Source organism: Poeciliopsis prolifica, unplaced genomic scaffold (assembly GCF_027474105.1).
Source record: "Poeciliopsis prolifica strain line A6 unplaced genomic scaffold, Auburn_PproV2 SCAFFOLD071, whole genome shotgun sequence".
NCBI lineage: Eukaryota > Metazoa > Chordata > Actinopteri > Cyprinodontiformes > Poeciliidae > Poeciliopsis > Poeciliopsis prolifica.
This window is the reverse complement of record NW_026562446.1, coordinates 957,126-1,101,304: the sequence shown is the minus strand read 5'-3', so window position 1 is coordinate 1,101,304 and position 144,179 is coordinate 957,126. Positions and strand designations below refer to the sequence as shown.

The 144,179-nt window shown below is 40.5% G+C and overlaps 1 protein-coding gene, 2 long non-coding RNA genes and 1 pseudogene across 3 annotated transcripts; 3 read left to right on the top strand and 1 right to left on the bottom strand.

The window, feature by feature from the left end:
* LOC129351996 (very low-density lipoprotein receptor-like) overlaps positions 1 to 3,458 on the top strand; it is an 11,624-nt pseudogene extending 8,166 nt beyond the window's left edge.
* A 9,091-nt stretch (positions 3,459 to 12,549) lies between these two features.
* LOC129352041 (uncharacterized) lies at positions 12,550 to 21,845 on the top strand. Its single transcript, XR_008604840.1, has 4 exons — positions 12,550 to 12,672; positions 13,117 to 13,290; positions 13,432 to 13,605; positions 21,799 to 21,845. It is a non-coding gene; the product is annotated as an uncharacterized LOC129352041 (long non-coding RNA).
* A 13,116-nt stretch (positions 21,846 to 34,961) lies between these two features.
* LOC129351995 (very low-density lipoprotein receptor-like) lies at positions 34,962 to 135,685 on the top strand. The gene is made up of 8 exons (XM_055020831.1): positions 34,962 to 35,215; positions 35,293 to 35,411; positions 35,542 to 35,681; positions 35,992 to 36,133; positions 36,248 to 36,397; positions 39,340 to 39,417; positions 135,351 to 135,520; positions 135,650 to 135,685. Exons 1-8 carry the CDS (start codon positions 34,962 to 34,964, stop codon positions 135,683 to 135,685), a joined length of 1,089 nt encoding a protein of 362 aa, XP_054876806.1.
* On the bottom strand, positions 61,593 to 63,498 carry LOC129352036 (uncharacterized). The gene is made up of 2 exons (XR_008604835.1): positions 63,334 to 63,498; positions 61,593 to 62,476 (listed from the first exon to the last, which is right to left on the bottom strand). It is a non-coding gene; the product is annotated as an uncharacterized LOC129352036 (long non-coding RNA).
* Positions 135,686 to 144,179: the final 8,494 nt, after the last annotated feature.

Sequence of the window (144,179 nt, the reverse complement as noted above, 5' to 3'; positions counted from 1 at the left end):
TTCCACTGCTGAAGTCTTTTTTTGTTTCAATATAGTAAGAACCACTCGCCTGTTTTTTAAGGCTTCTAGAGGAGAAAAGGAAGCGGCGTCTTGAATTTTAAGTTTGTGGGTAAATGTCTGCAGTGGTCCAGTTTGAAGCGGCTCCAGGATTGTTTGCAACAATTAGCGGTTGCAGGAGTGAAGGCAGAGCAGCGGCGCTGGCCTTTCCCTCCTGCTGGACGACCGGTTGCTTAGAGACTCGCTTTGTTTTTCCTGCGGCTTCGCTCCTTTCACAGATTAGCCCTTTTCAAACCCAAACAGAAACCTGACAGCTGAATCTGCAGCACTAATTGGACTCTGGTTCCAGCCGGGACTCGCGGATCGCTGGACCGTCTTATGACGGCGCTCAGAACAAACTGCAGGAAACGCTGAGAATCTGTGGAGGATTCAGAGTTTTAACTGAGTATAAAACATGCTGAGGTTGTCGGTTCAAAAAACCCAACAGAACAGGGGGAATCCATATCTTTTAGATATCAAACCTTAAAAACCAAATTTTATCACCCAGCTCGACTGCATCCTTGATCTTCTGAGTTTGCTTCCATTTTCCCCTTTAGTTTCTGGTTGTTCCACATTTCATTGAAGTATTTACCCTAAACTTGGTCAATTCAGTTCTTTATATTGGGAAGTTATTTAAATCCCATTGGAGGTTTAGCAGGACTGAAGCTCTCTGCTGAACCTCTGTTGGTTGCAGTGAAAATGGGTGCCTGTCCCTTTAAGACTAATTCCTGCCCGTCCAGCCCATTTTCCAGCTGGGCCGACGGGAACTGTAGAGCTTTGTGAGGCTGCTGCTCGGCGACTAATCCAGTTAGAAACACAAAGTGAACAGAAGCTCAACTCACAGCGACAAACGACTGTTTTTATTGTTCACGCCGTTACAGATCAGTGGAGGTTTTTCCTTCAGGTTGGAGCTGAAATCATAGATGTTTCAGTTTCTCATTGCTTACAATGACAAACTTGAAATCCCATAATGCTTTGAGTGGGGAGATTTGTTACATTTCATGAAGAAAGTTTTTTATTTTCCTCTTCACAGAATGACTGATCAGAACCGAGAAACTCAAAGCTCCTCAGAAATGTCAGCAGCTTCTTGATATTTGTGATAATTCACAGGAATATGATCATTACTGACTGTTTCAGAGCCTAATAATATGCTGTATGTGGGATAATGTAACAAAATGGACCCTGCAATTTGTTCTACATTAGGAATCCAGATTTGGCTGCAGAACTCAAATAGAAGTTTGTGCACACAGTGACGACGCCTCTGATCATTGTGCAATAAGACCAAAGGCTCCAGTATAGTCAATAAATTACTATAAATAACCTTCATCACAAAAAGTGACATCAGATTTTAGTTTTATTTTGTCTTTGGCAAAAGACCACAAGCCATTTCTTCCGTTAGCACTAAACTAGCTAGCATTTGTTTCACTGTATTTACCCAGAATGCCCTATGCTGTAGTTCACTTCCTGCTTTAGGAACAATCTGTGGTTCGTTCATATGCATTCAAACTGCACCAGCCTTCACTTCAACCAAACAGGCCGATGTTTGTAGGTGGACCAGAGTTCAGTTCCACATTCACACCTCCCCACATGAACTGGCCTTTCCAGGCAAAAGGACCAGACTTCCCAGTGTGAGTCGTTTATTACAGGATGGTGAAACCATTCATGCAGATTGCAGCGACTCTCCCATCCTCTTGATTTGCATCAGATAAACCAGTTTACTCTCCAGAGATCTGGTCTACATTCAAAGAGAACTCAGAAATGGGACGACCTTGAATGCTTAAGGTTTGTTGTTGCTCTTCTAGTGACAGACTCTTCCTGTGAGGACGGTAGTGAAGCTGTAACGCAGCCTAAAGGTAAAACCTAACGCCGTCATCTCAGCATGCTGGGCTCTCAAATCAAGTAGCTTCCAGTTTTTCTCCTCTTGGCAAAGATTTTTCTGATTTAACCTTCTCTTCTGCTTTAACTGAAACTTCTGCTGCTTTGGTCCTGATCTGAATCTAAGAGCTGAAATTAACCTGTAATTCCTCAAATCTTCTAATCCAGCTGAGATTATAAATGTTCAGTTGGATCATTTCAAACTGGAAACTCTTGGAAGAACTTAAATTCCCTGTTTTATTTTTACTGAAGTAATTTTGATCTTAATCAGAAACATGAGGAATCCCTGTGACTTGTTGCTAAATGCTGAACAATCCATGTGACATTCAGTCATCACCTCTCTGCTGCTGGAAGAGTTTAAAGCTCTGACAAATTAATCTAGTACAGGAGCGCCATGTAGTGGTAGAAAATGGGAAGTACACATGCAATATTTGGCTCAAACAAAACCTACATTTCTTGCCTGACTGTAGTTTACAAACCTCAAAACCGCTGGAAGATTTTTAGTTTTGCTATTGGAACCTTTTTTTACCCCCCTATTCTGCATTTGTAAAGATAATGCAGGAATTCGTTGAAGCTCGTTTGATTGAGAGCTTTAGATTTACACCAAGCTGATATTTGGCAAATATTTTCTGCTTCAGAAAATGAGCCTTTATAAAAACCCTCCAAATGAAACATCCCAGCAGGTTTACTGCTGTTTGCACTGTACAATGGCTGCTGGAAAAGACTACAGGAATCTAGAAACCATTTGCTGCTCGTTTCTGCAGGAGGCTCCACTTCTACTTTTCAAAGCTATACAATGTACAGTGGTGAATCTGTTTATATTTTATTTTGGAATTGGTGACAAGAAGTCTTAAAATGAACTATTCAGACTTGAACATTATCTAAGATTGAGTTTTGCAGGTTTTGTGTAGACCATGACCCTATCCTAAACTCTTTAAGGTTTATGGAAGTTACTGATTTTGTCGTCTCTTCCAGAAGCCAATGTGAGCACATCTATCCAGGTGGACTCCACAGCCAGAGGCTCTGCTGCTGCCTGGGCCATCCTACCTGTCTGTAAGTGGCTCTGCCTCCTCCTCTAAGGTCAAACATGAGGTCAAATCTGTTTCCAGCAGCCTGTGTCTCTGCTGCAGTGCTGCTGGCCATGGCCGGAGCGGCGCCTACCTGATGTGGAGGAACTGGCAGCTGAAGAACCAGAAGAGCATGAACTTTGACAACCCAGTCTACCTGAAAACCACAGAAGAAGACCTCAACATCGACATCACCCGCCACGGCGCCAACGTGGGCCACACTACCCAGCGGTGAGTTTAATTTTTTGAAAATCTGATATTTGGAAATCTTCAAGTCAATATTTTGTGATGTGGTTGAAAATGCTGCCATTTCCTCTCAGTTACATAAAATCCCATCTTTTCCTTCCTCTGTTTCTGTTGACAGATTTCCATAGTGAGCACAGACGATGATTTATCCTGATCGTTCTCAGGATTTTGGTTTTTTATTTCTTCTCCTTGCGGAAACCTCCTCCGTGTTACGATGCCAACGGTTCGCCGTAACGGCGGACCTTACAGTTCAACCACATGCCTTCAGAAGTGCATTAAGTCCTGATCTGTGGTGAAGAGGAAATGTTATTTATTATGTGAATACTTCCATGAGTTTTCCACATTCACTCCACAGTGTTGAGGAATTTTTATTCTTGCTTTTCCGACGTCGTCTTTGCCGTCTGTTCAGAGAACAGTTTGTCTTTGAGAGTCTTTCATGTCCAGCCTGGACTGAACCTCTGAAGAACCAGGCGTCTTCATCAACCGGTTTCCTGGTTCCGATTCAAACCGGTCAAAGTTCTCAGGTCTCAACGGGGAACAAGTCTGGAGACTAAAAGTATTTAATTATGAAACAGATTGTTAATATTTCTGATCATGCTTTGCTGACTGACATTAAGGTTTCTTCTGTTAATTGCTTATTATTATTGCTGCTGCTGAGATCACCATGGTTGCAGCGTTTGTAAACAGTGTAAATATATTTCCTCCCTCAGAGACGTGACTGTAAATCAGGACTCTCTTCAATGCACTTTGATCAATGTTCTCTGTAAATAAGATTGTAAACACTGACTTGAATCTTTTTGCTATGGCTGGTTCCTCACCAGAGTTCAGATTATTTAAGGAGAGCAGAGGAGGAAAAACATGAATTTGGTAAAATGACTATTTTGTATGTTGTGCTGTTGCTGTGAACTTTTTATAGCCTTGTACAGTGAAGGAGAATGAAATGATGTGTATCTGAAGGAACTGATTCACAAAGAAATTTGAATTAAAACATCAGTGTTAAAAAATCCCTTTGAATGTTTTTAATTTGAGTGAAATGGGTCAAATATACAAGTTACATCATGAGGGCTCTCTGGTTTACTTCCTTACCAGATCTACTTATGATTCTGAAAATATTATGTCAAATTTACATTTCCAGGTCTAAAGTAAAAACTAAATATTTTCATATTTGGAAGGAAAATTCTTGTCCCATCCATCCCCCAGTTGGAGTTGATGTCTGATCTGCAAAGCAATTTATACCATTTCTAATGGTACAAATTGAAAAGCATTTTCTGCATTTGTTCTCTTGGCTATTTGCATCATCCTGCAATGAAATCCATACATTTAAGGTTTCCACATAATTCAGGTTCCTTAGTGGGGACAGCTACATTAAATTATCACTTTGCAGTTCTAAACATATCTACAGTTTAATGGCAGATCTGTGAGGGCTAAAGGATTCCAAGCATGCAGGGTGATATCTGTCAGCACTGCTTCAGATGTGGACAAAAGCCACATTCCTTGTTCCTGCAGGTGGATGTAGTTTAAGGAAATGGAAGGAGTTGCTGGTCAGCAGTAACCCAGTTTACCTCCCTCACCCCACATCCAGGATCTCCCACTCTAACATTGCTTTGGTGCAGATAAACCATGAATGTTCATATGAGCCCAACTCAATTTATCCACAGTCTGTTACCTTCAGTTTCTGCTAAAATGAGCTAAACTGACTGAACTGTTCAGTCACATATTGATGTGCCAGTGGAGCTTTATGTGAGACAGAATCAGGCAAGTTTAATAAATAACTGGATGAAGAAACACTCCTTCATAGTAACATCAGGATTATCATAGATTTTATTTTTCTAATCAAAGTCCAGCAAATAAAGTTCACTGAGAGCAATATAAGCTAATATTTAACATGATGTTTATTATTCCAGCCTCAGTTTTCTGTTCCTCTTGTGACTCCAATGAATCCAACTCTGATGTTGTTCACTTCACAAGTTTCATTCCTGCTGATTTCTTTCCAAAGCTCCATTGTTCCAGGAGGATCTTCAATGTTCTCTTTAGATGATGAAGGAACTCAGACTGACTCCACCCGGCTGGTGCTCCAGGTGAGCAGAAACAAACAAAACCCTAAAGTCATTCATGTCCTGATAAATGAAACCTTAGAACTGGTTTGGTTCTGATCACTTTTTACTATTGCGGTCATCAGCTCTGAAAAATAAAAAAAACATGGAGACCACTGAGAACCTCATGACAACCTGGTTATTCACCAAATGATTTCTGAACTTCTGAGTTAAAATATCAGTATTGTTTCTTAATGAACTTGTTTTCTTTAGATTATTTGTGGTTTAAAAACGCTTCAACTTTTTATTATTTTCACCATTTCTCATTTTCTGCAAATACATTTTTGCTTGGAGTGTCAGACATGTTGTCAATACTTCATAGAAAAAAGAGAACATTGTTCATTTTACTCAAATATATGCCTATAAAAAATAGAAAACTGATCATTTAAGTGGTCTCTTAAGCTTTTGGATATTAACGTCAGACATATCATAATGTGTAAAAGCACGTCGTGAAATTAATAACTGTACAATACGCAGGTAATAGTTTTCACCACCAGGGGGAGACAATCCCCATTAATGAAGAGTTAGTTTGTTCCAAGTTAAAGTTTCTGGTTCAATTGGTGTTGAACAGAACCTGGATCAGCAGAATAACAGCAGATCCATATTTATGAGAAGTGATCCTGTCTTAACACGCCAACAGAGAAACTTTCCTCTGACTCCCAGTCAGTCTGACCAGTCTTTTTTTTTCTTTCGAAAAAAGTTTATTGTTGCGTGGGACAGTTTAAAACCATAGCATTTAGCTTTTATACAGACAGTTTTTCTTTTAGAATAGAACAATTTAAATTAATTTAAGTTAAACTAAAAGCAGATAAGAACACAGGATAAAAAACCATCACAGTTAAAAGTTGTACAGGACCGGGGTGACTCCCTCGGAGTCATCCCGTCCTCCCAAACAGTGATGGCGCTCAGCGGGGGTCCCCCCCTGATGTTCCTTCCCGCCTGCTTCACCCGGAGAGCCCGGCCGCCGCTGCCGGGACCTCCGTCCGTGAAGCTCCGGCTCCTCCGTCCACGGAGGCGCAGGCGATTCTTCTTGGTGGCTGTGTCCTTGGCGCGCTACCTGCAGCTTCTGATTTTTCTTTTCTGCTGCCATTCGGATCACAGCCACGGGGTGTATCTGCCTGCGCCTGCTCACCAGCAGGTTTCTGGAGGTCCAGATGGCGTCTTTGATCGTGGCGAGGGTGAGCCACATCTCTGCAAAGTCTTTTTTTGTGAATGTCTGTTGGCTCACCCCGTACAGCACGAGCTGTGCATTTAGGACCTCCCCCCCCCTGCTGGCAAGTGTGGGAATTGCAAGGAGCCGTCCGTTGCCCACAGGTCCTCAGCAGCGCTGCACTCCCACAGCAGGTGCCTCACCGACTCCGGCGCGCCACAACCGGGTCGGGGGCAGATGGACGTTGCGGACATGCCGCGGGAGTGCATGACGGCTCTGACCGGGAGGATCCCATGAGCCGCCATCCATGACAGGTCTTGTAGTCTGTTTGGACTACAAGACCTGTAGACCAGTCAGAAAAGTCAGACCAGTCAGACCAGTCTGGGCTCTTTTCTCCTCATAACACTTTCAGTTTAAACTAACCTGTTTATTTGTGGCACCAGTCTGGATCTACCGCGGTTCTGTTGGGTCTCAGCTTGTTGTTCAGATTTTCTTCATCAACTCTTTGGATCATTTGAACAAACTGTAAGTTTGCTTTGTTTCCTACTTGAACTTTGATTTTTGGAGAAAATGTTCACTTCTGATTTCAGCTCAAAAACTAAAATCTCTGCCGTTTGAAGTTCTTTGCTGAACATCTGGTTTTCTTTATTTTCTTCTCTGAACAAACTGATAATTGGTTTTATTTTCTGGAATCAAACTCTGGTCTCCACCATTAAAGTCAGAAAAAACAATTTCCCAGTCAGATTATGAAATAGTTAATCTTTGAAGGAGCAGAAAACACTTCCTGTTGTTCAGGTTGAATCAGTGAATGTAAATGTTGCTCCATGTCTCCATCTAGTGGACTGATAGTAGAAGCAGCAGCAGCTGATGGCAGCTTCCTCTGCCTCTCTGCTGTCTGACTGCATTCACCTGACACTGATATGAAGCAGAGAAGAAGAGCCAATCAGAGGAGGAGCAGCTGATCTTTTTCCAGCACTAATGATGTAAAGGATGATCAGAGTTGATGTGCAGATGAATGATGTGTGTTTCCTCTGCAGGTGAAGCTAGAAAGTGTGTGTGAGCTGATGTGGATTCAGCAGCATGGATCAGTGTGAAGACAGAAAGGAGGGAGTCCCTCCCTCTAAAACCACTCTGTGTGGGGAAGATGAGAGCCAGAGCAAAGGTCAGAGGTGAGGTCACCATCTCTAACTGTCCACAGCCCTTTTCACACAGCGTTCACTATATCAGGCCAGAACAGACGTGGTGATGAAGCTGCTGCTGCTCCTCTTTGCTGATTCAGTTTAATCATCATGTTTCTGTCAGGATCCATCAGAGACTCAAACCAGAACCAGAACCAGAACCCAGCTGTGTCTCCTTTAAGAGTGACAGGTCAAGGGATCGTCCCATGGACTTTAAATCTCCTGGATCTCCACCATCAGAGAGGTGAGATGTTTCTAACTGCTGTAACTTCTGTTTATATCTGTTATTGTGGCCCTGTGATGATACCAAGTTCTCTTGGGTTTTATATTATATTTGATATTTGCCTCTTTCTCTAAAACCTGACAAAAGACAAATTCATTCTGAAATAAAACATTTTCTATGAATTATTTTTATGATTCCACCTCTGAAGTTCAAACATCATCCAACATGGCAGATTATCAACCATTTCTACAGTTAAACTAAATATTTAGTGGATCTGATTGAGCAGGGCTTCAGTGTCTCTAATGGACCATCTGGTTCTGATTGAAGCTCCATCAGATCCTCCTTGGATGGTCAGAGTAGAAAGGACTCCTGGTTCTGCTCCATGTCAGAACTCAACACTAAGATCACCAAACTTCTCTCAGTCATTTCAAACCAACCTGTTGGTCTCAGAAAACTGATCTTTCTGCTCTTTAAAGAAGGCTGGACATTATTCAGGAGGATCAATGATCAGGAACATGTTGGAGGATTGGACCGGTTCTGATGGGAATCATTAGAACATCAGGTTGATGATCTGTCCGGTTCTGTTTTTGATTTGTTTATTTTACAATCACATAAAAATTATCTTGAAAGCAAACAACAGAGAGATTTTCTTTCAGGATCCATCAGAGATTCAAACCAGAATCAGAACCAGAACCCAGCTGTGTGTCCTTTAAGAGTGACAAGTTGTTATGTTTTTAGATAAATACAAATATAAATATTCAAGATTCGGAGACTATACAAGTTGATAAACCTTTGCCCTGGGATCTGTGTTTCTTTTATCTTTGAAGCAATGAGTTTGTCACTTTGGAGACGGATGGCCAGGGTGGCACTTAGCCTAGTAGGAAGAATGGGTTGTTTGCATACAACCCAGAGTCTCGGGAACTGAACTTTACGACCCCAGAGGGGGACGGGAACTGAACCAGAGAATCCCGGGAACAGAGCAAGATGCTTGCAGTTACTATTGCCCTGACAGGAGGACAAGGGGACCACAGGTGCCAACCAGGAGGAAAGAGTTGACACCTAGCAGGAGAGTGGATCAAAGGCTAGATGTCCCAAGAAACTCTAGTTTTATGGTCCAGAAAGACAACAAACAACTGTGACCTCGGGAGATGCAAAGACGGTACCTTGAGAATGTGTATTGTGTTTGCCACTCCTTCTATGCAAATGTTTGTAATTAAGCTACGCCTCAATGAAATAAAATATGCAGTTGCAGAGAAGCACGTTAGAACTGGTCCAGAGACAGAGACAAAGGAATGTCTCTGGGCAGAGTTCTCCGTTCAATTGGAAGATTGCATAAGGAAATTTAACCGTCTCCCTCTGTCCTTATTAAAGACCAGCAAGAGTGCTGGGTAATAGATCCAACACATGTCAAATTTAAAGATTATTTAAAGATAATTTCATTACCTTTAAATCTCCTGGATCTCCACCATCAGAGAGGTGAGCTGTATCTAATTGCTTTAACTGTGGAAACTGAACCAGAAAGAACTCAGATGTTTCCAGTTATATTTCCAGAGGTTTGATCCATTATCTACAGAAATCAGCTGCTCTGTTCTCATGAAAACACCTTCATATCTTTATCTCTGGATGTTGATGATGATGTTCTGCTGCTTCCTGGCTCCATGTCAGACTAACAGTGGATCACATTTCCACTGGGAAATACCTGATAAAGCCATTCTGGTCCATCAGGACTTGGTTCCTGTGTGCATTGTGAGGGCAGTTCAGCAGGGAAGGAAAGCTTCATGATGTGGTTGGTGAGATCTGCTGGAACTCAACCAAACTGAGCTGATATGGACCATCAGAGGTTCTGCTGGTTCTTAGTGGGATCAGCAGGAACATTAAATCTTTACAACTATTTAGTTGTAAGATTTAACTATTTATATCACTTCATGGACCTTTGGTTGTCTCTGTGTGGACAGATACAATGTGAGCTCACTGGCTTCCAAGGATCTACAGGATCCATTTTAAATCCCCCCTATAATATCCAGTAGAGGATCCCACATGGACACACCCACATATTTCAGACCTCCTCCATGTCCACATCACCTCAGATCTAGTCATCAGAACCTGATGGATGTCCCACACTGTCCTGAAGACCTGTGTGGACAGAGCCTTCACTTCCACTGTCCCCAAGCTCTGGGAAACTGTCTCCACCAGCATCAGATCTGCTGACAGTTTGAAGTCCAAGTTCAAAATCAACATTTTAAAATGGTTCCTGGATTATTCTGGTGTTACTGATATTCATCAATGTAGATAATTTTCCTCTTCCTCACTTTGAATTGTGTTTGTGTGATGATATGTTTTACTATATTAAGGACTTTAATGTGAAACTCCTGGTGATTTCCTCTGTGAAAACTGCTCGATGAATATTTCCTGACTTCCTAATTGTTCCTGGTTCCTCCACAGAGTGGACCAGCAGAGCTCAGAGGTTCCCAGGGGTCCATCTGTCCAGCAGCATCAAACAGAGCTGGACTCCATATTTATGGTCTGTATATGAACAACTACTTTTTTATGGTTTTGTTCACATTCATCTCCATGCTGCATTTTGTAGACCAGAGGACCGTCAGTCTGTTCAACATCCATCTGGTGTTTGGCTCCATGATTTCAGTCCCATGTGTCCATCTATTATTCTGTTCCAGCTGCTGGAGGAAAACATTGTCACTTATGTGAAGAGCTGAAGAAAATCCAGAAAGTTCTGAGTCCAGATGACCCAGAACATTCAGAGAGTCAGAGTGAAGATGAGCTATTGGGAGGTGATGATGAAGAGCAGAGGAGGAGCAGCAGAGAGGCAGTGATGAAGATCACACTGAACTTTCTGAGGATGATGAAGCAGGAGGAGCTGGCTGACTGTCTGCAGATCAGTAAGAGGATTTTTACAAAGATTTGAATGATAGATAAATTACACATTTGCTGAGGTGATGTAATCAAATTCAAAAGATGATTTTTCTTTCATATCTTATTTTTCTTATTGTGATAATTTAGGACATTTTGCTGCATTTTGTCAACATCACTTAAATCTGGTCTGAAGAAGAAGTTCCAGTCTGTGTTTGAGGGGATTGCTAAAGCAGGAAGTTCAACCCTTCTGAACCAGATCTACACAGAGCTCTACATCACAGAGGGAGGGACTGGAGAGGTCAATGATGAACATGAGGTCAGACAGATTGAAACAGCATCCAGGAAACCACACAGACCAGAAACAACAATCAGACAAGAAGACATCTTTAAAGTCCCACCTGGAAGAGATCAACCAATCAGAACAGTGATGACAAAGGGAGTGGCTGGCATTGGGAAAACAGTCCTAACACAGAAGTTCACTCTGGACTGGGCTGAAGACAAAGCCCACCAGAACATCCAGTTCATATTTCCATTCACCTTCAGAGAGCTGAATGTGCTGAAAGAGAAAAAGTTCAGCTTGGTGGAACTTGTTCATCATTTCTTTAGTGAAACCAAAGAAATCTGCAGCTTTGAACACTTCCAGGTTCTGTTCATCTTTGATGGCTTGGATGAGAGTCGACTTCCACTGGACTTCCACAACAAGGAGATCCTGACTGATGCTACAGAGTCCACCTCAGTGGATGTTCTGCTGACAAACCTCATCAGGGGGAAACTGCTTCCCTCTGCTCTCCTCTGGATAACCACACGACCTGCAGCAGCCAATCAGATCCCTCCTCAGTGTGTTGGCATGGTGACAGAGGTCAGAGGGTTCAATGACCCTCAGAAGGAGGAGTACTTCAGGAAGAGATTCAGAGATAAGAACAGGCCAGCAGGATCATCTCCCACATGAAGACATCACGAAGCCTCCACATCATGTGCCACATCCCAGTCTTCTGCTGGATCACTGCTACAGTTCTGGAGGATGTGTTGGAGACCAGAGAGGGAGGAGAGCTGCCCAGAACCCTGACTGAGATGTACATCCACTTCCTGGTGGTTCAGACCAAAGTGAAGAAGGTCAAGTATGATGGAGGAGCTGAAACAGATCCACACTGGAGTCCAGAGAGCAGGAAGATGATTGAGTCTCTGGGAAAACTGGCTTTTGATCAGCTGCAGAAAGGAAACCTGATCTTCTATGAATCAGACCTGACAGAGTGTGGCATCGATATCAGAGCAGCCTCAGTGTACTCAGGAGTGTTCACACAGATCTTTAAAGAGGAGAGCGGTCTGTACCAGGACAAGGTGTTCTGCTTCGTCCATCTGAGTGTTCAGGAGTTTTTGGCTGCTCTTCATGTTCATCGGACCTTCATTAACTCTGGAGTCAACCTGATGGAAGAAAAACAAACATCTGAGAGCCTTTCATTATCTAGAGACTCTAAACTAAATTCTCTCCATCAGAGAGCTGTTGACCAGGCCTTACAGAGTCCAAATGGACACCTGGACTTGTTCCTTCGCTTCCTCCTGGGACTTTCACTGCAGACCAAACAGAGACTCCTACAAGGTCTGCTGACACAGACAGGAAGTAGCTCACAGACCAATCATGAAAGTTCAGTACATCAAGGAGAAGATCAATGAGAATGTGTCTGCAGAGAAAAGCATCAATCTGTTCCACTGTCTGAATGAACTGAATGATCGTTCTCTAGTGGAGGAGATCCAACAGTCTCTGAGTTCAGGAAGTCTCTCCACAGATAAACTGTCCTGCTCAGTGGTCAGCTCTGGGTTTCATCTTAGTGTCATCAGGAAAAGATCTGGATGTGTTTGACCTGAAGAAATACTCTGCTTCAGAGGAGGTTCTTCTGAGGCTGCTGCCAGTGGTTAAAGCCTCCAACAAAGCTCTGTAAGGACACACATTGTCACTGTTTTTATTTTTAATAAAAATATGCTCATTATGAGGTAAATATTCATGTTTAATTTATGTTTTGGTGTATCGTTTCTTCAAAGTGTACCATTGGGGGTTGAGCAAAGAAGAAACAGACTTCCTATAGCATCTCAACATAGTGTTACATATTAAAGCAGCAAAACTCCTCCACTGCTAAAGTTGAAACTGGATTAATAAAGTTAATTGTGGAAATTTATAATACTCTTTCTAACCTCTTTGTTACCTGTAGTTCAGTCCTTTATGGCTGGAGGTTGAAAACTATAGAATGAAGAAGTTCAAACAAATATAAAGGTTGTGTAAAATAAGACAGTTCCTTCTCTGTCCAATAAAACATTGATGATCTGAAAGAACATAAATTTTCAGGAATTATTTAGTAACATATTTTCCTCCCTGTCTCCTCAGACTGAGTGTCTGTAACCTCTCAGAGAGAAGCTGTGAAGCTCTGTCCTCAGTTCTCAGCTCCCAGTCCTCCAGTCTCAGAGAACTGGACCTGAGTAACAACAACCTGCAGGATTCAGGAGTGAAGCTTCTCTCTGCTGGACTGAAGAGTCCAAACTGCAACCTGGAAACTCTCAGGTAACTCTGGGCTCTTGACGAATTGTTGCATCTTAGGGCAAAAGAAACATAATTACAGATCCATCCATCCATCAGTTCAGTCCTTGGTTTCTACCTCAATATTCTCATTTTCTCATCATGTGATGAATTGTGTGTCTGCAGCTTATCAGGCTGTTTGGTCTCAGAGGAAGGCTGTGCTTCTCTGGCCTCAGCTCTGACCTCCAACCCCTCCCATCTGAAAGAGTTGGACCTGAGCTACAATCATCCAGGAGACTCAGGAGTGAAGCTGCTGTCGGCTGGACTGAAGGATCCACACTGGAGACTGGAAGCTCTCAGGTATGGAGGAACCTGCTGCAGGAGCAGAGAAGGTCTGATAGAGGAGGAAGAGGGAGAAATGTCTTTAGTCAGTCTGCTGGCAAACATTTAGTTTGAAGCTGAATGTTTAATTTGATAATTAAATATTTAGACGCCTTATCTGGAGGCAGAGATCATCACCCAATTTTCTGGAATATTCTCCAGACTAAGAACGGATCACAAGGAAAATTAAAGAGTGGATGGTTTAATAGTTTAATAGGGACTCTGACTAAATTAATAAATTAAGTTCAGTTAGATTTCCATGATGATCCACTGATGGCAGAAAGACTTTAAGACAATATTTGATGGAGCTTCAGACCAATCAGCCCCAAGAAGCAAAGATGAGAAGAAAAGTAACTCCATGTTGGTCAGATGGATGTTAAAGTTCTGGGAGAGAAAAATAAAAAACTTTAGATTTTAAACAAAACTCACAACTTTCAGAATTTAATAAAATAAATTACATAAAAAGTGAAGAAAACAATTCATGAGGCAAAGAAAGAAAGTGAGAATTTTAACAGTTTCATCCATTTAGTAGTTTGATCTCCACCAGGGGGCGACATCTGGAAAATGATCAAAGAATGAAAGGAATCAGGAGAGAATGGAAATCCCTTGTTTTCTAGAGGAAATGAAGAATTGCAGTGAATGATGGTGAAAAAGTAGAATTGTGCTCTGTTGACTGGTAGAATTTAAAAAACAATAATAAAACCTTTTAGACAGATCCAAGAAAAGACGAATGTGTTCAGGTTTCCAGTCGTTGGAAAAACTTTTGGGAATGTTCAATAAAGTTTGGGAAAATTCCCAACGTGTTGGAAAACCAGGAAATATCCATCCGACCAATCAGATTCCAGATCCACAGCTCTGACGTCACATTTAGGATCAATAATGGAATGGTAATAAGAGAAAGAATCAGATTTTATTGATAAAGTAGAGGGATGATATCAGCCCATCAGATGGTTTAGAAGAGGGAGAGGAAGCATCATGGGACTGCAGAGGTCCTTCACCTGATTTTGTTTGGGACAAGAACTTTGTTCCTGACCTTAAGGACAGTTTTCATGTTTCTGTACGTAAGTAGATTTAATCCTGGAACTTTTACTCCACTACATTTTACTACATTTTACTACATTTTACATTCTACATTCTACATTTCTATAAATTGTTGTGTTACAAGTTACATCCAAGTCGCTTTGAGCTTTTTGATTTGTTGGTTAGTTTGAAAGTAATCAATGATTCTGGTGCCTTTGCCTCCCTGATATCATGAACTGATAACTTTCAAAAATTCAACATCAAATCTGAAAACATGTGGAGGCAAGTTAAGCTGCTAAACTCTGAGTTCTGGATCTGATATTTTCGGGGTAAGATGTAGCCTTCACACGTCTCATTCATGTTTTGCTACACTAGTAAACGTATGAACTTTTATCAGTCTATTCCAGGGGTTGGCAATTCCAGGCCTCGAGGGCCTCAAGGTCTCCTGAAACCTTTAGATGTGTTTCTACTTCAACACACCTGAGTCAAATAATGAGGTCATTAGCAGGACTCTGCAGAACTTCACTGCATTTAGGAGGCGGTTCAGGTATTTGATGCAGGTGTGTTGGACCAGGGAGAAACCTAAGAGTTGCAGGACACCGTCCCTCGAGGACCGGGAATGCCCACCCCTGGTCTTTACTCTTTCTGAACTTATAGGCCAGGGGTGGGCACTCCTGGTCCTCGAGGGCCGGTGTCCTGCAACTCTTAGTTGTCTCCCTGATCCAACACACCTGAATCCAATAGCTGAATCACCTCCTAAATGCAATCAAGTTCTCCAGAGACCTGCTAATGACCTCATTATTTGACTCAGGTGTGTTGAAGTAGATACATCTAAAAGTTGAAGGAGACCGGCCCTCGAGGACCTGGAGTGCCCACCCCTGTTATAGGCCCTATTCACATGTGCCACTCAGGTTGCGTTCCAAACTCTGTTATTCTTACATCAATTTGATACATTAGTTCCCCAATGTCGGTCCTCAAGGGCCGGCATCCTGCATGTTTTAGTTTTCTCCCTGATTTAACGCGCCTGGATAATTTGATGGCTCGTTAGACGCCTAAGAAGAACATTGACATGCTGAAAAGCTTGATACTACCAGCAGGGAGGGAACTAAAACGTGCAGGATGCCGGCCCTCGAGGACCAACTTTGGGGACGCCTGCATTAGGGGCTTCCGCATTTCCCATACATATGTCCTGGGTCACTTTTTAGCTGTTAAAACGGTTTAATCTGTTGTTTAACAGGTCCGTAACCTGGTTTTCTGAGCCGCCTTCAAACGCAACATGAACGCTGAGATGCTCGCGCGGGTCGTTTTACGGGAGTAGGGGGCAGTAAGGTTGTATGTGTTTAGGGTCACTCCCGTGTCAGGGAGTGATCTCGCAGAAATGGATGAGGGTTGTGATGGCGGGGAAAATGAAGGAACATGGAATATTCAAAAGCTAAAAACAACGCAGAAAATCGAGACAATAAACAGAATCGTCTCTTTCTGAGGCAGAAGGAGAAACAGTTGTGATGACAGACTTTAAAATAGTCTAGAAAACGGTCAACGAGGGTGTGTCCTTTGGTACGTGGAATCTAATAAAAATTACTATAGAAATTACCTCACTGGTTGGAAAAGTGAAACATGTTAAGTGATGAGAGATGGATCTTTATTGATCATTTGTAATGATGTTAAACAAAAAGAAAGGGCACTCAATTGGAAACTTCTCATCAAAGAGGTCAAAGGTCACATGTGGGGTACCCCAAGGTGCAGTCCTAGGACCCCTCTTATTCAATATTTATATTTTCCCACTAGCTCATCTATTCAATTGCTAGTGTTATAACAGAAAATAAAATTAGCTACCATAACTATGCGGATGACACACAGCTCTACATTATGATGTCACCAGGTGACCTTTGACCCCATCCAATCACTGAATAAATGCTTAGAGCAGATAAATGTGGATGTGCCAAAACTTTCTCCACTGAACAAAAATAAAACTGAAGTCATTATTTTTGGACCTAAAGAGGAACAATCTAGAGTTATAGATCTAGAGTTATAGATCTAGAGCTATAGATCTAGAGTCAATGCACAGCTTCAGTTATTACAACTAAAAACTAGCGATCAGGCCCGAAACCTGGGAGTAGTGATGGACTCGGACTTGAACCTCCAGAGCCACATAAAGACAGTAACAAAATCAGCCTTCTATCACCTGAAGAACATCTCCAGGATTAGAGGACTAATGTCTCAGCCAGATCTAGAGAAACTCATTCATGCGTTTATCTTTAGTCGCATTGATTATTGCAACAGCATCTTCACAGGCCTGTCCAACAAATCAATCAAACAGCTGCAGCTGATCCAGAAGCTGCTGCTCCTGCTCTCACTAGAACCAGGAAGATAGAGACATAACAGCAGTTTTAAAGTCCCTCCACTGGCTCCTTGTAGCTCAAAGAATAGATTTTAAAATACTGTTGTTAGTTTATAAATCACTGAACGGTTTAGCACCACAATACATTAAAGATCTGCTGTTGTTGTATCAACCTTCCAGACTCTCAGGTTCTGGTTCTGCTCTGCATCCAGAACCAGAACCAAGAGAGGAGAAGCAGCTTTCAGCATCTATGCACCAAAAATCTGGAACAAACTTCCAGAAAATTGTAAAAAACAGCTGAAACCCTGACTTCCTTTAAATCTTAACTAAAAACAGACCTGTTTAGAGTTTTATTTGAAATGTAATATGTATGGATTCGTATTTGTGGATATTTATTTATTTATTTATTTATTTCTTCCTGTTGTGGGCAACGGGGCCCGGCGAATACCCGTGGTTAAACGGACGGCGGAGTCTGGTGGTAACAGGCGCTTAAATTCCGTGACAAAAAGAAAGGAAAGAAAAAAAAGAAGAAAAAAAAAAACACTTGGTATTTTATTCTATGTTGCATGCCTTTGTGTTTTGTGTTTATGATGTAAAGCACTTTGAAATGCCTTGTAGCTGAAATGTGCTATACAATAAAATTTGATTGATTGAATATTAAAAAAGTCTTAGGTGAGAATGTAAGGGGAGAATGTTGGATAACAGGAAATGTGTATATGGCGTAATTTAGGTATTTCTCCTGATGTGCCAGTTGATGACATTAAATATGTCAGGAGGGAAAGTAGTTGAAGTCAGATGGTTGAAAAGGAACCAGGATGGAGAAAGGAGTGATAGCTTTTCTGTCATGATAAAGTTTGAAGAGAAAACTACCAGACAAAGTATTTGTGGGATATATGAGTTATGATGTTGGACCATTTATTCCTCTGCCTCTACAGTGTTTTAAATGTCAAAGTTTGGACATGTTGCAGTGGCATGCAAGGGGAAACAGAAGTGTGGGAGATGTGCTGGGGATCATGAGTATGAGAAATGTGAGGAGGGAGCTCCTTTAAAATGTTGTAATTGTGGAGGTGAACATAGTTCAGGTTTCAGGACATCCCCTGTCTACTAGAGCTCCCCCTGTACAAGAGCTGCAGAAGTACAGAAAATTAAAATTACTAATGGGATCCCTTCTGTAGAAGCGGCTGAAAAAGTGCCTGTCCAACCAATGATGCATCCAAAGAAAGTGATGGGGTAGAAGAAGGAAGTTCTAATTGTGGAATGCAATAAGATTAAAGTTGACACTATTCATGAGGAAAGAGGATTTTGTTTTATTCATGGTGGAGGTTATAAATTGCACTGATCAAACACAAAGGAAAACAGAAAAAATTCAAATCATTGTGAAGGCAGCACAAAAGTATCTTAATGTTAAGAATGCTAGCTGGGAGTCAAATAAGGAAAAACTGAATGAGACACAATCTTCTTTATTTTCATCATGCAGTGGTGGCCCTTCTTCTTCATGTTAGTTATATTCCATTTAAATGCAAGAAGTCTCATTAGTAATAGTCTGGAGTTCAAGAAATACATTTCTGATTTGATAATTAAACCTCATTTGATCTGCATTCAAGAAACTTGGTTTAAGCCCCAATTAGAGTTTGTAATCCCTGGATATTCAACAATTAGACATGATAGAAAGGAAAGACCAGGTGGGGGAGTGAAAACTTTTGTGCAAGATGGTAAAAGTTATAAAGTGGAATCAATAGGACAGAAATATGATCTTTTTTTTCCAGATCTTAATAACTATCAGATTTCAGTGATTCATTTGTATAATTCTAGCAAGAAGTTGAACATTCAAGATCTTAATGAATTAAATGTTCAGAATAAAGGAACGACTGTATGGTGCGGTGATTTTAATTCACATAATAGTTTATGGGGGTCTAAATACAGATTCAAATGGGTTAGTTATTGAAGAGTTTCTTGAATCATATTCACTGGTTTGTGTCAATGATAGATGTTCTACTAGATATGATTGTAATAGGGATTTAGAAAGTGTGTTAGATCTAACATTGGTGCAAAGGGAATAGCAGGAATTACATGTTGGGAGGTGCTGAGTGATTCTCCTATGGGATCATTTTCCAATTATAATGACGGTTGGTTCTAAAGTAGTTAAAGAACAGGAAGTAATGATCCCTAGATGGAGATTAAGTGAGGCTGATTGGGATTTATTTTAATATTTTGTTAAAAACCAGTTTGAAAAATTTGATGAAAACTTGTTTTTTGATGTGGAATTATGTAATTCAAAGATTGTGTCTGTTATTATTAATGCAGCTGAAAGTGTTATTTCTAAAACAGGGAAGGAGAAATAAAAAATCTACTCCATGGTGGAATGAGCAATGTGTAGTATTGCTATAAAGGGAACAAATAATGCTTTTAAATTGATGGCATACTGTTGAAGCTTTAATTCAATATAAGAAAACTCAGGCTATAGTTAGAAAGACAAAAAGGTGCTAAGAAGGCTTGTTGGAGGCAATATTGTAATTCTATTGGAAGAGAAACTAAGTTAGCTGAGATATGGAGAGTTATTAAGAAAATGAATGGTGTTAAGAAAAACATTTCCTTACCTGAACTAGAATTCAATGGGAAAATTGCTGTTAGTAATATAGAAAAGATAGTTTTTAGCAGAAACGTTGATTAAAGTACATAGTTCAGAAAATCTGTCTGAAGATATAAAGAGTTATAAAGAGAAGATTTTAGCTGAAATCCAGGAGTCACTAATAAGAAAATCATCTCAAATCAAGAGCTAGATTTGCCTTTACTATGAATGAGCTGAAAACAGCTAAACAGTCAACACCAGTAAAAGATGGACTTTGTTATATAATGCTTAAACATTTAATTATATATCGCTTACTGTTATTTTAAAATGTTTTAATCTGATTTGGGAGACAGGAATAATTCCTGCTGCATGGAAACAGTCAGTTATAATTCCTGTGTTGAAACCAGGTAAAAATCCTACAGACCCTTCAAACTATAGACCTTTAGCTCTTACATCTCAATTTGGGAAAATAATGGAGAGGATAGTAACAGAAAGACCATCATATTTTCTTGAAAGTAAAAATGTATTCTGTCCATATCAAAGTGGTTTTAGTGCAGGAAGAAATACGATGGATGTGAAACTGCCTGGAGTCAGAAGTAAGGAAACAAATAAAGAAATGGTGATAGCTGTGTTCTTTGATATAGAAAAGGCATATGATATGTTATGGAAAGACGGATTATTGATTAAACCAGAAAAACTTGGTTTTAGGGGAAGGTTTATAACTGTTTTAGATTTTCTGTTTGGTAGAGAAATGGAAGTTAGAGTTGCTTTTTCCTCTAGATACACAAACTACCACACAAGGTCGTGTGTGTAGTCCAATTCTGTTTAATATTATGATAAATGATATTTTTGATGGGATAGATATAAGTATAGGGAAATCTTTATTTGCTGATGATGGGGCTCTCTGGGTGCATCATCTCATATATTTACAGAAAAAGATGCAGGAGGCCATTTTGAAAGTTGGGCAAATAAATGGGGATTTAGGATGTCAGTTGTAAAATCTCAAGTGATGTTTTTATAGAAGAGGGTTAATTTAAAACTCTATAATCAGAAGCTTGATCAAGTGAATAAAGTGAGATTTTTAGGTGTCATCTTTGATGAAAAATTAACCTAAACCTAACCTAAATTAATAGAATTAGTTCAAAATAAATGTAAAAAAATGAATAATTTGTTGTCTTTCTGGGCAGGAATGTGGAGCTTCAAGAAGTGGCTGTTGGGAGTTTATCAGACTCTCATGAGATCTTCCTTAGATTATGGAGGTGTAGCATATATAGCAGCTGCTGACCATCAGTGGAGAAAACTTGATAGCGAACAAACACAAGGGTTACGGACATATTGTGGAGCTTTCAGATCATCTCCTTTAGCTGCTTTGCAAGTTGAAACTGGAGCTTCCTTTAAGATTCAGAAGACTGAAGCTGATGAATGTGTATTGGGTAAATCTACAGGGACATAATGACCATCATCCAACTGAGGCTGAGCTGCAGGACTGTTGGGAACATCATGAATCTGATTGTAATAGCTTTGGATGGATTGGGGAATTAAAAGCTCCCAGTTTCAGTCTGAACCAGTTCCAGTTTAGTTTTACGGTTCCACAGTCACCAATTCCACCTCAGTTATTTATCACAGCACAAGTTGATCTGCATGGAGCAGCGTCTCCTGCCATGAATGTCCCAGTAACGTTAAACTGGATTAATGTCAATAATCTCATATTTACAGTCATATTCAATAAATTAGAATATGGTTCCCATGAGGCTCGTTTGTCAGGTTTTAAAACAACTTCAGCAGATATTAAACATATTTTTCATTAGACCCACATTTCTGCATTCATTCTTTTTATTGATCTTTAATCTGATCAGAAATATTTTCATGAGCTGTAAGCAACAAATCATCATCATTAACAATTAAAAGCTTTAAAACAGTTTGTGGGGAATTAATCTGTATGATGTGTTAACTTGTGAGCCGAGTTACTGAAATACTTTTCATAAATAATGTAATTTATTGAAAATGACTGAAGTTAAGGATGTTAGAGAGACGCAGGTCATCCTGAAATTCTGATGCATAGAATCACAAATTTAATCTAAACTGTTACAGAGAGAAAACACAATAAAACATGATTTATCTGCTATTTGTTTATTACTGATTGTTCCTGTCTCAGTGGAGGACAATGTGTGTCTGAGAGACATGTAATGTCCATGTTTGCTGCTGAAAGAGACTGATGGTCTCACCCCCCTCCTCCTTTCAGGGTGGAGACTGCTGGAGGCCGATTCTTGACTCCAGGTCTGAGGAAATGTAAGTGTGTTTTTCATCTGATTCATGACAACAAAGCAGCTCACATTCAACCATCTTCAAACTGTCACATCACTCATTCAGGAGTCAAAGTGTCAATAAATGATCAATAACTGCAGCTGGATTGTGTTTGTTCTCCATCAGATTCCTGTCAACTCACCATCGACACAAACACAGTGAACAGAAACCTCAAACTGTCTGAAGACAACAGGAAGGTGACATTTGTGGAGAAGCTTCAGTCATATCCTGATCATCCAGACAGATTTATCATCCTCAGCTGCTGTGTAGAACTGGTCTGACTGGTCGCTGTTACTGGGAGGTCAAGTGGAGAGGAGAAGTTTATATATCAGTGAGTTACAGAAGAATCAGGAGGAAAGGACACAGTACAGACTGTTTGTTTGGATGTAATGATCATTCCTGGAGTCTGATCTGCTTTGATCGTCATGGTTACTCTGTCAGACACAATAACAGAGAAACTCGTCTCTCCTCCTCCTCTGACTCTAACAGAGTAGCAGTGTATGTGGACTGTCCTGCTGGCATTCTGTCCTTCTACAGAGTCTCCTCTGACTCACTGATCCTCCTCCGCACCTTCAACACCACATTCACTGAACCTCTGATTCCTGGATTTACAGTCTGGTTCTGGTCCAGTTCTGGTTCTTCAGTGTTTCTGATCTAATTTGAGTCTAAAGAGTCTAAAGTTTTTCCTCCTGTCAGAGAAACTCTCTCACTGTTGAACAGATAGTTCAGTCTCTACAATCTATTTCTTGGTGAAACGATTCTGATTGAGTCCTTGGAAACTTTTTCTTCTTCCAGTCCTTTAAAGATGGAAGCTGGGATTATTCCAGGATTATTCCAGGATTATTCCAGGATTATTCCAGGATCCTCATGTTTTCTGTGTTTCCAGTCAAAGCTTCACTCTGAATATCAAGATGTTGTTTCTCTTATTTTTTTCCTTTCATTCATCAGATTTTATTGAAATGTTGATCAGTTTTTCTCAATCTGATCATTTTCTGTTTCTATCGGCTCCTATTTTTCTCAACATCAGATTTGAATATTAAATCTTCTTTTGTAAATTTGCTTCAGTTTTTCTTCATGTGATTTAAATAAAAACATTTTTCTTCTGCATTTGGTTCATTTGCTGCTCATTCTGTTCTTTTCCTGTTTTAATTTAAATATTTGCATTAAATGATTTTTTCATCAACTCTGCCTTTCAGAAAGTCCTAGTTAAAGTAAAACATTCCCATCCCATGAAGGTCAGAGGTCAATGCTTTGAAGCATAAAGTGGGAAAATCTTAATATTTTCTGTTTCATTCAGAACTTCTACCTGAAACTCAGAACCTGCAGAACATTTTTCTCTTTGGAGAAAAAATCCAAAAGCCAATCAGAACCAGCGTTATAAATAATGTCTCCCTGTCGGATCACTTTGCTGTTATCTTTGAAGGTTCTTTATTCTTTGACCCACTTGGACAAACAGCTGCTGTCACAAAACGTTCTTTCACAGAAAACACAGCAGAAACATTTAATCAAATCTACTCTTCCTCCTCACCCTTAAGCTGTAATGATGTAGATCAGTTGTTAGATGATTTTCAGTCTAAAGTTTCATATATCATTGATTCTATTGCTCCAATTAAAGTAAAAGTTGTGTCTGGTAGGAAGAATCTCCATGGAGAAAAGCACAAACAGTTCGGTCTGCAAGACAACAGAGCAGAACAAAAATGGAGCAAAACTCAACTTCACGTTCATAATGACATCTATAAAGAAAGACTATGTAACTATCACTCAACACTAAAACATGCAAGGGAGGCTTTCTTTGCAGATGTCATAAACAAAAACATTAATAATGCTCAAACTTTATTTGCAACAGTTGACAGGCTCACAACCCTCCTATGACGTTTTCCACCTGAACTCCAATCTAATGCTGATGGAACAAGTTTTCCAGCTTCTTTTCAGAGAAAATTAAAAAATCAGAGGATTAATCTGCACATCAACTCTAAAGCCAGAACCATTGCTGGACCCACAAATCAATCAAACAGCTGCAGCTGATCCAGAAGCTGCTGCTCCTGTTCTCACTAGAACCAGGAAGATAGAGACATAACAGCAGTTTTAAAGTCCCTCCACTGGCTCCCTGTAGCTCAAAGAATAGATTTTAAAATCCTGTTGTTAGTTTATAAATCACTGAACAGTTTAGCACCACAATACATCAAAGATCTGCTGTTGTTGTATCAACCTTCCAGACTCTCAGGTTCTGGTTCTGGTTCTGCTCTGCATCCCCAGAACCAGAACCAAGAGAGGAGAAGCAGCTTTCAGCATCTATGCTGAAAGCATAGATGCTGTTTGTTGCATTATTCAACAACAGCAGAAACCTGACTTCCTTTAAATCTCAACTAAAAACACACCTGTTTAGAACTTTATTTAAAATCTAATATGTAACAATGTATTGTTTATTATATGTTGCATGACTTTGTGTTCTTGTGTTTATGATGTAAAGCACTTTAAAATGCCTTGCTGCTGAAATGTGCTATACAAATAAAATTTGATTTGATTTGATTAGGCAGCTAGCTAACCAAAACAAGCATTAATCAGCTAGCTAACCAAAACAAGCATTAATCAGCTAGCTAACCAAAACAAGCTTAATCAACTAGCTAACCAAAACAAGCATTAATCAGCTAGCTAACCAGAACCTGCATTATGCAGCTAGCTAACAAGATCAAGCATTAATCAGCTTGCTAACCAGAACATTTATTACACAGCTGTCTAAAAACAACCAGCATTAATCAGCTAGCTAACCAGAACGTGCATTATTCAACTAGCTAACCAGAACCTGCATTATGCAGCTAGCTAACCAGAACCAGCATTAATCAGCTAGCTAAAAGGAACCAGCATTAATAATCTAGCTCACCAGCACCAGCATTCATCACCTAGCTAACTAGAATTTGCATTATTCAGCAAGATAACCAGAACCAGCGTTAACCAGCTAGCTAACCAGAAAAAGCTTTAATCATTTAACTAACCAGAACCTGCATTATTCAGCTAGCTAACCAGAACCAGCTTTAATCAGCTAGCTAACAGCACCTGCATTCATCACCTAGCTAACCAGAACCAACCACAATCAGCTAGCTAACCAGAACCAGCGTTAATCAGCTAGCTAACCAGAACCTGCATTATTCACCTTGCCAACCAGAACCGGCATTATGCAGCTAGCTAACCAGATCAAGCATTCATCATCTAGCTAACCAGAATCGGTGTTAATCAGCTAGCTAACTATAATCTGCATTATTCATCTTGCTAACCATAATCTGCATTATTCAGCTAGCTAACGAGAACCTGCATTAATCAGCTAGCTAAATGGAACCTGCGTTAATAAGCCAGCTAACCAGAACCAGCTTTAATCATGTAGCTAACCAATACCTGCATTAATCATCTTGCTAACCATAATCTGCATTATTCAGCTAGCTAACCAGAACCATCGATAATCAGCTAGCTTACCAGAATCAGCGTTAATCAGCTAGCTAAAAGGAACCAGCATTAATAATCTAGCTCACCAGCACCAGCATTCATCACCTAGCTAACCAGAACCAACCATAATCAGCTAGCTAACCAGAACCAGCGTTAATCAGCTAACTAACCAGAACCTGCATTATTCAGCTAGCTAACAGCACCTGCATTCATCACCTAGCTAACCAGAACCTGCATTATGCAGCTAGCTAACCAGATCAAGCATTAATCAGCTAGCTAACCAGAACCAGCGTTCATCACCTAGCTAACCAGAACCTGCATTCATCACCTAGCTAACCCGAACCTGCATTATTCAACTAGCTAACCAGAACCAGCGTTCATCACCTAGCTAACCAGAACCTGCGTTAATCAGCTAGCTAACAGCACCTGCATTCATCTCCTAGCTAACCAGATCCTGCATTATGCAGCTAGCTAACCAGAACCTGATTCATCACCTAGCTAACCAGAACCTGCATTATTCAACTAGCTAACCAGAACCAGCGTTAATCAGCTAGCTAACCAGATCCTGCATTATTCAACTTGCTAACCAGAACCTGCATTATGCAGCTAGCTAACCAAAACAAGCATTAATCAGCTAGCTAACCAGATCAAGCATTCATGATCTAGCTAACCAGAATCGGCATTAATCAGCTAGCTAACCAGAACCAGCGTTCGTCACCTAGCTACCCAGAACCTGCGTTAATCAGCTAGCTAACCAGATCAAGCATTCATGTTCTAGCTAACCAGAACCTGCATTATGCAGCTAGCTAACCAGAACCAGCATTAATCAGCTAGCTAAAAGGAACCAGCATTAATAATCTAGCTCACCAGCACCAGCATTCATCACCTAGCTAACTAGAATTTGCATTATTCAGCAAGATAACCAGAACCAACGTTAACCAGACCCAACGACCAGAAAAGCTTTAATCATCTAACTAACCAGAACCTATATTATTCAGCTAGCTAACCAGAACCAGCTTTAATCAGCTAGCTAACAGCACCTGCATTCATCACCTAGCTAACCAGAACCAACCATAATCAGCTAGCTAACCAGAACCAGCGTTAATCAGCTAACTAACCAGAACCTGCATTATTCAGCTAGCTAACCAGAACCTGCATTATGCAGCTGGCTAACCAGATCAAGCTTTAATCAGCTAGCTAACCAGAACCTGCATTATGCAGCTAGCTAACCAGATCAAGCATTAATCAGCTAGCTAACCAGTACCTGCATTATTCAACTAGCTAACCAGAACCAGCGTTCGTCACCTAGCTACCCAGAACCTGCGTTAATCAGCTAGCTAACAGCACCTGCATTCATCACCTAGCTAACCAGAACCTGCATTATGCAGCTAGCTAACCAGATCAAGTATTAATCACCTAGCTAACCAGAACCTGCATTCATCACCTAGCTAACCAGAACCTGCATTATGCAGCTAGCTAACCAGATCAAGCATTAATCAGCTAGCTAACCAGAACCTGCATTGTTCAGCTAGCTAACCAGAACATGCATTATTCAACTAGCTAACCACCAGTGTTCATCACCTAGCTAACCAGAACCTGCATTATTCAAGTAGCTAACCAGAACCTGCATTCATCACTTAGCTAACCAGAACCTGCATTATTCAACTAGCTAACCAGAACCTGCATTCATCAACTAGCTAACCAGAACCTGCATTATTCAACTAGCTAACCAGAACCTGCATTATGCAGCTAGCTAACCAGATCAAGCATTAATCAGCTAGCTAACCAGAACCTGCATTATGCAGCTAGCTAACCAGATAAAGCATTAATTAGCTAGCTAACCAGAACCTGCATTATTCAACTAGCTAACCAGAACCAGTGTTAATTAGCTAGCTAACCATAACCAGGAAAAGCATAATGCAGCTAGCTAACCAGATCAAGCATTAATCAACTAGCTAACCAGAACCAGTGTTAATCAGCTAGCTAACCAGCACCTGCATTATGCAGCTAGCTAACTAGATCAAGCATTAATAATCTAGCTCACCAGAATTTGCATTATTCAGCAAGATAACCAGAACCAGCGTTAACCAGCTAGCTAACTAGAAAAAGCTTTAATAATCTAGCTAACCATAACTAACCATAATGAGCTAGCTAACCAGAACCATCGTTAATCAGCTAACTAACCAGAACCTGCACTATTCAGCTAGCTAACCAGAACCAGCTTTAATCAGCTAGCTAACAGCACCTGGATTCATCACCTAGCTAACAAGAACCTGGATTATGCAGCTAGCTAACCAGAACCAGCATTCATCACCTAGCTAACCAGAAACAGCGTTCATCACCTAGCTAACCAGAACCTGCGTTAATCAGCTTGCTAACAGCACCTGCATTCATCACCTAGCTAACCAGAACCTGCATTATGCAGCTAGCTAACCAGTTCAAGCATTAATCAGCTAGCTAACCAGAACCTGCATTATGCAGCTAGCTAACCAGATCAAGCATTAATCAGCTAGCTAACCAAAATCTGCTTTATTCAACTAGCTAACCAGAACCAGGGTTAATCAGCTAACTAACCAGAACATGCATTGTTCAGCTAGCTAACCAGATCCTGCATTATTCACCTAGCTAACCAGAAACAGCGTTCATCACCTAGCTAACCAGAACCTGCGTTAATCAGCTTGCTAACAGCACCTGCATTCATCACCTAGCTAACCAGCACCTGCATTATGCAGCTAGCTGACTAGATCAAGCATTAATCAACTAGCTTTTCAGAACCAGTGTTAATCAGCTAGCTAACCAGAACCTGCATTATGCAGCTAGCTAACCAGATCAAGCATTAATCAGCTAGCTAACCAGAACCTGCATTATTCAACTAGCTAACCAGAACCAGCGTTAATCATGTAGCTAACCTATACCTGCATTAATCACCTTGCTAACCATAATCTGCATTATTCAGCTAGCTAACCAGAACTAGTGTTAATCATCTAGCAAACCAGCACCAGCATTCATAACCTAGCTAACCAGAATTTGCATTATTCAGCAAGATAACCAGAACCATCATTAATCAGCTAGCTTACCAGAAACAGCATTAATTAGCTAGTTAACCAGAACCAGTGTTAATCAGCTAGCTAACCAGAACCTGCATTAATCAGCTAGCTAACCAGAACCTGCATTAATCAGCTAGCTAAATGGAACCTGCGTTAATAAGCTAGCTCACCAGCACCAGCATTCATCACCTAGCTAACCAGAACTAACCATAATCAGCTAGCTAACCAGAACCAGCGTTAATCAGCTAACTAACCAGAACCTGCATTATTCAGCTAGCTAACAGCACCTGCATTCATCACCTAGCTAACCAGAACCTGCATTATGCAGCTAGCTAACCAGATCAAGCATTAATCAGCTAGCTAATCAGAACCTGCATTATGCAGCTAGCTAACCAGATCAAGCATTAATCAGCTAGCTAACCAGAACCTGCATTATTAAGCTAGCTAACTAGCACCTGCATTCATCATCTAGCTATCCATAATCTGCATTATTCAACTAGCTAACCAGAACCAGCATTAATCAGCTAGCTAACCAGGAAAAGCATTAATCAGCTTGCTAACCAGAACCAGTGTTAATCATTAGCTTCTCTCAGGAAGTTTTGATTCATTAACTTTGGATCATTGAATTTTGTTCAACCTGTATTTTTACTTTGAATGAATATTTCCCTGTTTTACTGGACATTATTTGATATAATAATGTTGTGAGATTATTGGCTCATGTATAATTTATGTTACAGAGAACTTTACTGTTCATGTTGTTGAACTGGTTGCAGGTTTTTCTCTTCTTTTGACTCAGTAGCTGCTGTTTTGTGCCTGCAAGTTTGTTGCATGTTTACGTTAATTAGATGAATTTATAAGCAGATCCATTTTAATAGCTAACCAGAACCTGCATTCATCCCCTAGCTAACCAGAACCTGCATTATTCAACTAGCTAACCTGAACCAGGGTTCATCACCTAGCTAACCAGAACCTGCATTCATCACCTAGCTAACCAGAACCTGCATTATGCAGCTAGCTAACCAGATCAAGCATTAATCAGCTAGCTAACCAGAACCTGCATTATTTAACAAGCTAACGAGAACCAGCGTTAATTAGCTAGCTAACCAGAACCAGCATTATTCAGCTAGATAATCAGAACAATAATTAATCAGCTAGCTAACCAGAATCTGAATTATTCAACTAGCTAACCAGAACCTGCATTATGCAGCTAGCTAACCAGAACCAGCATTAATCAGCTAGCTAACCAGAACCTGCATTCATCACCTAGCTAACCAGAACCTGCATTATGCAGCTAGCTAACCAGATCAAGCATTAATCAGCTAGCTAACCAGAACCTGCATTATGCAGCTAGCTAACCAGATCAAGCATTAATCAGCTAGCTAACCAGAATCTGCATTATATAACTAGCTAACCAGAACCAACGTTAATTAGCTAGCTAACCAGAACCAGCATTATTCAGCTAGATAATCAGAATAATAATTAATCAGCTAGCTAACCAGAATCTGCATTATTCAACTAGCTAACCAGAACCTTTATTACGCAGCTAGCTAACCAGCACCTGCATTATGCAGCTAGCTAACCAGATCAAGCATTAATCAACTAGCTAACCAGAACCAGCATTACTTAGCTAGTTAACCAGAACCAGCATTAATCAACTAGCTAACCAGAACCTGCATTATTCAACTAGCTAACCAGAACCAGCGTTACTTAGCTAGTTAACCAGAACCAGCTTTAATCATCTAGCTAACCAATACCTGCATTTATCATCTAGCTAACCAGAACCAGCGTTAATCAGCTAGCTAACCAGAACCTGCATTATGCAGCTATCTAACCAGATCAAGCATTAATCAACTACCTAACCAGAATCTGCATTATTTATCTAGGTAACCAGAACCTTTATTACGCAGCTAGCTAACCAGAACCAGCGTTAATCAGCTAGCTAACCAGAACCAGCATTAATTAGCTAGCTAACTAGATCAAGCATTAATCAACTAGCTAACCAGAACCAACATTACTTAGCTAGTTAACCAGAACCAGCGTTAATCAACTAGCTAACCAGAACCATCATTAATTAGCTAGTTAACCAGAACCAGCTTTAATCATCTAGCTAACCAATACCTGCATTTATCATCTAGCTAACCAGAACCAGCGTTAATCAGCTAGCTAACCAGAACCTGCATTATGCAGCTAGCTAACCAGATCAAGCATTAATCAGCTAGCTAACCAGAACCTGCATTATTTAACTAGCTAACTAGAACCAGCGTTAATTAGCTAGCTAACCAGAACCAGCATTATTCAGCTAGATAATCAGAACAATAATTAATCAGCTAGCTAACCAGAATTTGCATTATTTAGCTAGGTAACCAGAACCTTTATTACGCAGCTAGCTAACCAGAACCAGCATTAATCAGCTAGCTAACCAGAACCAGCATTACTTAGCTAGTTAACCAGAACCAGTGTTAATCAACTAGCTAACCAGAGCCAGCTTTAATCATCTAGCTAACCAATACCTGCATTTGTCATCTAGCTATCCATAATCTGCATTAATCAGCTAGCTAACCAGAACCAGCATTAATCATTAGCTGCTCTCAGGAAGTTTTGATTCATTAACTTTGGATCATAGATTTTGGTTCAAGCTGCATTTTTACTTTGAATGAATGTTTCCCTGTTTTACTGGACATTATTTGATATAATAATGTTGTGAGATTATTGGCTCATGTATAATTTATGTTACAGAGAACTTTACTGTTCATGTTGTTGAACTGGTTGCAGGTTTTTCTCTTCTTTTGACTCAGTAGCTGCTGTTTTGTGCCTGCAAGTTTGTTGCATGTTTACGTTAATTAGATGAATTTATAAGCAGATCCATTTTAATTTCGCCACATCACATAGTATCATTTTTAACTAAGATGAAAAATAATCAGCGGATCCAGGCGATCAGCAAAGATGGGCCTCATGGTGATCGGTATCGAAATCGGCAGCAATAAACCGGATCTTTTCCTCCCTACCAAAGGCCTTTCTAAAAAGTCCGTATTGACTTTTGGCTGGTATCAAAGCCAGTCGGTTCTGCTGCTGTTAATATTGATACGCACCCTGCTCCTTTCTCTGACCGTGAAATAATCCCGTTAAGCCTTTGGCTCTGGACGCCCGGCATTCCTAGAGCCGTCTGTTGGAAGAGGAACAACAGTCTTCTCTCATATGAGGATGTTACTGAAAGCATCAGATCCCTGATTAAATCCCGCTGGGAGGAAAAGCCTGGAGACAAAACTCCTTTAGTCCTTTTTGGGAACTGTTCAAATATGACAGAGGAAAATCCAGCAGATCCTTCAGCAGGAACCTTGCAGACAAGAGAAGGCAAGAGGAAGAAAGTCTTTGCTCTCAGACAGCTTCTTTATCCAGGATCAGCCATGATGACCTTCATGAGGATGACCTTTCTCTCCTTAGTGAAGGTCAAACTAAACTGGATGAAATATAGAAACAGAAGCTGGAGGCGCGTTTGTCAGGTCTGGAGCCAGATGGTTGGAGGAAGGGGAGCAGTGTTCTTCCTACTGTTTTGGTTCAGAACAATCTAAACTTCATGAGACTTTAGACTCACTTAAAGTTCATGACAAGATTGTATCAGACCATAAAACTCTTGGTTCATTTGGTTCCAGTTCCTACAACAACCTCTACTCCTCTGAAGACTCCCATGAAAAAGCTTCTTTTCTGATTGACTCCATGAAACATTGTGAAGTTGATCTGAGAACAACATGTGTGATGCTAACCTCACGCTACAGGAAGTAGAAGAGGATATTTGAAGCCTTAAAACAACCAATCAGCAGGTAGTGATGGGCTGTCAAGTAGCTTTATGAGAAATGTGTCAAAGATGTGAGTCCCTTTATTCTCAGGCTCTTTCAGAAAGTATTGATGGTGGAGAATTGCCTCCTACTTTAACACAAGGCCTTATTACTCTGATCCCAAAGGCTGGCAAAGACAAGTTACCCATTGACAACTGGAGACTATTTGCTGACTGAACAATGACTGGAAAGTTTGGATTTGGCCAGAAGAATGAAACAAACCCTCAGTTCTATTATTGATGAATCTCAATCAGGCTTCATGTCCCACAGACACAAACAACCTGAGGCTTGTGCTGGATCTACTGGACCCTTCAGAACCAATCAATGATAACAGCTTGATTTGCTTGTTGGACTTTTATAAGGCTTCTGACTCTCTAGAGGACGGCTTTACGTATGGGAGCTTAGAAACATTTGCTTTCAGGCCATATTTCATATCCAGCCTCTTCACAAGAAGGTAACTGCTGTGTTAAACTGGTTCCTGTCCCAGATTCCCAGTATCCAGAGGAGAGAGACTGGGCCGCCCAGTTTCCCCTATTTATTCCTCATGGCAGCCCAACTTCTTGCAACATTTATTCTGGGAAACAAAATGCGCCGCATCCCAGTTGCTGATGGAGAAACGTGTATCAGTCCAGTTGTTGATGACACGACTCTGTTTCTGAGAGATGCCGACCAAATTCCTGTTATCCGTCTCATCCAAACTTTCTCTGATGCTTCAGGCCTCAAACTCCATTTAAACTCATGTGAATCGCTTCCCATGTCATCCTGTCGCCAATCCATCTTTACAACATTCCTGCTGCTGAAACACAAGTTTCTCATCTTGCTGTAATTATCACAAAAGATGGCAAAGAAAGACGCCAGCTTGACCTTTGACCCTACAGCCGATGAAAGCAACAAGAAATGAAAGCAGTGGCTTCAAAGAGATTCATGTTTAAGAGGAAGAAAACTGTGATCTAAAGCTGCAGGAAGATCCAGACTAACTTGTGCTGCACTAGCATTAAATGTCCATCTCAGTAAAACTATTGATCAAATGCTCCACAGAAGACCCAAAGATGGTGTCCAATCTTTGGACAGTGCCAAAGACAGTTAGACTCTCTGCTAGATGAGGCTGCATCACATAACAAAAGGTTCAGGCTGTGGCTGCAGCAGGGATGAATGGAGCCTCTGGACATCTTTGTTGGATTAAAGCTTCAGCACCCTTGTTTATTGCCCTCATATTAGAGCCATTATGGTAACTTTGCCCTCTACAATCAGCCAAATCCAAGCCCAAACTCTCCAGTCCCCCTGTTAGTGTGAGGCCTTTCCCAGTTGTGTCCTTCACAGCAGTGAAACCCACAAAAGACTCTGCAATAGAGACTTTTTTCTTCTCATCTGTATCAATATATGGAATGATGACTGAGGCCTGCTCTTGCTTTGAAATATTCCAGTTCCACTGCAAAGTCCTTGGAGGCTTTGGTCTGGGCAGATATTTAGCCCAAACACTCTGACATTGAATCCAGCAGTTCATTCTGAGCAGCATGTCAGATATCCAGGGGTTTGTTTGGAGTTTGCAGCCTTTCTAACATGTTCTGCCAGTGTGACATCAGATCGTGCTCTGAGCTCCAGGATTCACAGAAAAGCTCCAGTTTTAGGATTTCCTAGCTGACAATTTTCCCCTTTAGTGGCAAGTTTCTCTCTGCAAGGAAGAGGATGCAGTCAATAACTGGAGCCAACACATTTCTCCAGTTGCTTTTCCAGCTGCTGGTTCTCTGCAGTTCACTATCAATAGTCTTACCGAGGCGTAAGCCACATTTCTTTCCACATCAGAGAAGCGTTTATGTGACAACTACTGGTTTCATGGGGCTTCAGTGTTTTTGAAAGACATGGCCAGTTATTATTCCCTCCACAAGCCACGTGGCAGGAACTTTAGCTTCTCCAAAGAGCTTTCATGCAAAACAATAGACTTTGTTAGTATTTCTGGAATACAGTAACCAATCTCCTTCCACTTTCTCTCCATTAGACAGTAAACCAAAACAGTAAGCTTTGGGAAAACACCTGTTACTCTCCTCTGGTCTTGGATTTGGGCCATCAGAACCATTTTCAGCCATGATGCCTAAATGTTCCCGTTTTGTGTGGTAAAGGCCATTAGATGGATCTTGTGAATAAAGCCTCGTCTCAACCCTCTCTGCAGCTCTGCTCCTCTCTCTCCATCATCTGCATAGAAACATTTCAAGATCAACATTTTTCTTCTCTTTCCTTTCTAAATGGGTTACATGTATTTGTAAAAATGATTGTTGGAGAATAATTGATCAAAAATAAATGCTGCATCCTGTAAGATATTAAAATGTATTTACCTAAACAGATATTATTGTCCTCAGCTTTATTTGAGCACAAAAACATGCACTAGCAGTGACATTGTAGGAACACGACTGATGATGATGATCAGCCCTTATCAATATGTTTTATTATTTTCTTCATACATTCTGCTGCAGGTGAATCTGTGGCTGTTACAAACATCAAGATTTTATTTTCCTCAACTTTGTCTCAATATAACTATCTTTAAATATCTGAAGCTTTTTTTATTTCTTTACATTTGCATTTTGCTGCTTTAATGTTAAATTTTTGCCATGAAAAGATGAGATGCAGGTCGAATAGGAGTAAAAAAATCTGATTATCTTCACTTCAGGTTGCAGTGATATTTCTCAGACTGTGCAGGAAAATGAAACGTTTTGGCTCATTTGCTGTATTGTCTTTAAAATCACTTTCAGTTTTAACTAATAAATCATCTGAACTGTAAATCATTTAAAATGAAGGTGAGCGTTTCCTTTTCTCTCAGCACCGTCCTGGACAAGCGAGGAGACGTTGGCGTCCACAGGAAGGTGATCGACAACGTCCAGACTCCTCTGGGGATCGCCGTCGACTGGGTCTACAAGAACCTGTACTGGTCCGATCTGGGAACCAAAACCATTTCTGTGGCAAACTTCAACGGAACCAAACGGAAAGTTCTGTTCAACACGGGCCTGAAAGAACCCGCCTCCATCGCTGTGGATCCTTTGTCTGGGTGGGTGGAAACGGTTTGGGTTTTTCCTCTGGCAGAACTCTGATCTGCTGACCGGACCTTTTCTGTACTGGTCTCAGGTTTCTGTACTGGTCTGACTGGGGAGAGCCGGCCAAGATCGAGAAGTCTGGTATGAACGGAGCGGACCGGCAGGTTCTGGTGGCGACTGACATCCAGTGGCCAAACGGGATCACACTGGGTAGGAATGGAGGCAAAACGCCTCCAAAATAAAAGCCTTCAGCTGAAGTTATAAAAATCTGTTTTATGGTGGAATGTTTAGATCTGAAGCTGCAGAAATGAAACTGTTTTTGATCTTTTTGTGTCTTCAGATCTGATCAAAGGCCGGCTGTATTGGGTCGACTCCAAGCTGCACATGCTCAGTAGCGTCGATCTGAACGGAGACAACAGGAACAAAGTGCTGCAGTCTGCAGACTTCCTGGCTCATCCATTCGCTCTCACCGTGTTCGAGGTTCGTTTGGCCTTCAGCTTTCGTTCATTTAGACTTACTGAAGAAATGCTGCTGCATTTTAGTAAAGTTTATTTGTTTAGCACATTTCAGCAAATTCAAAATGCTCCATATCATAAAACATAACAGTAAAATACAAAGTTTTAAGCAATAAAAGGTTTAAAGGATTATTTCTAATGGTACAAAAAGGCTTTAGTCAAATGAAAACCTGTAAAAATATATATATATATTACCATTGATCAGAATAATTGCTTACTGAAATAATCAGTTGCAGCTCTGTATGAAAGTCGGCCATGTTTGGTTCTGTTGGCAGGATCGGGTTTTCTGGACGGACGGTGAAAACAAAGCCGTCTTCGGCGCCAATAAGTTCTCTGGTTCTGATGTCGTCACGCTCGCCAGCAACCTGAACGACCCTCAGGACGTCATCGTCTACCATGAGCTGATCCAGCTGGCTGGTGAGGGGTCAAAGGTCACCCAGTTTAACCCAGAACTGGTGTGAAACAAGTTCTCCAGCTTGATTTGGGCTTCAGTTACACTCAGTGATTTATTCATGTTTTGTTTTTCTGCAGGTACCAACTGGTGCACAGAGAAAAGTGAAAATGGCGGCTGCAGCTTCTTGTGTCTTCCTGCTCCACAGATCAACAAACATTCCCCCAAGTACAGCTGCGTGTGTCCTGCAGGCCAGGAGCTGGCAGCAGACGGCCAGCGCTGCAGACCCGGTGAGCTCTGCACAGAAATGCAAACACTGATTCTGCTGCTGCAGCTTTTCAACATCAACCTCTTTCCACTGCTGAAGTCTTTTTTGTTTTCAATATAGTAAGAACCACTCGCCTGTTTTTAAGGCTTCTAGAGGAGAAAAGAAAGCGGCGTCTTGAAATTTAAGTTGTGGGTAAATGTCTGCAGTGGTCCAGTTTGCAGCGGCTCCAGGATTGTTTGCAACAATTAGCGGTTGCAGGAGTGAAGGCAGAGCAGCGGCGCTGGCCTTTCCCTCCTGCTGGACGACCGGTTGCTTAGAGACTCGCTTTGTTTTTCCCTGCGGCTTCGCTCCTTTCACAGATTAGCCTTTTCAAACCCAACAGAAACCTGACAGCTGAATCCGCAGCACTAATTGGACTCTGGTTCCAGCCGGGACTCGCGGATCGCTGGACCGTCTTCATGACGGCGCTCAGAACAAACTGCAGGAAACGCTGAGAATCTGTGGAGGATTAAGAGTTTTAACTGAGTATAAAACATGCTGAGGTTGTCGGTTCAAAAAACCCAACAGAACGGGGGGAATCAATATCTTTCAGACATCGAACCTTAAAAACTAAATTTTATCACTCAGCTCGACTGCATCCTTGATCTTCTGAGTTTGCTTCCATTTTTCCTCTAGTTTCTGGTTGTTCCACATTTCGTTGAAGTATTTACCCTAAACTTGGTCAATTTTAGTTCTTTATATTGGGAAGCTTATTTAAATCCCATTTGGAGGCTGAACCTCTGTTGGTTGCAGTGAAAATGGGTGCCTGTCCCTTTAAGACTAATTCCTGCCCGTCCAGCCCATTTTCCAGCTGGGCCGACCGGGAACTGTAGAGCTTTGTGAGGCTGCTGCTCCGGCCGACTCTAATCCAGTTAGAAACACAAAGTGAACAGAAGCTCAACTCACAGCGACAAACGACTGTTTTTATTGTTCACGCCGTTACAGATCAGTGGAGGTTTTTCCTTCAGTAGGAGCTGAAATCATAGATGTTTCAGTTTTTCATTGCTTACAATGAGAAACTTGAAATCCCATAATGCTTTGAGTGGGCAGGTTTGTTTACATTTCATGAAGAGAGTTTTTTATTTTCCTCTTCACAGAATGACTGATCAGAACCGAGAAACTCAAAGCTCATCAGAAATGTCAGCAGCTTCTTGATATTTGTGATAATTCACAGGAATATGATCATTACTGACTGTTTTCAGAGCCTGATAATATGCTATATGTGGGATAATGTAACAAAATGGACCCTGCAATTTGTTCTACATTAGGAATCCAGATTTGGCTGCAGAACTCAAATAGAAGTTTATGCACACAGTGTGACGACGCCTCTGATCATTGTGCAATAAGACCAAAGGCTCCAGTATAGTCAATAAATTACTATAAATAACCTTCATCACAAAAAGTGACATCAGATTTTAGTTTTATTTTGTCTTTGGCAAAAGACCACAAGCCATTTCTCCTGTTAGCACTAAACTAGCTAGCATTTGTTTCACTGTATTTACCCAGAATGCCCTACGCTGTAGTTCACTTCCTGCTTTAGGAACAATCTGTGGTTCGTTCATATGCATTCAAACTGCACCAGCCTTCACTTCAACCAAACAGGCCGATGTTTGTAGGTGGACCAGAGTTCAGTTCCACATTCACACCTCCCCACATGAACTGGCCTTTCCAGGCAAAAGGACCAGACTTCCCAGTGTGAGTCGTTTATTACAGGATGGTGAAACCATTCATGCAGATTGCAGCGACTCTCCCATCCTCTTGATTTGCATCAGATAAACCAGTTTACTCTCCAGAGATCTGGTCTACATTCAAAGAGAACTCAGAAATGGGACGACCTTGAATGCTTAAGGTTTGTTGTTGCTCTTCTAGTGACAGACTCTTCCTGTGAGGACGGTAGTGAAGCTGTAACGCACCCTAAAGGTAAAACCTAACGCCGTCATCTCAGCATGCTGGGCTCTCAAATCAAGTAGCTTCGTTTTTCTCCTCCTGGCAAAGATTTTTCTGAATTAACCTTCTCTTCTGCTTTAACTGAAACTTCTGCTGCTTTGGTCCTGATCTGAATCTAAGAGCTAAAATTAACCTGTAATTCCTCAAATCTTCTAATCCAGCTGAGATTATAAATGTTCAGTTGGATCATTTCAAACTGGAAACTCTTGGAAGAACTTAAATTCCCTGTTTTATTTTTTACTGAAGTAATTTTGATCTTAATCAGAAACATGAGGAATCCCTGTGACTTGTTGCTAAATGCTGAACAATCCATGTGACATTCGGTCATCACCTCTCTGCTGCTGGAAGAGTTTAAAGCTCTGACAAATTAATCTAGTACAGGAGCGCCATCTAGTGGTAGAAAATGGGAAGTACACATGCAATATTTGGCTCAAACAAAACCTACATTCTTGCCTGACTGTAGTTTACAAACCTCAACCTGCTGGAAGATTTTTAGTTTTGCTATTTGAACCTTTTTTTACCCCCCTATTCTGCATTTGTAAAGATTAATGCAGGAATTCGCTGAAGCTCGTTTTGATTGAGAGCTTTAGATTTACACCAAGCTGATATTTGGCAAATATTTTCTGCTTCAGAAAATGAGCCTTTATAAAAACCCTCCAAATGAAACATCCCAGCAGGTTTTACTGCTGTTTGCACTGTACAATGGCTGCTGGAAAGACAACCGTAATCTAGAAACCATTTGCTGCTCGTTTCTGCAGGAGACTCCACTTCTACTTTTCAAAGCTATACAATTGTACAGTTGTGAATCTGTTTAGATTTTATTTTGGAATTGATGACAAGAAGTCTTAAAACGGCTCACTGAACTAAGCAGACTTGAACATTATCTAAGATTGAGTTTTGCAGGTTTTGTGTAGACCATGACCCTATCCTAAACTCTTTAAGGTTTATGGAAGTTACTGATTTTGTCGGCTCTTCCAGAAGCCAATGTGAGCACATCTATCCAGGTGGACTCCACAGCCAGAGGCTCTGCTGCTGCCTGGGCCATCCTACCTGTCTGTAAGTGCCTCTGCCTCCTCCTCTAAGGTCAAACATGAGGTCAAATCTGTTTTTCCCAGCAGCCTGTGTCTCTGCTGCAGTGCTGCTGGCCATGGCCGGAGCGGGCGCCTACCTGATGTGGAGGAACTGGCAGCTGAAGAACCAGAAGAGCATGAACTTTGACAACCCAGTCTACCTGAAAACCACAGAAGAAGACCTCAACATCGACATCACCCGCCACGGCGCCAACGTGGGCCACACCTACCAGCGGTGAGTTTAATTTTTAATCTGAGATATTTGGAAATCTTCAAGTCAATATTTTGTGATGTGGTTGAAAATGCTGCCATTTCCTCTCAGTTACATAAAATCCCATCTTTTCCTTCCTCTGTTTCTGTTGACAGATTTCCATAGTGAGCACAGACGATTTTATCCTGATCGTTCTCAGGATTTGGTTTTTTATTTCTTCTCCTTGCGGAAACCTCCTCCGTGTTACGATGCCAACGGTTCGCCGTAACGGCGGACCTTACAGTTCAACCACATGCCTTCAGAAGTGCATTAAGTCCTGATCTGTGGTGAAGAGGAAATGTTATTTATTATGTGAATACTTCCATGAGTTTTCCACATTCACTCCACAGTGTTTGAGGAATTTTTATTCTTGCTTTTCCGGCGTCGTCTTTGCCGTCTGTTCAGAGAACAGTTTTGTCTTTGAGGGTCTTTCATGTCCAGCCTGGACTGAACCTCTGAAGAACCAGGCGTCTTCATCAACCCGTTTCCTGGTTCCGATTCAAACCGGTCAAAGTTCTCAGGTCTCAACGGGGAACAAGTCTGGAGACTAAAAGTATTTAATTATGAAACAGATTGTTAATATTTCTGATCATGCTTTGCTGACATTAAGGTTTCTTCTGTTAATTGCATTATTATTATTGCTGCTGCTGAGATCACCATGGTTGCAGCGTTTGTAAACAGTGTAAATATATTTCCTCCCTCAGAGACGTGACTGTAAATCAGGACTCTCTTCAATGCACTTTGATCAATGTTCTCTGTAAATAAGATTGTAAACACTGACTTGAATCTTTTTGCTATGGCTGGTTCCTCACCAGAGTTCAGATGTATTTAAGGAGAGCAGAGGAGGAAAACATGAATTGGTAAAAATGACTATTTTGTATGTTTGTGCTGTTGCTGTGAACTTTTTATAGCCTTGTACAGTGAAGGAGAATGAAATGATGTGTATCTGAAGGAACTGATTCACAAAGAATTTTGAATTAAACATCAGTGTTAAAAAATCCCTTTGAATGTTTTTAATTTGAGTGAAATGGGTCAAATATACAAGTTGCATCATGAGGGCTTTCTGGTTTACTTCCTTACCAGATCTACTTATGATTCTGAAAATATTATGTCAAATTTACATTTCCAGGTCTAAAGTAAAACTAAATATTTTTATGTTTGGAAGGAAAATTCTTGTCCCATCCGTCCGCCAGTTGGAGTTGATGTCTGATCTGCAAAGCAATTTATACCATTTCTAATGGTACAGATTGAAAAGAATTTCTCTGCATTTGTTCTCTTGGCCATTTGCATCATCCTGCAATGAAATCCATACATTTAAGGTTTCCACATAATTCAGGTTCCTTACTGGGACAGCTACATTAAATTATCACTTTGCAGTTCTAAACATATCTACAGTTTAATGGCAGATCTGTGAGGGCTAAAGGATTCCAAGCATGCAGGGTGATATCTGTCAGCACTGCTTCAGATGTGGACAAAAAGCCACATTCCTTGTTCCTGCAGGTGGATGTAGTTTAAGGAAATGGGAAGGAGTTGCTGGTCAGCAGTAACCCAGTTTACCTCCCTCACCCCACATCCAGGATCTCCCACTCTAACATTGCTTTGGTGCAGACAAACCATGAATGTTCATATGAGCCTAACTCAATTTATCCCACAGTCTGTTACCTTCAGTTTCTGCTAAAATGAGCTAAACTGACTGAACTGTTCAGTCACATATTGATGACCCAGTGGAGCTTTATGGGAGACAGAATCAGGCAAGTTTAATAAATAACTGGATGAAGAAACACTCCTTCATAGTAACATCAGGATTATCATAGATTTTATTTATTCTAATCAAAGTCCAGCAAATAAAGTTCACTGAGAGCAATATAAGCAGCTAATATTTAATGTTTATTATTCCAGCCTCAGTTTTCTGATCTTCATGTGACTCCACTGAATCCAACTCTGATGTCGTTCACTTCACAAGTGATGAAGATCCATTTTTCTTTCACTTCCTGCTGATTTCTTTCCAAAGCTCCATTTTTTCCAGGAGGATCTTCAATGTTCTCTTTAGATGAAGGAATTCAGACTGACTCCACCCGGCTGGAGCTCCAGGTGAGCAGAAACAAAAAATCCTAAAGTCATTCATGTCCTGATAAATGAAACCTTAGAACTGGTTCTGGTTCTGATCACTTTTTACTATTGCGGTCATCCAGCTCTGAAAAATAAAAACATGGAGGCCACTGAGAACCTCACTGACAACCTGGTTATTCACCAAATGATTTCTGAACTTCTGAGTTAAAATATCAGTATTTTTTCTAAATTAACTTGTTTTCTTTAGATTATTTGTGGTTTAAAAACGCTTCAACTTTATTATTATTTTCACCATTTCTCATTTCTGCAAATACATTTTTGCTTGGAATGTCAGACATGTTGTCAATACTTCATAGAAAAAGAGAACATTGTTCATTTTACTCAAATATAAGCCTATGAAAAAATAAGATCACAGAAACTGATCATTTTAAGTGGTCTCTTAATTTTTGGATTACAGCTCTGTAATCCAAAACAGAGCTTTTGGATATTAACGTCATGACATTAATATCATAATGTGTAAAAACACGTCATGATATTAATAACCAGACAACGCAGGTAATAGTTTTACCACTAGGGGGAGACAAGCCCCCATTAATGAAGAGTTCAGTTGGTTCCAAGTTAAAAAAGGTTCTGGTTCAATTGGTGTTGAACAGAACCTGGATCAGCAGAATAACAGCAGATCCATATTTATGAGAAGTGATCCTGTCTTAACACGTCAACAGAGAAACTTTCCTCTGACTCCCAGTCAGTCTGACCAGTCAGACCAGTCTGACCAGTCTGGGCTCTTTTCTCCTCTAACACTTTCAGTTTAAACTAACCTGTTTATTTGTGGCACCAGTCTGGATCTACCGTGATTCTGTTGGGTCTCAGCTTGTTGTTCAGATTTTCTTCATCAACTCTTTGGATCATTTGAACAAACTGTAAGTTTGCTTTGTTTCCTACTTGAACTTTGATGTTTGGAGAAAATGTTCACTTCTGATTTCAGCTAAAAAACAAAAATCTCTGCCGTTTGAAGTTCTCTGCTGGACATCTAGTTTTCTTTATTTTCTTCTCTGAACAAACTGATTCTTGGTTTTATTTCCTGGAATCAAACTCTGGTCTCCAGCATTAAAGTCAGAAAAACAATTTCTCAGTCAGATTATGAAATAGTTAATCTTTGAAGGAGCAGAAAACACTTCCTGTTGCTCAGGTTGAATCAGTGAATGTAAATGTTGCTCCATGTCTCCATCTAGTGGACTGATAGTAGAAGAGCAGCTGATGGCAGCTTCCTCTGCCTCTCTGCTGTCTGACTGCATTCACCTGACACTGATATGAAGCAGAAGAAGAGCCAATCAGAGGAGGAGCAGCTGATCTTTTTCCAGCACTAATGATGTAAAGGATGATCAGAGTTGATGTGCAGATGAATGATGTGTGTTTCCTCTGCAGGTGAAGCTAGAAAGTGTGTGTGAGCTGATGTGGATTCAGCAGCATGGATCAGTGTGAGGACAGAGAGGAGGGAGTCCCTCCCTCTAAAACCACTCTGTGTGGGGAAGATGAGAGCCAGAGCAAAGGTCAGAGGTGAGGTCACCATCTCTAACTGTCCACAGCCCTTTTCACACAGCGTTCACTATATCAGGCCAGAACAGACGTGGTGATGAAGCTGCTGCTGCTCCTCTTTGCTGATTAAGTTTTAATCATCATGTTTCTGTCAGGATCCATCAGAGACTCAAAACAGAACCAGAACCAGAACCCAGCTGTGTGTCCTTTAAGAGCGACATGTCAAATGATCATATCCTTGACTTTAAATCTCCTGGATCTCCACCATCAGAGAGGTGAGATGTATCTAATTGCTGTAACTCTGGAAACTGAACCAGTAAGAACTCAGATGTTTCCAGTTATATTTCCAGAGGTTTTGATCCATTATCTACAGAAATCAGCTGCTCTGTTCTCATGAAAACACCTTCATATCTTTATCTCTGGATGTTGATGATGATGTTCTGTTGCTTCCTGGCTCCATGTCAGACTAACAGTGGATCACATTTCCACTGGGAAATACCTGGTAAAGCCATTCTGGTCCATCAGGACTTGGTTCCTGTGTGCATTGTGAGAGCAGTTCAGCAGGGAAGGAAAGCTTCATGATGTGGTTGGTGAGATCTGCTGGAACTCAACCAAACTGAGCTGATGTGGACCATCAGAGGTTCTGCTGGTTCTTAATGGGATCAGCAGGAACATTAAATCTTTACAACTACTTAGATCACCTGGTTCACTGCTCACATCCAGATATCACTTCATGGAGCTTCAGATTGTCTCAGTGTGGACAGATACAATGTGAGCTCACTGGCTTCCAGGGATCTACAGGATCTGTTTTTAAAAATCAATTTAAAATACCCACTACACCATCCAGGAGGTCTGAAATACGGGGGTTTGTATATGTACAAATCCCCGTATTTCAGACATCATCCATCAGAACCTGATGGATGTGTGGAAAGAGCCTTTATTTCCACTGTCCCCAAGTTCAGGGAAACTGAGGTCCAAGTTCAGCACCAACCTTTTAAAATGTGTTTATATCCTGACATTCTCACTGGACAAAAACAAGAACACAGGGAGACAGTTAAATTTTCTTATGCAATCTTGGAATTGAATGGAGAACCAGCATAGGGACATCTGCTATCTCGGTCTCCAGGAAAGTTCTAACATGCTCCTCTGTAATTGCATATTTATTACATGGATTCATAGCTTATAGTTACAAATCATTTGCATAGAAGGAGCGGCAAACAGTGAACACAGCTATAACATTTAAGTCACAAAATCTCTGTTGATCCTGAGGCATATCTCTCAAGAAACTGCCTTTGCATCTCCTGAGGTAAAAACAACACACTGTTGTTTGTTGTCTCTCTAGACAAGGGGTCTCAAACTCCAGTCCTCGAGGGCCACAGTCCTGCAGTTTTTAGATGTGCCACAGATACAAAACGCTGGAATAAAATGGCTTAATTACCTCCTCCTTGTGTATATCAGTTCTCCAGAGCCTAAATGAACTATTTATAATATTCAAGTGTGGTGCAGCAGAGCCACATCTAAAGGCTCTGCTGCATCACAGCAGAGGAGGAGAACTGCGGCTCTCAAGGACTGGAGTTTGAGACCTCTGCTCTAAGCCATAAAACTTCACTCCCGAGATCCTCTGCTTCCATTTTCGTAATCCTCTAGGCTGTAAACTGAAATTCTCAGGAACTTTAAATCTTTGACGTTGGTGTCAGCTCTCATCTCAAAGGCTGGTCATCTGGTGTCCATTCGTCCTCCTGTCAGGGCAATTGTGACTGCAGGCATTCCGCTTCTCAATTCAACACTCTTCCTCGTCCGCCTTCTTGAGATGCTCTGTTTTTATGCTTTAAGGATTTTAATGTGAAATTCTTGGTGATTTCCTCTGTGAATACTGCTGGATGAATATTTTATGACTTCCTAATTGTTCCTGGTTCCTCCACAGAGTGGACCAGCAGAGCTCAGAGGTTCCCAGGGGTCCATCTGCCCAGCAGCATCAAACACAGCTGGACTCCATATTTATGGTCTGTATATGAACAACAAATACTTTTCCATGAGTTCTGTTCAAAGTCACCTTCATGCTGCACTTTGTAGACCAGAGGACTGTCAGTCTGTCCAATATCCATCTGGTGTTTGGCTCCATGATTTCACTCTGATGTTTCCTTCATCTATTATTCTGTTCCAGCTGCTGGAGGACAACATTGTTACTTTTGTGAGGAAAGAACTGAAGAGATCCAGAAAGTTCTGAGTCCAGATTACCTAGAACATTCAGAGAGTCAGAGAGATGATGATGTGTTGGAAGGTGATGATGAAGAGCAGAAGAGGAGCAGCAGAGAGGCAGTGATGAAGATCACATTGAACTTCCTGAGGATGATGAAGCAGGAAAAGCTGGCTGACCGTCTGCAGATCAGTAAGAGGATTTCTGCAGAGATTTGATCTCTGTAGAATCAGACATTTATTGATGTCTGAAGATACAGAATCATATCCATGGTAATCGTCTTAGGAAGATAATTTTATTTAGTTGCTGATTTTACTTTTTATGTCTATTTAGATCATCTTGCTGCAGTTTGTCAACATCAACTTAAATCTGGTCTGAAGAAGAAGTTCCAGTCTGTGTTTGAGGGAATTCCTAAAGCAGGAAGTCCAACCCTTCTGAACCAGATCTACACAGAGCTCTACATCACAGAGGGAGGGACTGGAGAGGTCAATGATGAACATGAGGTCAGACAGATTGAAACAGCATCCAGGAAACCACACAGACCAGAAACAACAATCAGACAAGAAGACATCTTTAAAGTCCCACCTGGAAGAGATCAACCAATCAGAACAGTGATGACAAAGGGAGTGGCTGGCATTGGGAAAACAGTCCTAACACAGAAGTTCACTCTGGACTGGGCTGAAGACAAAGCCCACCAGAACATCCAGTTCATATTTCCATTCACCTTCAGAGAGCTGAATGTGCTGAAAGAGAAAAAGTTCAGCTTGGTGGAACTTGTTCATCATTTCTTTAGTGAAACCAAAGAAATCTGCAGCTTTGAACACTTCCAGGTTCTGTTCATCTTTGATGGCTTGGATGAGAGTCGACTTCCACTGGACTTCCACAACAAGGAGATCCTGACTGATGCTACAGAGTCCACCTCAGTGGATGTTCTGCTGACAAACCTCATCAGGGGGAAACTGCTTCCCTCTGCTCTCCTCTGGATAACCACACGACCTGCAGCAGCCAATCAGATCCCTCCTCAGTGTGTTGGCATGGTGACAGAGGTCAGAGGGTTCAATGACCCACAGAAGGAGGAGTACTTCAGGAAGAGATTCAGAGATGAGAAACAGGCCAGCAGGATCATCTCCCACATGAAGACATCACGAAGCCTCCACATCATGTGCCACATCCCAGTCTTCTGCTGGATCACTGCTACAGTTCTGGAGGATGTGTTGGAGACCAGAGAGGGAGGAGAGCTGCCCAGAACCCTGACTGAGATGTACATCCACTTCCTGGTGGTTCAGACCAAAGTGAAGAAGGTCAAGTATGATGGAGGAGCTGAAACAGATCCACACTGGAGTCCAGAGAGCAGGAAGATGATCAAGTCTCTGGGAAAACTGGCTTTTGATCAGCTGCAGAAAGGAAACCTGATCTTCTATGAATCAGACCTGACAGAGTGTGGCATCGATATCAGAGCAGCCTCAGTGTACTCAGGAGTGTTCACACAGATCTTTAAAGAGGAGAGAGGTCTGTACCAGGACAAGGTGTTCTGCTTCGTCCATCTGAGTGTTCAGGAGTTTCTGGCTGCTCTTCATGTTCATCTGACCTTCATCAACTCTGGTGTCAACCTGATGGAAGAAACACAAATATCTAAGAAATCTTCATTATTTAATAAACCTGAACTAAAGTCTCTCCATCAGAGAGCTGTTGACCAGGCCTTACAGAGTGCAAATGGACACCTGGACTTGTTCCTCCGTTTCCTCCTGGGACTTTCACTGCCGACCAATCAGAGACTCCTACAAGGTCTGCTGACAATGACAGGAAGTAGATCACAGACCAATCAGGAAACAGTTCAGTACATCAAGGAGAAGATCAGTGAAATGTGTCTGCAGAGAAAAGCATCAATCTGTTCCACTGTCTGAATGAACTGAATGATCGTTCTCTAGTGGAGGAGATCCAACAGTCTCTGAGTTCAGGAAGTCTCTCCACAGATAACTGTCTCCTGCTCAGTGGTCAGCTCTGGGTTTCATCTTAGTGTCATCAGGAAAAGATCTGGATGTGTTTGACCTGAAGAAATACTCTGCTTCAGAGGAAGTTCTTCTGAGGCTGCTGCCAGTGGTTAAAGCCTCCAACAAAGCTCTGTAAGGACACACATTGTTACTGCATTTGATTTTTGATAGAGATCTGCTATTGAAGAGGTAAATATATGTCCATTTTTGAGCTTATATATTGCTGCATTGTTTCTTCAAAGTGCCCCACTTGTGGAGATCTAGTGATTTCCAAAAGTGAAACAGACTTCCTTCAGCAGAGCCGGACATATTGTTACATATTCAAGTAGCAAACCTTCTCCTCTTCATGTTACAATTGTAACTGGATTAATTTACTTCATTATGGAATCTTATAATTAGCTTTCCAATCTCCTTTTTGCCTGTAGTTCTGTCCTTTAAGCTTGCAGGACTAACTATACAATGAACTGGTTCAAAACAAAAGGCACCATGAATGTGTCCAAGCAAAAACATTGTTGATTTGAAAGTTCATCATTTTCATTATTGTTTAGTAACATATTTCCTCCCTGTCTCCTCAGACTGAGTGTCTGTAACCTCTCAGAGAGAAGCTGTGAAGCTCTGTCCTCAGTCTCAGCTCCCAGTCCTCCAGTCTCAGAGAACTGGACCTGAGTAACAACAACCTGCAGGATTCAGGAGTGAAGCTTCTCTCTGCTGGACTGAAGAGTCCAACTGCAACCTGGAAACTCTCAGGTAACTCTGGGCCATCCATCCATCCGTCCATCCACAGTTCAGATCTTGGTTTCTACCTCAATGTTGCATTTTCTCATCATGTGTGAATTGTGTGTCTGCAGCTTATCAGGCTGTTTGGTCTCAGAGGAAGGCTGTGCTTCTCTGGCCTCAGCTCTGACCTCCAACCCTCCCATCTGAAAGAGTTGGACCTGAGCTACAATCATCCAGGAGTCTCAGGATGAAGCTGCTGTCGGCTGGACTGAGGATCCACACTGGAGACTGGAAGCTCTCAGGTATGGAGGAACCTGCTGCAGGAGCAGAGAAGGTCTGATAGAGGAGGAAGAGGGAGAAATGTCTTTAGTCAGTCTGCTGGGAAACATTTAGTATGCAAGCTAACTAGTTAGCTTGTTGCTAAGAGGAACAGTTTTTGTCTGTTGCTGCTCAGTTTTCCATCTCTGTATCCAACAGTTTAAACATGTAAAGATGAAACTGTAGATTGCTCTGCTTTGATTCAAGCTGCTGTTTTCCCTCAAACCAGCTCTGATGCTGATCCTCAAACTGAGCCTGATGCTGATCTTCAGCCCAGCCTTGATTCTCAGGCTTCATTGGACTCTTTCTGTTAAACTGACATGGATTCATTTAGTTCATAGAGGAATTTTAATATTTCTCTTGCCAGCCTCCTTGTTGTCTGTTGTTAATTTTTTCAAGACAGGAGGACCATCTGCAAATGATCCAGTTCACAATAAAAGTCAACATAAAAATATGTGAAGTAAATATACTTTCAGTCTTTCCGAGAAGGACATTCTTGACTTAAAATAAATATGTAAATATTTGTAGAATTGTTTAATACTATATTTTCCTCCCTGTCTCCTCAGACTGAGTGTCTGTAACCTCTCAGAGAGAAGCTGTGAAGCTCTGTCCTCAGTTCTCAGCTCCCAGTCCTCCAGTCTCAGAGAACTGGACCTGAGTAACAACAACCTGCAGGATTCAGGAGTGAAGCTTCTCTCTGCTGGACTGAAGAGTCCAAACTGCAACCTGGAAACTCTCAGGTAACTCTGGGCTCTTGACGAATTGTTGCATCTTAGGTGCAAAAAGAAGCATAATTATAGATCCATCCATCCATCCATCAGTTCAGTCCTTGGTTTCTACCTCATTGTTCTCATTTTCTCATCATGTGATGAATTGTGTGTCTGCAGCTTATCAGGCTGTTTGGTCTCAGAGGAAGGCTGTGCTTCTCTGGCCTCAGCTCTGACCTCCAACCCCTCCCATCTGAAAGAGTTGGACCTGAGCTACAATCATCCAGGAGACTCAGGAGTGAAGCTGCTGTCGGCTGGACTGAAGGATCCACACTGGAGACTGGAAGCTCTCAGGTATGGAGGAACCTGCTGCAGGAGCAGAGAAGGTCTGATAGAGGAGGAAGAGGGAGAAATGTCTTTAGTCAGTCTGCTGGGAAATATTTAGTTTGAAGCTGAATGTTTAATTTGATTATTAAATATTTAGACGCCTCATCTGGAGGCAGAGATCATCACCCAGTTTTCTGGAATATTCTCCAGACTAAGAACGGCTCACAAGAAAAATTAAAGAGTGGGATGGTTTAATAGTTTAATAGGGACTCTCACTAAATAATAACAAAAGTTCAGTTAGATTTCCATGATGATCTACTGATGGCAGAAAGACTTTAAAACAATATTTGATGGAGCTCCAGACCAATCAGCCTCAAGAAGCAAGATGAGAAGAAAAGTAACTCCATGTTGGTCAGATGGATGTTTAAAGATCTGGGAGAGAAAAATAAAAACTTTAGATTTTAAACAAAACTCACAACTTTCAGGATTTAATAAAATATAAATTACATAAAAAGTGAAGAAAATGTGAAGAAAATGGCTTCCGGATTGGAAGACCACCGCAATGGTCGCATAGCTAGAGCGCTCTAGTTGAACCGTAGTAAATAGAGAAATTTCCCCATGAAACCTGGGTAAATATGCCAATATAATAATTAAGAGGGGATAAGATCGTACCACTATTTTGAGAAATAAACGCTGACTAAAGAGAAGAGACACAGTAGCAAATAGCAGCTAACATGTTGAAGCTAACAAGCCATGAGGAGCAATGCCTAAAAATGACCGACACTGAACTGATCTTGCGAGAACTGAAAGGGTTTCGCAAGAAAATAAAGAACAACTGGAGATGATAAAAGAAGAAATTGCAAAGGTGAATACCAGAATGGAGGAGGTGGAGGGACGAATCGAGAAAGCAGAAGAAAGGATCCTAAATACGGAGGAGGTCATAACGGCTATGCTAAAGCTACACGCTAAGCTGGAGGACAAGCTGACAGATTTGGAGAGTCGATCCAGATGGGAGAACATAAGGATGTATGGGGTTCCTGAGGGATCCGAGAAGTAATCTACAATGATTTGTCAAAAACCTTCTCTGTCAAGACCTTGAGCTGAACGAGGTTTCCCCTGAACATCATCGAAAGAGCTCATTGGTCAGCGGGGCCGCAGCCGCCAGATGACTCACCACCAGGCTCCATCATAATCAAGTTCCTGAGCTTTAGGACTAAAGAGATGATTCTCCGCAAAGCCTGGCAGAGGAAGGGCTTTACAAGAAAATCACATCAACCTGGATAACGACTATCCACCTCTCATACTGACGAGACGAAGGGAATATGCAGAAATACACAAAGTATTGAAGGAACATAACATCCACTTCCAGACCCTCTTCCCCCGAGGCTACGCGTTAGATACGAGGACGGATCCAAAACCTACGATACGGTGGAGGAGGCATCAGAGGACCTGCTGAGACGAGGATTCACTGTGTCAACTATCAAACCTCCGGAAACACTCATGGAGCAGATGCAGAGATTGTCATGGACGAGAGTGGACCGACGAGTGACGAAGGGAGCATCTAAAGCCGGCCGGGGATCCAACTACAGGGAGAAGCTGCGAACCTTCAGGAAAAACCGGTGACCCTTTGGGATCTAGCGGCCCCTCTGGGATCTAGTGGCCCCTCTGGGATCTAGTGGCCCCTCTGGGATCTACTGGCCCCTCTGGGATCTAGTGGCCCCTCTGGGATCTAGTGGCCCCTCTGGGATCTAGTGGCCCCTCTGGGATCTAGCGGATCTTCCCCAGACCGAAGATGGCAGGAGGAAATGTGAAATATCTTCAACCAAATCTGTAACTAGTGATGGAAACAAACTATAAAGTAACTCGGTTCGACCGGGACCTTTTTTCCTTTGGAGTTGGGACATTTTTGTCGCCTTTTCTGTTTTTCCAACATGCAACTGTTGCAGGTAAGGGCCTCTCCCTCTGGACTGAGGAGGGGACTTTTTCCTTCGACCCCCTGGTGGGGACTCAACAGGGTCAGGTTAATAGATCCCTACTAGGAAGTTTTATGGACAATTGTGTTCAGTTTTATGTGCGAGACAGGGGTTTGTGCGTCGCCGCTCCTCTTGCCTTGTTTATTTGAGCCCTTGAGTCAGCTGATCAGGAAAAGGGCGGATATAAAGGGGGTTAAAATGACGGAGCAGAAACTATCCTTGTTCACAGACGATTTATTGATGAGTATAACACAGCCCATACTGACTGTCCCCAAACTGATGAAGTTACTTGAAGAGTTTAGATTGATTTCTGGCTACAAAATCAATATAAAAGATAAACATAAAAAAAACATATTTTTAAACATAAAAATAAACCCAAGTATTAACATTTCATTATGATCCACCGTCTTCTATTAAAACAAAGTACAACTGGAATTGGGGGGCAGAGTCTATCAAGTATTTGGGAGTCTCACTGTCAAGGGACTTCTCAAAACTATATGATGTAAATTATGAGCCACTAAATTTGAAAATAAAATCAGATTTACATAGATGGAATGTTATTCCCTTTTTTTTTTTTTTTTTGCATTTTTTTTTATTCTCAAACCAATATTTACAGTGGGTAATATAATTACAGTCATTGTTTATATATTGGGAAATAAGAAAAAACAACAAAACAAACAAACATAAAAATAGTAAAAAGAAACAAAAAGTAAAAAGAAACCCCCTAACCTCCCACCCCCCATCTCAGCTCTAAGTCAACCTGATAGAAGAGGAGATAAACAAACATATGTAACATTGATCAGATAAGACCACCCATATTAGTAACCAAAACAAAATTCAGCACCCGGCACCTTCAGTCGGGTAAGACCTTCAAGTTGGAAAAATAGGAGAGAAAACATTGCCATTTTTGATAGAACTTCTGTGTGGTTCCTCTAAGAGTGTATTTGATTTTCTCAAGCTTAAAAAAAAACAACACGTCCTTGACCCAAAGGGATATCGAAGGACACTCTACTGACTTCCAGTGTTGCAGTAAAATGCGTCGAGCCAATAATGATGTAAAAGCAACCATTTCCATGTGAGTAGAAACTTAGCCTCGAAGTAGGGCTGAGGATGCCAAATACAGCCACCAATGGACAAGGTTCCAAATTTACGTTCAGGACAGAGGACATAATTGAGAAGTAATTAGACCAGAACCCATATAAGCTGGGACAGAGATGGAACATGTGGCCAAGATTGCACGGGGAGCCTTTGCATTTATCACATACATCCACCATATCTGGATAAATCTGAGAGAGCCTCAATTTTGAAAAATGAATCCTATGTACAACTTTAAACTGAATCAAACTAAGACGAGCACAGGAGGAGGAAGATCTGATTCTACCAATGGCGACATCCCAACTATCTTGAGTCAGCTGAATTCCCAACTCTTTTTCCCATGCATTTCTAATTTTGACACTAGAATCCACCCTCAGCTTTAAAATAAAACTATAAATCTTAGAGATGGTGCCTTTCTGGAGTGGATTGAATGTACTAATCCTTTCCCAAGGCAGTTCAGGGGGTAAAGAAGGAAAATTAGGGAAACATTTAGAGGCAAAATTCCGAATTTGTAAGTATCGAAACAGATGCGTACCAGGTAGACTGTATTTGGAAGATAAATCTTCAAAGCTATCAAATACACCCGATGCATACAGATTTTTGATTTGCTTTAAACCCCTGTCCCACCAAACTGAAAAAGTTGGGTCAGACAGAGATGGAGGAAACAAATGGTTGCTGGTCAAAGGGCATAAGGGTGAGGCAGCAGTGAACTTAAAGCGCCTTCTGAATTGAAACCACACTTTCAACGTGTTAAGTACAACTTGATTCTTAGTATATAGAGAAGGTTTTACAGGTAGTGAAGAAAAAATAAGGCCAGATAGTGAAGACCCAATACACGAAGATAGCTCCAATTTACACCAAGGAGAGCTGGATGAATTCAGCCAATAGTTAATTTTGTGTATGTGAGCAGCCCAGTAATATAATTGAAAATCGGGCAATGCAAGTCCACCACTGAGTTTACAGCTTTGCAGTAATGCTTTTCGTACACGAGGAGATTTCCCTATCCAAATAAAGCCATTAATTAATCTATCCAAGGAATCAAAGAAGGTTTTTGGCATAAAAAGGGGAATAGATTGAAATAAAAACAGAAATTTGGGTAGGACATTCATCTTGACAACATTAATCCTACCCAGAAGGGAGAGAGGAAGATTGCGCCAACACTGAAAATCTAACGCTGTTTTGGCAAAAAGGGGTGAAAAGTTAGCTGAAGCGAGGCCAGATATAGAACGAGTCACATTTATACCAAGATATTTAATTCCATTGGGACTGAGTTTAAAGGGGAAGTCAGAAAGTTGAAGACCACCCAGAGTAGTGTTGATGGGGAAGCATTCACTCTTTTCCAAATTCAATTTATAGCCTGAAAAGGAGCTAAAATTATTTAATATACGCAAGATTGCAGGGACAGAGGTAGTGGGGTTAGAAACGTAGAGCAACAGATCATCAGCGTATAAAGACAGTTTATGTTCTGTCCCATTTCGAAAAATTCCTCTAAAAGAGGAGGAAGCACGCAATGCAATGGACAATGGCTCAATCGCCATAATGAAGAGCAGTGGTGATAACGGGCAGCCTTGGCGCGTTCCACGCCCAAGAGAAAAATAATCTGAATATACATCAATAGTGTTGACACTCGCCTTGGGAGATGAATAAAGAAGTCGAATCCAAGAAACAAAAGTATCACCGAGTCCGAATTTCTTCAAAACCTCAAACAAGTATTCCCACTCGACCCTATCAAAGGCTTTTTCAGCGTCAAGGGAGATAACTATTTCGGGTTCATCTGGAGAATGCTTCGAGTAGATAACATTCAGAAGAGTGCGCGTGTTAAAAAATAATTGACGTCCCTTGACAAAGCCATTTGCTCCTCAGATATAACAAAAGGAAGAACCTTCTCCAGTCGAGAAGCTATCAACTTGGCTAATACCTTCACATCTACGTTCAACAGGGACAATGGTCTATAAGACCCACACAGGGTTGGGTCCTTGTCTTTTTTGTGAAGTAAAACAATAGTTGCCTGTGTTAGTGTTGGAGGTAAAGTCTTACATTCCAAGGATTCATTGAACATAGCCAATAATAATGGTGCTAATTTTCCGATGAACTTTTTATAGAATTCGACGGGAAACCCATCGGGGCCAGGGGCTTTATGTGACTGCAGCGCTTTTATGGAGTTTATTACTTCCCCCAGGCCGAGTGGTGAATCCATGGTCTTGGCAGTGCTCGCGTCGATAGTGGGAATGGAAAGACCTTGAAGAAACTCTCCCATTATATTAATATCAGTGGGAAATTCTGATGAATATAAGGAAGAATAAAATGATTTGAAAGTGTCATTGATTTCGATAGGGTCGTTAGTAGTTACCCGTCGGTTATTCTGAATACTCTGTATCATACAGGAGTTGACCTGACGCCGTAACTGGTGTGCCAATAAACGGCCAGCCTTGTCGCCATGTTCATAATATGAACCTTTACTGCGTAACAGTAGACGTTCAGCTTCCTTGGTGGAAATTAGATCGATTTCTGTTTGAACACCCATACGCTCTTTAAATAATTCTGGTGAAGGATCCACGGCATATCTTGATCTAATTGAGCGATAGTCGTAGCCAATTCAGTAAGCCTTGAGTTATGTCTTTTGTTAGACAAGGACGTGTATGAAATTATCTGTCCTCTGAGATAAGCCTTAAGTGTTTCCCATAACAGTGAATATGACGTGGAATCATTCTTGTTAAACCCCAGGAAACTCGTCATTGCATTAGAAATATAGTTACAGAATTCTGCATCTGCCAATAAAAGAGGATTAAGCCGCCACGCGGTGGGCTACGTTTATAAGATGTCAACTGGATATCTAATAGTAGTGGAGCATGTCAGATATCATTATACTCAAATAATCTGAGAGAACTACACATGAATTGAGTGCCTGGTCAATAAAAAAATAATCAATTCTAGAATAAGAGTGGTGAACCTTAGAAAAGAAAGAGAATTTTTTCCTGGTGGGGTTTCGATATCTCCATGGGTCAATAAGACCACTCTGCCTTGTGAAATCAGAGAATGCTTGGGCCATTGAAGATTTAGCTAAATTGCGGGGATTGGATCGGTCAAGCTCTGGATCTATGACACAATTCAAGTCACCCCCTAGAATCAGCAAGTGGGAATCCAAAAACGGGAGGCTGCTCAATAACCTATTTACAAACTCAGCATCATCGATGTTTGGAGCATATATATTAACCAGGAGAATCTTTCTCTGCATTAATAACCGGCAACTATCACATATCTACCATATTTATCAGTTATCACGTTAGTAGGCGAGAATTGTACTGTTTTACTCATCAAGATGGCTACACCTCTTGATTTGAATTAAACTCAGAATGAAAAACCTGATTAACCAGGAGCAACGCAACCTAATATGATCCTTGATGCGAAGATGAGTCTCTTGTAGAAACACTACTGAAGGTTTTAACGCTTGAGGTGGGAAAAGACTTTTGATCTTTAACAGGATGACCCATACCCTTGATATTCCAGCTAATGAAACGTAGAGAAGTGCCTGGTCCTGCAATACCAGGGTCTAGAGTGGTGTTAACCATTAAGTAAAATATAAACAAAAACAACCATAGAGAGCTGAGATGGTCCACCCACAACCCATGCCCAAACAACACCCAAAGTCTCCATAAAAAACAGAACAATGGAGACAGCAGTGCTAAACACGGCAAATATTCACAGTAAATTGTGAACACGGAGATACAGCAGAGCAAGAAAGCTTGGAAGTGTGCTTAACAAAAACCGGCTAATAGCCCCACCAACCTCCAACTTATAACACCTGTATGTGCATTATTACACTACTTTAAGATTATTTTTATTATATTGCAACAAGGTTGGAACCCGCATAATCCCTATATAATGTAGAAAGATGCTACCTAACAGTGAATATCAGTATAGATGCTCACGAACATCAATGTCTAAACTGAACAAGATATAACCAAAACTTTAATTCCTAGTAATGTACCTGAGTCTCAGGTCTAAGTAAGAGTACAGACTATATATTCACCAGACACAGTCTGTGACTCATTAAGAGTGAGTCGGGCTCACGCAGAGATCAGAGTCTGCACATACTGCTTTGCTTCTTGGGATGCAGTAAACTCCTTTACAACTCCATTGTAAGTAATGCGCAGCTGCGCTGGGTAGAAAAGTCCGTACCTGATCCCTTCGATGCCACGAAGTAGCTGCTTTACCTCATTGAAGGCCGCCCGAGCCCGGGCAACCTTAGCAGTGTAATCCGGAAAAATCGATACAGTCCCGGCTCCTACTTTAATCCGCTGGCGCTCCCTGGCCCGACGTAAAATGTCCAGACAGTCACTGTAGTAATGAAGCCTGCACACAATTACTCGAGGTCGTTCGCCTGGTCTGGGTTTGGGCTGAGAAGAGCGATGAGACCGGTCCACCAGCGGTTCCTTTTCCAGCCCGAGCGCTTCCTTCAGCAGCGCAGCCACGGCGGTGGGTGAGCAGGAGCCAGCTGCTTCCTCCACGCCGATGATCCTGATATTGTTTCGGCGCGATCTTGACTCTAACTCCTCGCACTTGGCTTCCAATGTGGTAACCTTAGCCGTGAGCTGCTCCAGTGTAGTTTTCATTCCAGTAACATCATCAGTGCAGCCCGAGAGCGCCTCCTCCACATCCCCCACCACAGCTGTTAGCTTAACCAGTTTAGCATCGGTAGCAGCATGGTCACTAGCTATCTGCGTCTTCACGGCCTGTACCTCAGCTTTGATAGACGACAACGCATCTCCAAGAACCTCTTGAAGCTCCTTCTTAATAATTCCGGCAATATCTTCTTTCAGAGATGCCAGTAGTTCCACCTTGAGGGGTCGGCGACCAGGCTCACCTCGGTCGGAGCGGTCACAGCATGTGGGTCTGGCGGCGAAGAAGCCGAGGCCTGCGAGCATGACTTTAGCTGGGTCTGAATAGTCCGAGATTTTCCTCTTCCCGACATTGTCACTTGGTGCTAACAAGATGTATACGCGGATCCAAGGTGCAAAACAATCGATAGCGACTTGGTTTACAAAGAAAAGCACATTGGAATTAACTTTTTAAACGAAATTGGCAGGAGCTACCACCAACCACGTCCTACTCCATAGACCGCTCCGCAGCGCCCCCCTGTTATTCCCTTTTTAAGTTTAAGCTCCTGGATAGAATCCATCAGGATGATATCCTCCTGCAGTTGCTGTATTTATTTCAATGTCTACCTGTCAGAATCCATCTAAACAATTTTTAGAATGGCATCGATTAATAGCGAGGTATTTATGGCAGGGTAAAAAGGCCAGAATTAAGTTAAGAACTCTGCAGTTAAAAAAAGAAAAGGGAGGAATGGGCCTTCCCTGCCTACAGGAATATTATCATGCAGCCCAACTGAGACCTTTAGTCTGTTTGTGCTCACCTGCATATACTGCAGCATGGAAGGACATAGAAGGTACCATGATAAAAGGAATCCCAATAACAGCCCTACTTAGTGATTATAAATTACAGGAAGAACAGCAGATACCAGAAGACTTCATAAGAGGCAGCTTCCTGAAGTCCTGGCAGGAATTGGTTCAAATCTGCAGAATCGGAGACATATCTAAAATTATGAGATGGTGTGCCTATGACTGGGATTTTGCACCAAACAGAACTGATAACAGATTCAAACTATGGACCTCAAAAGGATTAACTACATACTATATTCATTTTCCCACAAAGGGATATTTCAGAGTTTTGAAACCTTACAGAAGGATCATGGGTTGGGAAAAGATGATTTCTTTAGATTTTAGCTGAAAATCCAGGAGTCTCTAATAAGAAAATCATCTCAAATCAAGAGCTGGATTTGCCTTTTACTATGTATGAGCTGAAAAAAGCTCTTTAATGCTAAACAGTCAACACCAGGAAAAGATGGACTTTGTTATATAATGCTTAAACATTTAAATGATATGTCGCTTTCTATTATTTTAAAATGTTTTAATCTGATTTGGGAGACAGGAATAATTCCTGCTGCATGGAAACAGTCAGTTGAAACCAGGTAAAAATCCTACAGACCCTTCAAACTATAGACCTTTAGCTCTTACATCTCATCTGGGAAAATAATGGAGAGGACAGTAATTCATATTTCTTGAAAGTAAAATGTATTCTGTCCATATCAAAGTGGTTTTAGTGCAGGAAGAAATACGATGGATGTGAAACTGTGCCTGGAGTCAGAAGTAAGGAAACAAATAAAGAAATGGTGATAGCTGTGTTCTCTGATATAGAAAAAGCATATGATATGTATGGAAAGACAGATTATTGATTAAACCAGAAAAACTTGGTTTTAGGGAAGGTTATAACTGTTTTAGATTTTCTGTTTGGTAGAGAAATGGAAGTTAGAGTTGCTTTTTCCTCTAGATACACAAACTACCACACAAGGTCATGTGTGTTGTCCAATTCTCTTTAATATTATGGTAAATGATATTTTTGATGAGATAGAAGTATAAGGAAATCTTTATTTGCTGATGATGGGGCTCTCTGGTTACGGAAGAGGATTAGGGCCACTGGAAAAAAAAAAAAAATGTCCGAAAATTTTTTTTTCAGTGGTTCAGAATAGGTTAAAAGAAGAAAAAAAAAATTTGTGGCCGAGAAAAAAAAAAAAATATCCGGGACAAAAAAAAAAAAATCTGTGACAGAAAAAAAAAAAAAAAAATTGGTCCAGAAAAAAAAAATTAAAAAATATATATAAAAATTGTGACAAAAAAAAATTGTGGGCCAGAAATTTTTTTTTAAAAAAATACAAAAAATCTGTGACAAAAAAAAAAAAAAAAAAAATGTCACAATTCGGACTGATGGGCGCCAGCAGCAGCCACACAGACGCGAGTTGTGGCGGACAGCCAATGTTCTGGAGAAAATGTCTGATTTAAGCGACTTTTTACGTGCCAGAAGAGTACCAGAAGCGTCCATTGCACTAATGGAAGAACAAAAGGTGAGTAAATCAAATGGGATAGTTCAGTGTCTAAAGCCGAACGGTTATAGGTAGCTGTTAGCATGTTTGTTAGCTTACGCGGTTAAAGGAATAAGCTGATTTACAATGTTAAATCACACGGATGAATATAGGATATAACAGCTGTTAATTGCTGGAATTGTCTCTAAGTGTTTGGTATGTTTATTTTATTGTTGTTCTGTTTGAATGTTTTACAATTAAACTAAGGTTAGCTGTATATGTCAGCCACCTTCTAAATAAGATGTCTGCTGTGTTAAACTGCAACTTTAGTTCAGTAGAGGACAGAAACTATAGTACAAAGTGACAGACGTTTATATATGCATATATTTAAATGGAAAATATCATATAGCCACCGATATACGGCTGGTTGTAGATCTGATCATTATATTTATCAACACCAACTAACGCGCCTATCTGCTATTTTATTTATGTTTATTATATGTTTGTGTTACGACGTTGGAAAAAGTGACATTATGAGCTTAACTAAATCATTTAGCTGCATCGTGTGATGTGTCAGCTCAAGACTGATATTGCATGTCAATCCCTGAACTAAACTATCTGCACATTTATTGCTCAGGTGCAGAAACGATAGGCTTCATTTGACTAAATCAAACTTAATGTGATATTTAATTTTTGTAATAAAAAGGAACTGTTAATATTTCCTTGTGTGTTTTTATGCTTGATACCTGTTATCTTAAGTAGACTATATATTTATGAATCTGTTTTTATACTTACTTGCATGCTAATCATTCAGTCCTTCCTCTTTTTCAGTAAAATAGAGGATTTAACATTTACTGCTGCTATTATTGTAATTCTCCCAAACAGTAAATTGCTTTAAGCAGAAGCGTAAGGGTACAATCTTAAATGTAACTTTGATGTTGATTTACAGAGTAAATAATTGTCCTTTCTCATCTTTTTCTGTGCAGATTGACTGTGATGCCGTAGGTCTCATGGACCATGCAACACTTGAAAACTACTTATCTTCATATGGAGACAGAATTGCTGTTTTCAACTACTGCAAAAGCAAACAGCCATTGTAAAAAAGAAAACAAGGACTTCTTCAAAAGCTTCTGGACAAAATGAAGAACAGAAATGAAAGTCCACAGGAGACCATGACACATGAAAGTACAACACAGAAAAAGAAGCCAAAAGGAACAAAAAATGTTGAGATTGGATGGATACATAGTGATGGAAAAACTACCAAACAGGTGAGAGCAAAGCAGGGAGGTGGCACTAGAAAAATTAAAATGGCCACTGATTCTGGATTAGAAGACATTCATAAAAGAAGGAAAGACACTTTTTTTTCCTGATGGCGCATCTCCTAAGGGACCTGAAACAGATTTGACATTGGCACATTGACATTGAGGTGTCAGTCTTTTGTATTTGGTGTTGAATCCAACAATACAATTGAAAGTTATAGAAAACATTTTCCTTAATTTTATAAATGTTGTCACTAAGCATATGTGCTGTTCATCTGTCATCAATCAAGCTGTGAGATTATTTCAGTATGTTTTGAAGAAAACTACTTGTTCCTAATGTTAGAAAAAAAAACAATGCAATGGAAAAGCTGAGGTTATTTGAACAAATTTATGCAATATTGTCATGTTCAAAAATTAGGTATTGATCTGACACCTGTACAAATTTCGTCAACAACATACAGATTTTTTGTATGTGTATTTTATCAATTAGCACTTGTTCTATCTGTGCATCTGAGATGATGTTATTTTGATACCATATAAGCTTTAACATATTTTATACTAACTTACGGATGTATACAAGGTTATATCAATCTGAAAGTTTGTTTTAAAAGTTAGGTCATTGTAATGGCCATGGTTTTTTGTAATATTTTGCTAATAAAATGTTTCTTACCCAATACTTTTCTGTTATGGTTTTCAACATGTTAACTAAGCTTGGCTTTTATTTGAAAAGGTCTAAAAACCAAAAGTATTTAAATTAATCAATTAATCAATTGTATTATGAAAAGACTTGATAAACAAAACATTGAAGTTCATTTTTATTTCACAGACAATTGTTTTCCTTGTGTTCAATTTATGACATCCTTTTTGCTCTTCTGCCATTTTGTTCACATCTCAACCATACTTACAATATCTTTAACAGAACAGCATTTTGTTTTAAACAAAAAAAAAAATATGAATCACAATGCATACCCGTTTAAAAGGACTGACATTTGGTTCATAACTGATTATCATTGAATAACTTTGCATCAGCATTGTTCCTTCAAATGACTGAAAGCAAAACAAACTATGGGTTAGGAAATCTTGTCAACCAAACTGCAATTTTAATTTTTATCAGCACAGTAACAGCTTGTACATTAATGTCAGGTCATATCAGAACTCGACAAACAAACAATGACAGCAATAAACTTTCATGTTCTGGTAAAATTATGTCAAAAAGGTTCTGTTTGCTTGCATACTTTTCATTCTTTAATTAGATGTAGAGCAGGAAGCCCTGTTTAGAGGGCACCTATCACATTGCAAACACTATCCAATGGCATGATGGAGATAAATAGCAACACTTTTTAAATGATCTTTATGCACACTGAAAGTTGCTAAATACTTTGAAGAATTTCTTCTCTTAACCTTATATACAAATCAGCAGCAATAAGTGGATCTCTTGAGGCCCCCAAGTTGTGTTCTACCATAAGCAGACAACAAAGTTCAAAGACTGTTTCATCACAGGGATATGGACCTATTGGTGTACACTCTTCCATACACACAGTGACCTCATCCAGAGAAACAGGTTTGAGTCTGTCAGTTTTGTGCAGCTCTGGAAATGAGTACATCACCACAGGTCGGCCCGATACTGCATCCCCACTTGCCCGGATTTTGTGAGTTCCATGTGTTCACAACATCATCAAGGTCATCCTGCATAAAAACAAACCATAAATGTTTAAAACTAAAAATGTAACTGTAGCTTTTGCTAAAGATGAGGCATATATTAATCAGCATTTGTAGAAAGTGACCTCTAATCAAAACCAAGCAGCAAGAACAAAATAGCAATTCCAAAACATTTATTCTGCACATAAATGATTCCCCAATGTATGGTAAAATTTACAGATAAAACTTATTTTTAAAACTACACCAAAAGAAGTGTAGGGGAACACATTCCCAAGAAATTTAAACCATTTTTATTTCTAGTAAACATACCAGAAGATATGCTTTTCATACTTTTTAAAACAAAAACATTACAGTGTACCAGTATACACCTTTACCTGATAAGATTAAGAAAGCAGAATTGGATAAGGCTTTTATCCAAAAAATCTCCTGTAAAGTGACCATCAACCAGAAAGGCTTGAAATAAGTTCATCCAAAACTGTGCACTCTGTTTATGGAGGGTCGATCAAATTGGATAAGGCTATGATATTTTCCATTAAATATATGCATATATAAACGTCTGTCACTTTGTACTATAGTTTCTGTCCTCTACTGAACTAAAAGTTGCAGTTTAACACAGCAGACATCTTATTTAGAAGGTGGCTGACATATACAGCTAACCTTAGTTTAATTGTAAAACATTCAAACAGAACAACAATAAAAAAAAAATACCAAAACACTTTAGAGACAATTCCAGCAATTAACAGCTGTTATATCCTATATTCATCCGTGTGATTTAACATTGTAAATCAGCTTATTCCTTTAACCGCGTAAGCTAACAAACATGCTAACAGCTACCTATAAACCGTTCGGCTTTAGACACTGAACTATCCATTTGATTTACTCACCTTTTGTTCTTCCATTAGTGCAATGGACGCTTCTGGTACTCTTCTGGCACGTAAAAAGTCGCTTAAATCAGACATTTTCTCCAGAACATTGGCTGTCCGCCACAACTCGCGTCTGTGTGGTTGCTGCTGGCGCCCATCAGTCCGAATTGTGACATTTTTTTTTTTTTTTTTTGGTCACAGATTTTTTTGTATTTTTTTATTTTTTTTTCTGGCCCACAATTTTTTTTTTTCTCACAAAATTTTTTTTCTGTCACAGATTTTTTTTTTTTTTGTCCCGGATTTTTTTTTTTTTTTTTTTTTTTTTGGGCCACAATTTTTTTTTCTTCTTTTTTAACCTATTCTGAACCACTGAAAAAAAATTTTCGGACGTTTTTTTTTTTTTTCAGTGGCCCTAATCCTCTTCCGTACTGGGTGCATCATCTCATATATTTACAGAAAAAGATGCAGGAGGCCATTTGAAAGTTGGGCCAATAAATGGGGATTTAGGATGTCAGTTGTAAAGTCTCAAGTCATGTTTTTATAGAAGACGGTTAATTTAAAAACTCTATAATCAGAAGCTTGATCAAGTGAATAAAGTGAGATTTTTAGGTGTCATCTTTGATGAAAAATTAACCTGGAGACAGTAAATAGAATTAGTTCAAAATAAATGTAAAAAGTGAATAATTTGTTGTCTTTCTGGACAGGAATGTGGAGCTTCAAGAAGTGGCTGTTGGGAGTTTATCAGGCTCTCATGAGATCTTCCTTAGATTATGGAGGTGTAGCATATATAGCAGCTGCTGACAGTCAGTGGAGAAAACTTGATAGCGAACAAACACAAGGGTTACGGACATGTTGTGGAGCTTTCAGATCATCTCCTTAGCTGCTTTGCAAGTTGAAACTGGTGAGCTTCCTTTAAGATGAAGAAGACTGAAGCTGATGAATGTGTATTGGGTAAATCTACAGGGACATAATGACCATCATCCAACTGAGGCTGAGCTGCAGGACTGTTGGAACATCATCAATCTGATTGTAATAGCTTTGGATGGATTGGGGAATTAAAAGCTCCCAGTTTCAGTCTGAACCAGTTCCAGTTTAGTTTTCCGGTTCCACAGTCACCAATTCCACCTCAGTTATTTATCACAGCACAAGTTGATCTGCATGGAGCGCAGCGTCTCCTGCCATGAATGTCCCAGTAACGTTAAAACTGGATTAATGTCAATAATCTCATATTTACAGTCATATTCAATAAATTAGAATATGGCTCCCATGAGGCTCGTTTGTCAGGTTTTAAAACAACTTCATCAGATATTAAACATATTTTTCATTAGACCCACATTTCTGCATTAATAGTTTTTATTGATCTGTAATCTGATCAGAAATGTTTTCATGAGCTGTAAGCAACAAATCATCATCATTAACAAATAAAAGCTTTAAAACAGTTTGTGGGGAATTAATCTGTATGATGTGTTTAACTTGTGAGCCGAGTTACTGCAATACTTCATAAATATTGTAATTTATTGAAAATGACTGAAGTTAAGGATGCTAGAGAGACGCAGGTCATCCTGAAATTCTGATGCATAGAATCACAAATTTAATCTAAACTGTTACAGAGAGAAAACACAATAAAACATGATTTATCTGCAGCTTGTTCTGTACTGATTGTTCCTGTCTCAGTGGAGGACAATGTGTGTCTGAGAGACATGTAATGTCCATGTTTGCTGCTGAAAGAGACTGATGGTCTGACCCCCCTCCTCCTTTCAGGGTGGAGCCTGCTGGAGGCCGATTCTTGACTCCAGGTCTGAGGAAATGTAAGTATTCTGCTCTCCTTGTGTGTTTCTGAACACAATTTAGCAGTAAGCTTAACTCCCGTTGAATGAATGCTTGAGTCAGAATGTAGATTCTTTATCTCCACTTTTATTTTGGTGACCCAAGCACACGTGTAACATGGAGTAAACTGTAACACAAAAATGAAAAATAGCTACGTTTAATTTACAAGAAAAAAGTCATACTACGACAATTATAACGCCATGCCCAGAATAAATCAACATGTACACAGGAGCACTATACAGCTATCAAATTCCACATTTACTTTGCATTTTCTTAACAAATAAGACATTAAATAAAATCTACTCAAGAATATAAAATGAAAACTTACAGACGGTGATGTCGGTGACACAAACAAAAAGCAGATTGCAACAGATGCACCTCTCAATGTGTGACTGACTGCAAACAAAACGAAGTGGCTGATTTCCTGCCCTATTCCTGACCTTCAAAATAAAAGCCTCAATGTGCTGTCACAAAATTAACGCAAAAAACTCTTTTAACAAATTAAAAGGCAGAACAGTAAGTGTGTTTTTCATCTGATTCATGACAACAAAGCAGCTCACATTCAACCATCTTCAAACTGTCACATCACTCATTCAGGAGTCAAAGTGTCAATAAATGATCAATAACTGCAGCTGGATTGTGTTTGTTCTCCATCAGATTCCTGTCAACTCACCATCGACACAAACACAGTGAGCAGAAACCTCAAACTGTCTGAAGACAACAGGTGACATGGGAGGAGCTTCAGTCATATCCTGATCATCCAGACAGATTTGATGACTGCTATCAGCTGCTGTGTAGAACTGGTCTGACTGGTCGCTGTTACTGGGAGGTTGAGTGGAGAGGAGAAGTTTATATATCAGTGAGTTACAGAAGAATCAGGAGGAAAGGAAACAGTAGAGACTGTTTGTTTGGATATAATGATCATTCCTGGAGTCTGAGATGCTCTGATATTAATGGTTTCTCTGTTTGGCACAATAACAGAGAAACTCGTCTCTCCTCCTCCTCTGTCTCTAACAGAGTAGCAGTGTATGTGGACTGTCCTGCTGGCATTCTGTCCTTCTACAGAGTCTCCTCTGACTCACTGATCCTCCTCCACACCTTCAACACCACATTCACTGAACCTCTGATTCCTGGATTTACAGTCTGTTGGACCAGTTCTGGTTCTTCAGTGTTTCTGATCTGATTTGAGTCTAAAGAGTCTAAAGTTTTTCCTCCTGTCAGAGAAACTCTCTCACTGTTGAACATAATTCAGTCTCTACAATCTATTTCTTGGGGAAACGATTCTGATTGAATCCTTGAAACTTTTTCTTCTTCCAGTCCTTTAAAGATGGAAGCTGCGATTATTCCAGGATTATTCCAGGATTATTCAGGATTATCCAGGATCCTCATGTTTTTCTCTTTGTTTCCAGTCAAAGCTTCACACTGAATATCAAGATGTTTCTCTTTTTTTTTCTTTTCATTCATCAGATTTTATTGAAATATTGATCAGTTTTTTCTCAAATCTGATCATTTTCTGTTTCTATTGGCTCCTATTTTTCTCAACATGTCAGATTTGAATATTAAATATTCATTTTGTAAATTTGCTGCAGTTTTTCTTTGTGTTTTAAATAAAACATTTTTCTTCTGCATTTGGTTCATTTGCTGCTCATTCTGTTTTTCCTGTTTTAATTTAAATATTTGCATTAAAATGATTTTTTCATCAACTCTGCCTTTCAGAAAGTCTAGTTAAAGTAAAACATTCCCATCCCATGAAGGTCAGAGGTCAATGCTTAAAGCACAAAGTGGAAAATCTTAATATTTCTGTTTCATTCAGAACTTCTACCTGAAACTCAGAACCTGCAGAACATTTTTTCTCTTTGGAGAAAAAATCCAAAAGCCAATCAGAACCAGCGTTATAAATAATGTCTCCTGTCGGATCACTTCGCTGTTATCTTTGAAGGTTCTTTATTCTTTGACCCACTTGGACAAACAGCTACTGTCACAAAACGTTCTTTCACAGAAAACACAGCAGAAACATTAATCAAATCTACTCTCCTCCTCAACCTTAAGCTGTAATGATGTAGATCAGTTGGTAGATGATTTTCAGTCTATAGTTTCATATATCATTGATTCCATTGCTCCAATTAAAGTAAAAGTTGTCTGGTAGGAAGAAATCTCATGAGAAAAGCACAAACAGTTCGGTCTGCAAGACAACAGAGCAGAACGAAAATGGAGCAAAACTCAACTTCACGTTCATAATGACATCTATAAAGAAAGACTACGTAACTATCACTCAACACTAAAACATGGAAGGGAGGCTTTCTTTGCAGATGTCATAAACAAAAACATTAATAATGCTCAAACTTTATTTGCAACAGTTGACAGGCTCACAAACCCTCCTATGACGTTTCCACCTGAACTCCAATCTAATGCTGATGGAACAAGTTTTCCAGCTTCTTTCAGAGAAAAATTAAAAATCAGAGGATTAATCTGCACATCAACTCTAAAGCCAGAACCATTGCTGTACCCACAAATCAATCAAACAGCTGCAGCTGATCCAGAAGCTGCTGCTCCTGTTCTCACTAGAACCAGGAAGATAGAGACATAACAGCAGTTTTAAAGTCCCTCCACTGGCTCCCTGTAGCTCAAAGAATAGATTTTAAAATCCTGTTGTTAGTTTATAAATCACTGAACGGTTTAGCACCACAATACATCAAAGATCTGCTGTTGTTGTATCAACCTTCCAGACTCTCAGGTTCTGGTTCTGGTTCTGCTCTGCATCCCCAGAACCAGAACCAAGAGAGGAGAAGCAGCTTTCAGCATCTATGCTGTTTGTTGCATTATTCAACAAACAGCAGAAACCCTGACTTCCTTTAAATCTCAACTAAAAAACACACCTGTTTAGAACTTTATTTAAAATGTAATATGTAACAATGTATTGTTTATTATATGTTGCATGACTTTGTGTTTATGATGTAAAGCACTTTGAAATGCCTTGCTGCTGAAATGTGCTATACAAATAAAATTTGATTTGATTTGATTAGGCAGCTAGCTAACCAAAACAAGCATTAATCAACTAGCTAACCAAAACAAGCATTAATCAGCTAGCTAACCAAAACAAGCATTAATCAGGTAGCTAACCAAAACAAGCATTAATCAGCTAGCTAACCAGAACCTGCATTATGCAGCTAGCTAACCAGATCAAGCATTAATCAGCTAGCTAACCAGAACCTGCATTATTCAGCTAGCTAACCAGAACATTTATTACACAGCTGTCTAACAACAACCAGCATTAATCAGCTAGCTAAATGGAACCTGCGTTAATCAGCTAGCAAACCAGAACCAGCGTTAATCAGCTAGCTAACCAGAACGTGCATTATTCAACTAGCTAACCAGAACCTGCATTATGCAGCCAGCTAACCAGAACCAGCTTAATCAGCTAGCTAAAAGGAACCAGCATTAATAATCTAGCTCACCAGCACCAGCATTCATCACCTAGCTAACTAGAATTTGCATTATTCAGCAAGATAACCAGAACCAGCGTTAACCAGCAAGCAAACCAGAAAAAGCTTTAATCATTTAACTAACCAGAACCTGCATTATTCAGCTAGCTAACCAGAAACCAGCTTTAATCAGCTAGCTAACAGCACCTGCATTCATCACTAGCTAACCAGAACCAACCATAATCAGCTAGCTAACCAGAACCAGCGTTAATCAGCTAGCTAACCAGAACCTGCATTATTCACCTTGCTAACCAGAACCGGCATTATGCAGCTAGCTAACCAGATCAAGCATTCATCATCTAGCTAACCAGAATCGGTGTTAATCAGCTAGCTAACTATAATCTGCATTATTCATCTTGCTAACCATAATCTGCATTATTCAGCTAGCTAACGAGAACCTGCATTAATCAGCTAGCTAAATGGAACCTGCGTTAATAAGCCAGCTAACCAGAACCAGCTTTAATCATGTAGCTAACCAATACCTGCATTAATCATCTTGCTAACCATAATCTGCATTATTCAGATAGCTAACCAGAACCATCGTTAATCAGCTAGCTTACCAGAATCAGCGTTAATCAGCTAGCTAAAAGGAACCAGCATTAATAATCTAGCTCACCAGCACCAGCATTCATCACCTAGCTAACCAGAACCAACCATAATCAGCTAGCTAACCAGAACCAGCGTTAATCAGCTAACTAACCAGAACCTGCATTATTCAGCTAGCTAACAGCACCTGCATTCATCACCTAGCTAACCAGAACCTGCATTATGCAGCTAGCTAACCAGATCAAGCATTAATCAGCTAGCTAACCAGAACCAGCGTTCATCACCTAGCTAACCAGAACCTGCATTCATCACCTAGCTAACCAGAACCAACCATAATCAGCTAGCTAACCAGAACCAGCGTTAATCAGCTAGCTAACCAGAACCTGCATTATTCAACTAGCTAACCAGAACCTGCGTTAATCAACTAGCTAACCAAAACAAGCAATAATCAGCTAGCTAACCAGAACCTGCATTATTCAACTAGCTAACCAGAACCAGCGTTAATCAGCTAGCTAACCAGAACCTGCATTATTCAACTAGCTAACCAGAACCTGCGTTAATCAACTAGCTAACCAAAACAAGCATTAATCAGCTAGCTAACCAGATCAAGCATTCATGATCTAGCTAACCAGAATCGGCATTAATCAGCTAGCTAACCAGATCAAGCATTCATGATCTAGCTAACCAGAATCGGCGTTAATCAGCTAGCTAACCACAACCAGCATTATTCAGCTGGCTAACCAGAACCATCATTAATCAGCTAGCTAACCATAATCTGCATTATTCATCTAGCTAACCAGAACCTGCATAAATCAGCTAGCTAACTGGAACCTGCGTTAATAAGCTAGCTAACCAGAATCAGCGTTAATCAGCTAGCTAAAAGGAACCAGCATTAATAATCTAGCTCACCAGCACCAGCATTCATCACCTAGCTAACTAGAATTTGCATTATTCAGCAAGATAACCAGAACAACGTTAACCAGCTAGCTAACCAGAAAAAGCTTTAATCATCTAACTAACCAGAACCTATATTATTCAGCTAGCTAACAAGAACCAGCTTTAATCAGCTAGCTAACAGCACCTGCATTCATCACCTAGCTAACCAGAACCAACCATAATCAGCTAGCTAACCAGAACCAGCGTTAATCAGCTAACTAACCAGAACCTGCATTATTCAGCTAGCTAACCAGAACCTGCATTATGCAGCTAGCTAACCAGATCAAGCATTAATCAGCTAGCTAACCAGAACCTGCATTATTCAACTAGCTAACCAGAACCAGCGTTCGTCACCTAGCTACCCAGAAACCTGCGTTAATCAGCTAGCTAACAGCACCTGCATTCATCACCTGGCTAACCAGAACCTGCATTATGCAGCTAGCTAACCAGATCAAGTATTAATCACCTATCTAACCAGAACCTGCATTATTCAACTAGCTAACCAGAACCAGGGTTCATCACCTAGCTAACCAGAACCTGCATTCATCACCTAGCTAACCAGAACCTACATTATGCAGCTAGCTAACCAGATCAAGCATTAATCAGCTAGCTAACCAGAACCTGCATTGTTTTAGCTAGCTAACCAGAACCTGCTTTAATCAGCTAGCTAACAGCACCTGGATTCATCACCTAGCTAACAAGAACCTGGATTATGCAGCTAGCTAACCAGAACCAGCGTTCATCACCTAGCTAACCAGAACCAGCGTTCATCACCTAGCTAACCAGAACCTGCGTTAATCAGCTTGGTAGCAGCACCTGCATTCATCCCCTAGCTAACCAGAACCTGCATTATGCAGCTAGCTAACCAGTTCAAGCTTTAATCAGCTAGCTAACCAGAACCTGCATTATGCAGCTAGCTAACCAGTTCAAGCATTAATCAGCTAGCTAACCAGAACCTGCATTATATGACTAGCTAACCAGAACCAGCGTTCATCACCTAGCTAACCAGAACCTGCATTCATCACCGAGCTAACCAGAACCTGCATTATGCAGCTAGCTAACCAGATCAAGCATTAATCAGCTAGCTAACCAGTACCTGCATTATGCAGCTAGCTAACCAGATCAAGCATTAATCAGCTAGCTAACCAGAACCTGCTTTATTCAACTAGCTAACCAGAACCAGGTTAATCAGCTAACTAACCAGAACATGCATTGTTCAGTAAGCTAACCAGAACCTGCATTATTCAACTAGCTAACCAGAACCAGTGTTCATCACCTAGCTAACCAGAACCTGCATTCATCACCTAGCTAACCAGAACCTGCATTATGCAGCTAGCTAACCAGATCAAGCATTAATCAGCTAGCTAACCAGAACCTGCATTATGCAGCTAGCTAACCAGATCAAGCATTAATCAGCTAGCTAACCAGAACCTGCATTATTCAACTAGCTAACCATAACTAGCGTTAATTAGCTAGCTAACCATAACCAACGTTAATTAGCTAGATAATCAGAACAATAATTAATCAGCTAGCTAACCAGAATCTGCATTATTCAACTAGCTAACCAGAACCAGCATTAATCAGCTAGCTAACCAGGAAAAGCATTAATCAGCTAGCTAACCGAACCAGCATTAATCAGCTAGCTAACAAGAAACAGCATTATGCAGATAGCTAACCACATCAAACATTAATCAGCTAGCTAACCAGAACCTTCATTACGCAGCTAGCTAACCAGAACCAGCGTTAATCAGCTAGCAAACCAGAACCTGCATTAATCAGCCAGCTAACCAGAACCTTTATTACGCAGGTAGCTAACCAGAACCAGCGTTAATCAGCTAGCTAACCAGCACTTGCATTATGCAGCTACCTAACCAGATCAAGCATTAATCAACTAGCTAACCAGAACCAGTGTTAATCAGCTAGCTAACCAGCACCTGCATTATGCAGCTAGCTAACTAGATCAAGCATTAATCAACTAGCTAACCAGAACAGTGTTAATCAGCTAGCTAACCAGAACCTGCATTATTCAGCATGCTAACTAGCACCTGCATTCATCATCTGCCTATCCAGAAGATGCATTAATCAGCTAGCTAACTAGAACCTGCGTTACACAGCTAGCTAACCAGAACCAGCATTAATCAGATAACTAACCAGAACCTGCATTATGCAGCTAGCTAACCAAAACAAGCAATAATCAGCTAGCTAACCAGAACCTGCATTATTCAACTAGCTAACCGGAATCAGCGTTATTCAGCTAGCTAACCAATACCTGCATTTGTCATCTAGCTATCCATAATCTGCATTAATCAGCTAGCTAACCAGAACTAGTGTTAATCATCTAGCAAACCAGCACCAGCATTCATCACCTATCTAACCAGAATTTGCATATTCAGCAAGATAACCAGAACCATCATTAATCAGCTAGCTTACCAGAAACAGCATTAATTAGCTAGCTAACCAGAACCAGTGTTAATCAGCTAGCTAACCAGAACCTGCATTAATCAGCTAGCTAACCAGAACCTGCATTAATCAGCTAGCTAAATGGAACCTGCGTTAATAAGCTAGCTAACCAGAACCAGCTTTAATCATGTAGCTAACCAATACCTGCATTAATCATCTTGCTAAATCTGCATTATTCAGCTAGCTAACCAGAACCATCGTTAATCAGCTAGCTTACCAGAATCAGCGTTAATCAGCTAGCTAAAAGGAACCAGCATTAATAATCTAGCTCACCAGCACCAGCATTCATCACCTAGCTAACCAGAACCAACCATAATCAGCTAGCTAACCAGAACCAGCGTTAATCAGCTAACTAACCAGAACCTGCATTATTCAGCTAGCTAACAGCACCTGCATTCATCACCTAGCTAACCAGAACCTGCATTATGCAGCTAGCTAACCAGAACCAGCATTAATCAGCTAGCTAACCAGAACCTGCATTCATCACCTAGCTAACCAGAACCTGCATTATTCAACTAGCTAACCAGAACCAGGGTTCATCACCTAGCTAACCAGAACCTGCATTCATCACCGAGCTAACCAGAACCTGCATTATGCAGCTAGCTAACCAGATCAAGCATTAATCAGCTAGCTAACCAGAATCTGCATTATATAACTAGCTAACCAGAACCAGCGTTAATTAGCTAGCTAACCAGAACCAGCATTATTCAGCTAGATAATCATAATAATAATTAATCAGCTAGCTAACCAGAATCTGCATTATTCAACTAGCTAACCAGAACCTTTATTATGCAGCTAGCTAACCAGAACCAGTGTTAATCAGCTAGCTAACCAGCACCTGCATTATGCAGCTAGCTAACCAGATCAAGCATTAATCAACTAGCTAACCAGAACCAGCATTAATTAGCTAGCTAACCAGATCAAGCATTAATCAACTAACTAACCAGAACCAGCATTACTTAGCTAGTTAACCAGAACCAGCATTAATCAACTAGCTAACCAGAACCTGCATTATTCAACTAGCTAACCAGAACCAGCGTTACTTAGCTAGTTAACCAGAACCAGCTTTAATCATCTAGCTAACCAATACCTGCATTTATCATCTAGCTAACCAGAACCAGAGTTAATCATCTAGCTAACCAGAACCTGCATTATGCAGCTAGCTAACCAGATCAAGCATAATCAACTAGCTAACCAGAATCTGCATTATTTAGCTAGGTAACCAGAACCTTTATTACGCAGCTAGCTAATCAGAACCAGCGTTAGTCAGCTAGCTAACCAGAACCAGCATTAATTAGCTAGCTAACTAGATCAAGCATTAATCAACTAGCTAACCAGAACCAACATTACTTAGCTAGTTAACCAGAACCAGTGTTAATCAACTAGCTAACCAGAACCATCATTAATTAGCTAGTTAACCAGAACCAGCTTTAATCATCTAGCTAACCAATACCTGCATTTATCATCTAGCTAACCAGAACCAGCGTTAATCAGCTAGCTTACCAGAACCTGCATTATGCAGCTAGCTAACCAGATCAAGCATTAATCAGCTAGCTAACCAGAACCTGCATTATTTAACTAGCTAACCAGAACCAGCGTTAATTAGCTAGCTAACCAGAACCAGCATTATTCAGCTAGATAATCAGAACAATAATTAATCAGCTAGCTAACCAGAATCTGCATTATTTAGCTAGGTAACCAGAACCTTTATTACGCAGCTAGCTAACCAGAACCAGCGTTAATCAGCTAGCTAACCAGATCCAGCATTAATTAGCTAGCTAACCAGATCAAGCATTAATCAACTAGCTAACCAGAACCAGCATTACTTAGCTAGTAAACCAGAACCAGCGTTAATCAACTAGCTAACCAGAGCCAGCTTTAATCATCTAGCTAACCAATACCTGCATTTATCATCTAGCTATCCATAATCTGCATTATTCTGCTATCTAACCAGTGTTAATCATTAGCTGCTCTCAGGAAGTTTTGATTCATTAACTTTGGATCATAGATTTTGGTTCAAGCTGCATTTTTACTTTGAATGAATGTTTCCCTGTTTTACTGGACATTATTTGATATAATGTTGTGAGATTATTGGCTCATGTATAATTTATGCTACAGAGAACTTTACTGTTCATGTTGTTGAACTGGTTGCAGGTTTTTCTCTTCTTTTGACTCAGTAGCTGCTGTTTTGTGCCTGCAAGTTTGTTGCATGTTTACGTTAATTAGATGAATTTATAAGCAGATCCATTTTAATTTTGCCATCACATAGTATCATTTCTAACTAAGATGAAAAATAATCAGCGGATCCAGGCGATCAGCAAAGATGAGCCTCATGGTGATCGGTATCGGAATCGGCAGCAATAAACCGGATCTTTTCCTCCCTACCAAAGACCTTTCTAAAAAGTCCGTATTGACTTTTGGCTGGTATCAAAGCCAGTCGGTTCTGCTGCTGTTAATATTGATACGCACCCTGCTCCTTTCTCTGACCGTGAAATAATCCCGTTAAGCCTTTGGCTCTGGACGCCCGCATTCCTAGAGCCGTCTGTTGGAAGAGGAACAACAGTCTTCTCTCATATGAGGATGTTACTGAAAGCATCAGATCCCTGATTAAATCCTGCTGGGAGGAAAAGCCTGGAGACAAAACTCCTTTAGTCCTTTTTGGGAACTGTTCAAATATGACAGAGGAAAATCCAGCAGATCCTTCAGCAGGAACCTTGCAGACAAGAGAAGGCAGAGGAAGAAAGTCTTTGCTCTCAGACAGCTTCTTTATCCAGGATCAGCCATGATGACCTTCATGAGGATGACCTTTCTCTCCTTAGTGAAGGTCAAACTAAACTGATGAAATATAGAAACAGAAGCTGGAGGCGCGTTTGTCAGGTCTGGAGCCAGATGGTTGGAGGAAGGGAGCAGTGTTCTTCCTACTGTTTTGGTTCAGAACAATCTAAACTTCATGAGACTTTAGTCTCACTTAAAGTTCATGACAAGATTGTATCAGACCATAAAACTCTTGGTTTCATTGGTTCCAGTTCCTACAACAACCTCTACTCCTCTGAAGACTCCCATGAAAAAGCTTCTTTTCTGATTGACTCCATGAAACATTGTGAAGTTGATCTGAGAACAACATGTGTGATGCTAACCTCACGCTACAGGAAGTAGAAGAGGATATTTGAAGCCTTAAAACAACCAATCAGCAGGTAGTGATGGGCTGTCAAGTAGCTTTATGAGAAATGTGTCAAAGATGTGAGTCCCTTTATTCTCAGGCTCTTTCAGAAAGTATTGATGGTGGAGAATTGCCTCCTACTTTAACACAAGGCCTTATTACTCTGATCCCAAAGGCTGGCAAAGACAAGTTACCCCATTGACAACTGGAGACCTATTTTGCTGACTGAACAATGACTGGAAAGTTTGGATTTGGCCAGAAGAATGAAACAAACCCTCAGTTCTATTATTGATGAATCTCAATCAGGCTTCATGTCCCACAGACACAAACAACCTGAGGCTTGTGCTGGATCTACTGGACCCTTCAGAACCAATCAATGATAACAGCTTGATTTGCTTGTTGGACTTTTATAAGGCTTCTGACTCTCTAGAGGACGGCTTTACGTATGGGAGCTTAGAAACATTTGCTTTCAGGCCATATTTCAAATCCAGCCTCTTTACAAGAAGGTAACTGTAGGAGCCAATTGTTGTCACCACCAGAGGGCGTATTGTTTCGTTTTCTGAGTGTGAGGGGGATGGGTTATTTAAGGTCGATTGTAATGGTGTTCAGGTTTGACCATTGGGAAGAGGACACAGTTTTTTACTGTGTTTTTTGACGGGTAGAAACGAACTTTATGTATGTAAATGGAAATTATAATAAAAGACTTTCATACTAAGAAGAGCACTACTCTGAAACTTAATCCGAACGCACGTAAAAACGAAACTACACCCAGAGGCAACCACTAGTAGCCCTAAAGAAAGGATTTTGGACGCTACAACATTAAGTAAAAAACTTTCTTCGTTTGAAAGTTCGTTTGAAAAACTCCACTGAGCCTTCTGCACTGGGGTTCCACTAACGCTGAGTCGGACGCCGTACCGGAGCTGGAGAGCTGCAGGGATCGAGCTATTGGAGCAACTGAGATTCGTAGCAGCGGACAGCGGGACGCAGCGGACGCCGGAGCGGAGCTGGAGAACTGCAGGGATCGAGCTATTGGAGCAATTGGGATTCGTAGCAGCGGACAGCGGGTCGCCGGACGTCGGGACCAGGACGCAGCGGACAGCGGGACGCCGGATCGGAGCTGGAGAGGAAAAGCTGCAGGGATCGAGCTATTGGAGCAACTGAGATTCGTATCAGTGGACATCGGGACGGAGATTATCAATATCGGCCAACGCATCATTGGGGTATGTGGGTCAGCGCTGATATCAATGAATGACCATTATGGTTACGTGCGCACATCAAAAGACGAGCTTAAATCCAATGCATTGTTAGCAGCCTGAAGACTGCTTAGAACAAAGGAGAGCGCTCTACAATTAATCTACTATTTGCCAATAAACTTAAAGTTGTTGCCAAATATGACAGAAGAGGAAAACATCGCTCTGGATCAAGAGGGTCAAAGTAACATTGTGGGTGATGACGAAAGTTCTCAATGGGAGACTGGAAAGAGACAAGTGAAATTAACAGCTAAAGCTTTGTTGATGAAAATTAGTAGCTTAGAAAGTGAAAGAAAGCAAAATTAAGCAAGCTCACAAAATTAAGACAAGCTATTACAGTGTTGTAAAGTGACAAAAGGTGTGTGAGTGACATTAAGGGAGAATTTAAAAGGTTTTTGGGTTTAACTGAAGAAACACAAAAGGTTCACCAGGGTTTGTTAGGTTACTGCCTGTGGATGAAGCGCACAAACATGACATATGGTTTCAAGCAAAAATGTTGAATGTTCATGATTTTATTGCGGCTACGCACAAATGGTTGGCTGAGGCTCAAGGTGGCTCAGCTGGTGTCTGATGATATTAAAGAAAGTAAAAGTAAAAATAACAATGAAACTGAATCAAGAACTCCCAGTGGTGGCGGGATCATGATGGACAATGAGCAGATTGAACCTCATGACAGCATTTCAAATGTTTCAGTAAGGTTTTTAGGAAAGCTGGGAGCCAAAGGGGTTCATCGACAACAACCAGCAAATCTTCGCTTTCTGAGCAAATAAAAGCAGAAGCAGAAAGGGCTGCACTTTTGGCATGTGCTGCCGCTTTAAAAGAGAAGCATATGCTGGAGGAGCAGGAATACCTGCTAAAGAAAAGAACAGCATGAGATGGACACTAAAATAGCTGCTGCTAATGCCAAGCTAATGGTACTAGAGGGCAGCACTAAAGGCAGCATCACATCTAGGCACTCTGATGGAATGGATTCATATGTTCGAAAGGGCGCTAGAACCTAAGCTCAAACCTGCAAAGAAACTTCCAGGAGGTTCTGGACTGTTGTTGGATAAAAAGGTTGAGTCAGATGTAGGCACAGCATGTGAAAAGCATATTTCACCGCAGGTGGATGAGACTGTTTTCAATACTTTGGTGTCACAAGTGGCTCCCTCTGCTGTTCGAACTTCGGAAGCTTCCATTATGTTACCCAATCCCAAGGCTACAACTCTCTAAGTCTGTTTCCATCAACTCAAAATCAACCTAATGGAGAACTTTATAATGTGTTGAAACAACAGAATGATATAACATCTCTTCTGGTTCAAATGCAAACAAGCCAGTTACTGCCACACCAAGAAATTCCCATCTATGATGGCGATCCTTTACAGTACAACTCCTTTATGAAAGCCTTTGAACATTGTGTGGAAGCGAAGACCAGTTGTAAAGGAGACTGTTTGTATTACCTAGAACAGTACACCAGGGGGCAACCAAGAGACCTCATACGTAGCTGCCTTCACATGACTGCAGAAAGAGGATATGCGGTAGCCAAGCAACTCCTCAAAGAACATTTTGGCAATGAATTTAATATTACTGCAGCCTACATGGAAAAGGTCACTGGTTGGCCAAACATTAAAGGTGAAGACGCTAAAGCACTAAAGGCATTTGGACTGTTCCTTCGTGAATGCTGCAATGCAATGGAGGAACTGCAGTATTTGTATGAGTTAAGCATGCCAGCTAACATGAAGATAGTGGTTCAAAAGTTTCCCTTTAAACTAAGAGAAAAATGGAGAACAAAAGCCAATGAGATTTTTGAGAGAACTGGTCTAAGAGCATGTTTCAAAGGTATGGTTGTGTTTATTGAACACCAGATTAGGATAATCTCAGATCCGGTTTTTTGAGATATACAGGACTTACAACCTGCTAGAGGAATCATAAGACCTAGCAAACCTCCAGCAAAGTCACAGTTTAAAAGAAACAGCTTTGTCACACATGTTTCAGTGAAAGATGATTGTAACTTACCGTCTCTCAAAAATGAAGTAACTGTTGTTGACAAATCAAAAGATTTATTCTGTCTGTATTGTACACAGGATGGTCATGTATTGGAACAATGTCAACAATTAGGAAAGAAACCACACAGAGAAAAGCTAGACTTTCTAAAAACCAAAGGTTTATGTTTTGGTTGCTTGGATTCAGGACATTTAAGCAAGAACTGTGATAAGCGCAGTACTTGTAAACACTGTAACCAAAAGCATCCCAGCATTTTACACATTGAACAGAAGGAAAAGACCCTCAGGAAGAGTGGGTTCAGACAGCAAAGGGCTGTAAAACCTCCTCCACATGTGGTCATACTGGGGCTGGCCACCGTAAAGGGATTCTTCCAATCCTGCCTGTGAAAGTGAAAAGTTTAAAAGGAACTAAGATTATTAAAACATATGCCTTTCTGGATCCAGGGAGCACTGATACATTCTGCTCTGAAAGACTTCTTAATGAGCTCAACGTTCAGGTCGAAAGGCTCAGATTCATCTCCGAACAATGGGTCACAGTAAAACAATGACAACCTCCATCATTAATGGCCTGGAGATTTCAGAGATAAACGGAAATCATTTCTATGAGCTTCCCATAGTGTTTACACAAAAAGAAATGCCAGTCTCCACCGACAATATCATCAGTGAGGAGGAGCTGTCAAAATGGTCGTACTTGAAGGACATTAAACTTCCTCGCATACATGCTGGGGTCGACCTGCTAGGGGCACAAATGCATCTAAACTAATGGAACCTTGGGAGGTGGTTAATAGTAGGGGTGAAGGGCCCTATGCAATTAGAAGCCTCCTAGGATGGGTTGTGAATGCTTCCTCAGAAGGTTGCAAGGACTTTGAAAATGGCTATCCTTCAGTTCAAGTCAACAGAACTACAGTTGATAAAATTGAAGAGCTTCTGATAAGCCAATACAACTATGATTTTATTGAGAAGTCCTTCACAGAACAAGAGGAAATGTCAAGAGAGGAACAGAAATTCCTGGATATAATGGATGGTTCTGCGCAGCTAGAGAATGGACATTACAAACTAAATCTGCCTTTCAAAAGGGAAGAACTCTTTATGCCAAACAATATTTCAGTCGCTTTGCAGCGCATACTTGGTTTGAAAAGGAGATTTAAAAGAAACAAAGTGTTTCATGAAGAGTATACAAACTTCATGACTAATACTTAATAGTGGACATGCAGAAAGGGTTCCACAGCATCAGCTGAGAACAGCAAAGGACAAAGTATGGTATATACCGCATCATGGTGTATACCATCCACAAAAACAGAAGCTGCGTGTGGTGTTTGATTGTGGAGCAGAGTATCAAGGGATCTCTCTTAACAGTCAGCTTTTACAGGGCCCTAACCTAACTAGCTCATTGGTGGAGGTTTTAGTGAGGTTTCGGCAGGACTATGTGGCGTTAATGGCAGACATAAAATCCATGTTCCACCAGGTTAAGGTGTCTGATGAGCACGTGGACTTTCTACGCTTCGTATGGTGGCCCCAAGGTAATTTAGAGCAAGATCTTGTGGAATACCGTATGACTGTTCACTTATTTGGTGCAGTCTCCTCACCCAGCTGTGCTTGCTATGCTCTCAGAAAGACTGCTGAGGATAATCAGTCAAACTTCTCAGCAGATGTTGTACAAACAGTCAACAAAAACTTTTACATGGATGACCTCTTAAAAAGTCTGCCATCTGAGGAAAGTGCAGGTGCTATGGCCAAAGATCTTATAGCCATTTGTAGCAGAGGAGGGTTTACGCTAACACAATGGGTTAGCAACAGCCGAGAAGTGCTGCAATGTATCCCAGGAGAGCTGCGATCCCAAACTCTTTGCGAGTTGAATCTGGACAGTGATGAGTTGCCGGTAGACAGAGCACTAGGTCTACTATGGTGCACAGAGACAGATCGTTTCAAGTTTAAAGTGAAAATCAAGAAAAGCCTTCCACTAAAAGAGGAATATTGTCAATAATCAGCTCTATTTATGACCCGCTAGGATTCCTAGCACCTCTCATACTTCCTGCCAAACTGCTGTTACAAGAGTTATGCAGGGCAAAGCTGGGCTGGGATGAGCCCATACCTTTCAAAAACAGTGGAACCAGTGGCTTACTGACCTAGAGGGATTGACTGACTTCTGGGTTAGCAGATGCATCAAGCCCGAGGGGTTTGGAGAAGTGGTTAATGCTCAGTTACACCACTTTTCTGACGCTAGTGAGAGTGGGTATGGCACAGTTACATATGTTAGAATGCAGAATAACAATAAGAGGGTGCATGTATCATTCTTGTTTGGCAAGGCCAGAGTAGCTCCACTCAAACCTGTGACTATTCCACGTTTAGAGCTCACAGCTGCCGTAATGGCTGTCAGATTGAATAATATGCTTCAATCAGAGCTTCAGCTGCCGTTGGAGAAGGCTTGCTTTTGGACTGACAGCACATCAGTTCTAAAATATATAAAAAACGAAAACAGAAGGTTTCAAACCTTTGTTGCTAACAGGGTAACAACCATTAGGGATAATACAAATGTGGAACAATGGAGACACATATCTTCATCTTTAAATCCTGCCGATGTTGCTTCCGTGGGTTTAAGGTTGACAGCCTTTTGCACCAAAAGTGGACGGAAAGTCCTACATTCTTGTGGAAACCTGAAGATAAATGGCCCAAGTCTCCAGTGGACTTCAGTATAACTGCTGTCGACCCAGAACTAAAAAAAACTCCCTTGATCAATGCGACAGTCATCAATTCAAATGCAACTTCTCAGCTAATAGCGTTTTTCTCAAACTGGCAAAAATTGAAATCTGCAGTGGCTTGGTTCATTAAGCTAAAGGAGTTCTGTTGAAACTGAGTAAAAGAAGAAGAGAATTGCAACTGGCCAATTCTAGCACGTCTGAAGCATCAACATTGGAGTTGACAAAAGAAATGCAAGCTTTCAAAAACTCACTGGGAAATCAAAGTGTGTCTCTAGAAGATCTCACACAGGCTGAGGCATCCGTAGTTTCCTTTTGTCAAAAGGAAAGATTCCCTGATGAGATTGCTGCATTAACATCGCGCAACTCAGAAATACCCAGAAGTAGCCCAATTTATAAACTAAACCCTGTGCTGCAAGACGGGCTTCTGCGTGTTGGAGGCAGGCTGAGTAAAGCAGCTATCCCAGAGAATATTAAGCATCCTCTCATTCTGGCAAAGGACCAGCACATCTCCTATCTTATCCTCCGACATTTTCACTTACAACTTGGTCATGGAGGTAGAAATCATGTTCTCTCAGTCGTAAGAAGAAAATTTTGGATAACAGATGGAGTTTCAGCTGTGAAAAGGGTCATAGCGACATGTGCTGTCTGCAGACTGTATGGAGGACAAACCAGTCAACAACAAATGGCAGACTTGCCAGAGGAAAGGGTGGTTCCTGATCTACCACCATTCACAAATGTTGGTGTAAATTATTTTGGACCTGTTGATGTGAAAAGAGGACGCAGCATCGTAAAACGCTATGGAGTGTTGTTCACCTGTATGACAAGCAGGGCCGTACACCTTGAAGTGGCGTACTCCTTAGACACAGACTCGTGTATTAATGCGCTGCGCCGTTTTATATCTCGAAGAGGACAAGTTTCACACATGAGATCGGATAATGGCACCAATTTCATAGGAGCAGAAAGAGAGCTACGAGAAGCTCTAGCCTCTCTGAATAATAGAAAAATTGAGAAGGCCATGGCACACAAGGGATTAAATGGAGTTTTAACCCACCGTCTGGACCACATTGTGGTGGGGTTTGGGAGCGCCTCATTCGAATGATCAAAAAGGTTTTGTACTCAGTGCTTCCACAACAAACAATAGACGATGAAGGATTCCACACAGTACTTTGTGAGGCTGAGGCAATACTGAACGATCGTCCCATCACCAAGTTATCAGAGGATCCCAATGACCTTGAAGCTTTAACACCCAACCACTTGCTGCTCATGAAGGGTAAACCAGCCTTTCCGCCAGGACATTTTGACAAAAGGGATCTCTATGCTAAAAGGAGGTGGAAACAAATCCAAATATTTCAGATCTCTTTGGAAACGGTGGATTCAGGAATATCTACCCTTATTACAAGAACGACAAAAATGGATAAAGAAAAAAAGGTGCTTCATTCCTGGAGATGTGGTGGTAGTCATGGACTCCACAACACCTCAAGGGTCTTGGATATTAGGGAAAGTTATTAAAACATTTCCTGATAAAAAGGGTCTTGTACGAGTTGTTCAACTGAAAACAAAACAAGCGTTATTGAAAGACCTGTAACAAAAATTTGTCTATTATGTGAAGCTACAAACTGAGAAACTGGTAGAAATAATGAATGTATAACTTGATTGAACTCTTATGTATATTTGTATAGAGAAATGGTGTATTTTTGGCTCCTTATTTTAAGTTGATAATTGCTATGTCTTCTGCCACACGCAATTAGGGGCTGGCGTGTAGGAGCCAATTGTTGTCACCACCAGAGGGCGTATTGTTTTGTTTTCTGAGTGTGAGGGGGATGGGTTATTTAAGGTCGATTGTAATGGTGTTCAGGTGTTGACCATTGGGAAGAGGACACAGTTTTTTACTGTGTTTGGTTTGACGGGTAGAAACGAACTTTATGTATGTAAATGGAAATTATAATAAAAGACTTTCATACTAAAGAAGAGCACTACTCTGAAACTTAATCCGAACGCACGTAAAAACGAACTACACCCAGAGGCAACCACTAGTAGCCCTAAAGTAAAGGATTTTGGACGCTACAGTAACTGCTGTGTTAAACTGGTTCCTGTCCCAGATTCCCAGTATCCAGAGGAGAGAGACTGGGCCGCCCAGTTTCCCCTATTTATTCCTGATAGCAGCCCAACTTCTTGCAACATTTATTTCTGGGAAACAAAATGCGCCGCATCCCAGTTGCTGATGGAGAAACGTGTATCAGTCCAGTTGCTGATGACACGACTCTGTTTCTGAGAGATGCCGACCAAATTCCTGTTATCCGTCTCATCCAAACTTTCTCTGATGCTTCAGGCCTCAAACTCCATTTAAACTCATGTGAATCGCTTCCCATGTCATCCTGTCGCCAATCCATCTTTACAACATTCCTGCTGCTGAAACACAAGTTTCTCATCTTGCTGTAATTATCACAAAAGATGCCAAAGAAAGACGCCAGCTTGACCTTTGACCCTACAGCTGATGAAAGCAACAAGAAATGAAAGCAGTGGCTTCAAAGAAATTCATGTTTAAGAGGAAGAAAACTGTGATCTAAAGCTGCAGGAAGATCCAGACTAACTTGTGCTGCACTAGCATTAAATGTCCATATCAGTAAAACTATTGATAAAATGCTCCACAGAAGACCCAAAGATGGTGTCCAATCTTTGGACAGTGCCAAAGACAGTTAGACTCTCTGCTAGATGAGGCTGCATCACATAACAAAAGGTTCAGGCTGTGGCTGCAGCAGGGGATGAATGGAGCCTCTGGACATCTTTGCTGTATTAAAGCTTCAGCAGCCTTGTTTATTGCCCTCATATTAGAGCCATTATGGTAACTTTGCCCTCTACAATCAGCCAAATCCAAGCCCAAACTCTCCAGTACCCTGTTAGTGTGAGGCCTTTCCCAGTTGTGTCCTTCACAGCAGTGAAACCCACAAAAGACTCTGCAATAGAGACTTTTTTCTTCCCATCTGTATCAATATATGGAATGATGACTGAGGCCTGCTCTTGCTTTGAAATATTCCAGTTCCACTGCAAAGTCCTTGGAGGCTTTGGTCTGGGCAGATATTTAGCCCAAACTCTCTGATATTGAATCCAGCAGTTCATTCTGAGCAGCATGTCAGATATCCAGGGGTTTGTTTGGAGTTTGCAGCCTTTCTAACATGTTCTGCCAGTGTGACATCAGATCGTGCTCTGAGCTCCAGGATTCACAGAAAAGCTCCAGTTTTAGGATTTCCTAGCTGACAATTTTCCCCCTTAGTGGCGAGTTTCTCTCTGCAAGGAAGAGGATGCAGTCAATAACTGGAGCCAACACATTTCTCCAGTTGCTTTTCCAGCTGCTGGTTCTCTGCAGTTCACTATCAATAGTCTTACCGAGGCGTAAGCCACATTTCTTTCCACATCAGAGAAGCGTTTATGTGACAACTACTGGTTTCATGGGGCTTCAGTGTTTTTGAAAGACATGGCCAGTTATTATTCCCTCCACAAGCCACGTGGCAGGAACTTTAGCTTCTCCAAAGAGCTTTCATGCAAAACAATACTTTGTTAGTATTTTCTGGAATACAGTAACCAATCTCCTTCAACTTTCTCTCCATTAGACAGTAAACCAAACCAGTAAGCTTTGGGGAAAACACCTGTTACTCTCCTCTGGTCTTGGATTTGGGCCATCAGAAACTTTCTGTGGACCATTTTCAGCCAGATGCCTAAATGTTCCCGTTTTGTGTGGTAAAGGCCATTAGATGGATCTTGTGAATAAAGCCTCGTCTCAACCCTCTCTGCAGCTCTGCTCCTCTCTCTCCATCATCTGCATAGAAACATTTCAAGATCAACATTTTTCTTCTCTTTCCTTTCTAAATGGGTTACATGTATTGTAAAAATGATTGTTGGAGAATAATTGATAAAAATAAATGCTGCATCCTGTATATATTAAAATGTATTTACCTAAACAGATATTATTGTCCTCAGCTTTATTTGAGCACAAAAACATGCACCAGCAGTGACATTGTAGGAACACGAACTGATGATGATGATCAGTCCTTATCAATATGTTTTATTATTTTCTTCATACATTCTGCTGCAGGTGAATCTGTGGCTGTTATTTTGAAGATGCTATTGAATTGGTTGCATCTGTGTCTCTGCTGAAGGTGCAGGAACATGATGAGGTGCAGCTTGTGAAGATGTGTGTAATGGGGCTGGATGTATGTTGGTATATGTGCAGGAATGTGGCTGGCAGATCTAGTGCTAATTTAAAAAAAACCTAATTCTCTGTCCTTTTGACTGCTGTTCTCATTGTGAAATGAGGAATGATGGTAAAGGGACAGGGACATTGTTTGACAAGGACAACATGGTAAACAATGGTACAAGTGGTACCATTGTTTATGGTGCTATTGGGGGGAACTGTTGGGACTGGACTGCTCCACTGTTGTCCCAAATTAGCATCCACAGACAAAGTTATTAATTGGACACATGTTTTATTTGTCTCCAAGTTTGATACAAGTACAAGTTAATAGTTGCATAGTATAAAGTAAATGATGAGAAGCTGACTCTTCAACATTTTCCTTGGATATCCCTTTTCTCACAATCAGCATAATAAGCAGAAGATTCCTCAGTTCAACTCACCCAAATTGTGCTCAGTTAAATTTGTTGAATTGAGTGTAGTAATCTCTGCAGGATCATGTGAAGCATCTGTTGGAAGAAATAGAGAAATTATTTGTAACAATACAAGGGATACCTCAATAAAGGAGAAGATTAATTCAACGTCTCTGACACACCTGAGTTGCAAACCGTTTTATTTTCCCATTTGTCAGGATTTCTAACCACACAGTATTTTTGCCATGAAATCTAATTTGTGCAAATAAATTCACATTTTTCAAATTCTGCACTATTTACTACTTTTTACGTAAATAGACAGACAGACAAGGACATAATCAACTAAATCAGTGAACAAATGCTGAGAGAAGCTGAGAAAGACTATTGGCTTTGTGAAGAAAATTAGAAAACATGTTTCTGTTGCTGGTTTCAGAGTTAGCTGAAATTGTCCCACACAATTAGCTACTGGAAATATCTTTGTGATTTGCCCCTTTTGTTCACACAGTTTGTCCAATCGTATCCCTTCTAAACTTTAATCAGTGCTTTCAATGCTTTTGATGCATTAATGTCATTCTGTGATATAAATCAACAAGCTACAGAAACGCATTATTCTGAGGCCTTTAGGAATCTACAATTGTGCATCATATGCATTCAGAAGCTCAGTTCTGTTTTTACTCAGTCAAGTTATGAAAAGTGAAAGAAGCACATCTTTCTCTCTGAACTTTTCCTGCATGTTCTGTTTTGTGGCTGAACTAAAAACAACCCCAACCTGTCGCATAAGCAAGTGCAAATTATTGATGGGCAGATTTGCATTTGCATGAATTTAGTGCCATCTGCTTTCTGCTCTGATTTGGATTATTTGCTTTACCAAATCACAGATTAGTCGTCATTGACTGCTCAAACATGAATGAAGACAATCTTCCTTAATCTGAACAAACATTTTATGTCGACCACTAAACCTTTTAAATGACCATGGCAACATCACTGACCAGTTAGATTCATATTGTCACCCACCTGCCAACAACTTTTGAGTATCTTTTGACAAAAAGTGAAAAACAGGTTAGCAATGTTTTAAAGACAGACTTTCAACTTGTGTCTTCATGTGCTGCTATTTTCAGTTGACTTTGTAAATTAAAACCAGACACAATCAGTTCATATTTCAAAGACTCATGCCTGATGGTCGGTACATGTCATGCTCTTTCTTGCATGTTATTCTTGCATGATTTCTTAGTCTTGTGCTGAGTGTGAATACATGTGGATATAAACAAGAATATGCCAGAGCTAAAGTCCACTCTATAAAACTTTGGCAGAGTGAGCCATCCCACAAAGGGCTTTTATTTCTGCTTCAGTGGCTTTGAAGGATTTTGTCAAAGAGGGATATTTGAAAGACAAAAGACACGGCCAGAAATAAAACACCTGCTGCTACGTTTGAAGGTGCGAGGACTGAGATCTGTGGACAACTTCAGGAGCCTTTGAAACAAGAAACTACCTTTCACAAGCACCAAGTAAATAAATTTGTTCATTGGTTCTATCAGCTCACAATTGCCGTCCGAAAAGGCAGTTATCAAAGAGAACATCACATGTCAAGTCTTTTGTGTTTTGAGACCACGAGAAAGCAGAAAAAAGAGAACAGATCAATGTGGGGAATTATTGACTTTGACTGCCGGTCCTATTGGACCTTGGTGTTTTGTTCAGCTAAATTGTCCAGGTGGAGGGCGATGGTGAACCTGACAGCCTTGTGCCACATGTTTTAAACCACACTGAAGTATTGTGCCTTACAAAAGATTACTTATCCTTGAACTGTTTGTAATAATTTGTCTCATTACAGCAGCAAATGGATGTTACATTATCTACAACACAAGACAATGTATAATTTCAAAGTGAAGAAGATAGTTCTATGGTTTTTCATGTTTTCTTAAGAAAAATATCAATTTAAATATGCTGTAGTTTGATTCCTCAAATAAAATGATTTTTAGATGTCAGAAAGCAGTCGACTGATGTACTCAGATGTTTGTTAGAGAACAAACCTCAGACAACATCCCTAGACACGCAGTCAAAACTACTCATTTACTTAAACCATGTCCTGATTTAGAATGAGGCAGACAAAATCCAAACCTCAATTCAGCATCTCTTAAAAGATTTGTAAATCGATACTCACAGACAGTCTCCATTCACACTGGATGAGTTTGTTTTTTTTATTTTGTCAAGAAGAATGGCAACAATGTTGCCTATCAGATGTGCAAAGGTGGTAAAAACAAAACCTGAAAGACTTGCAGCTTTACCTGATGCAGGAGACACGTTGACTCGCACAAAAGCATCTTACTTTCTTTTGTAAAGTATTTAAAACCATCAATCGCTTCATTGACTTCACAAAGGTTCTGGACCTTGTGGTGGTCTGTTCCTTAACATCTCAATGAAATACAATGAATCTTGTGGTGTATTTATTTGATTCAGTGTTGTATAGTAACAAAGTAAAAATACTTCACTACTTTACCTTAGCATATTTTGGAGTACATCATACTTTCCTCGAGTATGAACATTTTTGATAACTTTCCCTTTTCTTGCTGTTCTCTATGTTTTCAGTGTGTTTTCTGGTTGGTCACATGATCTGCAGACTGACAGTGACATGGTTTGATTTAACTTGCGGACCCACATGCAGTAACCACACACTGGATAGAAAGGTAAGTGATTTATTTACAACAGGACAAATAAAATTCAGTCCTCTGGACTTCGATATGCGGCGAGGGTCGCTCGACCAGGTTGGCCTGAAACGAGAGCTGAATTATAATGGGTTCAGAATGTGAGTTCGGAGGAGGAATCAGGAGCTGGCTTACATTGGTGCGGATTTTCCAGAGCTTAGGGGTGAGGCGTCAGGATCCGGCGTGAGGGTGTGCAACGGTGCCGGAGGGAGTGCGAGGAGTTAGCTCGGGTGGTTGGAACAGGATGGAGTCAGTGGAAACGGCGGAGCAGGCAGGCAATCTCAGGAGCTTCTTGAAACGAGAACACAAAAAGTCCTGGAAACGAACAGGATACGGAGAGTAAGTAACTTCGAGTTACACAACAAGGTTCAAGAAACAAGTTTTCAACGGTGAGGCCAGAGTGACACCGGTAGCGTTAACCATCTAGGGATGACTGGAGGATTCTGCCGCTCCTTTATTCCAGCACGCTGATGAGGCAAATCAGCGTCACCTGCGCTGGCTCCACAGGCTCCTCACGAAGATCCTCGCTGAAAGAAGATGTAAACACTCCCACTCACACTCTCACGCACACGCTCTCACAACCGGAATCCTGACAGACAGACTTTTAAGAAAACTTTCAATGGCGGCTAAAGCAGCAGGTCAATAGTGGTGGAACCAAAACCAGCTCTGTCTCAACTGTTTGCTGAAAGAACATGGAAGATGGTGAGGAATGTTTTAATAGAGCCTCCATCCTCATGTTTCATCAGTTTTGAACCTCTGGGCTGATTAAGGCCTTATTGATCCTCTGGTCACTAAGAACATCGATTAGGCCTCATTTAGTCTGCAGACTTCCTGGCTCATCCATTCGCTCTCACCGTGTTCGAGGTTCGTTTGGCCTTCAGCTTTCGTTCATTTAGACTTACTGAAGAAATGCTGCTGCTTTTTAATAAAGTTTTTATGTTTAGCACATTTCAGCAAATTCAAAATGCTCCATATCATAAAACATAACAGTCAAATACAAAGTTTTAAGCAATAAATGTTTACAAATTATTTTAATGTACAAAAAGCTTTAGTCAAATAAAAATCTTAAAAAAAATATTACCATTGATCAGAATAATTGATGAATGATCAGTATGTAAAAGTCGGCCATGTTTGGTTCTGTTGGCAGGATCGGGTTTTCTGACGGACGGTGAAAAAAGCCATCTTCGGCGCCAACAAGTTCTCTGGTTCTGATGTCGTCACGCTCGCCAGCAACATGAACGACCCTCAGACGTCATCGTCTACCATGAGCTGATCCAGCTGGCTGGTGAGGGTCAAAGGTCACCCAGTTTAACCCAGAACTGGTTGTGGAACAAGTTCTCCAGCTTGATTTGGGCTTCAGTACTCAGTGATTCATTTGTTGTGTTTTTCTGCAGGTACCAAACTGGTGCACAGAGAAAAGTGAAAATGGCGGCTGCAGCTTCTTGTGTCTTCCTGCTCCACAGATCAACAAACATTCCCCCAAAGTACAGCTGCGTGTGTCCTGCAGGCCAGGAGCTGCAGCAGACGGCCAGCGCTGGCAGACCCGGTGAGCTCTGCACAGAAATGCAAACACTGATTCTGCTGCTGCAGCTTTTCAACATCAACCTCTTTCCACTGCTGAAGTCTTTTTGTTTTCAATATAAGAACCACTCGCCTGTTTTTTAAGGCTTCTAGAGGAGAAAAGGAAGCGGCGTCTTGAATTTAAGTTGTGGGTAAATGTCTGCAGTGGTCCAGTTTGCAGCGGCTCCAGGATTGTTTGCAACAATTAGCGGTTGCAGGAGTGAAGGCAGAGCAGCGGCGCTGGCCTTTCCCTCCTGCTGGACGACGAGGTTGCTTAGAGACTCGCTTTGTTTTTCCTGCGGCTTCGCTCCTTTCACAGATTAGCCTTTTCAAACCCAACAGAAACCTGACAGCTGAATCCGCAGCACTAATTGGACTCTGGTTCCAGCCGGGACTCGCGGATCGCTGGACCGTCTTCTTCGGCGCTCAGAACAAACTGCAGGAAACGCTGAGAATCTGTGGAGGATTAAGAGTTTTAACTGAGTATAAAACATGCTGAGGTTGTCGGTTCAAAAAACCCAACAGAACGGGGGGAATCAATATCTTTCAGACATCGAACCTTAAAAAAACTAAATTTTATCACTCAGCTCGACTGCATCCTTGATCTTCTGAGTTTGCTTCCATTTCCCCCTCTAGTTTCTGGTGTTCCACATTTCATTGAAGTATTTACCCTAAACTTGGTCAATTTTAGTTCTTTATATTGAAGCTTACTTAAAATCCCATTTGGAGGTTTAGCAGGACTGAAGCTCTATGCTGAACCTCTGTTGTTGCAGTGAAAATGGGTGCCTGTCCCTTTAAGACTAATTCCTGCCCGTCCAGCCCATTTTCCAGCTGGGCCGACCGGGAACTGTAGAGCTTTGTGAGGCTGCTGCTCCGGACCGACTCTAATCCAGTTAGAAACACAAAGTGAACAGAAGCTCAACTCACAGCGACAAACGACTGTTTTTATTGTTCACGCCGTTACAGATCAGTGGAGGTTTTTCCTCCAGTTGGCTGAAATCATAGACGTTCAGTTTCTCATTGCTTACAATGAGAAACTTGAAATCCCATAATGCTTTGAGTGGGGAGATTTGTTTACATTTCATGAAGAAAGCTTTTATTTTCCTCTTCACAGAATGACTGATCAGAACCGAGAAACTCAAGCTCCTCAGAAATGTCAGCAGCTTCTTGATATTTGTGATAATTCACAGGAATATGATCATTACTGACTGTTTTTCAGAGCCTAAATATATATGTGGCATTATCTAACAAAATGGACCCTCAATTGTTCTACATTAGGAATCCAGATTTGGCTGCAGACTCAAATAGAGTTTCGTTATGCACACAGTGTGACGACGCCTCTGATCTTGTGCAATAAGACCAAAGGCTCCAGTATAGTCAATAAATTACTATAAATAACCTTCATCACAAAAAGTGACATCAGATTTTAGTTTATTTTGTCTTTGGCAAAAGACCACAAGCCATTTCTCCTGTTAGCATTAAACTAGCTAGCATTTGTTTCACTGTATTTACCCAGAATGCCCTACGCTGTAGTTCACTTCTGCTTTAGGAACAATCTGTGGTTCGTTCATATGCATTCAAACTGCACCAGCCTTCACTTCAACCAAACAGGCCGATGTTTGTAGGTGGACCAGAGTTCAGTTCCACATTCACACCTCCCCACATGAACTGGCCTTTCCAGGCAAAAGGACCAGACTTCCCAGTGTGAGTCGTTTATTACAGGATGGTGAAACCATTCATGCAGATTGGAGCGACTCTCCCATCCTCTGATTTGCATCAGATAAACCGTTTACTCTCCAGAGATCTGGTCTACATTCAAAGAGAACTCAGAATGGGACGACCTTGAATGCTTAAGGTTTGTTGTTGCTCTTCTAGTGACAGACTCTTCCTGTGAGGACGTAGTGAAGCTGTAACGCAGCCTAAAGGTAAAACCTAACGCCGTCATCTCAGCATGCTGGCTCTCAAATCAAGTAGCTTCCAGTTTTTCTCCTCCTGGCAAAGATTTTCTGAATTAACCTTCTCTTCTGCTTTAACTGAAACTTCTGCTGCTTTGGTCCTGATCTGAATCTAAGAGCTGAAATTAACCTGTAATTCCTCAAATCTTCTAATCCAGCTGAGATTATAAATGTTCAGTTGGATCATTTCAACCTGGAAACTCTTGGAAGAACTTAAATTCCCTGTTTTATTTTTACTGAAGTAATTTTGATCTTAATCAGGAACATGAGGAATCCCTGTGACTTGTTGCTAAATGCTGAAACAATCCATGTGACATCGGTCATCACCTCTCTGCTGCTGGAAGAGTTTAAAGCTCTGACAAATTAATCTAGTACAGGAGCGCCATCTAGTGGTAGAAAAATGGGAAGTACACATGCAATATTTGGCTCAAACAAAACCTACATTCTTGCCTGACTGTAGTTTACAAACCTCAAAAACCTGCTGGAAGATTTTTAGTTTTGCTATTGGAACCTTTTTTTTACCCCCCTATTCTGCATTTGTAAAGATTAATTGCAGGAATTCGCTGAAGCTCGTTTTGATTGAGAGCTTTAGATTTACACCAAGCTGATATTTGGCAAATATTTTCTGCTTCAGAAAATGAGCCTTTATAAAAACCCTCCAAATGAAACATCCCAGCAGGTTTTACTGCTGTTTGCACTGTACAATGGCTGCTGGAAAAGACAACCGTAATCTAGAAACCATTTTGCTGCTTGTTTTGTGCAGGAGGCTCCATTCTCCTTTTCAAAGCTATACAATTGTACAGTTGTGAATCTGTTTATATTTTATTTTGGAATTGGAGACAATAAGTCTTAAAACAGCTCACTGAACTAAGCAGACTTGAACATTATCTAAGAATGAGTTTTGCAGGTTTTGTGTAGACCATGACCCTATCCTCAACTCTTTAAGGTTTATGGAAGTTACTGATTTTGTCGTCTCTTCCAGAAGCCAATGTGAGCACATCTATCCAGGTGGACTCCACAGCCAGAGGCTCTGCTGCTGCCTGGGCCATCCTACCTGTCTGTAAGTAGCTCTGCCTCCTCCTCTAAGGTCAAACATGAGGTCAAATCTGTTTCCCAGCAGCCTGTGTCTCTGCTGCAGTGCTGCTGGCCATGGCCGGAGCGGGCGCCTACCTGATGTGGAGGAACTGGCAGCTGAAGAACCAGAAGAGCATGAACTTTGACAACCCAGTCTACCTGAAAACCACAGAAGAAGACCTCAACATCGACATCACCCGCCACGCGCCAACGTGGGCCACACCTACCCAGCGGTGAGTTTAATTTTTTAAAATCTGAGATATTTGGAAATCTTCAAGTCATATTTTGAGATGTGGTGAAAATGCTGCCATTTCCTCTCAGTTAAATAAAATCCCATCTTTTCCTTCCTCCGTTTCTGTTGACAGATTTCCATAGTGAGCACAGACGATGATTTATCCTGATCGTTCTCAGGATTTTGGTTTTTTATTTCTTCTCCTTGCGGAAACCTCCTCCGTGTTACGATGCCAACGGTTCGCCGTAACGGCGGACCTTACAGTTCAACACATGCCTTCAGAAGTGCATTAAGTCCTGATCTGTGGTGAAGAGGAAATGTTATTTATTATGTGAATACTTCCATGAGTTTTCCACATTCACTCCACAGTGTTGAGGAATTTTTATTCTTGCTTTTCCGGCGTCGTCTTTGCCGTCTGTTCAGAGTTTGTCTTTGAGGGTCTTTCATGTCCAGCCTGGACTGAACCTCTGAAGAACCAGGCGTCTTCATCAACCCGTTTCCTGGTTCCGATTCAAACCGGGTCAAAGTTCTCAGGTCTCAACGGGGAACAAGTCTGGAGACTAAAAGTATTTAATTATGAAACAGATTGTTAATATTTCTGATCATGCTTTGCTGACTGACATTAAGGTTTCTTCTGTTAATTGCATTATTATTATTGCTGCTGCTGAGATCACCATGGTTGCAGCGTTTGTAAACAGTGTAAATATATTTCCTCCCTCAGAGACGTGACTGTAAATCAGGACTCTCTTCAATGCACTTTGATCAATGTTCTCTGTAAATAAGATTGTAAACACTGACTTGAATCTTTTTGCTATGGCTGGTTCCTCACCAGAGTTCAGATGTATTTAAGGAGAGCAGAGGAGGAAAAACATGAATTTGGTAAAAAATGACTATTTTGTATGTTTGTGCTGTTGCTGTGAACTTTTTATACTTGTACAGTGAAGGAGAATGAAATGATGTGTATCTGAAGGAACTGATTCACAAAGAAATTTTGAATTAAAACATCAGTGTTAAAAAATCCCTTTGAATCTTTTTCTGTTTTTGAGTGAAATGGGTCAAATATACAAGTTGCATCATAAGGGCTTTTGGTTTACATCCTTACCAGATCTACTTATGATTCTGAAAATATTATGTCAAATTTACATTTCCAGGTCTAAAGTATTGCCGAAAAACTAAACATTTTCATTTTTGGAAGGAAAATTCTTGTCCCATCCGTCCCCCAGTTGGAGTTGATGTCTGATCTGCAAAGCAATTTATACCATTTCTAATGGTACAGATTGAAAAGCATTTTCTGCATTTGTTCTCTTGGCCATTTGCATCATCCTGCAATGAAATCCATACATTTAAGGTTTCCACATAATTCAGGTTCCTTAGTGGGGACAGCTACAATAAAATTATCACTTTGCAGTTCTAAACATATCTACAGTTTAATGGCAGATCTGTGAGGACTAAAGGATTCAAGCATGCAAGGTGATATCTGTCAGCACTGCTTCAGATGTGGACATAAAGCCACATTCCTTGTTCCTGCAGGTGGATGTAGTTTAAGGAAATGGGAAGGAGTTGCTGGGCAGCAGTAACCCAGTTTACCTCCCTCACCCCACATCCAGGATCTCCCACTCTAACATTGCTTTGGTGCAGATAAACCATGAATGTTCATATGAGTCCAACTCAATTTTTTCCCACAGTCTGTTACCTTCAGTTTTCTGCTAAAATGAGCTAAACTGACTGAACTGTTCAGTCACATATTGATGACCCAGTGGAGCTTTATGGGAGACAGAATCAGGCAAGTTTAATAAATAACTGGATGAAGAAACACTCCTTCATAGTAACATCAGGATTATCATAGCTTTTTTTATTCTCATCAAAGTCCAGCAAAATAAAGTTCACTGAGAGCAATATAAGCAGCTAATATTTAACATGTTTATTATTCCAGCCTCAGTTTTCTGATCTTCATGTGACTCCACTGAATCCAACTCTGATGTCGTTCACTTCACAAGTGATGAAGATCCATTTTCTTTCACTTCCTGCTGATTTCTTTCCAAAGCTCCATTTGTTCCAGGAGGATCTTCAATGTTCTCTTTAGATGAAAGAAATTCAGACTGACTCCACCCGGCTGGTGCTCCAGGTGAGCAGAAACAAACAAACCCTGAAGTCATTCATGTCCTGATAAATGAAACCTTAGAACTGGTTTTGGTTCTGATCACTTTTTACTATTGCGGTCATCCAGCTCTGAAAAATAAAAAAATGGAGACCACTGAGAACTTCATTGACAACCTGGTTATTCACCAAATGATTTCTGAACTTCTGAGTTAAAATATCAGTATTTTTTCTTAATGAACTTGTTTTCTTTAGATTATTTGTGGTTTAAAGCGCTTCAACTTTATTATTATTTTCACCATTTCTCATTTTCTGCAAATACATTTTTGCTTGGAATGTCAGACATGTTGTCAATACTTCATAGAAAAAGAGAACATTGTTCATTTTACTCAAATAGATGCCTATAAAAAATAAGATCACAGAAACTGATCCTTTTAAGTGGTCTCTTAATTTTGGATTACAGAGCTTGTTTACAGCTCTGTAATCCAAAGAGAGCTTTTGGATATTAACGTCATGACATTAATATCATAATGTGTAAAAACACGTCATGATATTAATAACCAGACAATACGCAGGTAATAGTTTTACCACCAGTGGGAGACAAATCCCCATTAATGAAGAGTTCAGTTGGTTCCAAGTTAAAAAAGGTTCTGGTTCAATTGGTGTTGAACAGAACCTGGATCAGCAGAATAACAGCAGATCCATATTTATGAGAAGTGATCCTGTCTTAAATCGTCAACAGAATAACTTTCCTCTGACTCCAGTCAGTCTGACCAGTCAGACCAGTCTGGGCTCATTTCTCCTCACAACACTTTCAGTTTAAACTAACCTGTTTATTTGTTGGCACCAGTCTGGATCTACCGTGGTTCTGTTGGGTCTCAGCTTGTTGTTCAGATTTCTTCATCAACTCTTTGGATCATTGAACAAACTGTAAGTTTGCTTTGTTTCCTACTTGAACTTTGATGTTTGGAGAAAATGTTCACTTCTGATTTCAGCTGAAAAACTAAAATCTCTGCCGTTTGACATCTGGTTTTCTTTATTTTCTTCTCTGAACAAACTGATTCTTGGTTTTATTTCCTGGAATCAAACTGGGGAATCCAGCATTAAACTCAGAAAAAACAATTTCCTAGTCAGATTATGAAATAGTTAATCTTTGAAGGAGCAGAAAACACTTCCTGTTGTTCAGGTTGAATCAGTGAATGTAAATGTTGCTCCATGTCTCCATCTAGTGGACTGATAGTAGAAGTGCAGCAGCTGATGGCAGCTTCCTCTGCCTCTCTGCTGTCTGACTGCATTCACCTGACACTGATATGAAGCAGAGAAGAAGTGCCAATCAGAGGAGGAGCAGCTGATCTTTTTCCAGCACAAATGATGTAAAGGATGATCAGAGTTGATGTGCAGATGAATGATGTGTGTTTCCTCTGCAGGTGAAGCTAGAAAGTGTGTGTGAGCTGATGTGGATTCAGCAGCATGGATCAGTGTGAGGACAGAGAGGAGGGAGTCCCTCCCTCTAAAACCACTCTGTGTGGGGAAGATGAGAGCCAGAGCAAAGGTCAGAGGTGAGGTCACCATCTCTAACTGTCCACAGCCCTTTTCACACAGCGTTCACTATATCAGGCCAGAACAGACGTGGTGATGAAGCTGCTGCTGCTCCTCTTTGCTGATTCAGTTTTAATCATCATGTTTCTGTCAGGATCCATCAGAGACTCAAACCAGAACCAGAACCAGAACCCAGCTGTGTATCCTTTAAGAGCGACTGGTCAAAGGGTGAAAAAAATTAACTTTAAATCTCCTGGATCTCCACCATCAGAGAGGTGAGATGTTTCTAACTGCTGTAACTTCTGTTTATATCTGTTATTGTGATCATGTGATGATACCAAGTTCTCTTGGGTTTTATATTATATTTGATATTTGCCTCTTTCTCTAAAATCTGACAAAAGTCAGATTCATTCTGAAATAAAACATTTTCTATGAATTATTTTTATGATTCCACCTCTGAAGTTCAAACATCATCCAACATGGCAGATTATCAACCATTTCTACAGTTAAACTGAATATTTAGTGGATCTGATTGAGCAGTGGGCTTCAGTGTCTCTAATGGACCATCTGGTTCTGATTGAAGCTCCATCAGATCCTCCTTGGATGGTCAGAGTAGAAAGGACTCCTGGTTCTGCTCCATGTCAGAACTCAACACTAAGATCACCAAACTTCTTTCAGTCATTTCAAACCAACCTGTTGGTCTCAGAAACTGATCTTTCTGCTCTTTAAAGAAGGCTGGACATTATTCAGGAGGATCAATGTTCAGGAAACATGTTGGAGGATTGGACCGGTTCTGATGGGAATCATTAGAACATCAGGTTGATGATCTGTCTGGTTCTGTTTTTGATTTTGTTTTATTTTACAGTCACATAAAAAATTATCTTGAAAGCAAACAACAGAGAGATTTTCTTTCAGGATCCATCAGAGATTCAAACCAGAACCAGAACCAGAACCCAGCTGTGTGTCCTTTAAGAGTGACTGGTCAAAGGAAGATTACATTAACTTTAAATCTCCTGGATCTCCATCATCAGAGAGAGGTGAGCTGTATCTAATTTCTGTAACTCTGGAAACTGAACCAGTAAGAACTCAAATGTTTCAAGTTATATTTCCAGAGGTTTGATCCATTATCTACAGAAATCAGCTGCTCTGTTCTCATGAAAACACCTTCATATCTTTATCTCTGGATGTTGATGATGATGTTCTGCTGCTTCCGGGCTCCATGTCAGACTAACAGTGGATCACATTTCCACTGGGAAATACCTGGTAAAGCCATTCTGGTTCATCAGGACTTGGTTCCTGTGTGCATTGTGAGAGCAGTTCAGCATGGAAGGAAAGCTTCATGATGTGGTTGGTGAGATCTGCTGGAACTCAACCAAACTGAGCTGATGTGGACCATCAGAGGTTCTGCTGGTTCTTAATGGGATCAGCAGGAACATTAAATCTTTACAACTACTTAGATCACCTGGTTCATTGCTCACATCCAGATATCACTTCATGGACCTTTGATTGTCTCTGTGTGGACAGATACAATGTGAGCTCACTGGCTTCCAGGGATCTACAGGATTCTTTTAAAATCCTCTCTACAACATCCAGTCGAGGATCCCACATGGACAAACCCACATATTTCAGACCTCCTCTATGTCCACATCATCTCAGATCTATACATCAGAATCTGATTGATGTCCCACATTGTCCTGAAGACCTGTGTGGACAGAGCCTTCCCTTCCACTGTCCCCAAGCTCTGGGAAACTGTCTCCACCAGCATTCGATCTGCTGACAGTTTGAAGTCCAAGTTCAAAATCAACGTTTTAAAATGGTTACTGGATTATTCTGGTGTTACTGGTATTCATCAGTGTAGATAATTTTCCTCTTCCTCACTTTGAATTGTGTTTGTGTGATGATATGTTTTACTATATTAAGGACTTTTAATGTGAAACTCTTGGTGATTTCTTCTGTGAAAACTGCTGGATGAATATTTCCTGACTTCCTAATTGTTCCTGGTTCCTCCACAGAGTGGACCAGCAGAGCTCAGAGGTTCCCAGTGGTCCATCTGTCCAGCAGCATCAAACACAGTTGGACTCCCTATTTATGGTTTGTAAATGAACAACAAATACTTTTCCATTAGTTCTGTTCAAAGTCACCTTCATGCTGCACTTTGTAGACCAGAGGACTGTCAGTCTGTCCAACATCCATCTGGTGTTTGGCTCCATGATTTCAGTCCCATGTGTCCATCTATTATTCTGTTCCAGCTGCTGGAGGAAAACATTGTCACTTTTTGTGAAGAACGAGTTGAAGAAGATTAAAAAGGTTCTGAGTCCAGATTACCAGAATGCTCAGAGAGTCAGAGAGATGATGAGGTGTTGGAAGGTGATGATGAAGAGCAGAGGAGCAGCAGAGAGGCAGTGATGAAGATCACACTGAACTTCCTGAGGATGATGAAGCAGGAGGAGCTGGCTGACCGTCTGCAGAGCAGTAGGTGCATTTCTTCAAAAATTTTAATTGATAGATAAATTACACATTTGCTATGGTGATGTAATCAATATGATTTTTTTATTCAAATCTGATTTGTTATTGTGTTTATTCAGAACATCTTGCTGCAGTTTGTCAACAACTTAAATCTGGTCTGAAGAAGAAGTTCCAGTCTGTGTTTGAGGGAATTGCTAAAGCAGGAAGTCCAACCCTTCTGAACCAGATCTACACAGAGCTCTACATCACAGAGGGAGGGACTGGAGAGGTCAATGATGAACATGAGGTCAGACAGATTGAAACAGCATCCAGGAAACCACACAGACCAGAAACAACAATCAGACAAGAAGACATCTTTAAAGTCCCACCTGGAAGAGATCAACCAATCAGAACAGTGATGACAAAGGGAGTGGCTGGCATTGGGAAAACAGTCCTAACACAGAAGTTCACTCTGGACTGGGCTGAAGACAAAGCCCACCAGAACATCCAGTTCATATTTCCATTCACCTTCAGAGAGCTGAATGTGCTGAAAGAGAAAAAGTTCAGCTTGGTGGAACTTGTTCATCATTTCTTAGTGAAACCAAAGAAATCTGCAGCTTTGAACACTTCCAGGTTCTGTTCATCTTTGATGGCTTGGATGAGAGTCGACTTCCACTGGACTTCCACAACAAGGAGATCCTGACTGATGCTACAGAGTCCACCTCAGTGGATGTTCTGCTGACAAACCTCATCAGGGGGAAACTGCTTCCCTCTGCTCTCCTCTGGATAACCACACGACCTGCAGCAGCCAATCAGATCCCTCCTCAGTGTGTTGGCATGGTGACAGAGGTCAGAGGGTTCAATGACCTTCAGAAGGAGGAGTACTTCAGGAAGAGATTCAGAGATGAGGAGCAGGCCAGCAGGATCATCTCCCACATGAAGACATCACGAAGCCTCCACATCATGTGCCACATCCCAGTCTTCTGCTGGATCACTGCTACAGTTCTGGAGGATGTGTTGGAGACCAGAGAGGGAGGAGAGCTGCCCAGAACCCTGACTGAGATGTACATCCACTTCCTGGTGGTTCAGACCAAAGTGAAGAAGGTCAAATATGATGGAGGAGCTGAAACAGATCCACACTGGAGTCCAGAGAGCAGGAAGATGATTGAGTCTCTGGGAAAACTGGCTTTTGATCAGCTGCAGAAAGGAAACCTGATCTTCTATGAATCAGACCTGACAGAGTGTGGCATCGATATCAGAGCAGCCTCAGTGTACTCAGGAGTGTTCACACAGATCTTTAAAGAGGAGAGAGGTCTGTACCAGGACAAGGTGTTCTGCTTCGTCCATCTGAGTGTTCAGGAGTTTTTGGCTGCTCTTCATGTTCATCGGACCTTCATTAACTCTGGAGTCAACCTGATGGAAGAAAAACAAACATCTGAGAGCCTTTCATTATCTAGAGACTCTAAACTAAAGTCTCTCCATCAGAGAGCTGTTGACCAGGCCTTACAGAGTCCAAATGGACACCTGGACTTGTTCCTTCGCTTCCTCCTGGGACTTTCACTGCAGACCAATCAGAGACTCCTACAAGGTCTGGTGACACAGACAGGAAGTAGATCACAGACCAATCAGGAAACAGTTCAGTACATCAAGGAGAAGATCAATGAGAATGTGTCTGCAGAGAAAAGCATCAATCTGTTCCACTGTCTGAATGAACTGAATGATCGTTCTCTAGTGGAGGAGATCCAACAGTCTCTGAGTTCAGGAAGTCTCTCCACAGATAAACTGTCTCCTGCTCAGTGGTCAGCTCTGGGTTTCATCTTAGTGTCATCAGGAAAAGATCTGGATGTGTTTGACCTGAAGAAATACTCTGCTTCAGAGGAGGTTCTTCTGAGGCTGCTGCCAGTGGTTAAAGCCTCCAACAAAGCTCTGTAAGGACACACATTGTCACTGTTTTATTTTTAATAAAAATATGCTCATTATGAGGTAAATATTCATGTTTTAATTTATGTTTTGGTGCATCGTTTCTTCAAAGTGTCCCATTGGGGTTGAGCAAAGAAGAAACAGACTTCCTACAGCAGCTCAACATAGTGTTACATATTAAAGCAGCAAAACTCCTCCACTGCTAAAGTTGAAACTGGATTAATAAAGTTAATTGTGGAAATTTATAATACTCTTTCTAACCTCTTTGTTACCTGTAGTTCAGTCCTTTATGGCTGGAGGTTGAAAAACTATAGAATGAAGAAGAAGTTCACAACAAATGCAAAGGTTGTGTAAAATAAGTTGGTTCCTTCTCTGTCCAATAAAAACATTGTTGATCTGAAAGAACATAAATTTTCAGGAATTATTTAATACCATATTTTCCCCCCTGTCTCCTCAGACTGAGTCACTGTAACCTCTCAGAGAGAAGCTGTGAAGCTCTGTCCTCAGTTCTCAGCTCCCAGTCCTCCAGTCTCAGAGAACTGGACCTGAGTAACAACAACCTGCAGGATTCAGGAGTGAAGCTTCTCTCTGCTGGACTGAAGAGTCCAAACTGCAACCTGGAAACTCTCAGGTAACTCTGGGCTCTTGACGAATTGTTGCATCTCAGGGGCAAAAGAAACATAATTACAGATCCATCCATCCATCAGTTCAGTCCTTGGTTTCTACCTCAATATTCTCATTTTCTCATCGTGATGAATTGTGTGTCTGCAGCTTATCAGGCTGTTTGGTCTCAGAGGAAGGCTGTGCTTCTCTGGCCTCAGCTCTGACCTCCAACCCCTCCCATCTGAAAGAGTTGGACCTGAGCTACAATCATCCAGGAGACTCAGGAGTGAAGCTGCTGTCGGCTGGACTGAAGGATCCACACTGGAGACTGGAAGCTCTCAGGTATGGAGGAACCTGCTGCAGGAGCAGAGAAGGTCTGATAGAGGAGGAAGAGGGAGAAATGTCTTTAGTCAGTCTGCTGGGAAACATTTAGTTTGAAGCTGAATGTTAATTTGATAATTAAATATTTAGACGCCTCATCTGGAGGCAGAGATCATCACCCAGTTTTCTGGAATATTCTCCAGACTAAGAACGGATCACAAGGAAAATTAAAGAGTGAGATGGTTTAATAGTTTAATAGGGACTCTGACTAAATTAATAAAATAAGATTTCCTTGATGATCTACTGATGGCAGAAAGACTTTAAAACATATTTGATGGAGCTCCAGACCAATCAGCCCCAAGAAGCAAAGATGAGAAGAAAAGTAACTCCATGTTGGTCAGATGGATGTTTAAAGTTCTGGAGAGAAAAAATAAAGAACTTTAGATTTTAGACAAAACTCACAACTTTCAGGATTTAATAAAATATAAAATACATAAAAAGTGAAGAAAACAATTCATGAGGCAAAGAAAGAAAGTGAGAATTTTAACAGTTTCATCCATTTAGTAGTTTGATCTCCACCAGGGGGCGACATCTGGAAAATGATCAAAGAATGAAAGGAATCAGGAGAGAATGGAAATCCCTTGTTTTCCAGAGGAAATGAAGAATTGCAGTGAATGATGGTGAAAAAGTAGAATTGTGCTTTGTTGTCTGTTAGAAATTAAAAAACAATAATAAAACCTTTTAGACAGATCCAAGAAAAGACTAATGTGTTCAGGTTTCCAGTCGTTGGAAAAACTTTTGGGAATATTCAATAAAGTCTGGGAAAAATTCCCAACGTTTTGGAAAAAGGCAGAGACCCTTCATGTTGGAAAACCAGGAAATATCCATCCGACCAATCAGATTCCAGATCCACAGCTCTGACGTCACATTTAGGATCAATAATGGAATGGTAATAAGAGAAAGAATCAGATTTTATTGATAAAGTAGAGGATGATATCAGCCCATCAGATGGTTTAGAAGAGGGAGAGGAAGCATCATGGGACTGCAGAGGTCCTTCACCTGATCCTGTTGTTGGGACAAGAACTTTGTTCCTGAACTTAAGGACAATTTTCATGTTTCTGTACGTAAGTAGATTTAATCCTGGGAACTTTTACTCCACTACATTTTACAGTATCTGTACTTTCTACTTCACTACATTCTATAAATTGTTGTGTTACAAGTTACATCCAAGTCGCTTTGAGCTTTTTGATTTGTTGGTTAGTTTGAAAGTAATCAATGATTCTGGTGCCTTTGCCTCCCTGATATCATGAACTGATAACTTTCAAAAATTCACCATCAAATCTGAAAAACATGTGGAGGCAAGTTAAGCTGCTAAACTCTGAGTTCTGGATGTGATATTTTCGGGGTAAGATGTAGCCTTCACACGTCTTATTCATGTTTTGCTACACTAGTAAACGTATGAACTTTTATCAGTCTATTCCAGGGGTTGGCAATTCCAGGCCTCGAGGTCTCCTGAAACCTTTAGATGTGTTTCTACTTCAACACACCTGAGTGAAATAATGAGGTCATTAGCAGGACTCTGCAGAACTTGACTGCATTTAGGAGGTGATTCAGCTATTGGATTCAGGTGTGTTGGATCAGGGAGAAACCTAAGAGTTGCAGGACACCGGCCCTCGAGGACCAGGAATGCCCACCCCTGGTCTTTACTCTTTCTGAACTTATAGGCCCTATTCACATGTGCCACTCAGGCTGCGTTCCAAACTCTGTTATTCTTACATCAATTTGATACATTAGTTCCCCAATGTCGGTCCTCGAGGGCCGGCATCCTGCATGTTTTAGTTTTCTCCCTGATTTAACGCGCCTGGATAATTTGATGGCTCGTTAGATGCCTAAGAAGAACATTGACATGCTGAAAAGCTTGATACTACCAGCAGGGAGGGAACTAAAACGTGCAGGATGCCGGCCCTCGAGGACCAACTTTGGGGACGCCTGCATTAGGGGCTTCCGCATTTCCCATACATATGTCCTGGGTCACTTTTAGCTGTTAAAACGGTTTAATCTGTTGTTTAACAGGTCCGTAACCTGGTTTTCTGAGCCGCCTTCAAACGCAACATGAACGCTTAGATGCTCGCGCGGGTCGTTTTACGGGAGTAGGGGGCAGTAAGGTTGTATGTGTTTAGGGTCACTCCCGTGTCAGGGAGTGATCTCGCAGAAATGGATGAGGGTTGTGATGGCGGGGAAAATGAAGGAACATGGAATATTCAAAAGCTAAAAACAAACGCAGAAAATCGAGACAATAAACAGAATCGTCTCTTTCTGAGGCAGAAGGAGAAACAGTTGTGATGACAGACTTTAAAATAGTCTAGAAAACGGTCAACGAGGGTGTGTCCTTTGGTACGTGGAATCTAATAAAAATTACTATAGAAATTACCTCACTGGTTGGAAAAGTGAAACATGTTAAAGTGATGAGAGATGGATCTTTATTGATCATTTGTAATGATGTTAAACAAAAAGAAAGGGCACTCAATTGGAAACTTCTCATCAAAGAGGTCAAAGGTCACATGTGGGGTACCCCAAGGTTCAGTCCTAGGACCCCTCTTATTCAATATTTATATTCTCCCACTAGCTCAGGTTATAACAGGAAATAATATTAGCTATCATAACTATGTGGATGATACTGAGCTCTACATTATGATGTCACCAGGTGACTGTGAACTCATCCAATCACTGAATAAATGTTTAGAAGAGATAAATGTGTGGATGTGCCAAAACTTTCTCCAACTGAACAAAAATAAAATTGAAGTCATTATTTTTGGACCTAAAGAGGAACAATCTAGAGTTATAGATCTAGAGCTATAGATCTAGAGCTATAGATCTAGAGCTATAGATCTAGAGCTATAGATCTAGAGTTATAGATCTAGAGCTATAGATCTAGAGCTATAGATCTAGAGCTATAGATCTAGAGCTATAGATCTAGAGCTATAGATCTAGAGTCTGCAGCTTCAGTTATTACAACTAAAAACTAGTGATCAGGCCCGAAATCTGGGAGTAGTGATGGACTCGGACTTGAACATCCAGAGCCACATAAAGACAGTAACAAAATCAGCCTTCTATCACCTGAAGAACATCTCCAGGATTAGAGGACTAATGTCTCAGCCAGATCTAGAGAAACTCATTCATGCGTTTATCTTTAGTCGCATTGATTATTGCAACAGCATCTTCACAGGCCTGTCCAACAAATCAATCAAACAGCTGCAGCTGATCCAGAAGCTGCTGCTCACGTTCTCACTAGAACCAGGAAGATAGAGACATAACAGCAGTTTTAAAGTCCCTCCACTGGCTCCTTGTAGCTCAAAGAATAGATTTTAAAATACTGTTGTTAGTTTATAAATCACTGAACGGTTTAGCACCACAATACATTAAAGATCTGCTGTTGTTGTATCAACCTTCCAGACTCTCAGGTTCTGGTTCTGGTTCTGCTCTGCATCCCCAGAACCAGAACCAAGAGAGGAGAAGCAGCTTTCAGCATCTATGCACCAAAAATCTGGAACAAACTTCCAGAAAATTGTAAAACAGCTGAAACCCTGACTTCCTTTAAATCTTAACTAAAAACAGACCTGTTTAGAGTTTTATTTGAAATGTAATATGTATGGATTCGTATTTGTGGATATTTATTTCTTTATTTCTTCCTGTTGTGGGCAACGGGGCCCGGCGAATACCCGTGGTTAAACGGACGGCGGAGTCTGGCGGTAACAGGCGCTTAAATTCCGTGACAAAAAGAAAGGAAAGAAAAAAAAGAAGAAAAAAAAAACCTTGGTATTTTATTCTATGTTGTATGCCTTTGTGTTTTGTGTTTATGATGTAAAGCACTTTGAAATGCCTTGTAGCTGAAATGTGCTATACAAATAAAATTTGATTGATTGATTGAATATCAAAAAAGTCTTCGGTGAGAATGTAAGGGGAGAATGTTGGATAACAGGAAATGTGTATATGGCGTAATTTCAGGTATTTCTCCTGATGTGCCAGTTGATGACATTAAATATGTCAGAAGGGAAAGTAGTTGAAGTCAGATGGTTGAAAAGGAACCAGGATGGAGAAAGGAGTGATAGCTTTTCTGTCATGATAAAGTTTGAAGAGAAAACTACCAGACAAAGTATTTGTGGGATATATGAGTTATGATGTTGGACCATTTATTCCTCCGCCTCTACAGTGTTTTAAATGTCAAAAGTTTGGACATGTTGCAGTGGCATGCAAGGGGAAACAGAAGTGTGGGAGATGTGCTGGGGATCATGAGTATGAGAAATGTGAGGAGGGAGATCATTTAAAATGTTGTAATTGTGGAGGTGAACATAGTTCAGGTTTCAGGACATCCCCTGTCTTCTAGAGCTCCCCCTGTACAAGAGCTGCAGAAGTACAGAAAATTAAAATTACTAATGGGATCCCTTCTGTAGAAGCGGCTGAAAAAGTGCCTGTCCAACCAATGATGCATCCAAAGAAAGTGATGGGGTAGAAGAAGGAAGTTCTAATTGGCTGAATGCAATAAGATTAAAGATGACACTATTCATGAGGAAAGAGGATTTAGTTTTATTCATGGTGAAGGTTATAAATTGCACTGATCAAACACAAAGGAAAACAGAAAAAATTCAAATCATTGTGAAGGCAGCACAAAAGTATCTTAATTTTAAGAATGCTAGCTGGGAGTCAAATAAGGAAAAACTGAATGAGACACAATCTTCTTTATTTTCATCATGCAGTGGTGGCCCTTCTTCTTCATGTTAGTTATATTCCATTTAAATGCAAGAAGTCTCATTAGTAATGGTCTGGAGTTCAAGAAATACATTTCTGATTTGATCATTAAACCTCATTTGATCTGCTTTCAAGAAACTTGGTTTAAGCCCCAATTAGAGTTTGTAATCCCTGGATATTCAACAATTAGACATGATAGAAAGGAAAGACCAGGTGGGGGAGTGAAAACTTTTGTGCAAGATGGTAAAAGTTATAAGTGGAATCAATAGGACAGAAATATGATCATTTTCTTCCAGATCTTAATAACTATCAGATTTCAGTGATTAATTTGTATAATTCTAGCAAGAAGTTGAACATTCAAGATCTTAATGAATTAAATTTTCAGAATAAAGGAACGACTGTATGGTGTGGTGATTTTAATTCACATAATAGTTTATGGGAGTCTAAATACAGATTCAAATGTGTTAGTTATTGAAGAGTTTCTTGAATCATATTCACTGGTTTGTGTCAATGATGGATGTTCTACTAGATATGATTGTAATAGGAATTTAAAAAGTGTTTTAGATCTAACATTGGTGCAAAGGGAACAGCAGGAACTACATGTTGGGAGATGCTGAGTGATTCTCCTATGGGATCATTTTCCAATTATAATGACGGTTGGTTCTAAAGTAGTTAAAGAACAGGAAGTAATGATCCTAGATGGAGATTAAGTCAGGCTAACTGGGATTTATTTCAATATTTGTTAAAAACCAGTTTGAAAAATTAGATAAAAACTTGTTTTTTGATGTGTAATTATGTAATTCAAAGATTGTCTGTTATTATTAATGCAGCAGAAACTGCCATTTCTAAAACAGGAAAGAAGAAATAAAAAATCTACTCCATGGTGGAATGAGCAATGTAGTATTGCTATAAAGGGAAGAAATAAAGCTTTTAAATTGGTAAAGAGATGGCATACTGTTGAAGCTTTAATTCAATATAAGAAAACAGGCTATAGTTAGAAAGACAATAAGGTGCTAAGAAGGTTTGTTGGAGGCAATATTGTAATTCTATTGGAAGAGAAACTAAGTTAGCTGAGATATGGAGAGTTATTAAGAAAATGAATGGTGTTAAGAAAAACATTTCCTTACCTGAACTAGAATTCAATGGGAAAATTGCTGTTAGTAATATAGAAAAGTTAGTTTATAGCAGAAACGTTAATTAAAGTACATAGTTCAGAAAATCTGTCTGAAGATATAAAGAGTTATAAAGAGAAGATTTTAGCTGAAAATCCAGGAGTCACTAATAAGAAAATCATCTCAAATCAAGAGCTGGATTTGCCTTTTACTATGAATGAGCTGAAAAAAGCTAAACAGTCAACACCAGGAAAAGATGGAGTTAGTCATATAATGCTTAAACATTTAAATGAAATATCGCTTTCTGTTATTTTAAAATGTTTTAATCTGATTTGGGAGACAGGAATAATTCCTGCTGCATGGAAACAGTCAGTTATAAATCCTGTGTTGAAACCAGGTAAAAATCCTACAGACTCTTCAAACTATAGACCTTTAGCTCTTACATCTCAATCTGGGAAAATAATGGAGAGGATAGTAATTCATATTTTCTTGAAAGTAAAAATATATTCTGTCCGTATCAAAGTGGTTTTTGTGCAGGAAGAAATACGATGGATGTGAAACTGCCTGGAGTCAGAAGTAAGGAAACAAATAAAGAAATGGTGATAGCTGTGTTCTCTGATATAGAAAAGACATATGATATGTTATGGAAAGATGGATTATTGATTAAAGCAGAAAAACTTGGTTTTAGGGGAAGGTTTATAACTGTTTTAGATTTTCTGTTTGGTAGAGAAATGGAAGTTAGAGTTGCTTTTTCCTCTAGATACACAAAACTACCACACAAGGTCGTGTGTGTTGTCCAATTCTGTTTAATATTATGGTAAATGATATTTTTGATGAGATAGAAGTATAGGGAAATCTTTATTTGCTGATGATGGGGCTCTCTGGGTGCATAATCTCATATATTTACAGAAAAAGATGCAGGAGGCCATTTTGAAAGTTGGGCCAATAAATGGGGATTTAGGATGTCAGGTGTAAAGTCTCAAGTGATGTTTTTATAGAAGAGGGTTAAATTAAAACTCTATAATCAGAAGCTTGATCAAGTGAATAAAGTGAGATTTTTAGGTGTCATCTTTGATGAAAAATTAACCTGGAGACAGTAAATGGAATTAGTTCCAAATAAATGTAAAAGTGAATAATTTGTTGTGTTTCTGGACAGGAATGTGGAGCTTCAAGAAGTGGCTGTTGGGAGTTTATCAGGCTCTCATGAGATCTTCCTTAGATTATGGAGGTGTAGCATATATAGCAGCTGCTGACAGTCAGTGGAGAAAACTTGATAGCGAACAAACACAAGGGTTACGGACATGTTGTGGAGCTTTCAGATCATCTCCTTTAGCTGCTTTGCAAGTTGAAACTGGTGAGCTTCCTTTAAGATGAAGAAGACTGAAGCTGATGAATGTGTATTGGGTAAATCTACAGGGACATAATGACCATCATCCAACTGAGGCTGAGCTGCAGGACTGTTGGGAACATCATGAATCTGATTGTAATAGCTTTGGATGGATTGGGGAATTAAAAGCTCCCAGTTTCAGTCTGAACCAGTTCCAGTTTAGTTTTACGGTTCCACAGTCACCAATTCCACCTCAGTTATTTATCACAGCACAAGTTGATCTGCATGGAGCGCAGCGTCTCCTGCCATGAATGTCCCAGTAACGTTAAACTGGATTAATGTCAATAATCTCATATTTACAGTCATATTCAATAAATTAGAATATGGTTCCCATGAGGCTCGTTTGTCAGGTTTTAAAACAACTTCATCAGATATTAAACATATTTTTCATCAGACCCACATTTCTGCATTCATTCTTTTTATTGATCTTTAATCTGATCAGAAATATTTTCATGAGCTGTAAGCAACAAATCATCATCATTAACAAATAAAAGCTTTAAAACAGTTTGTGGGGAATTAATCTGTATGATGTGTTTAACTTGTGAGCCGAGTTACTGAAATACTTTTCATAAATATTGTAATTTATTGAAAATGACTGAAGTTAAGGATGATAGAGAGACGCAGGTCATCCTGAAATTATGATGCATAGAATCACAAATTTAATCTAAACTGTTACAGAGAGAAAATACAATAAAACATGATTTATCTGCAGCTTGTTCTTTACTGATTGTTCCTGTCTCAGTGGAGGACAATGTGTGTCTGAGAGACATGTAATGTCCATGTTTGCTGCTGAAAGAGACTGATGGTCTGACCCCCCTCCTCCTTTCAGGGTGGAGCCTGCTGGAGGCCGATTCTTGACTCCAGGTCTGAGGAAATGTAAGTGTGTTTTTCATCTGATTCATGACAACAAAGCAGCTCACATTCAACCATCTTCAAACTGTCACATCACTCATTCAGGAGTCAAAGTGTCAATAAATGATCAATAACTGCAACTGGATTGTGTTGTTCTCCATCAGATTCCTGTCAACTCACCATCGACACAAACACAGTGAGCAGAAACCTCAAACTGTCTGAAGACAACAGGAAGGTGACATATGTGGAGGAGTTTCAGTCATATCCTGATCATCCAGACAGATTGATTACTGGGATCAGCTGCTGTGTAGAACTGGTCTGACTGGTCGCTGTACTGGGAGGTTGAGTGGAGAGGAGAAGTTGATATATCAGTGAGTTACAGAAGAAATCAAGAGGAAAGGATTCAGTACAGACTGTGTGTTTGGATATAATGATCATTCCTGGAGTCTGAGATGCTCTGATCGTCATGGTTATTCTGTCAGACACAATAAAATAGTAACTCATCTCTCCTCCTCCTCTGACTCTAACAGAGTAGCAGTGTATGTGGACTGTCCTGCTGGCATTCTGTCCTTCTGCAGAGTCTCCTCTGACTCACTGATCCTCCTCCACACCTTCAACACCACATTCACTGAACCTCTGATTCCGGATTTGGGTTTCTGGTCCAGTTCTGGTTCCTCTTCAGTGTTTCTGAGCTGATTTGAGTCTAAAGAGTCTAAAGTTTTTCCTCCTATCAGAGAAACTCTCTCACTGTTGAACAGATAGTTCAGTCTCTACAATCTATTTCTTGAGGAAACTCCAAACAAGATTCCTTGGAAATTTCTTCTTCTTCCAGTCCTTTAAAGATGGAAGCTGGGATTATTCCAGGATTATTCAGGATTATTCCAGGATTATTCCAGAATCTTCATGTTTTTGTCTTTGTTTCCAGTCAAAGCTCACTCTGAATATCAAGATGTGTTTCTCTTTTTTTTCTTTTCATTCATCAGATTTCATTGAAATATTGATCAGTTTTCTCAATCTGATAATTTTCTGTTTCTATTGGCTCCTATTTTCTCAACATGTCAGATTTGAAAATTAAATCTTCCTTTCATAAATTTGCTGCAGTTTTTCTTCGTGTTTAAATAAAAACATTTTTCTTCTGCATTGGTTCATTTGCTGCTCATTCTGTTCTTTTCCTGTTTTAATTTAAATATTTGCACTAAAATGATTTTTTTCATCATCTCTGCCTTTCAGAAAGTCCTAATTAAAGTAAAACATTCCAGTTACATGAAGGTCAGAGGTCAATGCTTTGAAGCATAAAGTGGGAAATCTTAATATTTTCTGTTTCATTCAGAACTTCTACCTGAAACTCACAACCTGCAGAACATTTTTCTCTTTGGAGAAAAAATCCAAAAGCCAATCAGAACCAGCGTTATAAATAATGTCTCCCTGTCGGATCACTTCGCTGTTATCTTTGAAGGTTCTTTATTCTTTGACCCTTGGACAAACAGCTGCTGTCACAAAACGTTCTTTCACAGAAAACACAGCAGAAACATTTAATCAAATCTACTCTTCCTCCTCACCCTTAAGCTGTAATGATGTAGATCAGTTGGTAGATGATTTTCAGTCTATAGTTTCATATATCATTGATTCTATTGCTCCAATTAAAGTAAAGTTGTGTCTGGTAGGAAGAAATCTCCATGGAGAAAGCACAAACAGTTTCGGTCTGCAAGACAACAGAGCAGAACAAAAATGGAGCAAAACTCAACTTCACGTTCATAATGACATCTATAAAGAAAAACTACGTAACTATCACTCAACACTAAAACATGGAAGGGAGGCTTTCTTTGCAGATGTCATAAACAAAAACATTAACAATGCTCGAACTTTATTTGCAACAGTTGACAGGCTCACAAACCCTCCTATGACGTTTCCACCTGAATTCAATCTAATGCTGATGGAACAAGTTTTCCAGCTTCTTTTCAGAGAAAATTAAAAAATCAGAGGATTAATCTGCACATCAACTCTACAGCCAGAACCATTGCTGTACCCACAAATCAATCAAACAGCTGCAGCTGATCCAGAAGCTGCTGCTCCTGTTCTCACTAGAACCAGGAAGTTAGAGACATAACAGCAGTTTTAACGTCCCTCCACTGGCTCCCTGTAGCTCAAAGAATAGATTTTAAAATACTGTTAGTTATAAATCACTGAACGGTTTAGCACCACAATACATCAAAGATCTGCTGTTGTTGTATCAACCTTCCAGACTCTCAGGTTCTGGTTCTGGTTCTGCTCTGCATCCCCAGAACCAGAACCAAGAGAGGAGAAGCAGCTTTCAGCATCTATGCTGACAGCATAGATGCTGTTGGTTGCATTATTCAACAAACAGCAGAAACCCTGACTTCCTTTAAATCTCAACTAAAAACACACCTGTTTAGAACTTTATTTAAAATGTAATATTTAACAATGTATTGTTTATTATATGTTGCATGACTTTGTGTTCTTGTGTTTATGATGTAAAGCACTTTAAAATGCCTTGCTGCTGAAATGTGCTATACAAATAAAATTTGATTTGATTTGATTAGGCAGCTAGCTAACCAAAACAAGCATTAATCAGCTAGCTAACCAAAACAAGCATTAATCAGCTAGCTAACCAAAACAAGCATTAATCAACTAGCTAACCAAAACCAGCATTAATCAACTAGCTAACCAAAACAAGCATTAATCAACTAGCTAACCAGAACCTGCATTAATCAACTAGCTAACCAAAACAAGCATTAATCAGCTAGCTAACCAAAACAAGCATTAATCAACTAGCTAACCAAAACAAGCATTAATCAACTAGCTAACCAGAACCTGCATTATGCAGCTAGCTAACCAGAACCTGCATTATGCAGCTAGCTAACCAGATCAAGCATTAATCAGCTAGCTAACCAGAACATTTATTACACAGCTGTCTAACAACAACCAGCATTAATCAGCTAGCTAAATGGAACCTGCGTTAATCAGCTAGCAAACCAGAACCTGCATTATGCAGCTAGCAAACCAGAACAAGCATTAATCAGCTAGCTAAAAGGAACCAGCATTAATAATCTAGCTCACCAGCACCAGCATTCATCACCTAGCTAACTAGAATTTGCATTATTCAGCAAGATAACCAGAACCAGCGTTAACCAGCTAGCTAACCAGAAAAAGCTTTAATCATTTAACTAACCAGAACCTGCATTATTCAGCTAGCTAACCAGAACCAGCTTTAATCAGCTAGCTAACAGCACCTGCATTCATAACCTAGCTAACCAGAACCAACCATAATCAGCTAGCTAACCAGAACCAGCGTTAATCAGCTAGCTAACCAGAATCTGCATTATTACCTTGCGAACCAGAACCGGCATTATGCAGCTAGCTAAGCAGATCAAGCATTCATCATCTAGCTAACCAGAATCGGCGTTAATCAGCTAGCTAACTATAATCTGCATTATTCATCTTGCTAACCATAATCTGCATTATTCAGCTAGCTAATCAGAACCTGCATTAATCAGCTAGCTAATGGAACCTGTTAATAAGCTAGCTAACCAGAACCAGCTTTAATCATGTAGCTAACCAATACCTGCATTAATCATCTTGCTAACCATAATCTGCATATTCAGCTAGCTAACCAGAACCATCGTTAATCAGCTAGCTTACCAGAATCAGCGTTAATCAGCTAGCTAAAAGGAACCAGCATTAATAATCTAGCTCACCAGCACCAGCATTCATCACCTAGTGTTGGAGAAATTGTGATATTATTAATCAATTATTTGTTATTCTCATTAATCTTTATAATGTATCTTTAATTGATGCTTTCCTTAAAGTTAATCTCATTAGAGAATTAAAAATGTTTCCAATATTATTGATTTACTCTGATTCCTTTCTCAGAAGGCCTCACTGACAGAGAGCAGAAACAACAATCTTCCTGCAGTGTTATCTCTTGGTGAAGAGCTCTGCTTCGTTTGAGTTGCTGGCCTCCAATAAAACCATCATTGCTAAGATCTACATATTTTATTAATCTTTGTGCCTGGAAGGACATTATCTAGTACAGAATGATTGTGTGTTAGTTAGTGAATAACATTTGACGCTGTAGCTGTTTGCCCCCTCCCTTTAGAGCTGCAGCGTCCTTGTGATTAGGGATCCTAGAAACAATAAAATAGAGGAGCAGACAAAATGTGCTTCAGAGCGGTAGGAGATTGTAACTGAAGCACATCTCTGTCCGTTTCTCCTCGCGAGTGAAAAAAGAATCTAACTCTTTTGTCTTTTCTGTCTTTGTTAATGTATGTTAACAGGTGTTAACCCTAACATTTTTGGTCCTTCGAGCCGGATTTCATATACTGGAAAGATTCCTCACGTGGTTTGAGATCTTACGAACCCCACCTGTTGTGGGAACGGGCCCGACGAATACCCGTGGTTAAATGGACGGCGATAACAGGCGCTTCAAATCCGTGAAACAAAAAAAAAAAGGTGTGTATGGAGCGTGATTGGAGGTATAAATACCACTTGGTATTTTATCTCATATAAAACAGTAGGGTTGTAAGCAGCAACCTCTTGTGGATGCACAGGCAAGAACTCTCCACTTGAAGAGTTGAAGTGAGAGTTACCACAACAGGTTCTTTCAATTGCTGGCCTACTGAATCAGATCTCCAGTTTCTAGGACTCCCTAGGAGTCGGCAAAACTGGTCCACATTTTTACAAAAAAAAAATGGGGAAATGAATAAGTAAAACTAAGCCAACAGACAGTCTAAAATCAAACGACTGGAAAGTTATAAAGATCAGGATAAAAAAAAAACAAATTCAAATAAAAATTGTACGAGGAAGGGTATGATGATGTACAATTTTGGTTAGAAGTAGCGCAAAAACGAGAAAGTGGGGAGAAAGAAATTAAAAGAAAAGAAAAAGGTTCCAGGAGCCTTTTTCCAGGGTGAGGAACAAATGTTCTATCAGGAGAGGAGAGGAAGAGAAGGCTTTAGGGGCAGAGGTCAGAACCTTAGAGGTTTAAAAGGGAGACGTGGGAGAGGAAACTACAGGCACAGTTACTCGGGGTGCTGGTGTTGCGGGCAGGAAGGACATTTTAGCCAGAAATTGCCCAAGAAAAGAAAACAAAAAAACACAGGACAGTCAGCATGATTAAGATAAGAGAAATTGGGGAGTGAAGAGGTCCAGTTAAATCTTCAGGATTTACTTTCTATGGACAGCATAAGACCTGAAATAACTCTCTTAATAAATGGCAGACCTGTAAATTTCCTCTGTGACACGGTGCATGTAGAACAACATGTAGAGAAAACATTCTTGGGGTAAAATATTTGTGGTGAAAATGTCAAGATCAGCTACAGGAATAAAAGAAGGGGATTTCTTTGTTGTCCAGGGACACAGGGAACTGTATTACTTTTATTCATTGGATGTGCCCAAAACCCCCACAAACACTGCACAAACACTTCTGGCAGAGGGGCATAAAGCCATTTCTGCCCTACAGGATCAAAAGTCTCCTGATGATTTGCATGTCACACTTTGGTTCAAAACAGTTCCTGGGCCTGATAGGAACTATGAAGCGAGACTCAACAAGGTCACCCCAGCCAAGATAACTGTGACCTATCTGTACACAGACACAAAACATGTGCCTGATCCACACACATTGTTGAATTCTCTTAGATCAGATGCAAAAGTATTCACGGTTGTAGACATCAGTAAATGCCTTTTTCTCAATACCAGTAGAGAATGAGAGACAATATTGGTTTGCTTTTACTTTTGAAGGGAAAAGATACACATACACCAGACTACCTCAAGGCTACTGTGAAAGCCCTACAATTTTTTTCAAATAATGAGTGCAAGTATGTAAACTTTTCAACCCCAGGAGGGAGCCAAGTTTGTTGTACATAGTTGATGTTTTATTGGTTTCTCCAGACAGGGAAACCTGTAAGCAAAACACTTTAGCGCTTCTGTAACATTTAGCTAAAGAAGGTCATAAGGTTAACAAAATAAACTTTAACTGTGTAAACGACAAGTAAAATATGAGTGAAGGAGGATGAACCTTAGTGGAGGATAGAAAAACAACAATTCTCCAAGCTCCCAAACCATACAAAACCACAAACAAAAAAAAAAAATGATGTCCTTTTGGGGTTGACTAACTATTGTCGAAACTGGGTGCCTAATTATGCAGAAATTGTGGCAGCTCTGAATAAATTAATGTATAAAAAAGATTTTAAAATGTCTTCTCTTTGTTGTGGGCAGATGAAGCAGAAGAAGCACTTTGCAACTAAAACAGGCCTCGTGCCAAGCGCTGCGTTAGCGTTACCAGATTATCAATAAAAAAAACTTTTGTTCAGATGGTGGATTGTAAAGGTCATGTCATGACCTCGGTGCTAGTCTAACAGCATGGTGATAAAATGAGACTAATAGCATATTTTTCTTCAAAACTTGATAGTGTAGCATGTGCCTTACCACATTGTGTGAGAGCTGTAGTTGCTGCTTCTATGGCAGTAGAAGTTAGTGCTCCTATAGTTCTGTTCCACCCATTAACATCAAAAGTAACATGCAGAATATTAAAAGAATTATTACAAGTCGTGCACCTACCAAAACAACTAGCAATCTGTAAATGTGCGGCGCACACTGCAGGGACAGATAAGGTGTCCCTAGGGAATGCTTTCGAAGACAAAATAATAATAAAAAAAAGCAGCTGAGGTAGAGATAAATGTATTACATGTGGACGTAAAAATTAAATTTATGAAAGAAACTTTAAGAGACATGCAACAATTAAGTCCTCAAAATGAAAAGGATTTATGGATAAAAAATGGAGCAAAATTGGAAAATTATATGAAACTGAACCTATTTTACCTAGAAAAAAAATCTGTATAAATGGGCTGCAATATTGAGCCATGGCGTTTTCGCATGTCTCAACAGGGGGGATGGTAGGATACATCAACATTACACTACTTATGGATTTATTTCTTATTTTAAAAAATTTCTGTAGGACCTGTTTGATGTGCTACAACATAACTCTCAGGGCAATCTAAGATCACTTAGAGAAAGTTTCCTACTCTGCAATATCCATTTCAAGTAATGCACATGGACTTCATAGAATTGAATAAAAGTGAAGTATTGTTTAGAAATAATTGATGCTTTCTAAATGGTTTGAACATTTCACTAAAAACCCAGATGCAGCGGAAAAGCCAACTTGGATACATTTAACACACTGCAAAAAGGAATTTAATTTCAAAAGTAATTGGGAAGCTCAAGACGCTCACCGACCTACAGGGCAAAGTCCAGGTTACAAAGGGGTTAAACCAATAGTTTTCCGTCTCAAAAAACTGGTGAAGATTGTCCACAACCCTGTAGTGTCTTTAGGAGCAGAACGAACTTGCACATTAATGAAAAATAACAAGTGAATATATCTTTTTGTTTTTATTTTGTGTTTTCATCTGGGAACAATTCACATCACGAATAAAAATGTATTTCTTGTAACACTGTTTACAGAATGAGGATGGGTATTCAGGTATGTTTTCCACCTAGTTCTATTATCATTTTTTTAGTCTCCTGGGCAAGTATGACGTCAGCAAACTACAGAGATTAAACTTGATGTATGACAAATGATGTTTTAACACTGGACTGTTCTCTCTGTGAACAATGAATTTAACCCTGTCTTTCGTGCAGATGTCTGGTGGTGCAGTGGTGACAAAATTTTTAATAGATTACCATAATCAGCTAACTAACCAGAACCTGCATTATTCAGCTAGCTAACAGCACCTGCATTCATCACCTAGCTAACCAGAACCTGCATTATGCAGCTAGCTAACCAGATCAAGCATTAATCAGCTAGCTAACCAGAACCAGCATTCATCACCTAGCTAACCAGAACCTGCATTCATCACCTAGCTAAACAGAACCTGCATTATTCAACTAGCTAACCAGAACCAGCGTTCATCACCTAGCTAACCAGAACCTGCATTATGCAGCTAGCTAACCAGATCAAGCATTAATCAGCTAGCTAACCAGAACCTGCATTGTTCAGCTACCTAACCAGAACCTGCATTATTCAACTAGCTAACCAGAACCAGTGTTCATCACCTAGCTAACCAGAACCTGCATTATTCAAGTAGCTAACCAGAACCTGCATTCATCACCTAGCTAACCAGAACCTGCATTATTCAACTAGCTAACCAGAACCTGCATTCATCAACTAGCTTACCAGAACCTGCATTATTCAACTAGCTAACCAGAACCAGGTTCATCACCTAAATAACCAGAACCTGCATTCATCTCCTAGCTAACCAGAACCTGCATTATGCAGCAAGCTAACCAGATCAAGCATTAATCAGCTAGCTAACCAGAACCTGCATTATGCAGCTAGCTAACCAGATCAAGCATTAATTAGCTAGCTAACCAGAACCTGCATTATTCAACTAGCTAACCAGAACCAGCGTTAATTAGCTAGCTAACCATAACCAGGAAAAGCATTATGCAGATGGCTAACCAGATCAAGCATTAATCAACTAGCTAACCAGAACCAGTGTTAATCAGCTAGCTAACCAGCACCTGCATTATGCAGCTAGCTAACTAGATCAAGCATTAATAATCTAGCTCACCAGAATTTGCATTATTCAGCAAGATAACCAGAACCAGCGTTAACCAGCTAGCTAACTAGAAAAAGCTTTAATAATCTAGCTAACCATAACTAACCATAATGAGCTAGCTAACCAGAACCAGCGTTAATCAGCTAACTAACCAGAACCTGCACTATTCAGCTAGCTAACCAGAACCAGCTTTAATCAGCTAGCTAACAGCACCTGCATTCATCACCTAGCAAACAAGAACCTACATTATGTAGCTAGCTAACCAGAACCAGCGTTCATCACCTACCTAACCAGAACCAGCGTTCATCACCTAGCTAACCAGAACCTGCGTTAATCAGCTTGCTAACAGCACCTGCATTCATCACCTAGCTAACCAGAACCTGCATTATGCAGCTAGCTAACCAGATCAAGCATTAATCAGCTAGCTAACCAGAACCTGCATTATATGACTAGCTAACCAGAACCAGCGTTCATCACCTAGCTAACCAGAACCTGCATTCATCACCTAGCTAACCAGAACCTGCATTATGCAGCTAGCTAACCAGATCAAGCATTAATCAGCTAGCTAACCAGAACCTGCATTATGCAGCTAGCTAACCAGATCAAGCATTAATCAGCTAGCTAACCAGAACCTGCTTTATTCAACTAGCTAACCAGAACCAGGGTTAATCAGCTAACTAACCAGAACATGCATTGTTCAGCTAGCTAACCAGAACGTGCATTATTCAACTAGCTAACCAGAACCAGTGTTCATCACCTAGCTAACCAGAACCTGCATTCATCACCTAGCTAACCAGAACCTGCATTATGCAGCTAGCTAACCAGATCAAGCATTAATCAGCTAGCTAACCAGAACCTGCATTATGCAGCTAGCTAACCAGATCAAGCATTAATCAGCTAGCTAACCAGAACCTGCATTATTCAACTAGCTAACCAGAACCAGCGTTAATTAGCTAGCTAACCATAACCAGCGTTAATTAGCTAGATAATCAGAACATAAATCAGCTAGCTAACCAGAATCTGCATTATTCAACTAGCTAACCAGAACCAGCATTAATCAGCTAGCTAACCAGGAAAAGCATTAATCAGCTAGCTAACAAGAAACAGCATTATGCAGCTAGCTAACCACATCAAACATTAATCAGCTAGCTAACCAGAACCTTTATTACGCAGCTAGCTAACCAGAACCAGCGTTAATCAGCTAGCAAACCAGAACCTGCATTAATCAGCCAGCTAACAATAACCTTTATTACGCAGCTAGCTAACCAGAACCAGCGTTAATCAGCTAGCTAACCAGCACCTGCATTATGCAGCTAGCTAACCAGATTAAGCATTAATCAACTAGCTAACCAGAACCAGTGTTAATCAGCTAGCTAACCAGCACCTGCATTATGCAGCTAGCTAACTAGATCAAGCTTTAATCAACTAGCTAACCAGAACCTGCATTAATCAGCATGCTAACTAGCACCTGCATTCATCATCTGCCTATCCAGAAGATGCATTAATCAAGAACCTGCGTACCCAGCTAGCTAACCAGAACCAGCATTAATCAGATAACTAACCAGAACCTGCATTATGCAGCTAGCTAACCAGATCAAGCATTAATCAGCTAGCTAACCAGAACCTGCATTATTCAACTAGCTAACCAGAACCAGCGTTAATCATGTAGCTAACCAATACCTGCATTAATCACCTGCTAACCATAATTTGCATTATTCAGCTAGCTAACCAGAACTAGTGTTAATCATCTAGCAAACCAGCACCAGCATTCATCACCTAGCTAACCAGAATTTGCATTATTCAGCAAGATAACCAGAACCATCATTAATCAGCTAGCTTACCAGAAACAGCATTAATTAGCTAGCTAAACAGAACCAGTGTTAATCAGCTAGCTAACCAGAACCTGCATTAATCAGCTAGCTAACCAGAACCTGCATTAATCAGCTAGCTAAATGGAACCTGCGTTAATAAGCTAGCTAACCAGAACCAGCTTTAATCATGTAGCTAACCAATACCTGCATTAATCATCTTGCTAACCATAATTTGCATTATTCAGCTAGCTAACCAGAACCATCGTTAATCAGCTAGCTTACCAGAATCAGCGTTAATCAGCTAGCTAAAAGGAACCAGCATTAATAATCTAGCTCACCAGCACCAGCATTCATCACCTAGCTAACCAGAACCAACCATAATCAGCTAGCTAACCAGAACCAGCGTTAATCAGCTAACTAACCAGAACCTGCATTATTCAGCTAGCTAACAGCACCTGCATTCATCACCTAGCTAACCAGAACCTGCATTATGCAGCTAGCTAACCAGATCAAGCATTAATCAGCTAGCTAACCAGAACCTGCATTATGCAGCTAGCTAACCAGATCAAGCATTAATCAACTAGCTAACCAGAATCTGCATTATGCAGCTAGCTAACCAGATCAAGCATTAATCAGCTAGCTAACCAGAACCTGCATTATGCAGCTAGCTAACCAGATCAAGCATTAATCAGCTAGCTAACCAGAACCTGCATTATTTAACTAGCTAACCAGAACCAGCGTTAATTAGCTAGCTAACCAGAACCAGCATTATTCAGCTAGCTGACTAGCACCTGCATTCATCATCTAGCTAACCAGAACCTGCATTATGCAGCTAGCTAACCAGATCAAGCATTAATCAGCTAGCTAACCAGAACCTGCATTATGCAGCTAGCTAACCAGATCAAGCATTAATCAACTAGCTAACCAGAATCTGCATTATGCAGCTAGCTAACCAGATCAAGCATTAATCAGCTAGCTAACCAGAACCTGCATTATGCAGCTAGCTAACCAGATCAAGCATTAATCAGCTAGCTAACCAGAACCTGCATTATTTAACTAGCTAACCAGAACCAGCGTTAATTAGCTAGCTAACCAGAACCAGCATTATTCAGCTAGCTGACTAGCACCTGCATTCATCATCTAGCTATCCATAATCTGCATTATTCTGCTATCTAACCAGTGTTAATCATTAGCTGCTCTCAGGAAGTTTTGATTCATTAACTTTGGATCATTGAATTTTGTTCAACCTGTATTTTTACTTTGAATGAATATTTCCCTGTTTTACTGGACATTATTGATATAATAATGTTGTGAGATTATTGGCTCATGTATAATTTATGTTACAGAGAACTTTACTGTTCTTGTTGTTGAACTGGTTGCAGGTTTTTCTCTTCTTTTGACTCAGTAGTGCTGTTTTGTGCCTGCAAGGTTGTTGCATGTTTACGTTAATTAGATGAATTATAAGCAGATCCATTTTAATAGCTAACCAGAACCTGCATTCATCCCCTAGCTAACCAGAACCTGCATTATTCAACTAGCTAACCAGAACCAGGGTTCATCACCTAGCTAACTAGAACCTGCATTCATCACCTAGCTAACCAGAACCTGCATTATGCAGCTAGCTAACCAGATCAAGCATTAATCAGCTAGCTAACCAGAACCTGCATTATGCAGCTAGCTAACCAGATCAAGCGTTAATTAGCTAGCTAACCAGAACCAGCATTATTCAGCAAGATAATCAGAACAATAATTAATCAGCTAGCTAACCAGAATCTGCATTATTCAACTAGCTAACCAGAACCTGCATTATGCAGCTAGCTAACCAGAACCAGCATTAATCAGCTAGCTAACCAGAACCTGCATTCATCACCTAGCTAACCAGAACCTGCATTATTCAACTAGCTAACCAGAACTAGGGTTCATCACCTAGCTAACCAGAACCTGCATTCATCACCTAGCTAACCAGAACCTGCATTATGCAGCTAGCTAACCAGATCAAGCATTAATCAGCTAGCTAACCAGAATCTGCATTATTTAACTAGCTAACCAGAACCAGCGTTAATTAGCTAGCTAAACAGAACCAGCATTATTCAGCTAGATAATCAGAATAATAATTAATCAGCTAGCTAACCAGAATCTGCATTATTCAACTAGCTAACCAGAACCTTTATTACGCAGCTAGCTAACCAGAACCAGCGTTAATCAACTAGTTAACCAGAACCAGCATTAATTAGCTAGCTAACCAGATCAAGCATTAATCAACTAACTAACCAGAACCAGCATTACTTAGCTAGTTAACCAGAACCAGCATTAATCAACTAGCTAACCAGAACCAGCATTAATTAGCTAGCTAACCAGATCAAGCATTAATCAACTAGCTAACCAGAACCTGCATTATTCAACTAGCTAACCAGAACCAGCGTTACTTAGCTAGTTAACCAGAACCAGCTTTAATCATCTAGCTAACCAATACCTGCATTTATCATCTAGCTAACCAGAACCAGCGTTAATCAGCTAGCTAACCAGAACCTGCATTATGCAGCTAGCTAACCAGATCAAGCATTAATCAACTAGCTAACCAGAATCTGCATTATTTAGCTAGGTAACCAGAACCTTTATTACGCAGCTAGCTAACCAGAACCAGCGTTAATCAGCTAGCTAACCAGAACCAGCATTAATTAGCTAGCTAACCAGATCAAGCATTAATCAACTAGCTAACCAGAACCAGCATTACTTAGCTAGTTAACCAGAACCAGCGTTAATCAACTAGCTAACCAGAGCCAGCTTAATCATCTAGCTAACCAATACCTGCATTTATCATCTAGCTATCCATAATCTGCATTATTCTGCTATCTAACCAGTGTTAATCATTAGCTGCTCTCAGGAAGTTTTGATTCATTAACTTTGGATCATAGATTTTGGTTCAAGCTGCATTTTTACTTTGAATGAATGTTTCCCTGTTTTACTGGACATTATTTGATCTAATAATGTTGTGAGATTATTGGCTCATGTATAATTTATGCTACAGAGAACTTTACTGTTCATGTTGTTGAACTGGTTGCAGGTTTTTCTCTTCTTTTGACTCAGTAGCTGCTGTTTTGTGCCTGCAAGTTTGTTGCATGTTTACATTAATGAGGTGAATTTATAAGCAGATCCATTTTTAATTTTGCTACATCACATAGTATCATTTTTAACTAAGATGAAAAATAATCAGCGGATCCAGGCGATCAGCAAAGATGGGCCTCATGGTGATCGGTATTGGAATCGGCAGCAATAAACCGGATCTTTTCCTCTCCACCAAAGGCCTTTCTAAAAAGTCCGTATTGACTTTGGCTGGTATCAAAGCCAGTCGGTTTCTGCTGCTGTTAATATTGATACGCACCCTGCTCCTTTCTCTGACCGTGAAATAATCCCGTTAAGCCTTTGGCTCTGGACGCCCGGCATTCCTAGAGCCGTCTGTTGGAAGAGGAACAACAGTCTTCTCTCATATGAGGATGTTACTGAAAGCATCAGATCCCTGATTAAATCCCGCTGGGAGGAAAAGCCTGGAGACAAAACTCCTTTAGTCCTTTTTGGGAACTGTTCAAATATGACAGAGGAAAATCCAGCAGATCCTTCAGCAGGAACCTTGCAGACAAGAGAAGGCAAGAGGAAGAAAGTCTTTGCTCTCAGACAGCTTCTTTATCCAGGATCAGCCATGATGACCTTCATGAGGATGACCTTTCTCTCCTTAGTGAAGGTCAAACTAAACTGGATGAAATATAGAAACAGAAGCTGGAGGCGCGTTTGTCAGGTCTGGAGCCAGATGGTTGGAGGAAGGGGAGCAGTGTTCTTCCTACTGTTTTGGTTTAGAACAATCTAAACTTCATGAGACTTTAGACTCACTTAAAGTTCATGACAAGATTGTATCAGACCATAAAACTCTTGGTTCATTTGGTTCCAGTTCCTACAACAACCTCTACTCCTCTGAAGACTCCCATGAAAAAGCTTCTTTTCTGATTGACTCCATGAAACATTGTGAAGTTGATCTGAGAACAACATGTGTGATGCTAACCTCACGCTACAGGAAGTAGAAGAGGATATTTGAAGCCTTAAAACAACCAATCAGCAGGTAGTGATGGGCTGTCAAGTAGCTTTATGAGAAATGTGTCAAAGATGTGAGTCTCTTTATTCTCAGGCTCTTTCAGAAAGTATTGATGGTGGAGAATTGCCTCCTACTTTAACACAAGGCCTTATTACTCTGATCCCAAAGGCTGGCAAAGACAAGTTACCCATTGACAACTGGAGACCTATTTGCTGACTGAACAATGACTGGAAAGTTTGGATTTGGCCAGAAGAATGAAACAAACCCTCAGTTCTATTATTGATGAATCTCAATCAGGCTTCATGTCCCACAGACACAAACAACCTGAGGCTTGTGCTGGATCTACTGGACCCTTCAGAACCAATCAATGATAACAGCTTGATTTGCTTGTTGGACTTTTATAAGGCTTCTGACTCTCTAGAGGACGGCTTTACGTATGGGAGCTTAGAAACATTTGCTTTCAGGCCATATTTCATATCCAGCCTCTTTACAAGAAGGTAACTGCTGTGTTAAACTGGTTCCTGTCCCAGATTCCCAGTATCCAGAGGAGAGAGACTGGGCCGCCCAGTTTCCCCTATTTATTCCTGATGGCAGCCCAACTTCTTGCAACATTTATTCTGGGAAACAAAATGCGCCGCATCCCAGTTGCTGATGGAGAAATGTGTATCAGTCCAGTTGCTGATGACACGACTCTGTTTCTGAGAGATGCCGACCAAATTCCTGTTATCCGTCTCATCCAAACTTTCTCTGATGCTTCAGGCCTCAAACTCCATTTAAACTCATGTGAATCGCTTCCCATGTCATCCTGTCGCCAATCCATCTTTACAACATTCCTGCTGCTGAAACACAAGTTTCTCATCTTGCTGTAATTATCACAAAAGATGCCAAAGAAAGACGCCAGCTTGACCTTTGACCCTACAGCCGATGAAAGCAACAAGAAATGAAAGCAGTGGCTTCAAGAGATTCATGTTTAAGAGGAAGAAAACTGTGATCTAAAGCTGCAGGAAGATCCAGACTAACTTGTGCTGCACTAGCATTAAATGTCCATATCAGTAAAACTATTGATCAAATGCTCCACAGAAGACCCAAAGATGGTGTCCAATCTTTGGACAGTGCCAAAGACAGTTAGACTCTCTGCTAGATGAGGCTGCATCACATAACAAAAGGTTCAGGCTGTGGCTGCAGCAGGGGATGAATGGAGCCTCTGGACATCTTTGCTGTATTAAAGCTTCAGCAGCCTTGTTTATTGCCCTCATATTAGAGCCATTATGGTAACTTTGCCCTCTACAATCAGCCAAATCCAAGCCCAAACTCTCCAGTACCCTGTTAGTGTGAGGCCTTTCCCAGTTGAGTCCTTCACAGCAGTGAAACCCACAAAAGACTCTGCAATAGAGACTTTTTTCTTCCCATCTGTATCAATATATGGAATGATGACTGAGGCCTGCTCTTGCTTTGAAATATTCCAGTTCCACTGCAAAGTCCTTGGAGGCTTTGGTCTGGGCAGATATTTAGCCCAAACACTCTGATATTGAATCCAGCAGTTCATTCTGAGCAGCATGTCAGATATCCAGGGTTTGTTTGGAGTTTGCAGCCTTTCTAACATGTTCTGCCAGTGTGACATCAGATCGTGCTCTGAGCTCCAGGATTCACAGAAAAGCTCCAGTTTTAGGATTTCCTAGCTGACAATTTTCCCCCTTAGTGGTGAGTTTCTCTCTGCCAGGAAGAGGATGCAGTCAATAACTGGAGCCAACACATTTCTCCAGTTGCTTTTCCAGCTGCTGGTTCTCTGCAGTTCACTATCAATAGTCTTACCGAGGCGTAAGCCACATTTCTTTCCACATCAGAGAAGCGTTTATGTGACAACTACTGGTTTCTTGGGGCTTCAGTGTTTTTGAAAGACATGGCCAGTTATTATTCCCTCCACAAGCCACGTGGCAGGAACTTTAGCTTCTCCAAAGAGCTTTCATGCAAAACAATAGACTTTGTTAGTATTTCTGGAATACAGTAACCAATCTCCTTCAACTTTCTCTCCATTAGACAGTAAACCAAACCAGTAAGCTTTGGGAAAACACCTGTTACTCTCCTCTGGTCTTGGATTTGGGCCATCAGAACCATTTTCAGCCATGATGCCTAAATGTTCCCGTTTTGTGTGGTAAAGGCCATTAGATGGATCTTGTGAATAAAGCCTCGTCTCAACCCTCTCTGCAGCTCTGCTCCTCTCTCTCCATCATCTGCATAGAAACATTTCAAGATCAACATTTTTCTTCTCTTTCCTTTCTAAATGGGTTACATGTATTTGTAAAAATGATTGTTGGAGAATAATTGATCAAAAATAAATGCTGCATCCTGTAAGATATTAAAATGTATTACCTAAACAGATATTATTGTCCTCAGCTTTATTTGAGCACAAAAACATGCACCAGCAGTGACATTGTAGGAACACGACTGATGATGATGATCAGCCCTTATCAATATGTTTTATTATTTTCTTCATACATTCTGCTGCAGGTGAATCTGTGGCTGTTATTTTGAAGATGCTATTGAATTGGTTGCATCTGTGTCTCTGCTGAAGGTGCAGGAACATGATGAGGTGCAGCTTGTGAAGATGTGTGTAATGGGGCTGGATGTATGTTTGGCATATGTGCAGGAATGTGGCTGGCAGATCTAGTGCTAATTTAAAAAACCTAATTCTCTGTCCTGTTTGACTGCTGTTCTCATTGTGAAATGAGGAATGATGGTAAAGGGACAGGGACATTGTTTGACAAGGACAACATGGTAAACAATGGTACAAGTGGTACCATTGTTTATGGTACTATTGGGAGAACTGTTGGGACTGGACTGCTCCACTGTTGTGTACCAAATTAGCATCCACAGACAAGTTATTAATTGGACACATGTTTTATTTTTTCTCCAAGTTTGATACAAGTTAATAGTAGCATAGTATAAAGTAGATGATGAGGAAGCTGACTCTTCAACATTTTCCTTGGATATCCCTTTCCTCGCCATCAGCATAATAAGCAGAAGATTCCTCAGTTCAACTCACCCACATTGTGCTCAGTTAAATTTGTTGAATTGAGTTTAGTAATCTCTGCAGGATCATGTGAAGCATCTGTTGGAAGAAATAGAGAAATGATTTGTAAAAATACAAGGGATACCTCAATAAAGGAGAAGATTAATTCAACGTCTCTGACACACCTGAGTTGCCAACCGTTTTATTTTCCCATTTGTCAGGATTTCTAACCACACAGTATTTTTGCCATGAAATCTAATTTGTGCAAATAAATTCACATTTTTCAAATTCTGCAACTATTTTACTACTTTTTACGTAAATAGACAGACAGACAAGGACATAATCAACTAAATCAGTGAACAAACTGCTGAGAAGTGAGAAAGACTATTGGCTTTGTGAAGAAATTAGAAAACATGTTTCTGTTGCTGGTTTCAGAGTTAGCTGAAATTGTCCACACACAATTAGCTACTGGAAACATCTTTGTGATTTTGCCCCTTAATTTGTTCACACAGTTTGTCCAATCGTATCCCTTCTAAACTTTAATCAGTGCTTTCAATGCTTTTGATGCATTCTTGTCATTCTGTGATATAAAATCAACAAGCTACAGAAACGCATTATTCTGTGGCCTTTAGGAATCTACAATTGTGCATCATATGCATTCAGAAGCTCAGTTCTGTTTTTACTCAGGAAGTTATGAAAAGTGAAAGAAGCACATCTTTCTCTCTGAACATTTTCCTGCATGTTCTGTGTTTGTGGCTGAACTAAAAACAACCCCAACCTGTCGCATAAGCAAGTGCAAATTATTGATGGGCAGATTTGCATTTGCATGAATTTAGTGCCATCTGCTTTCTGCTCTGATTTGGATTATTTTGCTTTACCAAATCACAGATTAGTCGTCATTGACGACTCAAACATGAATGAAGACAATCTTCCTTAATCTGAACAAACATTTTATGTCGACCACTAAACCTTTTAAATGACCATGGCAACATCACTGACCAGTTAGATTCATATTGTCTCCCACCTGCCAACAACCTTTGAGTATCTTTGACAAAAAGTGAAAAAACAGGTTAGCAATGTTTTAAAGACAGACTTTTATCAACTTTGTGACTTCATGTGCTGCTATTTTCAGTTTGACTTTGTGAATTAAAACCAGACCCAATCAGTTTATATTTCAAAGACTCCATGCCTGATGGTCGGTACATGTCATGCTCTTTCTTGCATGTTATTCTTGCATGATTTCTTAGTCTTGTGCTGAGTGTGGAATACATGTGGATATGAACAAGAATATGCCAGAGCTAAAGTCCACTCTATAAAACTTTGGCAGAGTGAGCCATCCCACAAAGGGCTTTTATTTCTGCTTCAGTGGCTCTGAAGGATTTTGTCAAAGAGGGATATTTGAAAGACAAAAAGACACGGCCAGAAATAAAACACCTGCTGCTACGTTTGAAAAAGGTGCAAGGACTGAGATCTGTGGACAACTTCAGGAGCCTTTGAAACAAGAAACTACCTTTCACAAGCACCAAGTAAATCAATTTGTTCATTGGTTCTATCAGCTCACAATTGCCGTCCGAAAAGGCAGTTATCAAAGAGAACATCACATGTCAAGTCTTTTGTGTTTTGAGACCCACGAGAAAGCAGAAAAAAAAGAGAACAGATCAATGTGGGGAATTATTGACTTTGACTGCCGGTCCTATTGGACCTTGGTGTTTTGTTCAGCTAAATTGTCCAGGTGGAGGGCGATGGTGAACCTGACAGCCTTGTGCCACCATGTTTTAAACCAAACTGAAGTCGTGTGCCTTACAAAGGATTACTTATCCTTGAACTGTTTGTAATAATTTGTCTCATTACAGCAGCAAATGGATGTTACATTATCTACAACACAAACAATGTATAATTTCAAAGTGGAAGAAGATAGTTCTATGGTTTTTCATGTTTTCTTAAGAAAAAGATCAATTTAAATATGCTGTAGTTTGATTCCTCCAAATAAAATGATTTTTAGATGTCAGAAAGCAGTCGACTGATGTACTCAGATGTTTGTTAGAGAACAAACCTCAGACAACATCCCTAGACATGCAGTCAAAACTACTCATTTACTTAAACCATGTCCTGATTTAGAATGAGAGACAAAATCCAAACCTCAATTCAGCATCTCTTAAAAGATTTGTAAATCGATCCTCACAGACAGTCTCCATTCACACTGGATGAGTTTGTTTTTTCTGTTTTGTCAAGAAGAATGGCAACAATGTTGCCTATCAGATGTGCAAAGGTGGTAAAAACAAAACCTGAAAGACTTGCAGCTTTACCTGATGCAGGAGACACGTTGACTCACACAAAAGCATTTTACTTTCTTTTGTAAAGTATTTAAAACCATCAATCGCTTCATTGACTTCACAAAGGATCTGGACCTTGTGGTGGTCTGTTCCTTAACATCTCAATGAAATACAATGAATCTTGTGGTGTATTTATTTGATTCAGTGTTGTATAGTAACAAAGTAAAAATACTTCACTACTTTACTTTAGCATATTTTGGAGTACATCATACTTTCCTCGAGTATGAAAATTTTTGATAACTTTCCCTTTTTCTTGCTGTTCTCTATGTTTTCAGTGTGTTTTCTGGTTTGGTCACATGATCTGCAGACTGACAGTGACATGGTTTGATTTAACTTGCGGACCCACATGCAGTAACCACACACTGGATAGAAAGGTAAGTGATTTATTTACAACAGGACAAATAAAATTCAGTCCTCTGGACTTCGATATGCGGCGAGGGTCGCTCGACCAGGTTGGCCTGAAACGAGAGCTGAATTATAATGGGTTCAGAATGCGAGTTCGGAGGAGGAATCAGGAGCTGGCTTACATTGGTGCGGATTTTCCAGAGCTTAGGGGTGAGGCGTCAGGATCCGGCGTGAGGGTGTGCAACGGTGCCGGAGGGAGTGCGAGGAGTTAGCTCGGGTGGTTGGAACAGGATGGAGTCAGTGGAAACGGCGGAGCAGGCAGGCAATCTCAGGAGCTTCTTGAAACGAGAACACAAAAAGTCCTGGAAACGAACAGGATACGGAGAGTAAGTAACTTCGAGTTACACAACAAGGTTCAAGAAACAAGTTTTCAACAGGTGAGGCCAGAGTGACTACCGGTAGCGTTAACCATCTAGGGATGACTGGAGGATTCTGCCGCTCCTTTATTCCAGCACGCTGATGAGGCAAATCAGCGTCACCTGCGCTGGCTCCACAGGCTCCTCACGAAGATCCTCGCTGAAAGAAGATGTAACACTCCCACTCACACTCTCACGCACACGCTCTCACAACCGGAATCCTGACAGACAGACTTTTAATAAAACTTTCAATGGCGGCTAAAGCAGCAGGTCAATAGTGGTGGAACCAAAACCAGCTCTGTCTCAACTGTTTGCTGAAAGAACATGGAAGATGGTGAGGAATGTTTTAATAGAGCCTCCATCCTCATGTTTCATCAGTTTGAACCTCTGGGCTGATTAAGGCCTTATTGATCCTCTGGTCACTAAGAACATCGATTAGGCCTCATTTAGTCTGCAGACTTCCTGGCTCATCCATTCGCTCTCACCGTGTTCGAGGTTCGTTTGGCCTTCAGCTTTCGTTCATTTAGACTTACTGAAGAAATGCTGCTGCTTTTTAATAAAGTTTATTTGTTTAGCACATTTCAGCAAATTCAAAATGTTTCATAAAACATAACAGTCAAATACAAAGTTTTAAGCAATAAAATGTTTACAGAATTATTTCTAATTGTACAAAAAGGATTTAGTCAAATAAAAATCTGTAAAAAAAAATATTACCATTGATCAGAATAATTGATTACTGAAATGATCAGTATGTAAAAGTCGGCCATGTTTGGTTCTGTTGGCAGGATCGGGTTTTCTGGACGGACGGTGAAAACAAAGCCATCTTCGGCGCCAACAAGTTCTCTGGTTCTGATGTCGTCACGCTCGCCAGCAACCTGAACGACCCTCAGGACGTCATCGTCTACCATGAGCTGATCCAGCTGGCTGGTGAGGGGTCAAAGGTCACCCAGTTTAACCCAGAACTGGTGTGGAACAAGTTCTCCAGCTTGATTTGGGCTTCAGTTACTCAGTGATTTATTCATGTTTTGTTTTTCTGCAGGTACCAACTGGTGCACAGAGAAAAGTGAAAATGGCGGCTGCAGCTTCTTGTGTCTTCCTGCTCCACAGATCAACAAACATTCCCCCAAGTACAGCTGCGTGTGTCCTGCAGGCCAGGAGCTGGCAGCAGACGGCCAGCGCTGCAGACCCGGTGAGCTCTGCACAGAAATGCAAACACTGATTCTGCTGCTGCTGCAGCTTTTCAACATCAACCTCTTTCCACTGCTGAAGTCTTTTTGTTTTCAATATAGTAAGAACCACTCGCCTGTTTTTAAGGCTTCTAGAGGAGAAAAGGAAGCGGCGTCTTGAATTTTAAGTTGTGGGTAAATGTCTGCAGTGGTCCAGTTTGCAGCGGCTCCAGGATTGTTTGCAACAATTAGCGGTTGCAGGAGTGAAGGCAGAGCAGCGGCGCTGGCCTTTCCCTCCTGCTGGACGACCGGTTGCTTAGAGACTCGCTTTGTTTTTCCCTGCGGCTTCGCTCCTTTCACAGATTAGCCTTTTCAAACCCAACAGAAACCTGACAGCTGAATCCGCAGCACTAATTGGACTCTGGTTCCAGCCGGGACTCGCGGATCGCTGGACCGTCTTCATGACGGCGCTCAGAACAAACTGCAGGAAACGCTGAGAATCTGTGGAGGATTAAGAGTTTTAACTGGGAGTATAAAACATGCTGAGGTTGTCGGTTCAAAAAACCCAACAGAACAGGGGGAATCCATATCTTTCAGATATCAAACCTTAAAAACTAAATTTTATCACCCAGCTCGACTGCATCCTTGATCTTCTGAGTTTGCTTCCATTTTTCTTTATTGTTCACGCCGTTACAGATCAGTGGAGGTTTTTCCTCCAGTTGGAGCTGAAATCATAGACGTTTCAGTTTCTCATTGCTTACAATGAGAAACTTGAAATCCCATAATGCTTTGAGTGGGGAGATTTGTTTACATTTCATGAAGAAAGCTTTTTATTTTCCTCTTCACTGAATGACTGATCAGAACCGAGAAACTCAAAGCTCCTCAGAAATGTCAGCAGCTTCTTGATATTTGTGATAATTCACAGGAATATGATCATTACTGACTGTTTTCAGAGCCTAATAATATGCTGTATGTGGCATTATCTAACAAAATGGACCCTGCAATTTGTTCTACATTAGGAATCCAGATTTGGCTGCAGAACTCAAATAGAAGTTTATGCACACAGTGTGAGGACGCCTCTGATCCTTGTGCAGTAAGACCAAAGGCTCCAGTATAGTCAATAAATTACTATAAATAACCTTCATCACAAAAAGTGACATCAGATTTTAGTTTTATTTTGTCTTTGGCAAAAGACCTCAAGCCATTTCTCCCGTTAGCACTAAACTAGCTAGCATTTGTTTCACTGTATTTACCCAGAATGCCCTACGCTGTAGTTCACTTCCTGCTTTAGGAACAATCTGTGGTTCGTTCATATGCATTCAAACTGCACCAGCCTTCACTTCAACCAAACAGGCCGATGTTTGTAGGTGGACCAGAGTTCAGTTCCACATTCACACCTCCCCACATGAACTGGCCTTTCCAGGCAAAAGGACCAGACTTCCCAGTGTGAGTCGTTTATTACAGGATGGTGAAACCATTCATGCAGATTGCAGCGACTCTCCCATCCTCTTGATTTGCATCAGATAAACCAGTTTACTCTCCAGAGATCTGGTCTACATTCAAAGAGAACTCAGAAATGGGACGACTTGAATGCTTAAGGTTTGTTGTTGCTCTTCTAGTGACAGACTCTTCCTGTGAGACGGTAGTGAAGCTGTAACGCAGCCTAAAGGTAAAACCTAATGCCGTCATCTCAGCATGCTGGGCTCTCAAATCAAGTAGCTCCAGTTTTTCTCCTCCTGGCAAAGATTTTCTGATTTAACCTTCTCTGCTTTAACTGAAACTTCTGCTGCTTTGGTCCTGATCTGAATCTAAGAGCTGAAATTAACCTGTAATTCCTCAAATCTTCTAATCCAGCTGAGATTATAAATGTTCAGTTGGACATTTCAAATGGAAACTCTTGGAAGAACTTAAATTCCTGTTTATTTTTTACTGAAGTAATTTTGATCTTAATCAGAAACATGAGGAATCCCTGTGACTTGTTGCTAAATGCTGAACAATCCCATGTGACGTTCAGTCATCACCTCTCTGCCTGCTGGAGAGTTTAAAGCTCCGACAAATTAATAGTACAGGAGCGCCATCTAGTGGTAGAAAATGGGAAATACACATGCAATATTTGGCTCAAACAAAACCACATTCTTGCCTGACGTAGTTTACAAACCTCAAAACCTGCTGGAAGATTTTTAGTTTTGCTATTGGAACCTTTTTTTACCCCCTATTCTGCATTTGTAAAGATTAATGCAGGAATTCGCTGAAGCTCGTTTTGATTGAGAGCTTTAGATTTACACCAAGCTGATATTTGGCAATATTTTCTGCTTCAGAAAATGAGCCTTATAAAAACCCTCCAAATGAAACATCCAGCAGGTTTTACTGCTGTTTGCACTGTACAATGGCTGCTGGAAAAGACTACAGGAATCTAGAAACCACTTGCTGCTTGTTTCTGCAGGAGGCTCCACTTCTACTTTTCAAAGCTATACAATTGTAACAGTGGTGAATTCTGTTTAGATTTTATTTTGGAATTGGTGGCAAGAAGTCTTAAAAACGGCTCACTGAACTAAGCAGACTTGAACATTATCCAAGATTGAGTTTTGCAGGTTTTGTGTAGACATGACCCTATCCTAAACTCTTTAAGGTTTATGGAAGTTACTGATTTTGTCGTCTCTTCCAGAAGCCAATGTGAGCACATCCGGGTGGACTCCACAGCCAGAGGCTCTGCTGCTGCCTGGGCCATCCTACCTGTCTGTAAGTGCCTCTGCCTCCTCCTCTGAGGTCAAACATGAGGTCAAATCTGTTTCCCAGCAGCCTGTGTCTCTGCTGCAGTGCTGCTGGCCATGGCCGGAGCGGGCGCCTACCTGATGTGGAGGAACTGGCAGATGAAGAACCAGAAGAGCATGAACTTTGACAACCCAGTCTACCTGAAAACCACAGAAGAAGACCTCAACATCGACATCACCCGCCACGGCGCCAACGTGGGCCACACCTACCCAGCGGTGAGTTTAATTTTTGAAATCTGATATTTGGAAATCTTCAAGTCAATATTTTGAGATGTGGTTGAAAATGCTGCCATTTCCTCAGTTACATAAAATCCCATCTTTTCCTTCCTCTGTTTCTGTTGACAGATTTCCATAGTGAGCACAGACGATGATTTATCCTGATCGATCTCAGGATTTTGGTTTTTTATTTCTTCTCCTTGCGGAAACCTCCTCCGTGTTACGATGCCAACGGTTCGCCGTAACGGCGGACCTTACAGTTCAACCACATGCCTTCAGAAGTGCATTAAGTCCTGATCTGTGGTGAAGAGGAAATGTTATTTATTATGTGAATACTTCCATGAGTTTTCCACATTCACTCCACAGTGTTGAGGAATTTTTATTCTTGCTTTTGCGACGTCGTCTTTGCCGTCTGTTCAGAGAACAGTTTGTCTTTGAGGGTCTTTCATGTCCAGCCTGGACTGAACCTCTGAAGAACAGGCGTCTTCATCAACCCGTTTCCTGGTTCCGATTCAAACCGGGTCAAAGTTCTCAGGTCTCAACGGGGAACAAGTCTGGAGACTAAAAGTATTTAATTATGAAACAGATTGTTAATATTTCTGATCATGCTTTGCTGACTGACATTAAGGTTTCTTCTGTTAATTGCATTATTATTATGCTGCTGCTGAGATCACCATGGTTGCAGCGTTTGTAAACAGTGTAAATATATTTCCTCCCTCAGAGACGTGACTGTAAATCAGGACTCTCTTCAATGCACTTTGATCAATGTTCTCTGTAAATAAGATTGTAAACACTGACTTGAATCTTTTTGCTATGGCTGGTTCCTCACCAGAGTTCAGATGTATTTAAGGAGAGCAGAGGAGGAAAAACATGAATTTGGTAAAAATTACTATTTTGTATGTTTGTGCTGTTGCTGTGAACTTTTTATAGCCTTGTACAGTGAAGGAGAATGAAATGTGTATCTGAAGGAACTGATTCATAAAGAAATTTTGAATTAAAACATCAGTGTTAAAAAATCCCTTTGAATGTTTTTAATTTGAGTGAAATGGGTCAAATACACAAGTTGCATCATGAGGGCTCTCTGGTTTACTTCCTTACCAGATCTACTTATGATTCTGAAAATATTATGCAAATTTACATTTCCAGGTCTAAAGTAAAAACTAAATATTTTCATGTTTGGAAGGAAAATTCTTGTCCATCCATCCCCTGTTGGAGTTGATGTCTGATCTGCAAAGCAATTTATACCATTTATAATGGTACAGATTGAAAAGCATTTTCTGCATTTGTTCTCTTGGGCATTTGCATCATCCTGCAATGAAATCCATACATTTAAGGTTTCCACATAATTCAGGTTCCTTAGTGGGGACAGCTACAATAAATGATCACTTTGCAGTTCTAAACATATCTACAGTTTAATGGCAGATCTGTGAGGACTAAAGGATTCCAAGCATGCAGGGTGATATCTGTCAGCACTGCTTCAGATGTGGACAAAAAGCCACATTCCTTGTTCCTGCAGGTGGATGTAGTTTAAGGAAATGGGAAGGAGTTGCTGGTCAGCAGTAACCCAGTTTACCTCCCTCACCCCACATCCAGGATCTCCCACTCTAACATTGCTTTGGTGCAGACAAACCATGAATGTTCATATGAGCCTAACTCAATTTATCCCACAGTCTGTTACCTTCAGTTTCTGCTAAAATGAGCTAAACTGACTGAACTGTTCAGTCACATATTGATGTGCCAGTGGAGCTTAATGGGAGACAGAATCAGGCAGTTTAATAAATGACTGGATGAAGAAACACTCCTTCATAGTAACATCAGGATTATCATAGATTTTATTTATTCTCATCAAAGTCCAGCAAATAAAGTTCACTGAGAGCAATATAAGCTAATATTTAACATGATGTTTATTATTCCAGCCTCAGTTTTCTGTTCTTCATGTGACTCCAATGAATCCAACTCTGATGTCGTTCACTTCACAAGTGATGAAGATTCATTTTTCTTTCACTTCCTGCTGATTTCTTTCCAAAGCTCCATTTGTTCCAGGAGGATCTTCAATGTTCTCTTTAGATGAAGGAATTCAGACTGACTCCACCCGGCTGGTGCTCCAGGTGAGCAGAAACAAACAAACCTAAAGTCATTCATGTCCTGATAAATGAAACCTTAGAACTGGTTCTGGTTCTGATCACGTTTTACTGTTGTGGTCATCCAGCTCTGAAAAATAAAAAAAATGGAGGCCACTGAGAACCTCATTGACAACCTGGTTATTCACCAAATGATTTCTGAACTTCTGAGTTAAAATATCAGTATTTTTCTAAATTAACTTGTTTTCTTTAGATTATTTGTGGTTTAAAAGCGCTTCAACTTTATTATTATTTTCACCATTTCTCATTTTCTGCAAATACATTTTGCTTGGAATGTCAGACATGTTGTCAATACTTCATAGAAAACGAGAACATTGTTCATTTTACTCAAATAGATGCCTAAAAAAATAAGATCACAGAAACTGATCATTTTAAGTGGTCTCTTAATTTTTGGATTACAGCTCTGTAATCCAAAACAGAGCTTTTGGATATTAACGTCATGACATTAATATCATAACGTGTAAAAACACGTCATGATATTAATAACCAGACAATACGCAGGTAATAGTTTTACCACCAGGGGGAGACAAATCCCCATTAATGAAGAGATCAGTTGGTTCCAAGTTAAAAAAGGTTCTGGTTCAATTGGTGTTGAACAGAACCTGGATCAGCAGAATAACAGCAGATCCAGATTTATGAGAAGTGATCCTGTCTTCAGACGTCAACAGAATAACTTTCCTCTGACTCCCAGTCAGTCAGACCAGTCAGACCAGTCAGACCAGTCTGGGCTCATTTCCCCTCATAACACTTTCAGTTTAAACTAACCTGTTTATTTGGATCTACCGTGGTTCTGTTGGGTCTCAGCTTGTTGTTCAGATTTTCTTCATCAACTCTTTGGAACATTTGAACAAACTGTAAGTTTGCTTTGTTTCCTACTTGAACTTTGATGTTTGGAGAAAATGTTCACTTCTGATTTCAGCTGAAAAACTAAAATCTCTGCCGTTTGACATCTGATTTTCTTTATTTTCTTCTCTGAACAAACTGATTCTTGGTTTTATTTCCTGGAATCAAACTCTGGTCTCCACCATTAAAGTCAGAAAAAACAATTTCTCAGTCAGATTATGAAATAGTTAATCTTTGAAGGAGCAGAAAACACTTCCTGTTGTTCAGGTTGAATCAGTGAATGTAAATGTTGCTCCATGTCTCCATCTAGTGGAGTGATAGTAGAAGTGCAGCAGCTGATGGCAGCTTCCTCTGCCTCTCTGCTGTCTGACTGCATTCACCTGACACTGATATGAAGCAGAGAAGAAGAGCCAATCAGAGAGGAGCAGCTGATCTTTTTCCAGCACTAATGATGTAAAGGATGATCAGAGTTGATGTGCAGATGAATGATGTGTGTTTCCTCTGCAGGTGAAGCTAGAAAGTGTGTGTGAGCTGATGTGGATTCAGCAGCATGGATCAGTGTGAGGACAGAGAGGAGGGAGTCCCTCCCTCTAAAACCACTCTGTGTGGGGAAGATGAGAGCCAGAGCAAAGGTCAGAGGTGAGGTCACCATCTCTAACTGTCCACAGCCCTTTTCACACAGCGTTCACTATATCAGGCCAGAACAGACGTGGTGATGAAGCTGCTGCTGCTTCTCTTTGATGATTAAGTTTTAATCATCATGTTTCTGTCAGGATCCATCAGAGACTCAAACCAGAACCTGAACCAGAACCAGAACCCAGCTGTGTGTCCTTAAAGAGTGACTGGTCAAAGGAAGATTTCATTAACTTTAAATCTCCTGGATCTCCACCATCAGAGAGGTGAGATGTATCTAATTGCTGTAACTCTGGAAACTGAACCAGTAAGAACTCAGATGTTTCCAGTTATATTTCCAGAGGTTTGATCCATTATCTACAGAAATCAGCTGCTCTGTTCTCATGAAAACACCTTCATATCTTTATCTCTGGATGTTGATGATGATGTTCTGTTGCTTCCTGGCTCCATGTCAGACTAACAGTGGATCACATTTCCACTGGGAAATACCTGGTAAAGCCATTCTGGTCCATCAGGACTTGGTTCCTGTGTGCATTGTGAGAGCAGTTCAGCATGGAAGGAAAGCTTCATGATGTGGTTGGTGAGATCTGCTGGAACTCAACCAAACTGAGCTGATGTGGACCATCAGAGGTTCTGCTGGTTCTTAATGGGATCAGCAGGAACATTAAATCTTTACAACTACTTAGATCACCTGGTTCACTGCTCACATCCAGATATCACTTCATGGACCTTTGATTGTCTCTGTGTGGACAGATACAATGTGAGCTCACTGGCTTCCAGGGATCTACAGGATTCTTTTAAAATCCTCTCTACAACATCCAGTCGAGGATCCCACATGGACAAACCCACATATTTCAGTCCTCCTTATTATCCACATCACCTCAGATCTAGTCATCAAAACTTGATAGATGTCCCACACTGTCCTGAAGACTTGTGTGGACAGAGCCTTCCCTTCCACTGTCCCCAAACTCTGGAAAACTGTCTCCACCAGCATCAGATCTAATGATTGTGTGCACTGTTTGAAGTCCAGGTTCAAAATCAACATTTTAAAATGGTTACTGGATTATTCTGGTGTTACTGGTATTCATCAGTGTAGATAATTTTCCTCTTCCTCACTTTGAATTGTGTTTGTGTGATGATATTTTTACTATATTAAGGACTTTTAATGTGAAACTCTTGGTGATTTCCTCTGTGAAAACTGCTGGATGAATATTTCCTGACTTCCTAATTGTTCCTGGTTCCTCCACAGAGTGGACCAGCAGAGCTCAGAGGTTCCCAGTGGTCCATCTGTCCAGCAGCATCAAACACAGTTGGACTCCCTATTTATGGTTTGTAAATGAACAACAAATACTTTTCCATTAGTTCTGTTCAAAGTCACCTTCATGCTGCACTTTGTAGACCAGAGGACTGTCAGTCTGTCCAACGTCCATCTGGTGTTTGGCTCCATGATTTCAGTCCCATGTGTCCATCTATTATTCTATTCCAGCTGCTGGAGGAAAACATTGTCACTTTTGTGAAGAACGAGTTGAAGAAGATTAAAAAGGTTCTGAGTCCAGATTACCCAGAATGCTCAGAGAGTCAGAGAGATGATGAGGTGTTAGAAGGTGAGGATGAAGAGCAGAGGAGGAGCAGCAGAGAGGCAGTGATGAAGATCACACTGAACTTCCTGAGGATGATGAAGCAGGAGGAGCTGGCTGACCGTCTGCAGAGCAGTAGGTGCATTTCTTCAAAAATTTTAATTGATAGATAAATTACACATTTGCTATGGTGATGTAATCAATATGATTTTTTTTATTCAAATCTGATTTTGTTATTGTGTTTATTCAGAACATCTTGCTGCAGTTTGTCAACAACTTAAATCTGGTCTGAAGAAGAAGTTCCAGTCTGTGTTTGAGGGAATTGCTAAAGCAGGAAGTCCAACCCTTCTGAACCAGATCTACACAGAGCTCTACATCACAGAGGGAGGGACTGGAGAGGTCAATGATGAACATGAGGTCAGACAGATTGAAACAGCATCCAGGAAACCAGACAGACCAGAAACAACAATCAGACAAGGAGACATCTTTAAAGTCCCACCTGGAAGAGATCAACCAATCAGAACAGTGATGACAAAGGGAGTGGCTGGCATTGGGAAAACAGTCCTAACACAGAAGTTCACTCTGGACTGGGCTGAAGACAAAGCCCACCAGAACATCCAGTTCATATTTCCATTCACCTTCAGAGAGCTGAATGTGCTGAAAGAGAAAAAGTTCAGCTTGGTGGAACTTGTTCATCATTTCTTTAGTGAAACCAAGGAATCTGCAGCTTTGAACACTTCCAGGTTCTGTTCATCTTTGATGGCTTGGATGAGAGTCGACTTCCACTGGACTTCCACAACAACGAGATCCTGACTGATGCTACAGAGTCCACCTCAGTGGATGTTCTGCTGACAAACCTCATCAGGGGGAAACTGCTTCCCTCTGCTCTCCTCTGGATAACCACACGACCTGCAGCAGCCAATCAGATCCTCCTCAGTGTGTTGGCATGGTGACAGAGGTCAGAGGGTTCAATGACCCTCAGAAGGAGGAGTACTTCAGGAAGAGATTCAGAGATGAGGAGCAGGCCAGCAGGATCATCTCCCACATGAAGACATCACGAAGCCTCCACATCATGTGCCACATCCCAGTCTTCTGCTGGATCACTGCTACAGTTCTGGAGGATGTGTTGGAGACCAGAGAGGGAGGAGAGCTGCCCAGAACCCTGACTGAGATGTACATCCACTTCCTGGTGGTTCAGACCAAAATGAAGAAGGTCAAGTATGATGGAGGAGCTGAAACAGATCCACACTGGAGTCCAGAGAGCAGGAAGATGATTGAGTCTCTGGGAAAACTGGCTTTTGATCAGCTGCAGAAAGGAAACCTGATCTTCTATGAATCAGACCTGACAGAGTGTGGCATCGATATCAGAGCAGCCTCAGTGTACTCAGGAGTGTTCACACAGATCTTTAAAGAGGAGAGAGGTCTGTACCAGGACAAGGTGTTCTGCTTCGTCCATCTGAGTGTTCAGGAGTTTTTGGCTGCTCTTCATGTTCATCGGACCTTCATTAACTCTGGAGTCAACCTGATGGAAGAAAAACAAACATCTGAGAGCCTTTCATTATCTAGAGACTCTAAACTAAAGTCTCTCAGAGAGCTGTTGACCAGGCCTTACAGAGTCCAAATGGACACCTGGACTTGTTCCTTCGCTTCCTCCTGGGACTTTCACTGCAGACCAATCAGAGACTCCTACAATGTCTGCTGACACAGACAGGAAGTAGCTCACAGACCAATCATGAAATAGTTCAGTACATCAAGGAGAAGATCAATGAGAATGTGTCTTCAGAGAAAAGCATCAATCTGTTCCACTGTCTGAATGAACTGAATGATTGTTCTCTAGTGGAGGAGATCCAACAGTCTCTGAGTTCAGGAAGTCTCTCCACAGATAAAGTGTCTCCTGCTCATTGGTCAGCTCTGGTTTCATCTTAGTGTCATCAGGAAAAGATCTGGATGTGTTTGACCTGAAGAAATACTCTGCTTCAGAGGAGATTCTTCTGAGGTTGCTGCCAGTGGTTAAAGCCTCCAACAAAGCTCTGTAAGGACAGAGATTGTCACTGTTTTATTTTTAATAAAAATATGCTCATTATGAGGTAAATATTCATGTTTTAATTATGTTTTGGTGCATCGTTTCTTCAAAGTGTCCCATTGGGGGTTGAGCAAAGAAGAAACAGACTTCCTATAGCAGCTCAACATAGCGTTACATTTTAAAGGAGCAAAACTCCTCCACTGCAAAAGTTGAAACTGGATTAATAAAGTTAATTGTGGAAATTTATAATACTCTTTCTAACCTCTTTGTTACCTGTAGTTCAGTCCCTTATGGCTGGAGGTTGAAAAACTATAGAATGAAGAAGTTCACAACAAATGCAAAGGTTGTGTAAAATAAGTTGGTTCCTTCTCTGTCCAATAAAAACATTGTTGATCTGAAAGAACATAAATTTTCAGGAATTATTTAGTAACATATTTTCCTCCCTGTCTCCTCAGACTGAGTGTCTGTAACCTCTCAGAGAGAAAGCTGTGAAGCTCTGTCCTCAGTTCTCAGCTCCCAGTCCTCCAGTCTCAGAGAACTGGACCTGAGTAACAACAACCTGCAGGATTCAGGAGTGAAGCTTTCTCTGCTGGACTGAAGAGTCCAAACTGCAACCTGGAAACTCTCAGGTAACTCTGGGCTCTTGACGAATTGTTGCATCTTAGGGGCAAAAAGAAACATAATTACAGATCCATCCATCCATCAGTTCAGTCCTTGGTTTCTACCTCAATATTCATTTTCTCATCGTGATGAATTGTGTGTCTGCAGCTTATCAGGCTGTTTGGTCTCAGAGGAAGGGCTGTGCTCTGGCCTCAGCTCTGACCTCCAACCCCTCCCATCTGAAAGAGTTGGACCTGAGCTACAATCATCCAGGAGACTCAGGAGTGAAGCTGCTGTCGGCTGGACTGAAGGATCCACACTGGAGACTGGAAGCTCTCAGGTATGGAGGAACCTGCTGCAGGAGCAGAGAAGGTCTGATAGAGGAGGAAGAGGGAGAAATGTCTTTAGTCAGTCTGCTGGGAAACATTTAGTTTGAAGCTGAATGTTTAATTTGATAATTAAATATTTAGACGCCTCATCTGGAGGCAGAGATCATCACCCAGTTTTCTGGAATATTCTCCAGACTAAGAACGGCTCACAAGGAAAATTAAAGAGTGGGATGGTTTAATAGTTTAATAGGGACTCTGACTAAATTAATAAATTAAGTTCAGTTAGATTTCCATGATGATCCACTGATGGCAGAAAGACTTTAAAACAATATTTGATGGAGCTTCAGACCAATCAGCCCCAAGAAGCAAAGATGAGAAGAAAAGTAACTCCATGTTGGTCAGATGGATGTTTAAAGTTCTGGGAGAGAAAATAAAAAACTTTTAGATTTTAAACAAAACTCACAACTTTCAGAATTTAATAAAATATAAATTACATAAAAAGTGAAGAAAACA

Excerpts from the sequence above, each read along its gene's own strand:
- LOC129351995 (XM_055020831.1), top strand. The coding sequence starts at position 34,962 with ATGAAGGTGAGCGTTTCCTTTTCTCTCAGCACCGTCCTGGACAAGCGA. Across the intron at positions 35,412-35,541 it reads GCCAAACGGGATCACACTGG|ATCTGATCAAAGGCCGGCTG; the intron begins GTAGGAATGGAG and ends TTGTGTCTTCAG. Across the intron at positions 39,418-135,350 it reads CTGGGCCATCCTACCTGTCT|TGCTGCTGGCCATGGCCGGA; the intron begins GTAAGTGCCTCT and ends TCTCTGCTGCAG.